This window comes from Pempheris klunzingeri, chromosome 19, assembly GCF_042242105.1.
Source record: "Pempheris klunzingeri isolate RE-2024b chromosome 19, fPemKlu1.hap1, whole genome shotgun sequence".
Classification (NCBI taxonomy): domain Eukaryota; kingdom Metazoa; phylum Chordata; class Actinopteri; order Acropomatiformes; family Pempheridae; genus Pempheris; species Pempheris klunzingeri.
Window position 1 is genome coordinate 7299652 of NC_092030.1, and position 108183 is coordinate 7407834.

A 108183-nucleotide genomic window follows, 5' to 3' on the forward strand; every position below is an offset into this window, starting at 1 on the left:
TCGACATGGGTGCAGTAGGGTGCCGCTTCCCATCAGTCCAAGCTCTCACCGGCAGCAGTGGTTCTGAGAAGTTGGGGGGGATGTTTCACCAAAAGGAAACTTCCCAGAAATTGATTTGATAATTGACACTCTGAGCTGAGGTGTCAGAACCGGTATGGCACAAAAGAGATGGTGCATCCCTGCAGTGGGAGCAGGTAGATGTGTCAGCTGATCGCTCAGTGGCATCAATGAGGCTGATGATGTCACAGGACTGAACTGTAAAACTGAACATCTGAACACAAACTAGCACCCACTGCTGTCAACACCATGTGAAAAACTTCAGTTCTCTGGAGGCTTTTAGACCCAAGGAGCAGGAAGTCGAGGAAAAATAAAGGATCAGAGTAAATATCATGTGTTCTACGTGCGCCAAAAACAAACTGAGAAGATGATGTTTTCCAGTTTTGAATGTCGCTGTTTGTGGTGCTGAACAGCATTCATGGTCCAATGACAGCACACAGAGATGTGGGTTTCCTTACTGATTTCCGAAGAGTGTGATAAAATAAATTGACCGGATTAGCAGACTAATTGTGATCCACCCATCAATTAATTAATCTTCATGGATGGGTCTCAATTTTCCAAGTGAAATATGTCACTTTTATATATTTCAGTGCTGTGGTGGAAATCGCTGTAATGGGTTTTCACAGGGTTACAGCTCATTTTGGAAGAAGCTAATTCATTCTGATGCTGTATTAAATCACAGCACAGCCTCTTTTCCCTTCTCTGCCGCCTTCTCTAAGAACCGAGTAGAGAAAATAAAGATCCTAAAGTGAGTGGACTAGCAGCTCTCCTTCACAGAGAGATAAAGAAGCCCCCCCTTTGGCTACAAACATCTTCAGAAACCTGGCCCAGATCTGGGTGTGATTAAATATCTACTTTCAGCCAGTGGTGAGAGTCCCTGTAGCTGCTTTTCTGGTGAGTTGAGGATAAGGCTGTTTGGTCTGAGGAAGTGTTGATATCTGTAGGCTGTATGCAGTTCTCTGCCTTATAAATGTCGCTTCCCAGCTGGATTTTAACATACGGTCATATTTTTCCATGATGAGATAAAGATGAAAAACTAAAACCCTACCGGGGGGCATCTGTGGCTGAGTTCCTTCAGCTTTGTTTTTCCCCCTTTTGCAGTAGATGAAACGTTCTTTTAGCCTGTTGTTTTGCTTCTTTAACCAACTGTAAAGCTGCCGTTTCATCGCACTGCTGGAAACAATTCTCTCTGCTGTCCTGCTGTGTGCCACTCTGCATGGAAAAATTAAATGTGTCAAAGTAAATACGTGTTAAACCTTAAACTTATTATATGTTGCACTGGCCCTTTGCATGAGGATACTGTACCTGTAACACAGTCACACTACTCAAACATTGTTATCGATTACATTTTTCAGCTGAGAATATTGCTGCTGTCGTTCTTTCTAATGGTTGCAGAACGTCTCCTCCTGCTCCCACGTGACACTGACATTGGAAAACTGCCACAACATTTACAGTTTAACATCCATGTGGGGGTAAAGTGGCTTAAATGGAGCCATCTGGTACTGTGAACGTTCACCTTGGGTTTTTTTGCTGGTTGACATCATGCAGTCACATCTATCTGCCATGTTTAATTAGAGGCACAAAATCATTAGCTTTTAAAAGGCAACCTGGCTGGTTGGTCACATAGTGACATCGAGGTGCACTGAGCTTTCTATTGGAAAGCATTGATAAAAAAGTAAGGATATATTACTCAAACAGGACTTCCTGGATTGGATTCCTTTGCCTCTCACACACACACCAATGCAGTCCTTTTTTTTTTTTGTCCCAAATAACGAATGCTGATTTCACTAAATTCTTATATTATGTTTTACTGTGAGGTGCTGGTTGGCATTGACCCTGCAAATATATTTTCTGTCATGGGGAGATAAAAAGTCTAACTGTTTCCACCAGTCATAGACCTGATTGTCGGATGAAATACAAACAGCTGATGGATTTTCATTTTTGAGGTCATCTTCATCACTCAGGTCCCTGCTGGTGAATAATACAGCAAATAATGATTTTCCACAGTTGTATTTCATAAAACAGTGGGTTTCCAACCTTTAAATCTACAGTTAGTGTGTGTGTTAGTGTGTGTTTAGTGTTGCCTGGATGTAAGAGATACTGGCAGCTAGAGAGAGAGAAATACACTTCTCGATACAAAATTGTACAGTGGTTGGTGTGTGTGTGTGTGTGTGTGTGTGTTTCTGTAAAAAATCTGGGACAGAATGAGCCTTGGGGTGTATCAGCAGCCATCAGGCATCACTGAGGATGAGGTTCAATCCTCTGATAAGAACTGTGAGAGCCTATGAAACCTGGCAGCATGAAGCCTCCTGGAAAACGCAAATGCCTGGTGATCAAAATAGGGAGAAATAGCATCAGGCGGACAGAGGGGAGAACATGTACGGGCTGAGTCTGGTTCCAGGATTGGATATTCACTCTTTGAAATGCGAGACATGTGTTCTTACAAAATGATTGGTCATAAATCCAAAACAAATGGTGCTTGTAAAGTGGGAGGCGTTTCGTTACACAGTCGATCTTCTATCATTTTGACATATTGAATGATGATACTTCAGGTGACTTTGCCTCAGATAAAATACTTAATACATCTTGATATAGATATTAGATAAAGAAAGGCATCCCATTTTCAAACAATCCAGTATGCAGGTCCTGTTTCAACAGGAAAGTCAGAGAATCTTAGGAAAAATGTGGAAATGTAAGTTGCCATTTGTCCCGTAGTTACCGCTTGTGGTCACAGTGGCCACTGTTAAGCAAGAACAGAGGCTCACTTTCAAGTGTTACAATATGTTCTATTTCAAAATTGTGGATATTTCAGTTTGGAATGAAGTTAAAGTCATTTACAAGAAATCTACCTCTGTCCTGGTGGAGCTTTACTGTACAGCGTGTTACTGGAATCTTGACAGACTAAGTGATTGCACTGATTAACTCCCATTGTGAGTCTTCTTAGTGAAACCAGATTGTTGTGATCTGCTACAAGGAAAACCTGGAACTGAAAAAATGACCCCCGGGGTTGATCCGGGTTAATAGTGCCCTGTTGCTCTATATATTTGGGGTGGAGGTTGGTCCTGGGTAGCCTAATTGATAAATTAACAGAAAGCTGATCAGTGACAGCTCTGATCATTTACATATTTTGCTGATAATCTATAATTGGAAATAGCCTGATTATAAATGAACAGTGTCACCACTGACCTATATAATCACAGCTATTTTCTGTATGAAAGTAAAAGCCACTTTATTATTTCATTCTTCCGTGCGGATCGTGAAGGGTTAACAATGTGCCAAAGACGTATTGAAGGAGGAAAAAAAAAAAAATCCTCCTCAGCTGTTAGGAGCTCCGTGTACCGCCGCTAACAATCAGGTCACCGGGGCCGCTCGTTACCGGCAATTTTACGGAAATGGATTACAGCTCGAGAGGAGGGAACGGGACACCGACCGACCCCCACGGCGCGCGGTTGTAGGCCGAGATCAAAAGGCGCGTGGTGTGCGCGGCGGCCGCCTCCGTTCTTCCTCTCGCGGCTCCTCCGTGGTCACAGTTCCGTGCGGCGCGTGCTGCTGAGCGGCCGTCCCGTTCTGCTCTGTGTGTCCTGCGCGCGCGCGCGTGTGTGTGTGTGTGTGAGTGTAAGTGTGTGAGCGCGCGCTTTAATCGTATGTATGCATGCATGCGTGCGTGCGTGCGTGTGTGTGTGGTTGACGCGTGCACCTGCTAAATCACAGACCGAGCGGGCCAGCGCGAGCCAGCAAGAGACGCAGGCAGGCAGCCCGCGAGCGCTCAGCTAGCTACTGGACTGTACACCGCGAGACATGGTCACGTCCACGCCGGGGATCCTCCTGCTGCTGCCGATGCTAATATGTCTCCAGCACTGCGTTAATGTCCACGGTAAGTCTTCAGCCCGCTGTGTGTGTGTGTTTCGTGGAGATGGGAAACACGCACAGTGCGCGCGGAGGTTAGCTAATATTACCGAGCCGTACACCTGTCTTGGCTGCTCCTTGAAGACATGACCGTGCTTGGCTACACCTTGGGCTTCCTCTTAGCCAAGAAACCCCCTAAAATGACTTCTATTAGGGGCTAAAACAGCTCGTTTTCTGCTTAGTGTGTGAGTTAAATTCATTGATATTTTTAAATGTGCCATTGGTTTAGCTTGGGTGTTTTAGCTCTGTGTAAATGAAAAGGGGGGAAGGGGTGGAGAGGCCCTTCTAGTTTGTGTTGCCTGCTACACAGCAAACTGCTTGTGCCGCTCATTCACGGCCAATTACCCCTGTGGTCAATTAATTTCACCCTGAAAACACGCAGCCCTCACGGAGAAACCCCTGCTTCGTGTACGGTGTTGGCGTCTATGCGTGTCCTGATTTCCCCATTCACTTCCACTGTGGGATCCTCCTCCTGCCATCACCACCCCCCAGCGAGGGTAATTTATTTATTTATTCCTGAAGTGGAAGGTGGCAGGGAGAAGACGGTTACAGTGGATTGATATAGAGCCATAGAACTGACAATAGGGGCAGTGAGGAGCACCGCAGTCCCAGAAGGGAAGCGGCAGCTGAGGGAGAGGAGTGACCGCGGCCAATTACTGACCGCAGGTGATCATCATGAGGGCCTAATTATGAGCGGTGGCCGGGGTTCAGCCATTACCAGCTGTACAGCACTTTCCACTGGTGCTGCAACTATGGATGGTATTCTTTCTTTCTTTTCAATTTTTAATTTCTCATCACTAGTGATCTGTAAAATGCTGGAAATCCGTGACAAATGTCACTTAGGCAACATGCTTATTTTGTTCAACCAACAGTCTAACACTCATACACTGAAGAAGGTTTCACTTTTTATCCCTGACATTCAATAGACTAAATACATGACTAATTGTAGCTGCAGCCCTACAGAGAATCTTCACATCTGAGAATCAGGAGTGGGCAAATTTTTATTTATTTCAAATTAAATATCAGACTGATCAGCCAGTCATGGTGGTGTTAGTTGACTAGACTGGTTTGTATTGGCTGTAAACTGAAGAGACCTTTCTTGGCCTGGTTAGGTCACGATTTTATTATTTGTTTTTATTCCCCACCTCTTTTATAAGTTGATAAAGATTTACAACAATTAACTAAACTGTTAGGTATTGCTTTAGTTGTTCAGTGGGGGAAATGTCTGGGCTCTTGGAAAGGACAGTGATCTATAATGTGACAGTCCTGGGTCAGGGCTAGTTGCTGACAATGTGGATGTTCCTTTCTGGCCCCAGGTACATTAAACATTTGCATAACATTGGCATCATTTTTTATTAATGCTAATACTAATTTCACAACTGGTATGCATGTAGGCTAAATTGCAAAATGGCTCAGAGAGGCAGAGTTAGCTCTATTTGGCTGCTTGTGTCTTGCACAGATTTCTGTCTCTAGAATTCCTACCTACCGTGAATAATGGGCCTTTGGGGGAAACAGTGAATCAAAACAAGTGCTTGCAATGTGCACACACTCCCCATACCATACACCCACCACTACCACAACCTCCTCCTCATTCGCAGCGCCAAACCAAACCCAAACACACTTGTACGCTCACACAGATTGCGATTGTCTGAGCCTATTTGAACAAGACGTCACGCAAATTAGATGGCGGCAAGAGGAGCAGCAGCAACGCTGGCCTGATTAAAATGGATGTATTTTCTCTCCACGGTTACTGTGATACCATGCGCCTAGACCCAGATCCTCAGCTATATGAGGGGGGGCTGTGTGGGGGTGCGCTTGATTCCTGAAGTGGGTGGGGTGGTGGACAGCAGCAGCAGCAGGAGGAGGAGGAGGAGGAGGAGGAGGAGACTGCAACCATTTCTGTTACTGGGGAAAATTGCATTACCATGACCTCCAGTGTGACAGCATTTATATAGCTGACAATGATCTATTTTAGGAAGTTGATGCTTCATTGCAGCTTCATGCCTGTTTTAGTCTACGGTTTTAAAACCATAGGGAGAACTAGCAGATGAAAGATTATTGTGTGATATAATCTGTAATTTCAAACTCATGCCTTGATTTAACTACTGTATCAAGATAATTGGCTCATTAGGTTAATGTTGACCCTTTGCATGCATAACAGTGACTTAAAATTAAGAGGCCACTGTAAGGGGAAGAAAACATCTGATTTTGAAAAAATTAAAATATTTTGAGCCATCATGAGATGTGGTAGTTTTCAAGGCATAACATTAAAAAAATATGTAGTAATTTGAGAATAAATTTGACCAGAATAAAATGAATTATTTGTCAACGTCATTAGTAATTATAACTTTTTATCAAAATGTTGTGCATGAAGTGTGCAAACCTGTTTTTAAATATCATGCTAGATTAACCAAATGTATTTCAATTCTCATTTTAGAGGTTTTAACCCTCTAAATGTTGCGCTGCAGTCATGTGAGGAATGTTGCTGCCACTACCTCTCCAAAATCCTTAGTTTTGTGTTCTTAGTTATTCGCTATGAACTAATCTTGGGATAATTCATGCAAAACAAAAACAAAAGGCACACAAATAAGGATTTTGAAGGAGTAGAGGCAGTGACACTTAAAAACTTTGACAAAGTGGTGGAAGCTTTCTTATGTGCAACAGGGAGAGAGTTCAGACTTCAAATGTCAGCTAAAAATCCTGACACTACAGGGAAAAGGCAAATATTCCTGTTTGTATATGTTGAGCTACCATTGAGGTTATTGTGCTGATTGGATCAATGTGCAGGGTATGCAGTTTTCCAGACAGCAAGTCAATGGGTGTCTGTAGAGACAGTGGAGTCGTAACCTCAGAATACACCATTTAAAGAAACAAAGCACTGAAGTATATCATTCCGTCCAACTTGGGTTCTTGGTTGCAACGGCTTTGTATGTTACACTCCATTTACTCTATCTCACATTTACTTTACAGTGCAGAAAACCATATTGCAAACTTTCTTTTTTTTAGTTTTCTAGATGTAGTTTTCCTATTTTGGCCATCTGTTGATTTGTATCCAAGTCACAGGGAAATTGGTTATCAGAGATGGTAAGTGCTGTCAAAGTGCCAAAGTTGCATCAACACCATTACCACAATTTTCAAATCAGTCTGCACTTAATCTGCATTACCACCCACTAGTTATGTAACTTTGGCAAACATTCATGCAGAATAGGCGTTAAATGTGGAGGATCATAAAACATAAACAACTTTCTTGAGCCTGCTCAATGATTTTTTTGGTGTTGTATAGAAACAAATGGGTGCTTGGGAATGCTGGAAAAATCCAAAATTCCACAGCATGTATTTTAAAATGCCCAGCATCCTGTTTATGATGTGTACTCACAAACACACTGGTCTAATAAGGGAGATGTCTGTAATTAAACGTACCTTTCCAGTTATTTTAAGGTTCCTGGTTGCATATTGGTGAACTTTTTTTTTTGTATATTCATTATTTCAGGGTCTCTGAATGTCTGTTCACTACAAAAAAAAAAATGTGATGGAATTTGAATCAGTTGTTTTGACCTCAAACAGCTGATCTATTACCATGTTTGTTTTGATAAATTGTTCTTGTTTAGTATTAGAGTATTATATTTTGGTGAAGTTCTTGTATGGTTGCTTGTGCTTGGGTAACATTTTACAACTAGCTTCTTTAGTTAAATCATGATTGGTACTAAAGCCGGCTGTTATTAGTTTAATCTGAAAACCGTGTTCTTTTTTTATGGTACTTTTCTGGTTCGCATGCAGATTTGGGTTTGATCAGACCAGAACACAGGACTAAGCAGTCACTCGATCAGCATTAAATGTACATTAGCAGAGAGCAATAGGTCAAGGCTGATGTGATAAGTCAGTAGACATACTGTCGCCATGAACCGTTTCCTTCCGTAACTCATGATGATGACAGATTCTGGCGCTTCTGGCCTTTCTAACGTATTTCAGAGTTTATGCTTCTGTATCACAACTGGTGTGAGTGTTTCCAGCAGTATTTCCCAGTCCTGGTCGTTGAGCCCACTGCCCTGCATGCTTCAGATGTTTCCCTGCTCTAACATGCCTGATCGCCTTGTCATTAAGCTCTGCACAAACCTGAGAACAACCCATTAATTTCAGTCAGGATTGGTAAGCACTAGTTCAAAGGTTCAGATTATTCGAAGTGGGGCACTATGGCGAACTCATTCATAGTTGGTGTAGTGCCTACAATAGATGAGGTCCGCATGCTGTGCTAGGACTCCCGCATGAGGCAGGAGTCCTAGCACAGACACTAAGAAATGCACTGCTGTGGGTGGGATCAGCAGAAAAATGCATTATAGTCCCCTTAAAGAATGATTTTAAGTGTAAGATGTATTTATAATATTTTCACCATTTTACATTGCCATCAGACAGCCCTTTTGATGGGGAACTCGAGCTGTCTTGATCAGTTAGTTTGCTTGGGTTATTGTGTGACTTTGGTGTTTTTAAATGGTTAGTTTGGATGCTATTATCTGCATAGACTGAGGCAGCAGTAGCACAGCAAACTCCCATGCTTTTAGCAGTTGAGTGAACTGCTTCACTTACCCATCAAAAGAGCTGTCTGACAGCTGACAAAAGGAAAATATTCTAAATATTGTTTACCATCTGTTGTGAGACTGGTCCTCAACTGTTCCGATCTATAGGTAATCTACAACTATGGGTAAGTAGTGCCTCATAAAACCCCATTTCAAATGGTCTGAACTAACCCTTAAAGTACTAAATACTGTAATGGGTCACAGCAATGTGAATGGGTAATTTTGTTGTGAAATTATGGAATTTGTAAAATACAGGCTTATTATGGAATTATGCTTTTATGCAGGTTGTTGAATCAGCATGGATGTCGTACTGTAGGAATTTAGCATGTAAAAAGTTAGAAATCGGATGTAAGGAGTTAGAAATCGGTTTCTCCCCTGGACGCAAGTAAGCCAAAAAGACAATTCTGGGTTACCTGCTTGCTTCCAATATGTTTGTGTTTCGGAACTTTTGTTATTGGTGTTTTTCAAGAAAAGTAGGTAGTTAGACCACAGGACAAAGTAATTGGACAGGACCTTTCTCTCATAGCATATGTAACGGTTTACACATACATTCAATGGCCACTTCCTCTAGTACCCTTATACAATGGAATGAAATCCAGTGTAAAAGGTCTGGCAGAAATAGTTTATTTACACACTCAGTTATTGTTGATCCTATCAAAGGACTTAATTCAGCTTCACTGAGGTTGGAGGTGGTGTTGCACTGGAGTCTGCTTTTATTGACGTGACTTATTAACCTGAGGATGTCAGGGGTCATGGGCCACACATTGAAGTGTTCCACCTGCATTAATAGGCGGATAATTTCATTGTCAGCATCTGTTGCTCACATCCCTGGTATTGTGGCTTTTGCGTTTTTGTTTTCTGTTGTTGTAGTGGTTGAGCTCTTAAGGCCGCTGTAATGAAGGGGTTTGTTTTATTTATCCTTCAGCTTCTTTAGAGTGAATTGTAAATAAATAGTGTAGATTGCTTCTGTGGATGAGGATCACTTGGTTGTTTTTGGCACTATGACAAACTTAAAAGTATCAAAATTACATACACACAGAACATGCAGAATTTTTGAATTATCCTGGTAGGTTTGGAAAGTCTAGATCACTGTTCATAAGGCGCTGGATGAATGATGATTCAAGGAATTCCCACAACGCTTCTGACCCAATGCATGCATGAGAGTAAGCATTAAGTTTTTCATTTAAAGCATTTTCTGGAATTTGCAGTCATTATTAAAAAGGGAAGTTTTATGCAATTCCTTGCTTCATTTGTTCAGATAAAAATGCAGGTAGGTAAGCTGTGATCTATAATGCTTTGATTGGGGCAATTTGAAATGGTAATGTGGATGAAAGTACAATGAGATTTTAAAGAAACATGACCTCACATGATAATGATGCTGACGATATGACATGTCATCATATGCTACACTTTTATTATTTTCAAGTAAAGCAGACTTTCCTGTTGTATGTTATTGTGGAGGTAGATGCATCTAGAAGTTTTTTCTCTAGACTGCCATCATATACTGCACTTTATCCACCATGTGAATCAATCTCTTCATAACAGGAACTACTGTCACGTAAACACTTAATTTCCAGATCCAATAGGAGTTCTCATTGGGCAAATTGGGTTGTTAATCAATGTTATGGGACTTCTAAATATGAAACATTTAGCCATATTTAAAATCATGTATCATGTTGATATGATCGGGGTTCCTAACTGACCACAGCTCTATAGAACCTGAGATTTTAGAACTTTGTTACAATTTCATTCATGTAGGTCTTCGGTTGTGTTTTGCTGCGTCAGTAAAGGCTTGAAGCTCTTTATGTTCAAATCACATCAGTAGGGGTGTGTTTGTCTCCCTTAAGGAGCTGCTGACCTACTTAAAGTTTCCTTCATAATAGTGCTTCAGTGACTAAAATCAGTTTTTAGAGGCTTTTTTTTTTTTTTTTCCTATACTGACACAAACAAAATTGTGGTGTAAACGCCTACAAATCCTTTTGGCCCAAAGCTGTTGTTTTATATGGAGGTCCCTTATTTTGGCAAACACCCGTACAGTTTTAACAGGGAAGCTTGTTTTTATGAAAAGTAGTTGAGCTCCCTGTGGCACAGCGCTTCAGCTGGATCCATGACCTCTCTAGGGCTTCTATCATTACTGTGTGCTCCATTTACCCACCTGGACAGACACTCAGTCCAGACTAGAGGGAGCCTCAGGGTCAGGAACTGTTATTTTAAGGCCTGGAGTCGCCACTACCTCCACTACGACACACTGCATTGCAAAATCTGCTTTCTTGTACAGAGTCTGCTAATCCTGTTTTTCTTGTGTTGAAGGGGAAATAAATCTTTGTTTGTTGTGTTTATCAAACTGAGAAGTGGATGCAGGTACACTTCCTGTGACACGCCTCGTGATTTTCTGACCAAATGACTGCTCATTGTCCCTGCTTGGTTATCTGTTTTTAATGTCTTCACTACTGTTGCACTCTCTGTTTGACGTCCATATCATATTAGATTTTTTTTTTTTATTCAATGTCAGCTTTAGATGGTAGCCTCTGTTGCTCTCCTGTAAGCAAAGTTCAGAGCCTAGAGAACCAGCTAGCTTTAGCGAGCAGCCTTGCTAACTATGCTTTGATGGTTTTTGTTTATTTTGTCATCCAGTAAACTCACTTAACCGCTGGCTGGCTTGTGACTGTAATGAGGAGGGATTTGGTCTGTTGATAACAGGCCTTCTCTCTGGGCCCACCCCGACCTGTTGAAATCAGATGGCCTTCACTCACTGGAACAGCCGTCACTATCTTATTCAGGAGTATAGACGGTTGTTTGCATCTAGTTTGACATCAAGGACGTAGTGCTTGGCAGGTTGCTGGCTAAACGACTGCTAGGTTTATAGTTACTGAGGAGTCCACTATCTTATCTGTTCAAGAGAAACCTTCACAGTGCAGACTGATAGCCCAGTCTACAGCACTGAGTCTCCCTCCTCTGCCATATTACTGAGGTAATTCTTTTCAATTTGAATTCAACTGATTTGAGGCTGTCTTATTAAAACCATCTACATCAGCTATGAATTGGTAACAGACATTGTGGTCCTCTATAGACCATGTGGCCCTTAAACACAGTTTTAAGAAGAATTTAAGAGAATTTATCTCACGCTTGTTATTGATTCTGTGGAGATTTGTATTATAGGTGGTTTCAATATTCACCTCCAACCATCAAAGCAAAGCCTCTCTGGCACTTTTTGATACTTTTGGTGTCAGTTTGTGTCATCATGGCCACTGCAGTGGTAACGGCCCTGATTTGATTCTGTCACACGGGATAATGGTCCTTCAGCTTCAACTGGACTTGGTGAGTGATCAGCAGTAGTCCTGGCTCCTTTCACTGCAGCGACATACCATGTTAAAGATTGTAACCGTTAAACACCCTTTCCAGTCTCCTGGATTCAGTTGCAGCCCTTTTCTATCAAAACAAGAAGGAAGGCCAGATGAGACTTTAAGGTTATACCTGGCTGATCTCAGAGTACAAGGTTCCTTTTTGTTCCCAGAGTTAAAAAGCAGTCTGCTAGCTGCATGGTATTTTCTTTGCCCTGGAATTACTTCTCTGCTGACATCAGACAGGCAGACATTGACAGACAAAAATAATGTAATAAAAATAATACACTGTCAGGTGCGAGGCCCGAAGTAGTCAGTGAATAAGCACTGTTACCATTAAACCTCTCGCAAATTTGTCTCCACCTCTCCATATACTCCGTCCATATTTTAGTCATCCTGATTGTCCATACTGTCATTTTACTATGTTGGTCTATTTCTGTATATGACAACCATTGTGTGTCTGTCTGTCCTAGGAGAGGGTTCCCTCCTCTTTTGCTCTGCCTGAGGTTTCTTCCATTTTTGGGGATTTTGGTTTTTTTTTTTCTTTTTGGGTGTCGTGTTGTACTGATGGCAAAGCCCTTTAGGCAAATGTGCGATACTGTTACAAAAGATTACTTGGCCCATCAATCAGTTAATTGTTGTATAAAATAGCAGAAAATGGTAAACTTCCTGCTGGAAGGTCTGAGTGCCCATCTTCAGACGCTCACAATAGTTAAAAAACCAAGACAGATATAGTTTAGTAATTGTAGCCAACTACAGAAAAGCAAGAAATCTTGACATTTAAGAGACCTGAGCAATTTGTTTTGGCAGTCTTGCTTTAAACACGACTTACAAGGAGTAAAATAGTTTCAGATTCTGTAAATAAGTGGTTTTCCTCGGTGAAACCACATTTTCTTCCCCTCATGACTGACATGGTTGATCTACAATGCTGAGTAAATATGGCAGTGTAATATGCTGTTTTAAAACAATTTGTTTTGAAATTACAGCACTGCAGGGAACCCTGCTTGGACGAAACAAAAAAAATTACATTTAATGAAACGGTACAAGATAATTATGAACGCATTTGGGACCATAATCACTTACATCTTCCTCATACCCCTTCTGTCTGCTTTCCTCCGTAGGCACTAAGACAGAATGTGAGGCGAGCCAGTTTCAGTGTGGAAACGGTCGATGCATCCCGTCCGTCTGGCAGTGTGATGGAGACGAGGACTGCACGGACGGCAGTGACGAGAACTCCTGTGGTGAGACGCTAAACAGACACTGCTGTCACACAGCACACATGTACTGTGAGCAGAACTACATCACTGACACTGCATACAACATGAAGGCCACTGGACACACGTATACACAAATAGGGAAAAAAAACCCACTAAGACGCAGCAACAGATGACTGCAAAGAGAGTCTATTTTGTGTTCAGTCAGACAACGTCAGTGAATGGGTAATCGGAAGAAGAATGTTTCCAAATGTAGCTCACTGTAATTACAGTCTGAACTTGAGATGGTCTCTTCTGTAAAACATTCAGGTCACCAGACCTTTCATATCCACTGAAATTGTGTTTCTCTTCTTCACCAGATAGTATAGTATTATTGTATTTATAGCCAGTGATAATTGATTTAAATGTTTCTTATTGTCAACAAATCCCTTGAAACTAACAATAAAGTGATCCTTCTGGTAAGTAGGCTATTGTCTGTCTATCCAAAGCCTAATTTATCTTCTTTCTCTGTGCCTTAGAGCTCCATTGTTGTTTAAAAACTATTCCAAACAGATCAGTGAACCACAGTGTTGCACTGGGCGATAAGTTCTTTTATTACCATGAACACACACGGTAGCTTATCTTGATTCAATCCCACACACACCAAATGGTAATGGTGCTCCGATTCGATTAGGCATGACTGTTATTGGATTATATTTATTGTAAGTAGTTTGAGTTGTAGTCTGTGTTGTATAAAGGCCGATCTGAAGAGCCAATGAGATGGCACAGTAATGTAAGTAAAGTAATGCTACTCTGTCAGTAAAAGGCTTCAAATATACCCCCTGACTGATGACTGTTATCAGCCCATACTGCTTCCACCAAATGATGATTTTTTTTTTTGGGGGGGGGGTGTCAAAGTAGAGAGAGACTGAGTGTTCGGCACGCCATACTAACGTAATGCCTACTACCTACTCAAACATTAGGGACTGCATACTAGTATTCCAATTCCAGCTGACTGTTCGCACTCAAGTATTCTCAAGCAATACATAGTCTCTGCAGGGACCTGAGTTGCTTCTGTGTCATGTTCACTCGCCAATCGTGATATCCGTGGTGGGTAGGGTCATATACATTAACATTCTGATTGCTGGCGGATGGGTTGTGGTGGTTGAAAAAACACATACCAGATAAATACAAGATAAATACAATACAAACAAAGTGTCTCTACGTTAAGAGAGCACATTTACGCATGCAGCACAGCAGCTCAACTTCGTGGATTACTTAAATCTCCAGGCACGCAGACAGGAAAGGTTGGGATCTAATATTGAATTACGTTCCGTGTTCTTCCGCACATCCAAACATTCACACACACCGCCCAGTTTCATACAGTGAGATTGTTTGGAGTAAAGCCTTGTCCTCTGGATAAATCCTGAGTTCCATCAGAGCTGTCTAAATAATTTATTTCAGCAGCTAAAAGTTAATTTATGCTTCCTTTGAGAGTTTCCTCTGTCCTGTCAAGTTTTTAACTACAGTTTATAGTTTCACTGCTTAAATGTCTTGCAATATTTGCTACAGTCACATTATGGCATGCATGGAAACGTATAGAATGAGTGAAAGCAGCCTCTTTGATCTCTGACGCTAAATCATTATAGAAAACACTCATACACATACAAGAAACAATGAAGAAATCCTCTAGAAAACTCAGGCTGCTCAGCGTAATTCTAAAAGGAAAAATAAGTCATCCTGGTGGGTGGCGATGGATGCTCTATGTGTATATAATCTGTATCACTCCTCGCATCATTCTTAATAATTTTATCCAGCCATGCCCTTCAGCAGCAACACAGTGGGGCTTTAACTGTCTCCCTCGCGGTCTGCCATTGGACAGTCTGAATAGGCGGAATGCATTTTGGCATACTAACAAAATGTTGGTTTTGGTCAGTTCATCTTAAATGTCTTTTCTCACTCGTTAACCTATACTATATATGGGTTGGAAATATATTTACACTGTTAATGTGGTCTGGGATGAAGTGAGGGTGAGTGGATGACGATGCATATTGGTGACAATGCAGAAGTGAACAATATGTAAATGAAGTTGGAAAAATGTCTGGGTTGTTACTTGAAAGGTCACCTCAGAGGATGCTGGATTTTATTTTTTGCTCTCCAGTTAGTAGTTCTGGTGGTACATTTGTTTGCGCCCAAACATTTAACAGATCACTGCAGATCAGGGCATTAAACTCTTGAAGGAGTCTTTCCTTCATTTTATGGTGATTTATATTTGGGCATTTGCACATGCAACTGGTAATATTGTAACTATGCTGCTTTGCCACATTGTAGAAACACAGAATATGATCAGAGTGCAGACTTAGTGTTATAATTTACAAATACATTCATAGAATCATACTGTACATTTGTGTGCTGTGCATGTACTGATGACTTATTACACACATACTGTACAGTTGTTACACAAACTAGGAAATTCAGTGAAACGCAACATATTACACGGTTTATTAAATTAAGTGTTGAATATTAAGTATAGAAAAACTGCATAGAATAGATGGAAGTGCATCTTCTCACTCACACTCAGATGTCACATGCTATTCATAACCCACCATGTTAACTTGGCTTCACTGGGAGCCTTCCCAACATCCCATGAGTGAGAATGACCCAGTGACGGGAGGGTAGCAGATAGAGCAGAGCTAAATATGGATACGAAAGAGGTGTAGGGTTGTGTGTGTGTGTGTGTGGCTCCAATACATTTCAAATCTCTATATTTTTCTTTTGTCCCTCATCTATCTGGGTCATCTTACACTGGGAGGAAGGGAGGGGGGGCGGGGGGTGGACGAAAAAACTAGGGAAGGAAGAAAGCAAGCGATGAAGGTGGAGGAAAAGAACACACGATCGTACTGCAGGGCGACATGGAGGGAAAAACTCCTCCCATCAGGTATCATACAGGTGAAAGTGGAAACCAATTTTTTACTTGTACTCTAATAGCTCACACATAATAAATTCAGTATAACGTACATTCACACAGCACCACTTCTCATAGGTTTTTCAAAATAAGGGCCTAAGGAATAGGAGGCATTATGCTCTTTGAGGTGCTGGAAAACTTTTAAAGTAAAATATCTGCCGGAAGTGTTGTTTCACTGCTGACCCATTGCTTAACACCAAAAATGGCAAAATGGAGGCAACTGAAAGTAATTGGCCCTCTCACACCGCTGCTGATATTTTGTTGCATTTAAGTCTCCATTTGTTATTCAGTCACTGGGAGATCAGAGCTGCTCTAACTTGCATAACATACATTTTGAAAGATGAGAATCGAAAATTAATTCATAAAAAAAGGTTGATAATGAGGCCCCCTGCGAGTTGCTGCTGTCTGGGCTCAAATTGGAGTTGGTAGTTTCTTGGTATTTGTATTCTGGTCAGAGACTGAGGAGAGGCCTCAAGGAGACACTCAAGTCCTGTGTGGGCATAGTTACTGAGAGTAGAGAGGTTTGTGTTGTGTTATTGGCTGTTTTTGAAATCCCTCAAACATCTTGAAACACTCCATCCTCTTTTCCTGTCAGACCATCAGGAATATTTTCTCATTGTTTCCATTAAACCATTTATATTAGCTGCTTCATCTCTCGCTGGTCTTGACAAGACCAACATAACCTGGGGATGGGGTTGAAAGATGAGTCTTCCATGGCAGCATATGTAATTTCATAATATAGTAACAGCATATATCACAAACAGTAATTGTTCAGTAAATTAGATTTTGAAAAAAACATACCATACTTCATGAAATCTGATTTTCTTCTTTCATTTTGAACAACACTTGAGTTAAAGACAAAAGGCTCAAAACAGTAAAACTAACATTCTTTCCAAGTGGAAAATGAGAACAATGATTTCAAGTGTTACACGTTTTAAGGTTAGGACACCACACAAACCATGTTTCTTGCCACGCAGAGCATTTGTGAAATTACGCAAGATCCCTCAAGAATGGCCCCCCTAGTGGAACCTGTCAACCTTTTTTCACTTCTTATTTCACTGTAGCTTTTGGATCCATTTTCCATCCTCATCCATTTCACAATTTTCATTTTCCATGCAAATGTAGAGTTTGGTCTTTGTTTAATCAGAGGGCAACAAATTGTAAACATGTGACCTTTTCACTGTATTGCAATTCAGGAGGTGTTTGAGTCTTTTTCTTCCTTCTCCCTTCCTATTATTCATGTGTTTCTGTGTCTTTAACGTGAGATGTTTAATTAAATAACATGCCTCCCCCTCCTCTCTGTATAATGAATCCATCTCTCTTTTCTCTCCTACTCCAGTTAGAAAGACTTGTGCGGACGTGGACTTTGTGTGTCGCAATGGCCAATGTGTCCCGAAGCGATGGCACTGTGACGGGGAGCCGGACTGCGAGGACGGGTCCGACGAGAGCGTAGAAATCTGCCGTGAGTAGATGGTGTCTTCTCTGAGGAATCTCACACAGGTTTCTATCAGATTTTGTTTGGAGATGAGTGATGGTGATGAGTGATTTTTAACTTATTAATGAAGCATACTATTATAGAGATGCTCACTTAGTTGTCAAAGAGGAACCTTTTTTCACGAGTGAAGCTATCAAATTCTTGTTACCCTTTTATAGTTTATATATTAAACTACAGTGTGTGTTCATGATTTTGAAGGAACATGTAACCCAGTGCAAACGTGGGGCTCATAGAGATGTTTTTTCTGAGCTCTGCGGCACAAAGATGAAGAGAAGAGAAAAAGAAATACATTTTTTCATTCTCAGGTGCCAATAATGGTCCAAGTAATGTAGCGTCTAAAATGTGCTTAAACGCTTTCTAACCGTTATGTAGACGTGACAGTTCTCAGGTGGCTGCGGCACCCAGAACTTAAGTCTTTTTAGTGTTCAGTAAATATGCTGCATGATTTATTGTTAGTCCTGCTGTATCTGCCACCTAAGAGAACACTGCTGTACACAGGTCAGCTACTCCTTCTGTTATTTATAAATTCCTTTGAACAAATTGGTTTTGTACAGAGGTCCGTTGTTGTTGCAGTAAAGCACATAAATGTGGATGAACAAGGCAGACCACAAGGAACGTTACAGTATGAAACCAGGGGTTGCATACATGTCTCCCAGGAGGTCAGACAGTGTGAGCAGCCTGAATCACTGGAGTGTCTGTGAATGTGGAGAAGACCACTGGGTCAGCAATAAACAGCAAGGACAAACTGCCCTAAAAACAGATTATCCAACCTGTTTAGGCTCCAGTTAGAAGGCGTTTGTCATCCCATAACAGCAGCAAGCAAATGCACATCACACGTACGCCATGCGACTGTGGCTCAGCGGTAGAGTGGGTCGTCCCTCAATTGGAAGGTCGGTGGTTCAATCCCCCTGTTATGAGTCTGCATGTCGAAGTGTCTTTAGGCAAGACACTGAACCCCAACTTGCTCCTGAAGCAGCTTCAGTGTGTGAATGTGTGTGAAAGAATAATCTCCTCCAAATTAGATTCCTCCTGAATGAATGATGCTGTTTATGATGATGTGATGTAAAAGCGCTTTGAGTAGTTGAAATGACTAGAAAGGAGTTATACAAATACAGACCCATTTACATAAGGAGCCTTTATACAGAAGTCACCCCACTTTTACTAGTCATAATGTCATATGCTTTTTAGAGGGAAATATATCTTATATAATCTGACAGGTGCAGTTACTATGTACTTTAATTTTCACATCCAGAAACATATGACCTTTAATAACAGTAAAATATGATGTATTCTTAATAGACTAAATAATTATCCGTATTGAAGTAGTTAAAATTAGCTCCTCGTTGTCCAGCTGGATGTCAGTAATGATGATATTCAACATGATGTAAAGGTTTGAAAGGTGTGATTCTGCCTAATGACTTTTACTTTTGTTAAGTATATTCATCTAATGATACTTGTTGGCTTAAGTACAGTGTTGATGACTGCAATTGTAGTGAAGTATTTTTGCATGTCTGTATACTGACAGCTTTCTGAATGCTTCTTCCACCACTAGGATAATATATTGTGAAAACCTTTTTCCTCGAGGCTGAAAATGGTGTAATGGCTTAGTAACTAGCTGCAGACTTGCAAACAACATTTTTGACCATCACAGTGCATAGAAGAGACGTCCTGCTGTGTCACAACAGTATCTCACTGTTGCAGAAATTCAGCAAGGCACTTAAAAGCGGTGAGGAGGAATCCCCTGTGAGCAGCCTGGTTAAATGAATAAGTTGTTTAAGCGGAAGTAAGGAGAACTGCTTAGCTTTAAATGGCATAAATGTGATGTAAATCTGCTGAGGTGCTCGCTGTAAATAACTGATAATGGAAAATATTTATACCAAAGCAACTTTTAATGTGAAATTCTGTGTTCACTGTCATTGTAAAGATAAATGGACTTTGGCATCACTGCGGGTACAGAGATAAACATAAGGAAAGATGAAGCCACTTCGTCAAACACTTGTTGGTTTGATATTCACTGTGCTTCCTGAGATTTTCCAGAAGCATTTTTTTTTTTTAATTGAAGTTGAGAAAGATAGAAAGTGTCTCTTTCATCCATGTTACTGTAAGTAAGTTCTGAACCTCAGGTCTATTCCCAAGTACCAGGATGAAACCTGCTGGAGGGTTAAGGAGACGTAAAAAGAGGCAGTAGAAAAGACTAAAAATTGTCAGCATTTAAAATGTTTTTTTCCCCTTAGGAGCTAATAATGCTTTTACAGTGTGCCAATGCAGCAAATAAGTCTTTACAGTCTCAATTGGTTCACAGCAGTTTGACACCAAACAAAACGACAAATGCTTACCGTTTGTTCAAAATGATCAAATAAGAAACTTTTCACACCCATAGAAAGGTGCATAGGGAGTAAAAGAGAAAAAATTCAGCATGTAGTCATTACTCATAGTAAAAAACGATTTAGTGCAACCAGTTTCAGCAGACATTTAATTTAACAAGTGACAGTGAGCTCATTCTGAAGGTACACATACTTCAAAAGGTGATTAGTTGTTCAACTATGGTTATCATACCCCAAAAAAAGCTAACCATACAATTACCATATAAACAGATATTTAGAAATACATGTTAATGCTGGTTTTGTGTCCAAATTGAGGGTCAAGGGTTGCTGTAGAAACAGTAAAGATAATGGTATGGAATATTGAGGGGATTGGCCTTATTGTTGGGAAGTTATATCATGTCAACAACACAACTTTTCAGTTATAAGGAAACAAAGAATATGAACAAAAATACAAAATGAATACAAAAATTCTTGATCCAGGCGCTAAATACAGTGTAGTATTTATCCGGGCTGCATCAGCAGAGGTTTTCAAATGTATGGGACAGGGTTATACTCTAGCTCAGCTTTCACAGAGCAGTCCACTGTGGTTTCTGCTGCAGTATGTCAACACAGCAGATAGAGAGCACAAACCTGAAAACAATTCAAAAATAAATTCCTTACCCCTGGCAGAAATGAAAACGGCACTATGTCTTAGTCGGGCCAAATCCCTCCTGCACACTTGTACGAGGATCTGTGGTGCGTTGCTGCCAAAACGAGAGCAGTGCAGTTTGGGGAGTCATTAAAGCACTGGAGTTATTCAAAGCCGTTGGCTGTGTGGCGCTGCCAAGACCTTCCCGCGTCCCTGCAGTGTTAGAAAGGCAAAATAAAGGGGGTATGGTGCAAAAAAGCAGGTGCTAGATAAGCCACGACAATGGAGTGAAAAATAACAGATGTAAAATAGTACTCCTATTCTTATGTTACATTAATATCTCAGACAATGGATGGAGCTTTGGTGCCTCCCAGTACATATTGCCTCAATACCTTGTGGAGGAATTGGTATTATCCTGAAAAACCTCTGTTCTGTGTCTGTTCCACCTTTTTCAGCCTGCATTTTTTGTTTTACTAGCTGAAATTCCACATTTCCAATTTCAACAGTTCCAAATTTTATTTTTTGCAAGAAATGGTTTGCTGAAGAATTTTTATTTTTTTTATTTATCATCCTAAATTGGTGCCAGTTTTAATTACTACATAGATTTTTTTTTTTTTTTTTTTTTTTTTTTATATACCCTGAGGGTACAAAAGTGCATTAGTCAATTAGGCTACCTCCATTTGGTTGTCAGTAGTTTGTCAAAGTCTATACCTAAAGTTGGATAATGGAAAGCAACACGTCATCTAGATTAAACAGATTATACAAAATTTAAAGAATCAGAGTATCATATTGTCACTTGTGTACAATGTCGTCCTCTAACAGTTGTAAATTTGATTTCTAATTAATCATTTGTCAAGTTCAAATAAGGATCAATTGATTAGTCATGTGTAAGATTTCAGTATGTTTGTAAAACTTTCTCTTATTTTAGTGTTTTTACACTTCTGGTTGTGGTTCTGGTTAAAAGAATCCTCCATACCTTTTTTAAACCCCATTTTAAAACTCATTTGAGAAATGGCCTGTTGAGAACTTGAATGATGGGAAGTCCTGCTGTGCCATTTGATCTCTCCCTCTCTAGACTTGCCAGCTTTGTGGTATCAGGCTGTTCTTATGTAGATTAAAACGGTACAACCTGTGTGCGCATGTTTCCACTTGCATTTGCAAAAATGTGGCGGTCAACTGAAGGTCCTGGCCGGCATTCCAGTATGGTGTGTGCTCGTATGTGTCTGTGTTTTAAAAGGCTGTGTTGAGTTCCAGTCATAGCTGCCGTGGTGTACGTGCAGGTCAACCCAGCTACTATAGCTGTTATATCAGTGCACTATTTGACCAGCTGTTACACATGACTTGGGAACAGGGAATGGAATCTTAAGTGTGTGTGTGTGTGTGTGTGTGTGTGCTTTCTGTGTGAAAGGGCTATGGTGTGGTTGTGTTTATGTCAGCTTTCTTGCATCAGGCATCAGCAAGTGAGCTGCAGTTGCTGTTTAGTCATTGATGAAAAGACAACCAGAATGTCAGTCCTCCATGAATACTCGTGTTACCCTCTGTGTTTTGTTTGCACAGTTTGTCAATTCAGTAATGAGCATGTAGAGAAATAAGTCTAGTTAGAGACAGTATAAGTCTTGAGCACAGAAGGCAGCGTGTGTTGGCATACACTGCATTGGCTGTAACACTGTTGAGACACTTAACACACCAAACTGGATTCAGAAATGTGGCAGCATGTTTCACCTGGTTTGTCAACAAGACGTCATCCTTGTCAATAATTCATGTATCTTAAGGGCAACTTTTCAATTCCCCTTCATCTACTGCTCAGCTGAGTAGCTCTTATCACAGTCCGCCTCTATGTGCAGCATTGCTCATTATCCCCCTGCACAATGGAAGGTCACTGGGGCAGACCAAGTTTTGAAGATGAAATTTTAATGGAATGCAGGAGGATCTTGAGGAGTTTACCCTCATGTGCCTGATGTTAAAACTGATTATTTAAAACTGTTATTACCTTATTTGGACCGGATATCAGTTTTGAACTTGTCAACTAAAACAGACAAAAAAGCAACAAAAAAAAACGCATCCATGGTATAATTTAGAACTAACCTATACAAAAATAACAAAAAATGGTGGTGATTCTTCAAGGACTTCTGCTGCTGCTACTACTACCATTACTATTAGTAGTATTATCAAACTCACAACATGAACAAGAAAACTTGTCAAATACTGATTTATTTTTGACATTATGACGAGTGAAAAAGTTAAACCAAATATTACTTTATAAATCCCTTTCTCCAGAGCTCAGTTGTTGATTTTACCCAACAAATTGTATTGTGTGACAGTTTCCGGTTTTCTAGACATCGGGACTAATACTCGATACTCAAGGACTTTGTGTTCACCATCACACCTCAGTACAACATCTGTCTTTGGACAGATAACTTGTAGCTCAACATCACCATTAATCTGCCAAAAGCTGTTCACGGTTTCAACACAAAAGTCAGTTATGCTCTACCCTTGTTGCTTTTTGAGTACATTTCACCCATGACAGCAAGGCCAAAAGTAACAAGGACAGAACAAGTACAGCCACGGCAGCTGTGTGATGACACCATGCCTGATAACACTTGTTACACATGGTTTTGTATCCTTTTGAGTGAGCCTCACACATTTAACCCCTTAGTTATGTGTCTTAAGCTCATGTGAATATGAAATCTCGAGCTTGATCTTGGCAGTAAATCAGAATTGCTAATGAGAACTAAAGGGTTGAATGTGGCCTTTAATACCCAACTATGCAAATGAACTGTCCTCTTTTTGAAAAAATAAATAAAAACAATCATAATCAGCTGTGGACATCTTCCAACTGACACATCCTGCAGAAAACGATGTCGAGGTTTGCAAGGCTTGAAAAGCTCCATGTATTTGAATGAAAAAATAGCTGGGTAGGATGCAGCTGAAGGTGTTTTATTTTGTCCATGCAGACATGAGGACGTGTCGTGTGAACGAGTTTAGCTGCGGAGCGGGCTCCACTCAGTGTATCCCCATCTTCTGGAAATGTGACGGAGAGAAGGACTGTGACAACGGAGAGGACGAGGTCAACTGTGGTAGGTGGACATGCACACATTAACATGGGAAGGATATTTGTCCACGTCTGCCTCAGCATTTACACATGGTATTTGGGATTTTAACAGATGTTGATTTTTGTAGTCATGTTTTAGGAGAAAAGGAAATATATTTTCGCTGAAAGGAGCTATTTGAACCACAGCCAGCATGTCATTCCTACTTTACTGTCCTGTTACATGTTGGATCCACAGCCCAAAACTGGCCTTTTTATTCTAAGTGGGTGTTAAGTTCTCATTAACTTGTAAAGTTAGACCATTTGAGGTTTGGTCACCATAAAGTAAAATTTCCTTGTTTATTACTGGTCAGTCACTGTCAAATGGCAGCTGCAGCAGGAAATGATTATCTGTTGTTATGTTTATGTCCATTGAACATTGATTCATCTGGAATGTTTTGGAACATGTTAACATGTCAAAGTGGCTGTCAAGAACAGCCGGTGGAGTTGATGCCTGGCTGCCATTATTCACATCCTGCAGTGGCTTTTTCATTTGTTAGGATCATGTCATGTGTTTGCCGGTGATTCATGAACACTTGAAGGCGCAGGTCTATGATGACCTATGATGTTGTCACAAGATACTTTCTGGTCTTGCACTGACAAGGATCACCTGAATGTACCCTAAACAATCGACCTGCCTGTCAGCACAATGGATTATGGGACACAGTGAGCTGCAAAAATTCTGTCCTGCAAATTTGAGCAAAATAATTTCTTTCAGTTTCTTTGTCATGTTTCTTGGCTGCGTTTGGAACGTGGGCTGAAATGGGGCTTTGCCAGTTAATGACATATTTGTTCCTAGACTTCATAGCATGTTGCCCCTGAATATGAATGCAGAAACCGAATCATTGGAGCAACGTAACTACCCTGTGACATCTGATCCACTTAATGAATTTCAGATAAAATCATTCTGGAATCTAATTATATCTTCCCTACAGCTGCAGCTGTGCTGTATACCGTTTAACCTGTTTCATATTGTGCAGAGGCCAACGGCTTTTTGCACACAAACACACTAGATTGTCACTTAAAGAAGTGAAATGATGCAATTCTTCTGAAGTGGTCCAAAGACTACTTATTAAGAACAAAGACTGATGTCTCTACTTATCCAACAAACTGTTACACTGCTTGAATGTGTGTATCAATTACTTTTCATCTCCCAGCTATTTATTCTAAACACTGTGCAGCATAATCACACTAGCAGCCTTTTGTCTGGATCTGACAGAAAATGCTCAAGCAGCCTGTAAAGTGCTGTTACATTTTACCCATCCATCCATTATCTGCCACTTATCTGGTTTTGGGTTTCGGTCGGGGCAGGCAAAGCAAGAAAGTCCAGACATCCCTCTCCCCAGCAATTATTTTTCAGCTCCTTCCGGGGATCCTAAGGCATTCCCAAGCCAGATTAGAGAGATGCATTTTAAATGAAGGACAGATGTGTGATTAAAGTAGAGGACAATTTTAACCAAAATAAATTGACAGAATAGCAGTCAGTGAGTATTGACTGGCCTGAATGATGCTTAGCGTTGGATTTCCACATTTGCCATTTGTGCTGACAGTGAAAAATATTTATCACTTCAATATATTTGACAGTTTTTAACTAACATGCCAATTTTAAAATATTTGCGGCTGTGTCAGCACTGATGCCAGTGCTGTAGATATTGTTCGTGCATCCTTATGTATATTTCAGCCAATACTAGAGCAGGAGATTAGTTTGTACCATCCTCTCCGGCTGAAGATGCTAATCAGAGAAATTAGCTGAGACATTTCTTAATATCTGTATTGTTCTGGACACAGCCCATCCAATGGTAAAATGCTCCGATTTACTGCAATGCACCACCAAAGAGACTTCTAGCAGAAAACCATCAAGACAAATTTGCTTCCCAGGCCGTTTGGAATTTTGCAGTCAGTGGTGCAACCCTAGAAGTGATTTTCAGCATACTTTTGGCCACACAGTGATACCAAACGTATGTCCCCTGACTGTTGCAGCAGTGAAAAGCTTGTGTTTATGGTGGTCTTCTCAGACGCACAGGGACGACATCCAAAAAATCTGATGAGCTGCAGCAGTTGAAGGCCTGTGCCTGTGCAAAATATCATAATCCTCATCATGAGTATGAAGAGTTCAGTTTCGAGGTGATGAGCTTTACCATTTAGAGAGTGGCATAGAGTCCTGGTAATTTTATTTATTCATTTGCTTCCAGGTAACATCACCTGTGCTCCCAATGAGTTCACATGCGCCAGTGGCCGCTGCATCTCCCGGAACTTTGTGTGCAACAGTGAGGATGACTGCGGCGACGGTTCTGATGAGGTGGAGTGTGCTCCATCCTCCTGTGGTCCCAGTGAGTTCCAGTGTGGGAACTCATCATGCATCCCAGCCAGCTGGGTGTGTGATGACGACGTCGACTGCCAGGTGAGTTAGAGGCAAAATTCACTCTTCAGTCTATATTAGATGTGAATTGCCGCAATTTAAAGTACTACAGGAAAAGCAGTTGACAGTGATCTCTGGTGATCTCTGGTCTATCAAGCAAACTAAATCCGGTGTGATGCATCATTCAGACTGCCATCTAGACTGGTTACCGTTCTCCACTTAAAAACTTTCTCTTAATTGTGAAGCCTTTCTTCTGTGCAGAAAAATGGTTTTGTTCGTTGAGTTTACAATAAACTCTGGTCATCAGAGTTGAAGCTAAATGTTTCTAATCTGTTTCCTCTTGAGCTTCACATCTTTACATTGTACTACACTTGTTAAACACCCATGAACCGCTTTGTCCCTCTTTCATGTAAGGATTTTAATATTTATTTGAAATCATTTCAAATCTAATTGTATGAAAAGCAATGTGCAGAGAATATGCCCAACAGAGCCTATACACGATATGTTCTCCGGAAAGAATACACTGATTTACAAATATATAGGCTATGCCATAAAATACAAAATGATAAAACTGGAGTTAAACTGTTTTTATCTTCTGCACCTCCTGAAGGAAGAAATGTTTCACAATCTCTTTCTGATCTTTTTTTTTTTTAATTACTAAGTACTTTACTGTCTTACTAATACTGTTTGAATACAGGCAGCACATACAGACACTTCCCCTCATTCTCCAAGTAGATTTGCTCAGTCATTAACTGCCCAGTGTGGTATTCCTGGGTGCACACATGCCGGTTCTACAAGTTACATTTTCTCAACGCCCTGCGGTTATTGCCCTGCCTCTTACACACACACACTGACTTTGACACTCCAAACACGTTTTTCACGCCCGGCAGTTCCACTGAGTCGGCGATTTGCTGCCTACCTGTTAATTGGCTGTGTGGTTATCACTGTGACGGCCTCACAGGAAAATGGAAAAAACTGATGCAAGTGTTCACACCCACAAAGATTTAAAATGCTGTGTTCAATGGGAAGGTCATTGTTATTCCCTCTCTCACACCCAGCCAGTCCTGTATCAGTGTTCACTGTTACAGAGCTTCACACACAGAAATGCACACATTCTCACACTCCATTAATCTGCTCCCACATGAGTCAGTGACTTTCTAAGATGATGAAAGTGTAAGAAACTCTTCCTGCTACTCATCTTGATCCCATTCTGTCTGAATGCCCAGTCTAACTTCTAATTAAAGTGGTCGTCATGATATTGGAGTCCTAAAAGCTGCCCTGCGTGCCCTTAGATCACCTGCCAGTCTAACATGGTTGAGCCACAGTATGTCTTTCTGTCACAGATGTTCTCTGACGCTCTTTCCCTCAGTACCTGAAAAACGCCTTGAATAGTCTCAAAGGGAATTTGGACATTTTTCAGCCTGGTTGATGTTACTTATTTACTTTTGTCCATTATGATTATTGGTTACAATAACATTTAACACATCACCTCCCTCTTACATATTGACTTTGAACAGGGCAAGGAGAACAAGCCTTGTATTTGTCCAAAAGTAAATGTGAAAGGTATTCCACATTATTTATTAAACTACATACTGTAGCACAGCAGATCCACTTCCAACCTCCTGGTCAACCTTTTGGCTGACTTACCTGTTGTATTGCATGCATGCTGTTTTCTTAGCTTGCGCGGATTCTAGATGAGTAGTAGTTAATTCTAGGAGGTAATTTGTGTCTTCAAATTTCCTCATTTAAAAAGAATAAGATGACAAGACGCGTATTACTATGTGATACTGTAAATGGATGGTTGCTGCTTACAGCTGCAATGTACAGCTACAGGCATTTCCCATGGACTAACACCACTGTTAAGTTTTGTTAAGCTGTAGGAGGTAGCAGTAGACAGCCAGATTATTTACCAGGTTGACAAATATCCCATAATTAATGTTTTGGGAAATATGCTTATTTGCTTTCTTGCCGAGAGTTAGATTAGAAGATTGACACCACAGTCATGTCCGTGTGGTGAATATGTTGCTGCTGTTTGCAGAGCTTAGTTTAGCAAAAAGACTGGAAGCAGAAGGAAACAGCTGGCCTGGCTAATAATTATCACTTAGATTTTTGCATAATTTAAGAGATTTGTTTTGATATAAAAACCAAAGCCAACAAGCCCTACTCATAATCTGTACTTGTTTTGTTAATGTGTCTGTATTCACAGTATATATTTATATGTTCTGTCCCTCAACTTTCTCCTCAGTCAGAGGACCATACCAGATCAAAACATCACACACTTTGAGTTCAAAATTGCTCTGCTCTCATTCTTCATTCTAACGGGTCTTAAAAAGGTTCCCTGCCAGGAAATGGCTTCAAGAAAGCGAGTGTTGATGGCAGCAAGTGAAAAGAAAATGGAAAAGCTCTCACAAACTGAATGTTGGCTAAAATACAGTGAGGCGAAACCAGCATTTTGATAAAATCATATCATCTTAGAAATTTCAGATGACATCAGTTTCCTCATCAAAAGCATTGAAGAAACCTTAGATTGAGGATTATTGTAGCTTTTCAGGGGAGACATGATCAAATCCCCCCTCTGAAACATCTCATATCTGTCTCCCCACAGGACCAGTCAGATGAGTCTCCGTCTCGTTGCGGCCGTCACCCAACGCCGCCAGCCAAGTGTTCATCCAGTGAGATGCAGTGCCGCTCAGGAGAATGTATTCACAAGAAGTGGAGGTGTGATGGAGACCCTGACTGCAAGGATGGCAGTGACGAAGCCAACTGTCGTATGTACAGACCAGCTGTCCTCAACACATTAAAAATCGAGCGTTTTAACATCATAACCACTTTCATTTTAATGCCACAGCAGACCCATTGGACACTGTTTCTGTTTAGAGATAATAAGGAAGGTTGCCAAGAGATATGAGTAAGCCAGTGATGAATATGTTTGTCTGAGATGAGTTTGGAATGTATGTGGGACTGAAATCAAAGATGCATTGAACTGACATACATAAATGCTTACTTGATTTCCAATATTGTGTATTATAAGTGTACAATATTCATTATAAAGCAGATGAAACATGTAAAAACCTCGATTTTGTCCTTAAGGAGAACATCAGCATTGGAGGTTGAGTTGAAAGGTTTTATTCAGAAACTATGTCAGAAATGTTTCTTCTGCGAAAATTATTCCACTTAATATATTAAAAAAATATATATTTGAGCAGTGATCAATTATGTGCTGCACTCTAATTCCATTCAGTGGACATTAATTACTTATCCACCTGTCCAGTTATGTCTAAATTAATGCATGCAATGATTAGGATACAGAGGAGAATACATAAGGGATGTCTTCAATTTAGGGCCAACCAACTGTCCAAAACCCAAAACATATTCAGCATACTGTAAAAAAGAGAAAAGTAGCAAAACCTCACAAGAAGAGCTGGAGCAAGAGAATATTTGGCTTTTTCAAGCAACAAATGAGTTCATTGATTAATAGTTGACAGAATAAAATATGTATTGTATTACTATCAACTAATTGATGTATTGTTTCAGCACTGTTTTCATGTGTAACTCTGGTGTGTGTGTGTGTTTACCTGTCCTTGGCAGCTGTGCGCACTTGTGGACCAGATCAGTTCAAATGTGATGATGGGAACTGTATCTTGGGCAGCAGACAGTGTAACGGCCTCAGAGACTGTGCCGATGGATCGGACGAAGTCAACTGCAAAAACGGTATAGGCTCTGTGTGTGCACAGTTCTACTGATGACTGTTTTGAATTGTCCTGGAGACATCGTCAGACAAAGAAGCATTTTTTTTGCGTGTGTGTTTGGATGTTCGTTCCACCCCAGGCTGTCCTGAGGTTCAGAAGCTGAGTGTCTTGTCAGTGTATCTACTGTGGGCATGTAAATGATCTTTTACGCATCTTGCAGATGTGTTTTTACAAAGAAAAAAACATCACATTCCACCTCAGGTCATGCTCAGGTACAAAAGCAGACTGATTTCTCATTGGACGTGATCAACAATCTAATCCACTTTAAAAAACACTTCAGGGTGTCCTAATGTTTTATTTTGTTCATGTGCTCACTGGGAAAAAAAATCTCAGTTATATTGTTTCTGTGTGTTTGTTTTTGCTCCGGTAGAATAAAACATGGCTTTGAAAAGAGACTTAAAAGAGTTACAAGTTTGAAGCAGCTGAAAGAGAGGTTGTTGTCATGATCTGGTTTGAAAATGCATCAACTTTTTCTTAGTAACTTGAAGCAAACTGAACTATGAGATGATCCTCAAAGTGCTGAGAAGAGCTATATATTTTGTCACATATTCAGGCCTGTTGATTGTCTGCTTTCTGACTTACTGACATTCACATAGACTTGTATTAGTGGATTTTCAAATGACAGTATTGTGTAAGCAGCCACTGCTGTTAACGTGTAAAATGTTGTACATTTCTCCACAGTGACTCAGTGTAATGGGCCAGAGAAGTTCAAGTGTCGCAGCGGGGAGTGTATCGAGATGAGCAAAGTGTGCAACAAGGCTCGAGACTGTCCCGACTGGAGCGACGAGCCCATCAAAGAATGCAGTGAGTAAAAGGATCTAACCTAGTTAATGCTTAACTAAAGCCAGAAGCACTCCACATTTGTCGTTGACTCCTTTTCAAGATTCTAGAGATTTCTGCCTTGTCCGTGAAACGGAGCAGGTCCCCAAATCTGAACTTGAGAAAATTCAGTTATTTCTAACCCATTTTATCAATGTTACAGATGTTAAAGAATATTCAATTGACACTTCATATGTGGAAACTGAGCCAATATTCATGCATCAAAACCTTTCACCAATGTCACAAGCTGCAATCTGCAGAAGTGGGATGCGGTATTGAATATAGTGCATACTGAGTTATTTTATATTTATATTTGCACTACAATCTGTCTAAATATGAATGTTCTTGTAGCTTAAGCTGTGATCAACCCACAGTGTGTTTGTCGGATGCATTCTTCAAATGTCACTCGTTAAAAGGTCTTGTAGCGCTTCCCCAGCTGGCAGCTCTAAATGTCAATGACATGGAACAGTTTGAAGTAGAAATAATTTAACGTGACTTTCCAGAATGCTGATTCTATATATTGATGATTTAAACCTCATCAAACAAGCACAAAGAAGAAAGTATCTCCAACGTTTAGATTCCTCTGGACAGGTCGCTGAGTCCTTTCAGTAAGTTTAGATGTCTTTTTCTGTGTGTAGGGGAAGTGTCCATGATATGGTATTCATCTCTGACATTGATTAAGGCTGATAATATGTGGATTTTCACACAAATCCAGCCTTTTTCAGCTTTAAGTGTCTGTAGTTCAGTATTTCTAAATAATTCTCTTTCATGGATCAAAGAACCCTAAATTAGAGAACAATTTATAAACAACTGATTTTTTCTGAAATAATGTCATCTTCACTGCTCAACAGTTGAAGGACTTTTTGTTGTGTCGATACCATGCTACTAGAACACTTTTTCACAAAATAACTAAGGCATTTCAACAAAAAACATTATTTTGCAGAAAACACACTGCTCAAAATGAGAGAACACTTTCAGATACCTCCCAGTTATTGGTGTTAATCTGACACCTGGTGCTAATTTCCTTGATTATCTGTCAACCCCTATTTAACTGGCAGCCTAACTTCCAGTCTCACTGACTCTGCAAGATGGTGGGCCGTTCTAAAGTGACTGAAAGCCTCCGGCCAAAGGGATGACCCTATCAGCCATAGCAAGACAAGTTGGTCGTTCCAAATCTGTGATTTCAAGAATATTGAATCTTTACAACATCACAAACTCATTCAAGTCCCCCAAGAAGGCTGGTCGTCCACGGAAGACAAAAACAAGAGATGACAGGATGCTGCGGAGGATCTCAATGGGCAATCGTTTCCACACTGCAGCTGGAATTGCTCGCCAGTTCAGCGCTGAACAGGGTAAGGATCTGTCTCGTCATACAGTGTCTCGACGTTTAAGAGCATTGGGACTGAAAGCCCACTCTGCAGTGACCAAACCTCTCATTAGCAGAAAGAATCAAAAGGCTAGACTAAGCTTTGCTGAGGAGCATGTTGTGTGGACAGAGGAGAACTGGTGCAAAGTTCACTTCAGTGATGAAAGCAAGTTTAATTTATTTGGGTCCGATGGGAAATATTATGTTTGGCGACAAACTGGAGAAAGACTGAACCCAAAGTGTGTAAAGAAGTCAGTGAAAGGTGGAGGAGGAAGTGTCATGGTTTGGGGCATGTTTTCTGCAGCAGGAGTTGGGCCTCTTATACAGCTACATGGCAGAGTGAATGCAAATGTTTATCAGAACCTTCTTCAACAACATATGGTTCCTTCCCAGCGTTCATCACCCAATCAGCCCGCAGTGTTCATGCAGGACAACGCTCCATGTCACACAGCAAAACGGGTAAAGCAGTTCCTTGAAACTGAAAACATTGAAATAATGACATGGCCTGCCCAGAGTCCTGATCTCAACCCTCTGGAAAATCCTTGGCGACAAAGTTATGGCCAAGAAACCCACTACAGTCACCGAACTGTGGAGGAGACTGGAAGAAGAGTGGACCAAAATCACACCAGAGCAGTGTGAGAGACTAGTGCTGTCCTGTGGCCGCAGATGTGCTGAAGTTATTCAGAGCAGAGGCCTGTACACTTCCTACTAATTGCTGACTGTTGTAACCTTCAGAAAATTTAGTTATCTTTTTCCATGCTTCAGTCATTGTTGTTCTCTCATTTTATATATATAGATATAGATATATATATATATATATATATATATATATATATATATATATATATATATATATATATATATATATATATATATATATATATATATATATATATATAGATGGATAGATATGATCCAGGGTTCAACCTTAAGGTCTTTTTTTTTTTTTCACTTGCCAAGTAAGGCAAGTCGGCCAGAATCTAGTGGAAGTCAACTATAACTTGCCCCTATATAAATAGTTTTATTTATTAGCAGTTATCAAATGACTAAAGTAAATTTTCATGTTTAATCTTTCTTTAAGTAAATAAAACAGTTTTTGGAGTGTGAATCAGTATCTACTCCCACAAAAAAACACAAGAAAATGAAAGAATACAGGGTTGTTGTTTTTTAATTTATGGTTTGAAAATCAATTTGCACTTTAACTTTGGTAATTACGATACAGAACCACCACCAGCGCTCCCGTAGTTCATACACGAAAGTTACTCCTGAGAGCTCTCTTTAGACACCAATAAAACATCAACAGGGCAGCATGTACCGATGAAAGTGAGAAGTCGGCTCCCAAGCACTTTCCCCTCAGTCACCTGAAAGGGGCTGACGTTTGCAGCGTGCAACCTTGAACAAACTGTCAGCGGTAAAGTCTGAATCTGTGACAACTAAAAGCGGCAGCAGGACTAATTTATTCCAGCATCTCAGACAGAGGCACACAGCTGAGTGTGGCACTGTGAGCTGCACAAGGAACATGGAACATTAGCAGAATCATTTCATCTACTATGATGGAAGAAAAAAGATCAGAATCATTAATAGTTATTAATCAGATGTGGTGTGAAAAAAATTGTAGGTTTTATTTTCAGTTGCTAGATTTACTTGCCCAATGTGGCATTTTACTCGCCCTGAGCAAGCAGAATTTGTTTTTTTCAGTTCCGATCAAAGAACGAACATGGTGACTAGATTGAGTGAAACAGTATCTTTGTATATTTTTCAATAAATTGAACTCTCTGCTACATTGTCATGGTCTCTACTTGTTCTTTGAGCATTGGAGGACTCCGACTTGAAAACTAAACTTTGTATTTATATCTATCTGTATTTTTTTTTTTTTTTTGTATTGGCATGCTCATGCTGCTTGAGATCCAGTATCTGCTGACCAAATGCAGATTCCAGCTCTTTGTTTTAGATTTAGTTAACAAAATATAGAGAAATGCAGTTTTCCAACTCTTCCCTACGGTTGTGTGCGTTTTGTAATAACTAAAAGATGAGGGAGCTGATTCAAGTGGCCAAAATGAGTTTCCTTTCACTGGCTGTCTGGACTCGTTCTCAGCGACAGGGTGAGGAGCTCAGACATCTGGAGGCTGTCAATAAGAGAGACCGTCAACATAAGACTCAACTAGCACGTCAGGCTCTGCACGCTTTTGGGAAATGCAAAATAATCAGGTTGCACTTGTCCTTGTTGCCAGTGCGGTCCTGACTCCACAGAGTAATATCTTCACAATTATGCCACTTTGTGGGTTGATGACATTTTCAGTGAATACTAACAAAGTGAAGTAAACATGCCAAATGCAACGGAAATGCTCTTCAATCTTTTCAGTCTTTGTATCTGAATAAAATCAGAATTGCAGAAAACACCTGCCAACCATCTTTAACTGTTTAACCTCAGATTCAATCAGGCACAACATCAGAACATGTAACCTTTTTTATATTATTCCAGCAAAAAAAAGTGTGCATAGTGGACCATAACCACAGAATCAGTTTGAACCAGACTGGGATCTTTGTTGCTTCCCGTCTAATCTGTCGATGCCCAGATGAAACTAAACATCTCAAATGTTACATTTCATAGCTTTTAATAACCATGAGTGTGACAGTATTAGAGTGTAAAATGGGATCTACAGTTGGTGTGTTTCACTTGCATAATAACTGACCTCTTCGATATTTCTACAAAGTCCTGTTTTCCTTCATGTGCTTCAGATCTAAACGAGTGTCTCCTAAACAACGGCGGCTGCTCTCACATCTGCAAAGACATGGTGATTGGCTTCGAGTGTGACTGCACGCCTGGACTTCAGCTCATAGATCACAAGACCTGTGGAGGTATGTGGCCTGTACATAAGAGCCACATTAGATGGCTGTCGACTGCTACAAATATTTGCACTGGCGAATCACTTCTTTAAATTGTGTTTTGTCAAAGCACTGGATAATTTTTCTATGTTGCATCATAACTTGACATCAACCCCACCAGTGGATGGAGACAGTTTTCAAGCTTCATTTTGGGACATCCTCCCCAAACCCAAGAAGAATAGTGATTTAGAAAAATAAAATTCCTTATATGAAAGGGATCTGAAGAACAGTCACTCATTGTCATTCTCTGACATTTTGTTTCTTGGCAGCAAAAAACCTCAATTTTAGAAAGAAAGATAAGACAGAACTGTCAGCGCCAAACAGCACTTTAAAATGAATCCAAAACCAGAAAGTCCTTGGCAGCTTATTTTCCTGCATGATCTGACACCAAAACATCAAGACTAGTGAGACGGTCAGGCTGAAGATGTCAGACATCATGGTGTTGTGACTAGGAGCCTTTTCATTTACGGCTTATACATGTTATGCTGCACTTCTGGCCTCTGAAGGGTTCAGTGTAAAATGTGTTTGGCTGTCTCGTAATGCTTTTTTCCACCTATGTTCAGGAGGCTCTGAGCCGTCACACTTTTGTTATTGAGCCGTTATTGGCCTCAAACGCTGCTATGGATATTGGGAAATGTGTATAATCCCATCTGGAATGAACCCCACAGGTTGCACAGAGGCGGTTAATCTACTCTGAAGTGTAAACTAACCTCTAAACTGAACTGAAAACATTTGTATATTTACATTTAATTCTGATCTGAGCAGTGTGTTGATATAGAGTATTCTGGCAAGACATCAACAGCAATTGTATTTGGATTTAATTTTCATTTTGTCTGTCCCAAGCTCACATCAGTTTACAATCTCATGCAATAGGAATGACGGGAATGTTTCAGAAGTAATTTTCTAGACAGGTTTTTAACTGTTTGTTTTTAGCAGAGCCGTGTGCACACGCCTGATTATCCAAATTGAAGCATTCAGCAGACTTGATTGATTAAACATGTCAGATACCAGCTGTATGCTCTCCCTCTTTTTTTTCTCTTCCTCATCCACCCTCTTTTCCTCATCTCGCTCTCTCTGTGCAGACATCAATGAGTGTCTGAACCCCGGCATCTGCAGTCAGATCTGCATCAATCTGAAGGGAGGGTACAAGTGTGAGTGCCACAATGGCTACCAGATGGATCCGACCACCGGCGTCTGCAAGGCTGTTGGTGAGTCAACATCTGGGAATACAGTCCAACTCCCTGACATAACAGTAGCTCTCAGCCTTAAAGATGCTCAGTGGTGAAGTATGACCCCAGTTTTTTAATCTTTTTTTTTTACCTCTGCTCAAGACAACTCAAAATAGAATTATATGATAAAGAAAACTGCAGTGAGCTCCATTTCCTAGGAAATGTTGGTTAATTTGGTCATCACAGAATATTTTGACTGTGCATTCACGGACTGTCTGGCAATGCAGTGTCAGAGATCACAAGCTCCCAAAGTTGAGTCACTGGAGATGTAGATGTCATCCTCCAGTCATGATCACATGCTGTTGCAGTGTCAACAAAGAACACAATGAAGTCGTTTTTACTGCACAAACAAAGCCTGTCACTGTGTCCTTTAGCCTTGTAGTGTGTTTTGCAAACTATTTGTCATCAGATCTTAACGTTCATTAGTAATATAATTCCTCTTCTTTCATGTGATACTAGTCTTCATAATCCTCCTCAAAAATGACAATAATTTGGACCTTAATAGAAAACAAAGAGCCCTCACACTTTGACAACATGTTTTCAACATTTACTATCAAGTCTGAATGTGAAAGTTCTCAGCAATCGGCAACTGAACAACCTGAGGTACATTTTGAAGAGATGAGATGTCAGATAGACCTTCTGTTTTCATCTCTTATTTAACCAAGCCTTTCCTGTCCTCAGGGAAGGAGCCCTGCCTGATTTTCACTAACCGCCGTGACATCCGGCGTCTGGGGCTGGAGAGGAAGGAGTACACTCAGATTGTAGAGCAGCAGAGGAACACAGTGGCTCTGGATGCAGACTTTGACCAGCAGATGATCTTCTGGGCTGACCTGGGGCAGAAGGCCATTTATAGGTAGGTTACACACACAGAACCATGTAAAGAAAAACAATAAAGCGCAAAAAAAAATCCCCAGATTTTCAAAGCTGCATCTTTTTTTCCCCCACTTGCAGCACTGTGCTGGATAAACGAGGGGAAGTTGGCTCCCACAAGACAGTGATAGAAAATGTCCAGACTCCTGTGGGAATCGCCGTGGACTGGATCTATAAGAACCTGTACTGGTCTGATCTTGGCACTAAAACCATTTCTGTTGCCAACTTCAACGGAACCAAGCAGAAAGTTCTCTTCAACAGAAGCCTCAAAGAACCGGCATCCATCGCTGTGGATCCGCTCTCTGGGTGAGTGGCAGATTTGATTTGTGAAGATAATCTTTTATTTCAAACTGGAAATGGAGATTTACAGATTTAGTGTGTGTGTGTCTGTTGTGTAGGTTTCTGTACTGGTCTGACTGGGGTGAGCCCGCCAAGATTGAGAAATCTGGCATGAACGGAGTGGACAGACAAGTTCTGGTAGCGTCAGATATCCAGTGGCCTAATGGAATCACCCTTGGTAGGTACACACACACCCACACACACTGCCTGAAAAAACAGTGATTCATCTACAGTATGTCTGTATCATCTCTGCATATTTTTCTTCACTGCCGATATATCAAATAAAAAGAGGGTTAAAGAGCTGCTGTTGAGGTTCTCTCCTTCTCTGTGTTCAAGTTATGTGGTGTAGTTTTTTTTCTTTCTCTCAAATGAGAATGAATTGAAGAAAATATTTTGCATCATCAATGCAAAATGTCAGGTTTTGGTTTCACTTCCCTCTAAAGGAGAAATTACCAGTAAATACAAAATTGTGTATAAATTCACCACAGCTTAGGAAAATTACCAGGATGTGATGAAGCCACAATGACTCATGGCCAGACTCACTCCTGTCTGTAAACATAGATTCTTGTAGAGGTGGTTAAAAAGCATTCTGGAAAATCGAGGTAATCACTGAAGCACAAACAGCAGGAGGCTTGAAAGAAGGTTTACAAAAAGGGGAATTTCATGTTGAGTTTGAGAAGTGGTTTTGCACTTGCAAGATTAAAAAACAAATATCAGAAAATAAAGTCCAAATCTGAATTTTATGTACCAGGTAAAAGGAAAATGTGTAATATTTTATTCATTTCCTCCCTTCAGTTGCAACTTCAGCTAATTGCTGTGTGTCCCTGCACTATTTACTATTTCAACTTGCATTTACAGTCCTTTTTATCTCAACTGACTTGAAGAGTTAAAAGATTTACATTTCATCTGCCCCTGCAACTTCTTTCAGTGCTTACTCACAGTGCTTAACCCTCAATCATTTTCACTTCAGGTGACAGTTCAACTCCTCTTTGGTTTTTTTTGGATTTCACCTGCCACCCATATGTTGTTCAGTTTTTAACTGCCATCTCAAGTCTTATCAGTACTTCCACTTAATTCATTATCTCGGTCCTGTACATTTCATAAGCTCCAAAGTAGGAAAGGTGACTCCTAATTTCAGACCCCCCTCACCTTACCTATTCCTTGGCATACATTGAACACTCTAAACACAGTTGATTTCTGTTTTTTAATCTGACACCTGCCCTGATCATATAATCAAATGTTCTCCTTTGTTCGTACTCTTTGTCTTCCTGCACTTGTGTTCCCCACTCAGTGGGAAAACACATCGATTTGTCCTTGTTAATGAAATGTTGTATTGATTTTTTTTTTTTTTGTGTGATTTCTTTTTTTTTTTCTTCCCCTCTTTGCTCCTTGTCTCTGCCCACCATGGCGCATCTTCTTTCTCTATTCGTCGTCTTTATTCTTTCATCCCTTTGTTCTGTCTTCTGTCAACACACTCTAAATCAATGTTTGTAACATATGTAATTATGTTCTTAACACATGTAATTATTCTTTCCCTCCCAACTCCTTCTGCCCTTTGTCTTTCCACTCTCCTTTTTTCCATTTCTGTTATTTCCCTCACTCTCCCTCTTCCATTTCTCACCTGTTTTTACCCCCTCCTGTTTCTTCATCTGTTTCTTCCCCCCAGATCTGATCAAAGGCAGGTTGTACTGGGTCGACTCCAAGCTGCATATGCTGTGTAGCGTCGACCTGAATGGAGACAACAGGAAAAAAGTACTCCAGTCCCCGGACTACCTGGCCCATCCCTTTGCTCTCACTGTTTTTGAGGTGCTGCTGTTATATTCTGTCTTTCACACATACTTTGCATTCTCTCTGACAGCAAAGGTGGCACAAATGTTATGAATGTTAAGCTGATTTTATATTACCAATTTGGTCTTGACAGCTTTGAAGAAGTTCTACAGAACCAGTTTGGCTCTGTGAGTGTTGACAGTATGGAGATTAAATCGGGCACATGTTGTTTAGGGATTGTGAGCAAACAGTGTAGTGTTTATGGTTGTATCCTAACATCACACCTCACCTTAAGTTCGCCTCACTCGCAAGTTAACAGTCCCTGTTGCCCACTGCTCTCCATCAAAATAAAGTCAAAATTTAGTGTTGGTCGTCTGTATCTTTGAAATGTCAAAGATGCAAAAGATGGCAGATATGTAATGGTGTTGGTCCATGAGTTATGAGTGAGAATTGGTTCTTTAGCAGGATTTTGGTGGTTGCTCCTCTACTCATAGACTATGCATCGAACTTTGTGGTGTTCTATGTATTTACCCAGTTATCCAATATTTTCTCTTGTGGGGTTTCTTTTGTCTTCATTATACAGTCAAACAGAATAGGTTTGAGAGCAAAGCTTTCTACATTGCAGTATAAAAATAGATTTGCGTGTGAAACTATTGACACAGCTATCAAAGAATATTCTATTGCATGTTATTGCTGGTGCTCACTTGGCTCAGAGGCTGCGCTTTGTGCTGTTAGCTCAACAAGCACTTCTAAAATAAGTTGCAGACTGCCTTTAACTCTCAGAAAGCCAGTGGATCACATCCTGTATCTAAAACCTATAGTGTGTGCAGTATTGCGTTCTAATTATATCTGCATTCCATACTCATCCAGTGTCTCATATAGGCTTTCTGAATATCCCATGGACATGTGGCTCTCTCGCCGTCTCTCCCATCCACACCCACTCACAAGTGCTAACTTGCTGTCACTCAGATAACACATTTATTGAAATGCAGGATCTATGTTTAAGGTACAGTTCATGTCTGAACACTGTACAGTGGTGCATTATATAATTAAGCATCATGCTGTAACACTGCTTATAGTTAAAGTAACAATTGGTTACAGTTTACGCTGTTCTTCTATATTCCAGCTGATTGAAGTGCGATCCAGCTAATGACCAGATCATGACGCACTTCCTGTTCAGTGCTTTCATCACTTGTGGCCTCCTATTTCTCTCAAGGGAAATATGTTGTGCTCCTCAGGAAGTTCAGTTTATTGGGGTTAAACATGTGAAGAACAGGGTGAACATGTTGTCATGAGCAGTGAAAAAACCACCAAAGCTGAACAGGTCAAAACAGAAGGCCTCCTAAATCACTAGAAAATCCAAGGAGAGATGTGAATTTGGTTGACAGGTGTTCCCTGCAAAGTGCACTTGATGAACACCACACAGATGGTCTTCGGACACAGATGGTGGAATTTGCAATGTAGAATCTGTCCAATCCTGTTTCCACCCAGTATTTATATTCTACAAGTCTCAACACCCATCCATAAGGGGAAAAAACATGTCTCAAGAAAATAGTGAAATATCTCATGTTTTTGAAAGGGTTTTGTTTTTTCTGTATTTAATTAAAAAAACAACACAATATTGCTGAATTTCTGCTCACTTTACAAGGGGTGTTTTAGTAATCTTTTTCTTTTGTTTTGGTAGGTGAGTTAGCCTTTTGGGGAAAAGGCTGAGTGAGTGAATCAGTACAAAGATCAATTTCTGCAGGAAGCATTTATTGCTCAAGAAACAATTGATTGTAGTGATGCAGGATAATTGTATTTACACCATATAAATGCTAATGATATGGCCTCTGAAATTCCTGTATCTGATTGCTATATTCTTTATCTTCTCTCCAGGATAGAGTCTTCTGGACAGATGGTGAAAATGAAGCTATATACGGCGCAAACAAGTTCACCGGCTCTGACGTGGTGACACTGGCCAGCAATCTGAATGACCCCCAGGACATCATAGTGTATCATGAGCTGATACAGCTGTCGGGTAAGAACCTGCTCGGAGGGGGTGGAGGGAGGGAAAACGGGAGTAGCAGTAGGAATGGACTGACACAGTGCAGAGTTGGAAAATCATCTCATCAGAGGTCCTGTAGGCTTAGTGACGTCACAACGACCTTAAGTTCAGAGCTGATGTTTAGACACTTTTACAGCATCTGTTAATGAAGAGTAAGTCAATCCGAAAAATGACTAATTCAAGTACAAGGAGTACTCATGATTATCGTTTTAGCTATAACCCTGAACCCTGCAACTCAGTTTAAATGAGCTGTCTATGTGAGATGTCAGCCCCTTTCAGCACTGACGTGATCATATGTGATGTAGTAGGTTAATCAGAACTGTTGACTCCTGTGTGCAGGTACTAACTGGTGCACAGAGAGAGGTGAAAACGGAGGCTGTAGCTACATGTGTCTGCCTGCACCGCAAATTAACAAACACTCGCCCAAATACACCTGTGTGTGTCCGGAGGGACAGGAGCTGGCTGCTGATGGCTTGCGTTGCAGACCAGGTGAGTCACAGTGATTAAACCAGTTTATAATTTTTGGCATTTTATTGATTCATTACGTACCAAGAGCAGAAATTTGCAACATAAAATCATTTCTTCTCTCATTCATTTTGACACATTGATATAATCATCAACCAAACTGCGACCTGTACATTTGCATGTAACTGAATGTAAGACTCAAATCACATTTACATCAAATTCAAACAATTTCTGAAACAGGCTTGGCTTAAAAATTGCTTTTGTGAAATAGGCTCCAGGGCTTGTAAAGATGTCGCACAGTTTTGAAATCCTTGGAAACATTGAAATTGTAGGGCTGCACAATTAATAATTTAGTATTAGTTCAGACTTGTGTACAGTCTCGTGATGATTCTGCCACATTGGTTTGATGCAATGGGTCTTCATACTAAAGTCTCCTAATTTATTCGAAAGTTGCATCACCAAATGATGAGACTGAATTGCAAGAGGGATTAAATGTGCAAAGACATCTTGTTAGAGAGAAAGAAACGAGTAAAAAGAAAAAAAGAAACAACTATTCAGAATCAAGGAAACACCTTCCAGTGGTGGTGACAAAGAAGAAATACTTAGACAGCTCTAGATTTCTCAAAAATTGCAAGTGCGGGGGAATTTTTATTGAAGAATCATCTGAAAACTGCTATCACATCTGAGTAATGATTGCAGTTCTCATTTGATCCAGAATTTGCACAAGCCAAGCAAAGTGGGTCTAGAACTTTGCTTCAATGATTTTCCCATAATTGCACCAAAAAGTATTGAAACCCATTAAAAAGTTATTCCATTCATTATACATATGACTCCATGTTCTCCTGTGGATTCTGCATTACATTGCTTCAAGCACAATATCGATCAATCAATAATTGATAGAGCACAAAGTGGGAAATACTTTGAGAGAAGACTGTGAAGCCACTCAATGGGTGGCAAACCTGCAGCTGCTTACTGTGCTAATGTGCATTTCAATTATTGTACAAATAAAGGCGATCCTGTGCGTTCCTCTTTACTTCATCCCTTAACTGTGCTGCTTGTCTCAAATGTGCCTCTCCTTAAACTTAACTGATGAAAAAGAAAAGGCTAAAGGCAGCTGGGCTGTCACTGTGGACCCTCCAAAACAGAGAAACAATTGTAAGAAACAGAATTAATTTGGTCTGGTTCTTGGGCTTAAACTTGCTTTGATGCAAAAAGAAGCATTTCATCACTCCCTCCCTTTTCCCTCTACTTCTCAGCTGCTCAAGCATGTTTCCTCAGTGCAAGTATGTTCCCTCTGAGAGTCTTGTCTTCTATCTGTATCCATGCCAGCCACAAACCCAGCTGTCTGTCTGTATTAGTAGTTTGACAGCTGAATAGTAACTGAGTCAGTTAGTGTTGTGATCCAGTTTTTCTGCGCCTCTTTGGCAAGTCTCCACACCGTCCTCCTTCACATCTCCGCTGAGGCCCTGTCCCCCGTCTCTGTATTTTTGAAAGTGTCTTTGTCGTCTCACACTGACAGCTGAAATCTTTTGAGGTTACCGTCCTCTGGTGGTTCTTGGGCTCTGTTCATTGCTGTCTTCTGGTTCATTTTTGCCTGTTTAGTTCAGCCCTGGTCTGAGCTGCCTTCAGTTCTCTGAACTCATGAGTGGGATGTGACTGTGGTGGTGCCAGGACAGCTGAACTTTTTTGTGGCAGAACACCCATAAGTGATTGCTGAACATATTCCAAAACCATAGGAAATAATCTGCTGCTATAACAGCCTTCTCTGTAAGGTGTTGGATGGGGTTGAGTTCAGGACTCTGTGCAGGCCAGTCAGGTTCTTCACCAAACTGGAAGGCCAATTCTTCACGGACTTGTTTGTCTAAAGTATGATCACATGCTGTAGAAGATTAGCTTTTGTTTGAACTAAGGTAGCGTTGCTATATTTGTTCAAGTTCTCCAGTTATAGTCCTGAAGTTTCTTTCATCTGTGTGTACATTCACAAAATTCTTCAGGACAAGTGCAAATTATTAAGTTTCAAACATTTTCAATTTGTGTGGACATGTCTTTGCCAGCTAGATCACCCTAGGTCTGTTTGCATCCATTCACGCCTATTTTTCTCACAGTCTGTAGTTTACCAAGAAAGAACTTGAGTATTCGGGTGAAAAGTGAGAAAAAAACTACTGGTTTAATCATATTAATTCCAATGTTAGATTTGGTATGATCAAATTGATGCTTTTTTTAAAAAGAAACTACATCCTTGCTCTCCATCGGTCTTTCTTTGCTGTGAAAACATTGCTGGGAAACACTGTCCACTCTGTCCAATCTAGTCTGGTGCAGTTGTTTTTGTCTTGGGCTGTTCAGCTCCTTTCTGCGCTCTCACAGATTAGCCTTTTTATAACCAGGCAGCACCAGATAGGAACCTGACAGCTGAATTCAGTGCACATACTCTCCTAATTGGACTCAAACTGTAGACCGAGACACTGGTGCACACAAAGTACTGGAGCATCTCCCTGACAACTCTCTGCACCTCCATCCTGCTGAATGAAAGTCTGCCTAGTTAGCCTGCTCAGAGTAAAGAAGAGAAGTCCTACAGAAAACTGTTTCCAAGTGAGAACTGTGAGTTTCTGAGGCCTGCCCTCCTTTTGTTAACTCTTTGTTTTGTTGGCTCTCTTTCTGCAGTACTCAGTTCATATCTCCTTCAAATGTGTTTTATGTTGTATATTGGTGAAATTAGTTAAGATTGTTGGTGTCTCTTTCAAATGATAAAATAATTGACTGATGACTAGCCTCGTATGCAGGACAAATTTAGTGCCATCATTACTTATTTAAAAGATAATTCCAGTTATCACTAACTCCACTGAAAAAAAAATAAATAAAAATAATTTATCTTTCAGCTCCTCTCAAATACTAAAAATGAAAATTGAATGAAATGCATTTTGTTGGCATGCTGAGGCTGTTGGCCTGAATTCCAAGCTGCAGAGTTAACTGAGGCTCTAGTCTGTTGTACTTCACACAGAGATGCTAGTTTGTCTTTTACATACTCGGTACAACGGAGTAAAAACACATCAGAGGAAAAAAATGTAATAACCATGTCTGTGGAGAAGTGGTAAGGTGTTTGCACCAATAAAAACAACTCTGCAGCTCTGTAGCAGCCTGCCTGGTCTACAGGACTGTAATGGCCTTTATGCAGCCTGCCTCACCTCCTCACAGGCTGTTTGGGAATCTGGAGCAGCCTCCTGGCGCTTTACAGCTGCTCTGATGAATGAATGTACCACCCACACCGCCAAGGTGTGTGTCTGGTTTCTATGCACAGTTTTATGCAGCTCTTGAGTGTCTTTATTCCTGTGTGTGTATGTGTGAGAAGGAGTGCATGCATGCAGTTCCAGGGTGTGACTCTGAAGCTTGTGGAGCTTTTTTTTGTGTGTGTGCGTCTGCGAGGCTCCGTGAATGGTGGGGTTGTCTTGTGAGTGTCTTTATGTGCGTGTGTGGTTCTACAACTGTGTTTACGCGCTTGTCTGTGTTTCTGGTGCCATTTGAAACTGAGAATGGTGTGGAGGGGTTAAAGAGGGTTGCCTGTCACTCGCTGAATGCTCCTCCCCCCACTCTAGTTGGGCTGTAGCCAAAGGCTCTTCACTAAACCTCCAGCTAACACATTTATCCCATTTTACAGCAGTTGCAGCTGAAATGAATAGGAACTGTAGAGCATTTTGTAGTTGCAGCTTGGAGCGGCTCTAATCTTGTTAGTGAAAGAAGGTAATAAGCAATGCTCTTCACTTCAGGGCTGAACCTGAAACTCCCACTGAGGGGTACATCTAACGTCCTTTAGACACAACTGGGGAGTGTTTTTCCTTCAGGCTGAACAATCTCAGGCTGAAATAAAGGATGCTGACTCTGTTGGGACTCCACTCTGCCCACCACTGTGTTCCCTATCCGTCATTACCCCAACCAGTCCATAAAACAGTCAGTTTTAGATTAAAGGTTTAACAGTCTGGATAAGATATTGACAGACCCAATCCTATCTCAGTTCTAATCAAATATGCTGATCAAATACAAATCCTGTCCAATCCCTTCATGGATTTATGTAGAATGACCTTTCAGCAGTCTTGAGGGTACTTTTGGTAAGTTTTTAGTGTAAATGGCTTTGTTTAGTGTTTCTCACCCAAAACCTTGGGCCACACTGGGCTGAAAGCTCGGCCATTATAACCTCTTCTTGGGCACATCTCGCCCTGATCTCTAACTCCAAGAATTCTGCACCCTTTGACTGTCTTTGTTGTCTCTTTGTTGGATTGTACAAAATGTGCTATAGCAGTGCATTGCTAAAAAAGTGGATTCCTTAATGTTGTTTTTGTTTGATAAACGACTTGAATGATGAGCGAAGTTGTTAATATAGATAAAGAGAAATAGATAAAGCCTTAGTCTGAGTTTGACTGTGCTTAATGCTGTTTTGTTTTGGCACTACGATATGCATCACTTTCAGACCTAGCAGCCCTGTTTTTACAGTAAACACACCACTGCCTCTGCTAATCAAGGCTGTATTGACGAGCCTGTAAGGATTTTATCGTAGCTGCAGAGGTCTGTTCTCCCGTTGTAGAGATGCTGAAAGGAATGTCCTGAATCGATGCGGTTTACTCTTATAGTGTAGCTTTAAACCTGTTTAATTGCTCCTGAATGTCGTCCCTCACTTTTCCTCTTTTGTGTGCATCTGGCTTGAATGTTAACTGTTGTATCAAAGTGGGAAAAGCATAAGAATTGTCTTTAAGATGTATCGCTGTTACTGTTTCTACATCGTAGAAGGTGTCTGAACTGTCTTGTGTCTTTCCCTCGTGATGGCTTGGCTTCTTTCTCGCTGAAGAAAAGTAGATCCCACTTTCATCTATCAAGTGTTTATTTACTAGTTTAGTCTCTTGAGATCCGGTCTATTTTCAAAGAAAGCCTATTTGCATGTGTGCGGTTAGAAAATAGGACATCTTCTGTAGCCTGATGTGGTGTTTTGGGTTTTTGTTGTCAAAAGCATGACTCTTGGCTCTCTCTGTGACAGACCCTTCTACCAAAGGTTCCTCAAAGGATGATGGGAAAGCTCTAATACAGCCACCACCAGGTAAAGCTATCAGCTGTTGCCTGCTCTGCTGCCTCTCTGGAGTCTCATAGCCTCATAGCTCGCATTAAAGCATGTTGGGCTTTATTCAAAAATTAAATAACAGTGATTGTTCTCCTCCCTTACCGTGGATTCAGGAGGTGTTTTTCCATTTTAATTGTTAAACAGGGGAACATCTGTCTCTTAATTGTTCTTGGCTGAAGCCACAGTTGCAGTTCATTTGACTGTTTCTTTTGAAACAGCATTTTTGTTAATCTACAACTAAAATTAAAAGGTAAGATCACTTCTTGTGTCCACGGTGCCATATAAACATTTTTGCCATCCTGGGTTCTCTTGTCTTTTCCTGTCTGCTGTATCTGTGTGGAGGCTTCTGTCTGTGCTTCGGGGTTTATTGTTGTTATGATGCACTAGTTTCCAGGCCTTGTTCATTTCAGATATCTGATTTACGTTAACCTTTTTAAACTTGATTTGGACCACATGGTCTGGGAGACATTTCAGGGGAAATTCCATCCTAGCTGCTAATTTTATGAACCCTTTGAACCTAGCATTTATAGTTTGTTTAAAAATGGCACTCCTACACATCAGGCACATACACACAATGTTTTTCTGTACACCCATGGATAGAGTGCACACAGGAAAAGATGGCAGCTAATGCAGCATGAGATTTTATGGTGCAGATTCATCAAAATGTGAAGAGATAAAAGCAAAAAAACCAGAGTCAAGTTGTAGTCCACATAACTCTGTTGCTATGCCAAAAAATCAATTCCTTGTTTGCTCATTCACTACTACCAGTATGATATACAATCAATAGTTTACTCTCTAGTGAGCAATACACTAATAAATCAGTGTCATTTAGCATAATAATCAACAGGTTTATTATAGCCGGGCTGTCTAATTAGAAGAGGACCTTAGCATCCACTTCACTCTGTTAATTAATACTTTTATAAGAGGGTGTGCTGCGATGATCAGAAAGTACTGCACACACCATACAGTCATTCGCCTTCATCTTGTCTTTCTACTCATGATTCAGTGTTTTCCTCTGCACCGCTTCTAACACTTTTTCAACCTGTGGCTGTTAAAAAGAATCTTGATTTACTGGAGACCTGTTTTGATTTTCAATAGCTGGTTATGTTGTTTAGACTTTAATGATGTTTGCTCAGGCTGAATTATTTTTTCTATATTTTTTTTGTTTGGCCTTTCTTGCTCCCTACATGTTTCTCATTGGATTTGATCAGAATTCATTGTAAGTCTATTAAAAATTCTCTGTCTATAGTTGTGAATCCATTTCAGGTCGCTGTTTTTCTTTTTCACATTTATTCCTCCACTGATGTTCGACCAGAATCTTTGGCACCAGTTTTGTCATGAGGATTGATTTTGTTCCTGGTATTTAAGTACTATATGTACTATTGTATGTGCTTTGTGTCTGTCTGGGGTCAAACGTCTGGCTTGACTTGGCTGGGTGCCTGGCTGTGGCCACGTTGTTCAGTCCTGTGATATTTCAGACTCACAAGGTTGCAAATGTGATTGATAAACTTGTGTTGGAAAGAAGTGTTTGCTCACTAACTTTGTCCTAATCCTGGTGAATGACTTTCACATTGAAACAGGGACTCTAATCAGCAGCACAAGGAGCACAAAGGTTGCTGATGAGTTCCTGCTTGTTTCTCATTACAGCATTTATTCTCATGACTTTTCAGTTAGTCTCACCCTTGATTTGTGTTTTATAGCAAGCTTTGGTATTTTTAGACCTGGGCCCTATTCTTACATATTTTGGGTTCAAAATGAGAGTAGCTACAAAAACCTTTGGAACTGGTCCAGTAGATTGCATCAGCTGGTAGTAGCAAAATGGACAGCAATGTCTGTAGACTTCTCTTTTGGGGGAACTGACCCCAAAGGAAGTACATCCACTGAAAGTGACCTGGAAGATCCTTTTGTTTAATGGGAAACAGTAGTTCTCTTCAAAGCCACCAGACTCCATTGACAAAAAAAAAAAATCAGGGATTGATCCACTGCTGATCCAATTGCTTAATTTGTTTGTGGTATTTTGTGGCTTTGTGTTTTTAAGGGTTAGTTTGGATCTAGCACAATATTTGTGTAACACCCAACAACCCAGACTAAACCATCACATTCTGCTGCTTTTGTTCCTGTAGAAATATCTGGTGGATATAACCACAGTTCAGAATTAAACTAACGCTGCATAAGCATGTTTGTCTGCATGCGCAGCCCAGGAGCAGCACCTAGTGGCAGAAATAAGGAAGTGTCCTAGAACAACTGCTCCGAATCAGTGCGATTGTTCTATTACTGCACACACTCAAACCCTTCAGACATCTTCAGGAAAACATTGTGACAAGGCACGTAGTTGTCAGCACTGGACTCATATTCTTTCGCGTTATTTTCAGACTCAAAATACAACCCTGATAAGTGTCTGTCACATTTTAGCATATCTTGATATAGTATGTTGCAAAGTATCCAGTGTACAGCTGTTTTTAGGAAATTACAGAGCGTTTTCAGAAAGGGAAACTTCTTTTCTTTTAAAAGAAACCAAGTTTTCCTTTTGTTAAAAGATTCATGTAGGTCAGTAGGTTGTCAAGTGGACTCGGCAGAGTGCCACACAGAGTAAAGAATTCACAAAGTGTTTAGAGACTGACCAACATATTTTGGTCTTTTCATGGAATTTGTCGATAGGGAAAATGTAGTGGAACTGTTTTTTTAAAAATCTGTTAAACCCAAATGATTAAGTATTCACAGTGTACTTGGCTTTTAACAACGTTTTATTGTTGACTTGTTCAGGTTTAGCTTGTGAGCTGCTCTGTGTGTTGTTCACAGAGCAGACGGACCAGCATGAAGAGCATGAGTTACCGAACCCTGTTTTTTGTCTCTTTGTCTGGAAGTCTCCGTCGCTGCTTTCAGCCGAGCTGTTTGCCAGTCATGTCACTCACTTGCCGCTGACACCAGAGCACTCAGGCCTGCTGCACCGACACCCTGAGACTGGATAGTGTTGACTGAGGGAACACAGTGAAATGATTCTTTACAAAGTGCTGTGATAATGAAATAAAAAACGATTCTGCACATTTCTCATCTATGAAGTTTCAACAACTATTCTTGGGGAATCCAAAAAGAGGACGTTTAAACTTCAGTGATCATTGCAGCACTGTTTCACTAGTACCCCTCAGCAGAGATGTCTCAATTTAGATCAGCACAATGGAAAAAGAATTACTTTCATTTATCCCCTTGAGGAAATTCAATAGTAGTAATGCTGAAGCGCTCATGCACACCCTCCCACTCCACTCCATTCCCAGGCCTCCATGTCACACAGTCACTTAAGAGGCCTGTATCAGTAGAACATGTCGGACTATCGTCTGACCAAACCAGGAGATGTCTTTTTAAGACACCAGTACTGTTTGCAGGGTGTGTTGGCTTTAAAGTGGTGACCTGTGGTTTGGTTTGTTTTTTCAGAAGCCAACGTGAGCACGTCGATCCAGGTGGACTCCACAGCCAGAGGGTCTGCTGCTGCCTGGGCCATACTGCCTGTCTGTGAGTGGAAATCTGTCACTTACAGTGTACACACAGATAGTCGAATGGATGTCTAATGGCTTGATTAAATCAGTTAATAAACTTACAGTAATAACTTAAAATCTAATTATGGTAATTGCTAAAAAATTGCACTCAATATACTTCACTTTAAACCAACGGCTGGATGGGAGCGCTCCCTCAAATCTTCCTTTTCACAGGAAAGGCAAAATACAACTACCACGTACATGTTGTAGTTAAATACTAGCATGCAAGCTTCAAGTACAGCCGTGGTAGATCCTCTTTTTAGCTGCACATATTTCTTTTTTGTGCTAAAATGGCAGCTCACAGTCCAGCTGTGTGAGCAAATGTGACAAAATAAGCATGAATGAAGCAGCAGAATCCAAAGTGAATAAACTGGTGGTTAAAGTTTACTAATTACTAAATTGAGGTTAAAAAAAGTGAAAAGTTTTTTTTTTTTTGTCATTTGAGAGCATGAATGATGAATTTTTGGCAACAATTTATCAAAGATTTAGCTCCCAGATATTTACTAGGATACAAACAAACACATACATGTGTCTTAATAGACGTGGGACCTACACTGACCCATCAGCCCTGGTGCTCAATCATTGATTATTGTCTGTGTCTGTGCTCAGTGCTGCTGGCAATGGCGGCAGCAGGCGGCTACCTGATGTGGAGAAACTGGCAGCTGAAGAATCAGAAGAGCATGAACTTTGACAACCCTGTCTACCTGAAGACCACAGAAGAAGACCTCAACATCGACATCACTCGGCACAGCGCCAACGTGGGACACACCTACCCTGCGGTGAGTACAAAACCAAATAACCTCAGAGCATCATGGGTAAGACTGGTAGCCAAACAACATCAGAGGCTGGATAAACTCCTCCTGAAACACACTCTCCCAACCAGTTACCAGCAGAGAATGCTAAGTGGAATCTGCCGCTGCAGAGTTTCTGAGCAGCTGTGCAGTTGGAATCATTTCATCCTGACACAGAGGATGGAGAGGCTGCCTGTCGGTGACCTCGGCTCTCTCTCTGACCTGGTGGCTCAGTGCATTATTGGCTGTCCACAGAGCAGATCTCTACACAGATTAAACAGATTAACCAAAACCCAGCCAGAGTCACGAGATGGACACCCTGACCGTAACAGCTACGGTAGACTTCTGTTAGTTCACACAGTAAGAAGAGCAAAATGGCTGGAAACTGAACTGTCTGAAATCAACAATTTATTTGCAGGTTAAAGAGACAAGATGCTTCTTGTTACACAGTGAATGGATGTATTGTTGGCTGTGTTTTCCCTGTGGCCAGAGCCACACCAGCTGTGTCTTCCTGCTTCCACCAAATAAAGAAACCATACCTTCAATTAAGCAGATTCTTTCTCTCTCCTCCCCCTCCCTCTCTCTGCCTCCAGATTTCGATAGTGAGCACAGATGACGATTTATCATGATCGTCCGGTTTTTACGGCAACCCATAGCGTTGCATGTCGCCTCTTCGTCCCCATGCCGACGGTTGTCCGTAGCAGCAGCAGCAGCAGCAGCAGCAGCCCTTACAGTACGACCACATGCCTTCTGAAGTGCATTATGTCATTACGTGTGGAGAGGATGACCGGAAGAATTATTTATGTGAATACTACAATGAATTATGTGTCAAAACCGTTTTCATCCGAGTGTTCAGGCTTTTGTTTTTTCCTTTTGGTACTTACTGTTTTTTATTGCCCCCCCACCACCATCCTACCATCTTAAAGGAGTCCGCCATCTTTTCACAACGAATGAGAGGAATGCGGTGAATGTCACACCTTCCAGGACTTTGTGTGTTCCAGCTAAACCTGAAAACTGACGAGTGCAGTTTTTCTCTCGCCAAACAGATCGACTCTGCTGGACAGGATTTTACAACTGGATCTGAGCTGTCAGTGCGACACATTACAGATGGTGAGAGGCTCCCCATCTGACCATATTCAGGGTGCAGAGGGGTCATGGGTCATTTAGGAGTGAGCCATTCTTGGGGGAACTTAGTCCAAACTTTATTTCTTACCTACTTTGATCCAACAGGCTCAGATGTGTGAATATTTATGAACCATCATGTTTTGGGCAGTAATATCTAAGATGTAAGTTATATTTGTTTTTGTGTCCTTTCCAACTGTATCTCCTGGAGCGCATTGTTTCAAGCTGTTTTCTCAGTCATTATTATTATTATTATTATTATTATTATGATTCTGATTATTATAGATGCTGTGTAAGGATCACCAAGGATACAGCATTTGTAAACACTGTAAATATTTACCCATTGTCCTTCAAAGACATGACGGTCAATCAGGACTCTCTTCAATGCACTTTGATCAAATGTTCCTTGTGTAAATAAGATTGTATACATTTGACATGAAATCAGTTTTTTGCTATGGTTGGGCATCATACCAGGGTTCAGATGTATTTAACAAGAAAGAAAACGCTGAAAAAATAGAAAAAATACAACTGAATTTGGTAAAAACTATTTTGTATGTTTCTGTGCTGTTGCTGTGAACTTTTTCTAGCCTTGTACAGGAGGGAGAACACTATTAAAACTTAAACTCTGTATCTGTGAGGAAACCGATTTGCAAATCACTTAAATTAAAACCTAATCCACAACGTTGTTCAAAATATGGCCTCCTGTGCTTCTTATCGTGTGGGTGTGTGTGGGTATGACTCACTTCAGACTTCAGACCAGGTGACTTGAGATTAAAGCCATGTCCCCAGTTAGGAAGATGCAGATTTTTACATCAGTTTCTAGGTCTAGGCAAGTAGTGGCAATGGTTAATGTTTAGGTTAATCTCCAGGAGTAAACATAATTCTATGTAAGTGTGTGTGGACCCGCTACAAGGTGAACATGAAGGGGTGTCTACATACTAGTGGAGGTTTAGTCTGGAGCTGGTTTGTTCCAATGAAGGGAAATGTTGATGCCACAGGATACAGTAACAGTTACATGATTGTGATTCTAACTGTGACCGCAGTACTCCGATGCTTTACTCAGTAGTACCAATGCAGCAATTTAAAGATACTATATAACAAGGAAAAGCCCTATACAAAAGTATCAGCAAAATGTATTTGAAATATTGAAAGTGAAAATGGTTTTTTTTGTTTTGTTTTTTTCCTGCAAGAAAGAGCCATTGACTGATTGATTGATCAGTGTGTAAGCAGTGTTTCATTGTTGTAGCTGATCGACATGTAGTTAGATTGATCTGCTTTAAATGTATAGTAAAGTAGTTCAGGGGTCGGGTGGCTTTGTAGAGTCACCGTATGAATCATGATCTAAATGTCATGGCTCGGTGTTTGTGTGAGATCCACAGTTCGGAACATCAGCGGTTCCATTCTCAGCTCTTCCAGTCTACATAGCAAAGTATCCCTGAGCAAGATACTTAGCCCAAGTACAGGTACAGCCCAGTGTGAGTCCCGACTTCATTACGCAAGTCTCTTAAGTGAAAAATGTGTTGTATAAAACCACCATTTATTTTGTGTTTAAAGTTAAACTTATTCTGAAAAGTAACTATAGCTGTCGGGTAAATATCACAGAGTGAAAGAAAGTCCAGAGGAATCACTGCTCCTGACCCGTCATGTGAAGGAAGGGGGTTGAGGTGGTGGGAGAGCCGCCAAGTCGGCCTCCATCCGTTCATTATCCCTGTTTAACTGCAGCGAGGATTAATCTCCACCTATCTGACTGCTGGGCATCAAACACGTGGGTGAAGGCTGAGATGTCGGATGTGAAGGTCTAAATGACAGAGAGGAAGGACTCAGGCAGTCTACCTGCATATTCAAACATTAAATACTTTATGGGTCATACAACAGCAATAACAAAAGCTTCAACATCTTTTTGACGTGGACAACTAGAAAACTGACTTAAATGAACCCTCTTCCCAAACCCCAACAGTCTTTTAATGATAATTATTCTATATGTTATATACACTCCCATTACAGCAGGTGCCTCACTGGCTTCCCAGTAGTGTTTTACAGAAACGGTAAGCTTAAGAGCCTAATAACACTTATTCCCGTCAACCTTACATGGAGTCATTTATCCGAACCTTAAAGTTTTGAATATGTACACTGTGTAACCTTTGTAGCCGTGCTTGTGAGCGGTCTCTACTGATGTTTGTGTTACTGACTTTTATTTTTTTAATGACATTCCCATCAGCATTCAGCTCACAGCACCGCCTCACACAGGCGCCAACATGGCGTATTGTTCCTTTATTTGGTCACCTGCATGCAATGTCACGTATGTAAAATATTAGTAGACATAATTATGATAGGTTCATCTGACACTGACTTCCTCTTTCCCATCCAGCCCCTGATAACCAGATTTGTGAAGTTATGAGATGCTGAGTGTGTCAGAGAGAGAGAGAGAGAGAGAGTGAGAGAGAGATAAAAGAGGATAATGGTATTTAAACTTAAAGCACCCAGATCATCTCAGTCAGCCGCATTACACTACGAGGGTCACTTCCTACCTCACTACTCTGTGTGTGTGTGTGTGTGTGTCCTACCTCCTGACTGTGTGTGGTTGTTGGCTATGTGTGTGTTGACATGATTTCTTTCTGAACATGTGTGAAGCCTTTCCTACCCTTGCTGTATGTTTGTTCATTTGTACTGCTGTCTTGTGTGAGTGATGAGCGAAGATGCCACCTCTATGTGTGTGTGTGTGTGTGTGTGTGTTTGAGAGGCTGATGGGGTTGCCAGGATGTTTCTCCATGCGGGTTAATTGGTTTTAGGTCCAAACACACACGTTCAGCAGCGAGCGGCCATGCTGTCCCACCTCAGAGCCCGTAGCAGGAGCTTGTTCTCCAGCTACAGGCCCAGCAGCCAGACTCAAGCCATCAAAGAACCGACTGACTGTGTGGACTTCAGCAGCACCACTCTTAAGCCATGGAGCTCCATGCAGGTCAGACACTTATTCATTTAATCATTTCATTCATTACACGTACCCATGCTCTGTGTTTTTCCATTTGTTCTAGTTCATCTACTCTTCAGTTTTACAAGATTGTGTTTTCAAACCACATGTTCCCTCAGTAGACTTCGATGTAGGTTACTTGAAAAAATCTTAGGTCCTCAGATAAAAAAAAACAAAGATTCAAAGCATAAGACGATGTTATCTCTAATGTGGCAATGTTTGTTTGGTTTTTCTCACAGGGCTGCTACTTTACAATTATTTTCATTATTCATTAATGTCCCAGAACCCAAGTTAACATCCTTAAATGGCTGGTTTTTGCAGAAATATATTCACTTATAGAAAAGAGAGAAATCAGCTGCTTCAGAAATTATTTACAGCAGTAATAAAACAATTACCAAAAATTCATTCTCTGTTAAAAGAATGAATCAGTTAACTGACTAATTGATTTCACACTGTGACAAAGTGTTCTCTCTAATGCTTTAATCATTCTATTTCTCATAATTCTTGCATTTGATACCTCGTATGTGCTGATATGTTCAAAACTTTTTTTCTAGTTTTCCTCGGTTGTATTCTGCTCAGTTTGATTCTGTATGTTGTCTCATTTGTGTTGTATACAAGCATAAAATGCTGCATTCGTCAGCACAGTTTTTGTGTTATTTATGAAGGATCTGGGCAGAGACATCTATGATATTTATGCTGAGTATGAAGATGAAAATGAAGAGGAGGAGGAGGATAGTTTGCTGGTGTCTCCCTCCCGTCTGCTGCTCTCTCCAACCAAACACTTTGCTCTCAACATCAACGTTGGAGGAACGGTATGTTTTGTAGCAGATTTGTGGTTTTTCTCTGTTTCATATCATCGTGAATTGAACATTTCTTGTGGATTGGACAGACATTACTTGACTAGTAGGCTTGAAATTATCTGTTAGTTGCAGTCTTAGTCACAAGGATGTCAAACAGCTTCAACAAGTTTGAAAGGAATTTGACATGGACATCTGTAATCTGCACACTGTTTCAGTTATTAAATGTGTTTTTTTCACCCTCGATTAGCTTTCGAAATGCTTCCTAATGTCTTCTCCAGGTGTACTACTTGCCCTACAGGCTAGCTGTCAGGTATCCAAAGACGAGGATCGGCAGGTTGGCCACATACACAGACCACAACAGGAAGTTGGACCTGTGCGACGATTACATCGTCCAGAGCAACGAGTTCTTCTTCGACCGGGACCCTAAAATCTTCCATAACATCTTCAATTTCTACAGGTGAAATAAGAGGCAACACACTGGTACTTTCACACACACACACACACACACACAGTGAGATTCCCTCTTCATATTATGGGCCCCAGTCTCCTGTCTCTGTCCTCCCCATCAGAACTGGAGTGCTGTGCATTAAAGATGAGCTGTGTCCCCGCAACTTTCTGGAGGAGATAAACTACTGGGGCGTCAGAATCAAAAACAGTCAACGCTGCTGCCGCATTTCCTTCGAGGAGAGGCAGGACGAGCTGAACGAGGAGCTGAAAATACAGAGACAGCTGATAGCAGAGGTAGGGGGGGGTGTTTTATATTTTTGTATGGGATGTAGAGAAGCTCGTACTTGTAGCTGTGGAGTCTTGCAGAAGAAAGCCTGGTTCCAAAAGGTGTTCTGGTGAATGTTTCAATCAGAATGAGACAATCAGAGCCGAACTATTACATACACGACATTATTCATTAAGCTGTGTCAGAGACTGGCAGATAGTGACATCTTAAACATGGTTACATTCAACTGTTCGACTGTTTTCCCTGCTCTATAATCACATGATCATAATACGCCAGCAAAGCCATAGAATGGGGGGGGGGCCACAGTCTGCAGGTTTTCATCACCTCGGCAGATAAGCCACGCTCCTGTCCCAATGTATTTATCATTGGTCATTTTATCTTAACAAAAACTGTAATTCAAAAGTGAATTGCTGAACCATGGGGGACTAACAGTAGCTGCTAAGTTAGTTAACTGACACTAGCTAGTCTAACAATGAGGGGGGGGCTGCTGTTTATGGTCTTTGGTCCTCCTGCATTAGAGCATATTTAAAAGATGAATAATGAACAGTACTGGATTATAGTATTACTTTCCCACTTCAGACTCCATGTGTTTAAAAGTTGTGGTGATAAAGTCATGACCTACCAGCTTCATTGGTAGAACACTTGATGTTTGTTTTTTTTTATTTCTACCTGTGAGGCTTCACCAGTAATCTTCTAGCTGACTCTGGGTCTGTCTGACCTACATTATAAATCACTGTCGCTGTCTTGACAGATGGAGAGTGGAGAATAAGCTTTTTCTTGGCACAGATTTAGACACATGTTTCCATCCTGCCATACAGTTTGTTTGAGACGTTTTTATCACCTATATACATGCATAGCCTCTGTTTCTGTCTGTGTTTTAGAAACACAGTTTCCACAGTTGGTCTCGCTTATTTATTTATTTATTTATTTATTCATCTAAAAATGTTTCTCCTGTTTCCGCTCTGTGACTGGGATATATTTCTGCCCCCTGTCCTCCAGGTGGAGATGGAGGAGAACGAGGGGCTGTTTGAAGGCATGGCCTTCGGGCCGACCCGAAGGAAAATCTGGAACCTGATGGAGAAGCCCTTCTCCTCGATCACCGCCAAACTGATCGGCATCACCTCCTCCATGTTCGTACTGGTCTCGCTGGTCGCCATGACGCTCAACACCGTGGAGGAGATGCAGTACAAGGTGTGTGTGTTTTACTTTGTTAGTGAAAACATAAAGACCACTAAAATATTACATCTCAGTCCCCAGCACCCAGAAACTGTTTGTGGTTGAAACATTGTCATGCTTGCATGTGTATGAACATGTATATGCTTAAGTTTTTAATGTGAACACATGCACTTGAACACACCAGTACGGAAATTTCTCTGCAACAATATCTTCATACATACAGACGCTCGACACCTTTTGCTTTAAGCGTGTCAAGCGTCTGTATGTATGAAGCCTGTTTTCTTCACAAAAACACTGAATGGTCCTTTAATGTTGGTCATTTTTATTGCAAGCATATTGAGTTGGTGTGTTTGAACACAAATCTCTCCAAACAGTCCCTCTTACCATCTGAGCAGATCATCAAAAACAGGATATTTTCCATCTATTGTTTCACCTCCAGACGGCGTCGGGCCAGCTCAGCGGCAGATTTTATGGCGAGTATGCGGAGACGTTCTGCATCACCTTCTTCACCCTGGAGTACCTGCTGCGCCTGGCGTCCACCCCCGACCTCAAGTGTTTTGGACGCAGCATGCTGAACACCGTCGACCTGATTGCCATACTGCCGCACTACCTGCAGATGGTCCTGGAGTGCTTCGAGGACGAGGACATGCACCTGCACTCCGGAGACATTGAGGCCGTGGCACGTGTCGGAAAGGTGAAAGGGGGCTGATGGGAGCGAATACGATCAGATGAATAGGTTGGTCTGACCCTTATTTATTGGTTCTTCTGTGCTTTTTCTCTTCTGTAGGTGGGTCAGGTTCTGAGGATCATGCGCCTGATGCGGATCTTCAGGATTTTGAAGCTGGCCCGTCACTCCACAGGCCTCAGAGCCTTCGGCTTCACACTGAGACAGTGCTACCAGCAGGTCTGACTCATGTTAAATAACCCAATTATAAGTATCAGAGGAATGACTTTGACTTGTGTCCTCATACTTGGGTTCATCCAGTAGGAGCGATAAATGAAGTGTTTTGACGTGGCCCACGTGGACAGAGACATGCTGGACTGATGAATCTAAGACGTCTACATTTCTCAGCACAGACAAAGAAAACGAAGGAGGTGATCTAAAATAAGATGTGTCTGTGTGTGCAGGTGGGGTGTTTACTGCTCTTCTTCGGCATGGGCATCTTCATGTTTTCGGCCATGGTGTACACTGTGGAGCACGACGTTTACAACACCAACTTCACCTCCATGCCGCACGCATGGTGGTGGGCCGCTGTGAGTCAACAAACACCAACACTCAATAACCAAACTGTCAATCAGCCTGCGTTCTGCCTGTTGTTCACCTGTGCTCTGTTTCCTACATACTAAAGTCCCTCTAATGTCACTGCACATCACCCTTGTGACAAAGTGCACTACTGGGCACAAGTCTGTCATACAGCTACTAGACTGGACCGATTAGGCTCAATGAGATGCATGTTGGTGGATCAATATCTGGCCTTTATGAAACCTGTTTGTTTCCGGTAGATTAGATGAGATACGACTGATTCTAATCTGTCTACGTGAGGGCTGGGCTCTTGCAGAGTTTGAGCGACCCCAAATGAGAGTGGCATTCTGGTTTGAGTTTAAAGGAAGGTCCAACCAGCACAATGTGATTTACAGTTATAATCCTTAAGATTTCAGTTTCGGTTGGATTTGGTTCGTAGGTTACTAACAGTTACTAGTTGGGGCTCAGCTTACACTTATGGCGTTATTAGATGTTTCCTTGCTCCAACACACCAGATTCACATGAATGGGTCCTTATCAGGCTTCTGCAGAGTTCGAATCTCATCGTCAAAGATTGCAACAAATGCAGTAAGTTGAACTTGTCAAATTTCTACAGTATCAGAAACTGACTAAATACAAAGGCAGCAACACTATTTTTCAGTGATCATGCCACATTTGTCACACTGGCTGACTAGCTGGGCACAGGCCTCCTGTCCAACACTTAAAGCTGTACGGTCAGTATACCATCAGGCCTTCAAGGTGCTTGACAGGAAGACAAGCTCCCATCACCACTGTCACTGTGTGAGAGATGGAAAACTTGCCGAGCTGAGTGAATATTATTGAATTTACAGATACTCGTCTGTAAGATTCTGCTTGGCTTGGCTCCTCCCCCCACTTAGTGCTTTTATAAAGCAGAAAACAACTGATAAGAGCAATTCACATATGGACAGCCTGCAGACACTATCAGACACTGATCAGACACTGTGACACACATCGTTCATTTGAAGTGGATTAAAATCATGGTTAAAAGACAATCAAATCTGTTTTATCTTTTCTGTATCATATATTGTTGCCCCTGTAATTAGTATTTGATGTGTTCATATGAAGTGTGCTCTGCTATATGTACAGTATTGTTGTTCCTGTTCCTCCACCCATGGAGTTGAAAATCAGCCAACATGGCTAAACTGGCACATTTACAGAAATGTCTAGTAATGTGCAAATAAATAAATAGTAGTATTTTTCATTGTTGGCATGAAGCCTTAACTTTTAGTTTAATCAGATTTTCTCCTTCTTCCTGTGTCTCTTACATCCTTCAGGTGAGTATTTCCACTGTGGGCTACGGCGACATGTTCCCTGAGACCAACTTGGGACGCATCTTCACCTTCGCCTGCATCTCCTTCGGCGTCATCCTCAACGGCATGCCCATCTCCGTCCTCTACAACAAGTTTTCCGACTATTACACAAAGCTCAAGTCCCAGGAGTACGCGGCCGTCACCAAGGCCCGCGGGAAGGTGCAGTTTGCTAAAAGGGCGGCAAAGAAGCTGGCTGAGTGCTGCGAGGACGTGGTGCAGGCAAGGACGCCCCGCCTGCTGTGAGCCAGGTTGTAGAAGTCTACAGGAAGATTTGTCTGGAGTGACGGTCAGGGGTGTGATCAGGACAGCAGAGGCTGCCACTTCATGGAGTAATGGGACTGGAAATGATAGTGAGACATTCTGTACAGGCCATTCTACTTTAAGACCCTGGGACAGGACTAGACTGCAGGAGTCATGGTGGTTTGAACAAATAACCTCTTTGGACCTCAGTATAAACAGTTCAATTCACTCCAAAACCTGTTTATTCACCCTCTGAATTGGTGTTACATGTTTGGAGTAGAAAACATCAATGTATGGGCAGTTTTATCCATTTTATTTTATTGATTTGCCAAAATGCGGTATACCCATATATCCTTATACTCTTTTTAATCTACATCCATCTATGGTAAGACTGTCCGTACCAGCATCATCACTGACCTCTACTCTTCCTCCATACACACTCTGTCCAATAGCCTCTAAAGCTCACAAGTAATCCAGGATTCAGGAGCTAACAACAATGGGGCCGAAAAAAATAATAAGTTGAAGACCTGACATCTGGACGATGGATATTAGAGCTGTTTATCTGCCCCATGCATCTCTCTCTCTCTCTAATAATAAACCTATGTCTCTTTATCTTGTCATCATAAGGCTGTACAGATCTGTGGGTTTTGTGTGCACACACGTGCATAAAGTGTGTCAGAGTCATCACAGCTGAACTGATTACAGTGAATCCTCAGTGTCACTGACTGAACTGGTGGGTTTTAATGGAGCTCCCCTTACTGCCACAAGGTGATCAATGTTTTTTGGACAGGTGGCTACTTATTTAAGAATGGAATTGTTTGACACTTTGGGAAAAGTCACTTCCCTGCAGAGCGTTAGCATCATGTCTGTGAGCTAAATGTGAAGAGACAGCCAGTAGGTGCTTCACATTAAGACTGCAAACATGGCTCTGTCCAAAGATTAAGAAGATCTGTGGGCACTGTGAGGCTGCCTCTGGCCAAGACATAATCTGGCACCAAAGATCCCACATAAAACCACAAACTGTCATTTTTACCAATAGCTTTTTGCACAATTTAGAGAGCTTTAGAGGTTCCTCAAGAAGTAGAGGTAGATGGAACCTGTTATGTTTGGACAGAGCTAGGCTAGCTATTTCCCCCTCCTTTCAGTCTTTATGCTAAGCTAAGCTAACCAGCTGCTGCTGAGGCTTCATATTTAGCGCACAGACAGTGGCATCCATCTCCTTAGGTCAAGGCAGTCAGTTTAGCTCAGCAGAAAAACCGGAGGCAGCCGTGAAGCCTCAGGAAGTCAGTGGTTGGTCTAAGAAGTACTTCCCACATGTAACCCCCTCATAAAACTACCAACTACCACTGTTGCATTGGAGTCTTTTATGGATTAAACAAGGTAAAGTGTGTTAAGTAGTAAGATTTAGAGCTGTTGATATTTTGTTCCCTCTGGACAGAGCTGCACTTGCTGTTTCCTGTGATCTCATTTAACTCCCTAATAAGCGTATTTTCTATTTCTTTAACAACATTCACATAATCCTAGTTTTGTTCTAAAATGAACAGGCAACAGAACGAACCTACTACTGACTGAAGACGATATAAAAAGTCTCTACTTGTTCAGATTCTCCAGCAGGATTTCAGCTCCTTTGTTGTTGTTGCTGATGCTGCTGAGCTCTGATTGGATGGACTCCAGCACCGCCTCATCACAGCTGTTCAGGAGGCTGCACACAAAAACACAGGCAAAGATTAGCTCATGACCACACATCTGCAAGTCTACTTCTCACATCCCTTAACTGTGTGAAATGCAGTTCATATGACACGAGAAGCTTATTTTTGATATCCTAATGTATTTGTGGAAGTTTATGTTGCAGTATGAAGAGTAAACAGGCAACTACATCTGTGTCAGCTTGTCGGCAATAATTTATGCATGTTAAACATTGAGATTGAACTGAATAAAGCTTTAAAATAATTTCAGAAATAAATACAACATGAAAAAATAGCCGCACTTTTAATAATACTTTCATAGTATTCACAGTAGTACGGTGAAACTGTGCATAAACTCTACAGTTTTCCACTCCACTGCAGTGGACTTTACAAAAGAAGTTACAAAACCTCCACAAATAAAAACGCTATTAGAGGGAAAATGCTTTGTCTCATAGTGTCGTCTTATATTTATATAGTGACATGAAATTATCTTGCGGCCATATATAATTGTATCGCGGGCCGGATGTGGCCCGCGGGCCTTGAGTTTGACATGTCTGGTTTAAAGGGATAGACGTCGCTACGGTGTTTTATTTATTTATTTATTTATTTTAACCTACAGAAGGATTATAAAATTACAATTACAATCGTTTGATAATCTAAAATGTACTTTGATTTTCCGTCTTTTGGTCCCAAGATGACCTAAGTCAAAATCAAAATGATTCTCCATCGATCATGTCAAAAAAAAGGTTGAGGACTTCATTAACCAGCAGGCTTTGCAGCGATGTGACATCCCCCGTTACCTGTGGCAACGCGTCCAAACTGAAACGGACTGGGGACTGTGCAGTGCACTAACGTTTTTTTACAGGTTTAAACCGGAGCAACAGATCTAACTGCTGACATGTCGCTGGAAGACACTGAAGGTAGAGAGTATATCCATGTAAAAATACTTCTCTTGAACTTAACTCCAAGTTAACTACATTTTAAGATGAAGAAATGAAAGCAGTCAAACTGTCGATGTTGACGTCGACGTTGCTAACGTTACCAGTGAAATGTAACGGGTAAAAATGGCTAAATCCCTCCGCTCTGCTCTAAATAGTCCGTCCCAGACTGTTTTTGACTGAAGCCGCTGACATGCAGCAGGAAAGGAAGTAAGAGCAAAGACACCGTCTCTGGTAGGACCACAGACTGTCTAGTAGAGGTGGACGTAGCCAGTAGGCTCCTAGACTTACGTTTTGAAGCCTCGAGTTGAGCCTTTTCTACATCGCCCTTGGTTTAATGGCCGTCTCCATCTTGATTTTGGAGCCAGAAGAGACGCATGACGGTATTTCCCCCCTCGTCTGATTGGTTAGGCTAAGGCATGGCCCGCCTCTGATTGGTTAATCACAAGATAGTCCCACCCAAAAGCTTGGTGTGCTTTAAGGTCTATTTTAATATTTAAATATGACATATAAACCAAAATAAAATAAACATGCTGTTTTGGATAATACTTATGAGACAAATGTTTTCTAAGGTAATAAATCAAGTGAGAAGTAGGGTAATTTTCTCCTAGACTGCTACATAATCTGGCTTCTTCTTGGATCCAGTGGCGTCGCCCTTCGCTGGCCATTAGAAAGCTTCATTTTTCACACTAGAAAGCCATGGTTAAGTTTCCAAATAAGCTAAATAAAATAAAATCAGCTGCTTTTCTTTCTAACAGGATGTGACAGTGAGGAGTCAAACAAGCATCCCTCTGCAGACATGGACTACAAATATGAGGATCTTCACTCCAGACCATCCATCACACCGGACTCTGAAATCCCAGAGGACCTCCTGAGTCTCTTGTATCCTCCTTTGAAAACTAGTTGCATGAAAAATCACACCGCATTTCTTCCAACTTTGAGTCATCACACCAAGCAAATAGAGACAAATAATCTAATAAAAATCATAAAGACAATCCATACAGGTCATCATCAGTTGTTTGGCAACTTATTATTTAAGGACCTTTGGTGACATAATAAAATAATTTAAAGTAAATTACACCTTCAGTGAATCTGATCTTGATCCTTAATTTGTCCTGCATTCAGTCACTCCTTTGGCTATGACTGTGGGCGCAAAGGGAACCTGCAGCTGCTGGATGACAGAACTCTGATCTTTATAGCAGGTAACCTGCTCGTCCTGCTGGACGTTTCCACCAAGGAGCAGAGATACATCCGGTCCTGCAGTGGAGGAGGAATCGGCGCCATCATGGTAAGATGGCTGACAAACATGTCATGTAGGTAAAGACACACTCTGAGGCTCCAGTCTGTCTGTGACAGAGTGCAGGAAACACTGATGACATGGACACACACTCACAAGTTTATTGATGTGCAGCTTTGATGTTTGATGATATGTACTTATCTTTTTATATTTTAGAGTGTAATACCACCGTATCAACGTGCATGTTTTACAGGCAGAATTCCAATACGATTATGCATTATGATGAGTATGAACAAGGTTTAATCATGTTAAAGTTCTACTTACCTTCAATTGAAAGCATCAGTCAATGAACACTTTATTAACACACATTATCACTGAATACAAGTCTTAAGTTAACATAGGACACTGATAGAGTTGATACTAAATTAAAAAAGTATGTTGAAATAACGTTTTCTCCTTCATTTTATAAGCATTTAAGGGACTACTGGTATTACTTAAAATTTTGTGTGTTTGTGTTAAGGCACACCCTAGCAAGGAGTACTTTGCTGTAGCAGAAAAGGGCAACCAGCCCAACATCATAGTGTATGAATATCCCTCCTTACAACCGTGTCGCATCCTCAGAGGTAAATAGGTCCCATCGAGTTATTCATTTTTTTTCAAAATTTTATGTCTGTGTTTTATTGATGATCATGTTTTAACTGTCATGACTGTAGGCGGTACAGAGCGGGCGTATACCTGTGTGGATTTCAGCCGTGACGGGAGCCTGCTGGCCAGCGTGGGTAGCGCACCCGACTACATGCTGACAGTGTGGGATTGGATGCAGGAGAAGATCACGCTGAACTGCAAGGCCACTTCTCAGGAGGTCTACCGAGTCAGCTTCTCGCCATACAACCCGGAACTTCTCACAACGTCAGGATATGAACACATCAAGTAAAGGACACACTGAATCCTTCTAAAACCCAGTAACCCTGTTAAAGCATTGCTCTGATTGGAATTGTCAGGCCCACGTAGTTACTCCATTTTCCAGTGGATAACTAAGAAAATGCAGATGATGTTTAGTGTGGTAGCAGAAAATGTTCAACAGTCCTCAGCAAATCTATCAGAGCAGATACCACTTTCTTGAAATTTTGTGAAACCGGTGAACACATACTGACATACTTAGGCATAGAGCTTGTTAATATAAGGGCAGAGACATTTCAAACCTATAAAAGCATTCCTCTAGAAGATGTGTATTTGGACTAGTTTGGACTGGGGGAGCTTTTAAAGAAATGTGGCTCAGTCTTCTGAAAAATTTGCTGGGAGTTATATGAGAACATTTATTTTACTCTCGTATTTGTCCATTCAATATTAAGCTGGTCTCAGCAGCCAGTTAGTTAAACTTACTTGCTGGATACAGGGGGAAACAGCTCCGCTGGCCCTGTTCAAAGGTATTACGATCCACCTACCTGTCCCTGTTAAGTTCACTAATTAACACGCTTTATCTCATTTTCACCTGTACAAAAATGAAACAGGAAAAACCTGCCTATTAAAAAGTAAAGATTTTACTGGGGCTTATGTGTCAGTGATTTCCAGGAAATCAGAGAATTATTCCCTTGCACTGATACTGAATGCATTCATGCTGCCAAATATTTAAAACACTTTCTCTGCTTCTCTTTCTCAGGTTCTGGAGAATGGTCAACACATTCACAGGTCTTAAATTGCAAGGGCTTATGGGACATTTTGGGAAAACTCAAGCGACTGACATTGAGGGCTTCGTGGAACTTCCGGATGGAAAGGTCTGTGGCCTGCTGTTCTGTCAGGTTTGGCTTGTACACAAGTCAAGAAGGCCTGGAGATATTTTGAACAAGACTTCAAGTTTACAGCCATGCTGGTGGTTCCTCCAGGTTGTAGTTAGACACAGTTAGACACCTCTGCAGATGACACAGTTGTTACTTCTGCCCCTTGATGCCTCTCGTCTCCTCCTGTCAGATGGTGTCCGGCTCAGACTGGGGGAACTTGCTGCTGTGGGATGGGAATGCCATTGAGGTGGAGATTTGCTGTAAGGGGGGGCAAAACTGCCACGCCGGGATGGTCCAGCCATTTTCCCTAGAGAATGGGGAGCTGATGACGTTTGGCTCTGATGGAGCAGTCCGGGTAAGATACTTGCAATAACGCAACCTCAAAATGCTTTGCTTTTACAAGTAGTATTTTTCTACATGGTTTTTTACCATAATGAACAATGACCTGCCTGTAACTATTTGGTTATCATTTACATTTCACTGATTTTCAACTATGTCTTGTGTCTAAAATATCTTCTGAAGACAGCCGTATTCATCCCTAAAACACTGTCACATTATAGTGATATGTATTGATACAGAGCTCTGGGGCCAAAAACACATATTTATTTGTAACATTTGCTCTACTTTATAGCAGGCTGTCACTAAAGGATAAGTCTGGCATCAGTATTGAAAATGTAAATGTTTTGTAAGTTTATAGTTTCATTTCTAAAATTAATTTCCTAAAAGGGCACTTTAGTTTTTAGCTGATGTTACTCAAACTGGAGGAAATAGTGCATTTGTTGGGGACTGTTTTCATTGGTGGATTAATGCACATTTGGTGCAGCAGTACACCAGATAAAGTCCAAACACAACTCAGAGATTGATTGAGAGCACAGGTGCCAAGATTGTTGTTAAATGTTGATTAGGATTGCATTTATTTCTGCCAGTGCAGGTGCTTGTCTTTCTGGGGTCCAATACTACACAAATGATTTGACAAATTTCCAAATGTGAACATTAACATTGACAAATGAACTAACTAGAAGAATGTAAAATGCAGCCGAAGTAAAAGACAAAAAAAAAAGATGTTTCAAGTTTTACAAGGTTAGAAAAATATTATTCATAAGAATATTTTCTCAAAATAGTTGACATTTGGAGCTCTTTGTATCAGTAATGTTTTTGATGTGAGTTGGCATCAGGTTCAGGTTTCTCTGTACAGAAATTGGATAATTTTCTTTAGGTTTTCAGTCAGTTTTAAGGGAGTCAGTAAAACCTTCTGACCCCCCCTCGACCCCCTGCAGGTCTGGAACGTAGAGAGCATTGACACTGCTGACAATGACCACAACAGCAACAGACTTGAGATTGAGCCCATAAATGAGACTTTGCTCGGACACAACGTGTGCCTCTCCTCTGTGGTGAAGAGCTCCCTGCCTTACTCCTGCCTCTGGTTTGCTCAGGTCAGTGGGTAAAAGGTCAAAGGTCACCGATTAAAACCATCTCTAATACGTGATTGAGCCTCACCTCAATGAAATATCCAAACCTGATATCTCCACTATGTGGTCTTTTAGGATTCCAGTGGAGCCATCTGGAAACTGGATCTTTCATTCAGCAACACGGTGAGTTTCCCACACTAACACTTGTACATTTTACTTTATTGATATAAACTTTACTCTATTCTTGGCTGCCTATGGTGTTGCTATCAACGCTTCTACCAGTCTGTGGTTGATGTACAGAAAACTGTGCCTACCCTCACATCAGGGTAGAATCAATGCAATTAGACTGTACCGATTCTTTTACACAGGCAGGTTGAGACACTCCAACGAAAGGTTCTGTACACAATCATGTATTTTACCTTCAAACATTCACGTAAAATCAATTATTATTATTCAAAAAATATATGAATGCAAATAAAATATGCTGACAAAAATTTGAAATATGTCCTCATACTACAATCAGCACTTCATTTGGATTTCCTCTGCATTTGTTCTCTTCATTTTGTTTAATTGGAAGATTTTGTGTGCTGTGATTCTTGTAAGAATGTTGTTTACTGTAAACTACAGTGTTTTCTGCAGCAGGAACACAATAACTTTTGGGTATGTGACAAACACAAGCGATGAAAACTTCTCATTATTTCTTTTCATTGAGGCGAATATAGTGTTAATGGTGATGCGTAGATAATATTGCCTAGTCCTAGTGGAAAGCTATATTCCATGAATCTTACTCTATGATGACATGTTGTAATGAATGAATGGAAAAACATGGTGTATGGTCTGTGTCTGCAGGCTCCTGATCCAGAGTGCCTGTTTTCCTTCCACGCCGGATCAATCCAGGGCCTGGACGTGTCATGTAAATCCCACCTGATGGCCACAACCACTCTAGACTGTGAGTCACACACATTTCCACACCTGCACATGTTTGCAAAGACACTGACAAACACACACAAACACACACTATAACAGATACTCCGTGTGCGTCTGTTCCTGCTCTCCAGGCTCAGTCAAAGTTTTTGACTTCTTGGCAAGAAGAGAACTGAGCAGCATTCGCTTCAGTCAGGGTGGAACTGCTGTCATCTGGGCTCCACTTTCGGTGAGCGTCCCTGTGAAAGTATATCATTCCACAACACATCATGTGACAAAAATCTGACTTCTGGTGTTTGTCTGGTGTTGTCTCTTTAGGTGAACCAGAGTGGAGGTCTACTGGTGACAGGCTATGAGGACGGGCTAGTCCGTTTGCTGGAGTTGTACGACCCTCAGAGGCTGCACGTGGACACTGGACCCAGCCCCGAAGGAGAGGCCAAGCTGCGCCTCAAACAGGCTTTCAAACCCCATAATGCCCCCGTAACTGCAGTCGCGTATGATCGAAACGGAGAGATCCTCGCCACGGGGGTAAGAGGAAGCAGAAAACAGCAGTTTGTCAAAATGCTTGTTTACTTTAACGAAACATAATATTGCGAATCAATCATCACACACACAAGTCAGCCATCACACATCACAACAAGCAAAGTTTTAAAGTCCTGCAGAAGTTCAGAGTGAGTAAGAGCTTTCTGACCCCTCTCCACTACCTTCCTGCTCAGAGCTCAGACAGCACTGTGTTCTTCTTCACTGTCGGGGAAAAATACAACCCCATCGGCTTCATCTACGTTCCCGGGCCGGTGCAGGCACTGGAGTGGTCTCCTCACTCACATGTAAGTCTTGTCTCTGACCTGCGGGCTCTTTGTGTATCTTTGTGATGGAACGATATTGATTCATCTGCTTTCTTTCATGGATTTACCCAGCATGAAAGCAGGCTGCTCATCCTGTGTCAGAGTGGTCATGTGGTTGAGGTGGGGAGTCCTGATTCAGAGGCCTCGAGGCCCACCAAAACCTTCCTGATGCCTGACCTGCCCAGCAGATCTTTCAGGTTCAGAAGCATCAAATCTCGAATTAAGGTCAGGGCTTGGTCTCTCTTATCTTTTAATTGTATGTGTCCCGATTTATGGCTGTATTACATTATATTGTTGGTAATCTAAGTCATAATTACTCCTGATGGCCACTCCTTTCCTTCATTCCCTGTTGTCTTAAAGTTTATTTAAAGGGATTGCTGCATGACTAATGAAATAACTGTAAGCTGTATTTGAGTTTCAGACCAATTGCGTTTAAATGTGTGTATTTGTGTATTTCAGAGGGAGGAAGAAATTGCAAGACGTCAAGCTATGAAGGAGAAGAAGAGAGAGAGAGAAGAGAGGCCGAAAGAATCAAAGCAGCTGGATGCAGAGCAAGAGAAGGAGGATGAGTTGCCTGCTAACTACATCCCCGATACTCCAAGTCCTATCTATTGTGGCTTCTACTCACAGCCTGGCCAGTTCTGGCTGTCTATGGTACACAGACACACACACTCTTACACACACACAAACACAAAGGCCTGACATTAGCATGCGTCTTGGGTGGTCAGCTCTATGTGTGTGTGTTTCCACCTGGCATTAAAATGCGTCTGCACTTGTGTCTCCAGTGACCACTTGTGATCAGATCTCACTTCCATGCTCTGTAAATAAATCCAAAATGCATCCTGTGATCCTGTGATGTTAATGGCACGTCTGAGCAGGGCCAAAGAAACACGTACACACACTCACACAGGAACAGGTCACTTTTGGGGACATTACATAGACTTATCCTAACCATAACCATTACTTGCCTAACCCTAACCCTATCCTTAACCACTGACCCAAAAATGAGCTCTGTCTCAACTGGGGACACGACTTTTGTCCCCCTGATGCACAAGCTGTCCCCATTTAACTGGTATTCAGTCTGAAATGTGTCCCTAAAGGGGGACACGTATGCTATACTGTGTTTCTTGTCATTTCACAATAATATCTCAACAGGAGACAATCATAACTAGAATGTTCAAGACATTACAAAAGGATCATCCATCTAGAATCAACTGACGTAGTCAACTTACCAATCAAAATCACAGAAGAAGAAAATAAAGCATTCAGTAACTTTGTGGTCTCCCTGTTCAGGGTGTCAAAAGGCATTCTTGGAGATGTAGAACATGAGAAGGTGGAGCTATCACTACTTAACATGATAATGTTAATACTTAATGAAAGAAATAATCTAAGAAGACTATGGGTTTTCCCTTAAAGGCTGAATCCATTTCTCTTTTCGCCCCTCTGCAGGGAGGCTTTGACTCAGGTTTCCTGTATCACTGTAAGTTCTCTGAAAACCAGGACCAGGATCCAGAGCAGAGGCAGGATGAGCCATTTGACTTCCGGCCAGTCCACAACACAGAAGATGACCCTATTCGCTCTGTCAGCTTCAGGTAGCCTGAGGAAAACTAACAAATCAGTATTTTTTATATCAACAACCTCATCAAATGCCTGAATGTAACGTGAAAATGATGTTGGTAGTGCTAAACACAGTTGAGGTTTTACAGCACATTTATTGCATAGTGCAGTCCTTTATCTACCCTGTTTTAAGCTATAGCAGGCAGGTGTTTACAGGAGGAGAGGGAATATTGGACTTACATTGATCAGGTGGACACAAGCACAAGTCCAATGGGATGATAATGAAGTAATGTTGCTCTGTGTTTTCCACATGTATAAAAAGTCAACTGTGTGTTTAAATGTCAGCCATCCTAGTTTTATAAGTCCTGTTGTCTGTCAGCCTGTTTTCCTGCCTCCTAGTGGCCAAAAATCCAATGCAGCTTTAAGTCTATCAAAAGTCAACACAGAAAGACTGTTTAATGAAATTGGGTCAGAAGTCAAGGAACATTTTTTGGGAGGTAAACTGATGAGCCTCCCTCACATGGAACAAAAATACTATTACCTGTTTAACGTTTCCTTCCGGGTGTTTTGTAGCTCCAACAGGCAGCTGATGTTCTGCGGCATGCAGTCAGGCTCCATCAGGGTTTACCCTCTGCAGCCCGGTGACCAGCACCTCACCTCCATGCAGGCCTTCTGGGCTCTCAGCGTTCACGACAACCAATATGGACACGTACGGCACATCCGCTGTGGCTACGATGATCACTTTGTGCTGACGGCAGGAGAGGACGGGAACATCTTCTCCTTCAGCCTGCTTAAACCAGAGGAGTTACAGAAAAGCCCACAGAGAAGGGCCAAGGTTCCTTTACCCAGGGTCAGTCCATATTTTATTAACATTTTATTTCTTTTCTTTCCTGTAGACTTCGTCTTTGATGGGCCACTTTGGTCCAGACTGATGGAGCTTAACAACTATTGGATGGATTGTCATGAAATTTGGTACAAATATTCACGGTTCATCCAATACTTTGTCTTAGCTTTCCACACCACGAAAGATAACACAAACCACAACGATAACGATATGAGCATCCACACTGATGAACGATAATGTTCTGTAAACAATGGCACCAAGTACTCCAGGGGCCAAATGCATAAAGCTCTGTGTAGATTCATTACTAAAACTGTGTGTAAGCCTATGCACAAAGACAGAAATGTGCCTATTAGTTTCATCAGATTTACAAAGCTGCACATTTGCATGGTTCAGGATTTCGGGGTATGGTAAAGTGCAGTTTGGCCAAATAGATGGTAGTAGATGAGCATGAATGAAAAAATAATATCATCTTGTTCATATATTATTCTGACAGGTGGGTCTTGAGAATGAGGAATCAGCCCAGGACATTGAAAACCCAGCAGCCTGCAGGTGAGTGTGAATATATTTAGAGATAAGTTGGTCCACTTGCTCTCTGTCTCTATTTTTGTCTTCTGTGTATCTTTAATGTTTCTTTCTTTCTGCATTTCCAATTATGGAAGTTATTTGCAGTAGAGAACTGTCTGTATTTTATTCTTTAGCATTCATTGGAATTTCTTATATTTAACTTAATCTATATTTTGGCATCACTGTAACTCATCAAAAATCATTCAAGTTTTGTCTAATGTTCTAATCCTCGGCCCCACCCCGGCTCCCTTCAGCCTAGAGACGAATAAGCAAAACCGTCTGCGTCAGGAGGCTGAGCAGAGGAAGGCAGCAAAAAGGAAGAAGCTGGCTGAGCTCAGGAAGAAGTATGAAGAAGTGTTGAGAGTCAACCAGGGCCTGCCTGAGCAATTTCGCCTGAAACCACAGGTACACACAACCACACACACACACACACACACACACACACACACACGTACACATACATACCTGGGTTATCCATTTCCGTCTTATTTGACAGTTTATGTCACTCTCACTAAAATGGCCTCACTTTTGTCTGGTGTGTGTGTCTGTATGTGTAGGAGCTGGAGCTGACCCCGTTTTTTAGAGAGCAGGCAGAGAGGATGAGGGCCCAGCAAGAGAGACAGATCAGAAAGCAGCTGGCCTGGGAAGAGGAGCGCAGCAAGATAGCACTCAGCAAAATGCAGGACCTGTACTGACTAAACACACACACACACACACACACACACACAAACATAATTCATAGTAAATGAACATTAGAAAAAACCCACTTGCAGTGTAAGTGGCCTAAATGTTGTCTATGGTAAGGTAAATACATTTTCTAGTTCATCACACGTTTCAGCTAAGTTAAGAGTAGAACACAAAGGTTTTTGATGTTGCAAGATAAAGGAACAGACGAGCGTACAGGTTTAACATTTCCAGATGTTCTGGAAGTTATTATTGATAACAAAAGACTTGATTTGCTTTCAGGGTCAGGGTAACTAGGGGGACCATAGTGGTTACTGTGGTTGCCATCCGCACTGACCACAGAGTGTCCACCTACCCTGTGCCGGCGCTCACTGAGCCTTCAGCCCGGCTCGGACATCAGAGCAGATCCAGCTCGCCCAACAGAGACGGAGCTGCAGCACCAAAAGTCAGTAATGAGCCAAGCAGAGGTGAACCTACAAAAGACAGCAGCAAATCAAAAGGTAGGAAAATATTTGTGTATTTGATTTTAACCACACATCACAGACATGCTTGATCCATCACTTGTGCGTGTTTTCCAGAGGAGCAGGTCCCTCTGGCCCCTCTGGTGACTTGTCCAGCAGGGACACAGCAGACAGGCTCTTCTCTGAGTTTTGCACCAGAAGTCAGAGAAGAGCCTGTCTGCAGAGCCAAGCCTGCAAAAGACAGCAGCAGATTAGAAGGTAGGAAAATATTTGTGTATTTCTTTCACCTGCCAGAGACATGCTTGACCCATCACCTGTGCGTGTTTTGCAGAGAAGCACGTGCCGCGCCCTCCGGTGGCCATGAGGATAGGTCAGCAGGTCAAGAGGCTCAGCAGGGCTGCAGAAAAAGCTGAAAAAGCCCGAGCTGAGATGGAGAAGAGGCAGCAGGAATGGGACCAACTGTGAGTGTAATGTCCAACAACATCACCTCAGGCCTCTGGGCTCATATTAGATTTATGTGGCATTGTCAGTTTTCTTTCATGGTCATGATATTTTCTGTATTAATCTATTAAAAATGCAGGTCAAGGCCAGGGTCAGGGTTAGGGTTAGGGTGCCAAGTTAACCAGCTAGGGATCTCAGGGGCCAAAGTAAGTCATGGGCCTCTACTGAAGCTATTGTGATGCTGGTGAAAAACTGAAGTGGATTGTTGGTGTCTCAGTTATGCAGAGTTGTCAAACATGAACCACGAGGATCCACAGGATGTGCAGGCCATTCTTGAAGTCAAAGAGAACCTTGGAGACTTAAAGCTGAAGTCAGAGTTTGCGGTGCCAAAACACCTGAGGATGAACGCTGAGAGGAAGGAAGCAGAGCTGATAGACCTGGAGCAAAATGTACACACAAACACAGACACACATTTGCTAATACTAATACTATACATATTTGAACTTATGTTTCAGACTCACAGGTGTCATCTCATGAATGGTGCACATATGTATTGTTCCCTTTCGCATAAAACGTCTCCTCAACAACATACAGTATGCTTCTGAAGCACAGCTGCAAACTGTGAATGTGAACAGTCTCCTCAAGAAATTCAGTTTTCCCTGTGGATGTAGTGTTAAAACACTTTGAGTGGTTGAATAGAGTAGAAAGGTGGTGTACATGTACATTTACCGTCTAGATACCGTCTGTGCTCATTTGATATTTGGTAAATGTGGAGCTGTAAGTCGATGTCAAAGTAAAAATGCCAGTAATTGCCCAGTTAAAAGTCCTCAGTTGTGCACAATTGATATTTTTCTTTGTCTTATGTGATAAATAATTGAATATTTTGTTTTAGATAGGTGGTGAGACAAAACAGAACATAGATGAAGTCACTTTGGGCTTTAAGAAACTATAATCCATATTTTCCCCTATTTTCTGACATTTTATAAACCAAACAAGTACTTCATTGATTAATCAACCAATTCATCCACAATGACATGTTTCAGCCCCTAGCTGTGTGCAAAACATAGTATACGTATTAAGCTAAGCCTTTAGATCACTACAAAGCTAATATCTATGGACATGTATGGGTTTTGGACTGTTGGTCAGACAACCAAGAACACTGGGTTCTAGAGACTGATGATATGCATTTCCCACACGTTTCAAACTTTATAGAACAAATCATTAACAGAATAATTAAAAAATAATCCATGATTGAAAGAACAAATTCATTTATTGACTCAGTCCATCCCACCAGATCCATAGGAAGAAGACTGAGATGAATGGATGGATCGTGGCGTTGCGGGACTCCAAGGTTCGCCTGGTGTCTCAGTTACGAGCTCAGGCTCAGGAGGTCCAGAAGGTGCAGCAGCATTTGGCGGCCCATCTCCACCGCCCTCTGCCCGCTCTGCCCACTATACTGCCTGAAGAAACCCCAGAGAAGAAGCTGCAGTACAACAAGGTCATCCTGGAGCGATACAGGATTCTTAAGGAACAGAGGTACATGAGCCAGATTTTAGTTTGAACCAAGACCGAGAAGGCCAGACTTAGATGAAAGTAGAGGAAAAACACTAGCAGATCTTTATCACTTTGGACTACTACACTTCTGTAGTCTTTAAAAAGCTCTAATTGTGTCAGCTTTAGGCTTCACAAAAGCAGTTACAACAGTGACTTCAACTCATGTCTCATTGCCACCAAACTGCAGTTTAACCAGGAGTCTGAGCCCCTCAGTGCAGGTGTGTCAGAGAAGCTCAACATCATGCAGCACACTGGAAGTAGGCATGGCAAAATATGGAACATTTCAAGACATAATTAAAGCTGCAAGCAGCGTTGGAGGGCCCTCGCACCTCCGTGCACGTCGTGGCGTGCGGCGGCTCCATCCTGTTGCTGGACTCCGACCCTTCCACGCAATAAAACAGGGATTTTACCGAACAGAACATCAGTGCTTCTCTTCTACAGCTGACTCAATCAGTGAGTTTGTTTATGTCATTGCGTTACTTCGATGCTTTTAATGGTTAGTTTGGATCCAAAGAAATATTTATATAGCACACAACAACACAAACATACTAACCGAATGAGGCAGAGCAGCAGCTTCCTGTGTTCTGTGTGGTAAAATCCCTGTTTTTGTGAATGTAGTCTGGTGTGTGTGCAGAGAGCGATATAACGGCTGTTTGTGGTTAAACCAAAAGGATCTTCCAGGTCTCTCTCTGTAGGGATCCTTTCCATGATGATGTCAGTGGATCAAACAAGCACTTTTAATGGACCTACTGTGATCAGGCATACTAAGAGCAGAAGATGGGCCGCATGTGTCGTACATCCTGATCACATACCTGAACACAACACAAGCTGATTTGTAACGCTGCAGTAGGAAATATTACATTCTAATTCTGGTTGAAATAACCCATTTTGTCACTACAATATTTATTTGAAGGTTTCCTTTAAAAACAAATGTGTCTGAGTGCTGTTCCCTTTGTGTTTAGATTTTTTTTGCCTGTAAATGCACCAGTGATAATATCTAATTATATGAAAACACACTTTGTCCGTGACTACTCAATTTAAAAGAAGAGCTGGAGCTGGAGGCAGGACGTGGTTAGCCTAGCTTAGCATAAAGAGTGGAAGCAGGGGGAAATAGCCAGCCTGGATCTGTCCAGAGTTCAAAAACACACCTGTGAACACCTCTAAAACGTTGTGTCTGGGTTGAGTGTGAACACAAACAGAAATGTAAAAATAACACAGTGGTTTCAGGGTGAGTTACGTGCTGGAGTGACCTCATCTCACTCTTGGAGAGAAAGCGAAATAGCACATTTCTGAAAATGTTGAACTGTTTCTTCATGCTACAATTAGACAATTAAATTAAAATGACATGTCATTTTATTATATGATACATATTATAATATTATAATATTATTTTTATGTGCAACATTAAATCAAATCAGATCAGCTGATACTCAGTAAACAGTCCTTGATTGTATCCCAGTATGATATGAACAGTAAGACACCAGTCTGAAGAGTTCTGAACGATGCTCTACAGAGGAACAACTACACAGGAAATCAATATTTAATTTCTAATTTAAGTTTTTATTTCAAATTATTTCAGATTTTTTGTTTGTTTGTTTTTTGTATGTTGGATAAACCGGAGCACCCGGAGAAAACCAGTTTAAACACAGAGGAACAGATCAGATCCTGACATGAAACTGAACCTCCGTGTCTTGTTTCACGCCTCCTTATTTTTCTGTTTCTTGTTCTTGTACTGGCGGCGGTGTTTCGGTGTTAGAGCTTTCTTGAAGCGCCTCCACAAAGATGGCTGGCCGGTGACTTGGGCCTCCCCCAGTGGGGCGACCTCATCAGTGACTTGGCCCTCTCCCAGTGGGGCGACCTCATCAGGGACCTGGGCCTCTTCAAGTGGGAAAACCTCCTTGTTGACTTGGGCCTCCTCCTTTGGGGCGACCTCCTTGTTGACTTGGGTCACCTCCAGTGGGGCGACCTCTTTGGTGACTTGGGCCTCCTCCTTTGGGGCGACCTCTTCGGTGACTTGGGCCTCCTCCTTTGGGGCAACCTCTTCAGTGACTTGGGTCTCCTCCAGTGGGGCGACCACAAGGAAAATGTATTATCGAAATTGCCTGTTCGTCACGGCAACAGCTTTTGACGGAGACTCACGGTGTTTGCTCCAGACCAACATCAACATCTTGAGGCTTCCCTGACCAAATTTGAAGTGGATCTGATCAACTGGCTGGTTTTGAGCCATCATAATGTAAAACATAGCATTTCCTGTCACCACCAGGTGGCGCTGTGACTGTGAATGAATATTGACATGTAGACGTCTTCAAGGCGGGACTCTCATCAGACATGTCAAGTTTGGTGCTGATTGGATCATGTACAATCAAGTTATTAACAACTTCCTGTTTCATGGCGAGTCATGGTGAGAAACTGAACTTTGACAGCTCGCCACGCCCAAACCGTTAAAGTTTTGTAGAGACATTTAATAAGTTTTCATCATTGATGCCTTCTCTACCAGCTGACCAAGTTTGAAGCTGATCGCTAGAACCCCCTCGGACTAGTTAGTTCATTTACGTCCCCTGTAAATCGCCAAAAATGCGTGAAAAATCCAATATGGCCGACTTCCTGTTGGGTTTAGGTCATCACTCCAAGAGACTTTTTTGTCTGTCTTGAAGAGATACATGAACCCTCCCAATTTCGTACATGTACATAAAACGCAGTTCCAGGGCTGAGTTTAGGTGGCGCTACAGAGCCATTTTGTCACACCCATTTGCAAAACCTATGAAATACGTAATTTTTCACTACGACTGAATTTTCTGCAAACTTTCATGACTTTTCGTGCATGTTCAGGCCCCCAAAAATGCAATTCATTTGCCTAAAAAAGAAGAAGAAGAAGAATTCCTTGCATTTCAACTATGTTTTCGGCCCCCTGGTCTCCTGGTTTTTTTCATTTCACGTATTTTTTCGAGGCCTACCTGCTCGAGGCCTGTGAGGTCCGTACACCTCTTGGTTCTTGGGTACTGGCCTGTTTCCTCCCTTGCACGTTTTTGCCCCACGCAGTTTCAATAGGGTCCTCGCACCGCTTGGTGCTCGGGCCCTAATAAAGTGTGATCTGAGATAGAAATCTGTCCTCGTACTAAACTTAAAGCTCAGTTAAACCAGGTCTGCCGTAGGTTTAATTTAAACCTCAGATCCGGTGACCTTGACCTCTGAGGCCACAGCAGGGGGGCTTACGTAGTCATGCAACTTTGACCCAGACAACAAAGGTTTAAGCCCGTCGTAAACCTTAAACCACACCTAAGATCACAGATTATTAGCTGCTGATTCCATATTTATATCTATCTTTATTCTCAAACAGGTCCCGGACCTTGGGGCAGGAGGAGCGAGATGGAGCCACAAGTGTATTGGAGCAGCTAGAGAAAGAGATGGAAGGAGAGGGGGAGAGAGGAGAAGAAGTGGCTCCCAGTCTGTCAGCTTCATCCACCACCATAGAAGAAGACACGGCAGTGGAGGAAGAAGCAGAGCTGACTGAGCTGGAAGAGCAGCTCCGGAAGGAGGATGAGATCAGACTGCTGTACAAGCAGGACTCTCTACTGGAGCAGGTCTGTTGAAGACCATTACATTAGATTAGATCTTCAGCAAACTCCTGAACAGCTGAGGCTGACTATTATCTAAGTATAATACTATACTGTGGTCCAATCTGTGAATGTATGCTTTAATGATCAGATGGACGACTGGGTGCTTCAGTTTGATGCGGAGCTCATGCTGCTGCGTCACAACAAGGTGCGTCTGGACTGTGAGCTGGCGCAGGCTGAACTCCACCAGCTGACGCTCTGGCAGGAGCTACAGATCCACAAGGAGTTCCAGACGAGGGAGGACAGCCTGCAGGAGGAGCTCAACAGATGCATGGAGGGGGAGAACAGCATCACGGTGGGAGAGTGTTTACGTTCGTGTGGATGATCTTTTCCTTTCTTTCTTTTAGTAATCTGCTTAAAGGGCCATATAATAATGACCTTTTAGAAATCTAAGGAGAATTTCAATGGTGGAAAATGCACTTTTACTTTATTTGAGTATGTCAGTTTTCTGCTGTACTACATTTATCTGACAGCTATAGTTACAAATTGCAGATTAGCATTTTACATAAAAGCTGACAGTAAGCTTTTTGTATACACTGTATTGTTTCAGATCAAATCAGTAGTGTATCAGTATCAGTAGTGTAGACACAGACGGAGCACTGAAAGCACTGAAGCTGCTGCTGTGTAGACACAGTAACATGGTTTGTGTGTAGATGCAGGGAATTCTCTTCCTCAATATTTATAGATCCTCATGTACTTACAACCTCACCTATCTTTCCTGACAGTCTAAGCTGGGGGAGTGTAATGAACAGCTGGAACTGAAGCAGAGGGACATAGCCCAGTTGCAGGAGAGAAAAACGACTCTGATTGCTGCCTTCCAGGCCTCACTCGGCAAGACGAACAAGTTTAAAGAGTTCCTGACCCAAGTCTTCAAGAAGAAGATCAAACGTATTAATAAGGAGGAGACAGAAAATGAAGGTGAGAGGTTGACACAAAGTCTACAAATAGAGATGCACCAACACTCCTTTTTTCTTTTTCAGTCCGACTCTGATACCTTAAATTGCATATCTGCTGATCCCAATACCACCGATACCAGAGCTCTTTTTCCTTGAATATCATTACAATTATTATTATTAACATTATTATTTCTGTTATTGGTGGTGGTATGGACTCTAGTAAACCATGTGGCACCTCTTCTTGAAAAAGCATATATACAAAATATACAAAAGATAGCATTACATTGAAATGGATTACAAAGCAATCTATTTGAACTGTAGGTTAATGAGGCGTCACATACAGCTTACATACATACACACCTATCATGATTATTGCACACTTGTGCAATAATCATGCTGTCTAATCAGCACCTTGATATGCCACACCTGTGAGGTGGGATGGATTATCTCGGCAAAGGAGAAGTGCTCACTAACACAGATTTAGACAGATTTGTGAACAATATTTGAGAGAAATGGTGTTTTTTTTGTATATAGAAAATGTTTTAGATCTTCTTCAGCTCATGAAAAATGGGAGCAAAAACAAAAGTGTTGCGTTTATATTTTTGTTCAGTGTATATAATTCATGAAAACATCACTCTATGGAATCTGGATCTGTACATGGATTGGTGACAGCAGTTCGATATCCACTGAGTGAATTATGTTAATATCAGCACACAATACTGATGTTGGATCAGCCCCCACTTTAACTACCATGTAACGAGTGTGATTGAGTGATGCCAATGTGTCCATGTGTCCTTTATTGTCCAAATATGTGTTTGCAGAAGAAGAGGAGGACTGTGATGAATACAGCAATGAGTATATTGATGAGGATGATGAGGATGAAGATGCTCTGGACAGTGTTTGCCCTGAAGGTCAGTATTGTGGTTTTTGAAAATATTTTCATCTATTTGTTTCTCACAGTAAAAGTGTAAACTTTTCATTTTTCATGTCATGTTGTCTGGTTTATGGACCACAGGAAACAGGTGAACTGTGCCAGTTCCTTTAGTCAATATGATTAACCATCCTCACATCGATAGTGCTTTTAGTTGCTCAGTCATGGTGAGAACACATCACAGATGATGGCAAAATGAGATATTTTACAGCGCTTCATTGTGCTTCAAGTTCAACAGGCTTTACCTGTGTGTGTGTGTGTGTGTGTGTGTGTGTGTGTGTGTGTGTGTGTGTGTGTGTGTTCGGTCTCAGGCTGTCAGCAGGAGTTGTTTGAACACACACTGCAGCTGCGTGAGCATAGGCTGGATCTGGAGGAACTATTGGCAAAGGAGAAGAAGAGTGCTAAAGCTCTGAAGTTTCAGTGTGACAGCCTTACCCAGAAGGTCATACTCTGTCTCTGTGTGTCATCTGACATGTTGCTGCTCTTTTGGTTTTTTATTTACTTCTTTTTTTCTTGCTGGGCTCTGCAGCAGGGATCAGTGAAGAGCAAACGGAAGGCAGCAGAGGACAACGTGGAGTTAGTCTACAGAGAGAAACAGCAGAAAATCAATGACCTGGATGTGGTGGTTACTCTCAGACTGAGCCAGGTAAACAGCCAAAAACTGTGGAGGTTCACAGATGACAAAACAAATCCAAGCTCTAGTCTACACATTTGTAAGCATATTTTTGGTAACCTTTGAAGACGGTTAGCAGTGTAGTACGAACAGTTGAAACCTTAACATAAGATAAAGCAATATTGGTTAGCAATAATGGTATTATTCTCCATGTAAGCAGTGCGTTTTACTGTACTAACTGCCTTTGAACCATTATGTGTCAATGGAGGTGTTCATGTGCATTGGCTTCGAACACAAACAAGCCTAAAGAAGACAGGTAAAAAAGAAGTGACCGTTTATTTTTGAGTGTCACCATCAAAACAAGCCCGCATTTGCTTATATTAGACAATCCTGACCAGAAACCAGAGCAGTGGGATGGTGTCTTCTGATTGGTGCCCAATCCCCAAGATTTCAATGAAGAGGTGAAAATCCTGCCAGTATGAAAATGACCATAAGAAAGGACAATTTATGTTCATTAGAAATGTAGATAGAAAATCAGGACATAATTAAAATTTCAAATAAAAGTCCACTTCACAATTCAGGGGATCATTTTCATTATTGACTTATCTGTTGATTATTTTCTTGATTTAGAGATTCATTGTTTGGTCCAAAATGTCCGAAAATGATAACTGGAACCACTTAAACGATGAATTGATTTTTTTCTACTGACCATTGGTAGCTATATTGCAATTTCGTATTTAATTTCATGATCACTATGGCAGTAGTAATACATGTTCAAATATTCCAATAAAATTTAAAATTAGATGTTTGAAATGGATTATTTTCAAATATGAAATGACTTTATTGTAATATTGGCATCCCTGGACGTCAGTACTATACTCTGCCTTTGTTTCTTTCAAAACCCTTTTGGTAAACAAGGGCTTAAGTGTAGTAGGTGCTGATTTTGATTTCACATGCTATATTTCCACATTTTATCATCACCTTAAATGACTCTATGTCCTTTTCTCTCCCTTCCACATTCTTCATTCATCTACCAGATTGAATATGTGACTAACGGCTCGCTGCCGTCTGACCTGAGCTCAGCGTTGCTGGTGGACAGGGCGGAGCTGAAAAGACTGCAGGAGCGCGTCAAGCAGCTGCAGGTGGAGGTTTGCAAAGAGAAAGATCTGTACTATGAGGCCCACCGGGAGTACAACAAACTCGTCAAAGAACACAAGGACTTGGACGCCAAGCATCAGGGTAAAACCCAGCAGCACCAGGGCCTACACAGACTTCTGTGGCCTTGCCACCAAAAAGTGGCAGATCGAAATGCATTTAATGGTTGTTGTGATTATGTCAGTGCCAGAAAGTGACATTCTTAGAAATGGACGTGTGTTTTAGCGTGCATCTGTTTGTGTGTTGGTGTAGAGCTGGAGCATGGCAAGCAGGTGATGAGGAAGTCTGGGATGCAGATGGAGCTGGAGGCTCTGCAACAGACAGAGAGGAGGGTGGAGGAGCTCAAGCAGAAAAGACGCCGACAAGAAATTGCACACGCCAAGGACACCAAACAGTGGAAGGTATGCTGACCTTCCTGCTGACACGTTTACTTGCTGTAATTTCCTAAAAAATGCTCTCTTCAGTCTTTTTCTGAAAGCTCTGTTTTAGCTCTTGGCTCTTCAAGGCTCCTGTCTTAAGGCAGCCAGTCTGCTCCGATTGGTCAGCTACCACTAGCCTGAGCAGGCACTGGCCACCAACTTCAACATCAGCTCTGCTGTCTCCTAAACACACTCTGCTTTCCAAATCATATACTTTTTCCTTTTACTGTAGGTTATTACTAGTTTACGTACTGCAGCTGCCCTCACAAAGTGCATACTTCTCATGCAGCATGAGACAAATGAGACATACTTCATCGTAACATTGCACCTTTAAGTTTAACCCTCTTGCTCATACATCCATGGCAGTCAAATGGATAAGTCCAATATTCCAACTTTGAGCTGTGAACGGCAGCATAAGCTTTCCAGGTGAATTCATTATTGTGTGTTGTAATCATAGCCTGTATGAAAGAAGTGGGCGTGGCTTCTGGGTCTGAAAAGTGAAGCCAAAGTATCAGTAAATAAGTCCTAATGAGTTTATGGTCTCAGTTGCTAGTTTCAAGTGTTCTTTGACACAGCATGATGTTCATCTAGTATATTTTGGTCATATTTAGAGTTGAATATACAATAAAGAATGGCATGCTGTACGGCAGGACCACTTTGTGACTAACCAATCAGAGGCGGTCTTTGTGGAACAAATGTCACTTCTGGCTCCAAAAACCTAAGATGCTGACAGCCATGACACAGAGATGGCTTCACTCCAAACAATTTCACTTTATCAACCTGAACTCTGTGTGTGTGTGTGTGTGTGTGTGTGTGTGTGTGTGACCCATTGGAAAGAAAAACACCAAACATTGATATTTGATCTTATTGGTGTATCCTGGTATTTGTGGCATACTGCACATGCCATACATGTATTGGGACATACTAAATCTTTGTCTGGCATACTGAATAGTTTGGTAGTGTGGGTAATGAAATGAACCGACAGTCTCTGCTCCAAAAGGGAAGCCACATTAGCAAAGCAACATGCTAACGCCTAGTTCAACAGACTAATCTTCCAAATAATAAGAAAAACAACATAAACGCACACCCAACAGGCGTGCTTTGCAGTCCGTGTGAGGACATTTCAGTCATAAGTTTGTCAAAAATAAGGGAAATCTGCTGGGTCTTCACTTCTGCAGATGACAGACAATTGTAAGCAGAGTGCTTTACACACTACACTTTATTACAAGACAGATCAAGAGGAAAAGAAAGTGGTCTTTTCTCATAGTTTGAGGTTTGACAAGGCAGGGACACATATTTCTGTTGAAAACACATTTAAAAGTGGATTTTGTCCCCTTGAAGTAATTTACAGGAAGACACACCAAACGTAGACCAGGTGACTGGGGGCAGCTTGTCCAACTGACATTTTTGGGTTAGTGGTCATGGTTAGAATTAAGTTAAGGTTAAGGTAAAACTAACATTTAGGCAAGTGGTGGTTAGGGTAAGTCTCCAGGAAATGAATGTAAGTCTATGTAAATGTGTGTGTGTGTGTGTGTGTGTGTGTGTGTGTGTGTGTGTGTGTGTGTGTGTGTGTGATATGAAGGCGAAGGAAGAAGAGGCACGTGATGCTCTGATGTTGAAGATCAGGCGTAACACAGAGCTGCTCCGCATGCAGAAGAGTCTCCTGGAAGAGAAGCAAAAACTGGACCATGAAATCGATGCTAAGCTGAAGAAAACGGTATTATCTGTTCATTTTTTTCAAATTCATCTTATATGTAATATTAATCAAAGCTGGGATCCACAATATATGCAAGTATAGAATTATGTTTGTTGAAAAAACGTTCATCACTGTTTGACAGTAGGTAGTATTACACTTCCCTGAGCTTGAGAATCTTTCAGACTGATTCAGATAATCAGCAGGCAAAGACTGTTTATAAGAAGTATGTGGTCCCACTGTGACATCACCATGGACTCCTGCTTTAATTATTATCCTCATTGTAAGATCCATTGTTTGCCCACTTTGACGTTGCAATGTTTTGAATTTTGCTAATAGATTTTCTGTCACCATCTTGGTTAGTGCACAGTGGGTTTATCAGAGCTTGTTTTCTGTAAACAGCTTCCTGCTGATGAGAGTGAGCCATTCAAAAATGTGCTGTACATCCCAAACTATGAGCTACAGAAGGGTTTAAAGGTCTGCAGAGCTGCACTGTTGGTGACAATTCTCTGTAGGTTCAGCACTGCAAGTGACACCTGCACCTGTTTGAGTGTGTTGGCATCTGGCTATCCTTCTGTGTACTGTATGACTTTACAGAAGTCTGCCAGGACCCGGGATTGTCGCAGGCAGGAGAACCAGAAGCAGATTAGAAGGCTCCAGGAGCTGGTTAAAAAACAGGCACAGCAGGCTGAGGACCTCAGGAGACAAATTTACCTCCTGACGCGTAAAGGAGCCCACGTCCCGATTCCCTCTGGCGAAGGCTGGATTCCCATTGCCCTGGACCAAATGCTGCCTGGTTTCGTCCCCCCGTCTCCTGCACATGTCCAACTGCCCCTCCTCCAGGAACGGAGGCCTCCTGCTAAGGTCCAACTTCCTCCTGTCCGGGGTCGGATGCCGCCTCACCAGGTCCGACTGCCGCCTGCTCAGGTGCGACTGCCCTCCATTCAGGACCAGATTCCACCTGGCCAGGTCCAAATGCTGTCTGTCCAAGACCAGATGGTTCCTGGCCAAAGCCAAACGCTGTCTGTCCAGGGCACAGCTGTAGTTGTTTTAGATCAAAGTTCAAAGGAACAAGTTAAAACGGGTTCCTAAAATGGCTAAGTTTTCCTTTTCTAACTTAAGATTTATCAGACTTTACCCGAGTTTTTCAGTTCATACTTGAATAAAGGTTTGTAAATTGGCTCTGTGGGTCCTTTGCTTGGCTCAAAGTCGATAAGTGATATTCTAAAGTGTAGATTATCAAGGAATCAGACATGAACAAGCTTTCTTCTCCAATTGATAGTAAACCTGGAAAGCTGCCCAAAGGTGTTCATCAGATCAGAAGATCAGAAAGCCTTTATTGTCATTGAATAAAAATACAATGAATTTGGTAGCGACACTCAAATGATGCATGAAACACATGAAAAACAAAAGATATGGGACATTCTATAAAACAATACATAATAAATATAAAGGTATATAATAAGAAAAGTGCTTCAGAACATTATTTGATTTTTTGTTTATTCATCTTGTTGATGGCTGTGGGAAAGAAAGCACACAGAGATGCAGTAAGTGAGGTCACTCTTGATGGTTGCCCGGCAGAACGCCACCACCAGCTTCCCCTGCGTGTCATTCCTCAGGAATCAGGAAATAAACCTTTTTCTTTGAGCCAGAGAGCTCCATTGTTGTCCAGAAACTATTAAAAACACATCAATGACCATGAACACGCACACTGTAGTTTATTTTTACTCAGTCCCAACCTCAGAAGGCCAAGACTGAGCAAAGCTGCCATCAAAGCAAAAGGTGGATGTTGTAAAGAACCTAAAACCGATTTGTTTAACACTTTTTTGTTTATTCCATAGTTTTTATGTCTCTTACAATGAAGAAAATATTTATTTTTAAAAGAAGAAGAACCATTGAATGAGAAGGTGTGTCTGGTGCTTTATATATATTTAACCCTGTAACGCCAAGTGTGTCATATTTGATACATGAGGTTTTGAGACCTCTACATCATTAGTGTGATATTTTTTGTATTTTATCTTTGTTTTATATGGTTTTGTTTGTTTAAGATAAACATACTGAGCAATAAATTGCACAAAAATGCCGGATGTAACAAAAATGATGCAAATCACATTTTTAAAAACTTTTTTCAATAAACACTCCAGTTTTAAAAAAAATTGACCGGCAATTATTTCATGGTTCAGGCATTAAAGGGTTAACCAGGCCAAAATGATTGCGGTTATTGCTGTAACCATGGTAACGACGTTTGCCCCTTTGCATCATGGATGTTCTGGTTGTAAACAAACATGGCCGCTTCGCCATCTTTCATAGCTAAACACGTAGACACCACAGTGGCCGCTGCTTGCCAATTTCCTGGAGGTTGCCAGAGCGACTACGTTGTTGTGGACAAACTGCACAACTGCGGAGCCCAACAAACATTCAAAATAAACTGATATCCACGTTTACTAGCTGTCGCAACAACGTACGCTTTACGGCAGCGAAGGTTCCGTATGATTGGACGCGTTGTGCCGTAAACCGTGTTGGTTACAGAACGCATGGGCTCGAGTAGAGACAGCGTGAGTGTGTGTGTGTGTCTCTAATGTAAGTAACAGCAGGATAAATGTTGTATTTGTTGTTATTGCTCGCTGGAACTGTACATATAGGACACAGAGGCTTTGTCGGTAGTAAGAGACCTTGAGTTGACATTCGTTCTGTATTTTAAGTGGGTTCGGAAAAAGTTCCTTAAACCTTTAACGTTATCTAAGCGACAGTAGCGACAACATGGTCTCATAAAATGTGGATATGTGGATGAGCAGGAGGGAGAAATACCTTAATTTAGTGCACGTACGTGTTTACGTTTACTTAAAGCACTCGCAGCTGTTGTGGGTCTGTACATTTATGGGTCTCACAGTGGGTTTGCAGGCCTTAATGCCTCAGATGTCTCTAACAGTTGTCTTACAGTTGTGCTGTAATAATAATCATCAATTTCACAATACATATATTATCTGATTTCTGAAGTCCAACCTAATGTTGTGTCTCCAAGCTGAAGCTAAAATGCTTATTATTTATCTTCTGCATTCACCTGTTGGGTATAAATCTTCCTCCCCTCACACACACACAACTAGATAAAAATCAGATGACAGTTAAAGATTATGCTAGTCAATCTTGAAATGTGTTAGATTTGTATTTTCTTTTCCTTTCTGCAAACACTTCTCTCTGTAGTCACAGTCATTACCCAGGAATAATCTGGGACTTTGGCATGTAATTGTTTCTTGAGTCATAGATTTCTGATCACTTGTTTGTCCGTTCTTTCTGCTGTTGTCTTCATCTTGATTGTTCTCTGGGATCCATGTTAGGATGGAGGCTAAATCCAAAAAACCCTTTTCTCCTAAAGGCGGAAAGAAGTTTACACAGAAAGGAAAAGGTAAGCAGTGGTTAACATTAACCAGCTATATACACACCATTACTTTCATCCAGGTTTGTCACTGGCTCTCTCACTTTGTCCAGATTCTATAGGGACCAAACTTGGTGGAAAACCAGGCGGTAAAAAGCCCTTCAAACCGTACAACACAGAGAAGAAGGGCAGACTGGGTAAAGGTGGAGATGGCGGCAACAAACAAAACAAGTTTGCTTTCTCCAAAGGCGGGAACGGGCCGCAGAAGAGGAAACTGCCACCATTTAAAGGGAAAAATAAAGGAGGAGAGGGTGAAGGTGAGAAAACATCTTGTCTCTTCTTGCCCTCACACAAAAGAACGTGTCAGTTCACAGTCTGGTTCTGAATCAGAGTAAGTGAGCGAACAGAGGAAAAATCTAAATCAAATCAATATTTAGTGTGACCACCCTTTTTCTGCACCCCAGTTCCATGTTTTTGTGCATAGTTGAGTTACTTGGCCATGATTCCACGTTGGAGGTTTGGCTTTTTGGCCGCAATTCTTCCATGAAGACCACCTCTGGCCAGACTTCTGTGGAAAGTTGATGGTGTATCTATTGATGAGGCTGGCAGCAGAGGGGGAGAAATTGTTCCTGTGGTAGGACATTTTGGTCCTGATGGACCACAGCTTCTTGCAGGAGGTAGTTCTCACTGCACCAGGTCACCAGATGGTCTCAGCTGTTAGCGTGCAGGGAGAAGAGAGGAGAGGAAAGATGATGCATATATCAGTGTTTTACTTCTCAGTGTTCCTTAACATTTGACCAATTAATGTTTTCACTTGTAGTTCCTTCTTGTGTTCTTCCTGGATTCACAGTTAGCCCTCACCAAGTGGATTCACAATCTGAATCTTTCTCTTTTCTTGATCACTGATGTGTCAAAACATTGTTATTGATATGTATGTGTGTGTGTGTGTGTGTGTGTGTGTGAGATCAGGTCCGGTGGCTAAGAAGATGAAGAAAGGTGAGTTTAAGCCAAAGACGAAGGAGTTGACGACAGAGGAGCTGAATAAGAACAGACAGCAGAGGAAGAAGGACCTAAAGAACAGCAGGCAGCAGGCGGAGAGGAAGGATATGTTCCAGATCATCTGTCAAGCCAAACGAGTGTGGGGAGACCTCAGGAGGTACACACACACACACACACACACACACAGTCAGTCAGTCAGTCAGTCAGTCAGTCAGTCAGTCAGTCAGTCAGTCAGTCAGTCAGTCAGTCAGTCAGTCAGTCAGTCAGTCAGTCAGTCAGTCAGTGGGAGTTGAACCCCTCACCTTGGTATTCTTTATCCCTTTTCTACATTTTGAAGTAAAAAGAAAGCGAAAGCTGGACTGAAACATTCCTCTAGAGGTCTTGTATGTGCAGTAAGACCTTTCCCGTGGTGTGAACGCTGCGCTGCTGCCTGCTTATTGACAGATGATGGTGGTGTATCTGTTTCACAGGAAGAACTGCGACAACGACTTGAAGAAGAAACTGATGAAGGAGCTTCACGAGCTGATCCGCGGAAAGATCAAACAGGTGAGTATCGCTCTGCATTTTCATCTGTTTGCTGCAGATTTGTTGTTTTGTCTGTTTTTAAAATAGCAGATCAGCTGAAAAAGTGGAAAGACACACTTTCCCTCCCTCAGGAATTAGTACTCAAAAAGTGTCTGGCCAAATGCATACAGATTCATTGATTAATTAAAGTGTTATTCTTCATTTATCTGACCTTTTGCACCATATTTATTGACCCATCAGATTCTGTGACCTGCAGTGTAGGTTAGGTTAGTCGGCACGAGGAGTGAGAGAGTGATGTTGGGGTAAGAATATCAGGGCAAGTCACAGGATCTGAAGAGACACCAAATATGGTGCAACACCGCAAAGTGTCTTACATCTGTCAAAGGCTGGGTATCGGAATGAATGGAGCAGTGTATCAGTGGAGGTAAAAAGTTCAAATGGAGCGGTGGCTGATCGCTGGCACAAGAAAGATTTTTAATGGAGAATCAGTCCGGCGTTGACACTATGCAAGCTGCACCGCCACCTACAAACTAAATATGGACAATATTCATCCAAGCCTCAAGAATGTTGTTTTTCAGCAACATCACCCTTCTCATTAGGGGAAGCCGGTAACGCAGCGTAAGGTTATCTAACATGTGCTTCATGTTCAGTGTATCAACATAAACTGGTGCTGTCATAGACACTGGAGTGAATCTCAGCTTATGGGCTTGTGAGAGGTGGTGCTTTGTTTTTTTTGCGGCGTTTTTAATATTTCAAAAGTTGCACGGCCGTGAGCTGTGATGGGTTGTAATAACTGCATCAGGATGCATGTGTAGAAACAAAAAGATTCAGTGTTCAGATAACATTACTGTCCGGTTTCTCTTCACGTTGATGTTGTGTTGGATATTGGACAAGTTTATGTAGAAGCGTTTTATTACAGCCAGGTGTCTTCCATTTGTTGCTGTAAAGGTTGTTACGTGTATGTGGATGGATTATTGATTTGCACTGCAGTGCCCCAGGCCCACGTTAACATGAATTATGTCTATAAAATAAAAACTATATCTCGTGTGTTAATGAAGAGGGGTGATTAAAGGTTTGGGTGGAGCGCAGGAGAGTTTTAGATTTCAAATCAGGCCCCAGGATTCATAAGTTTGGGAATGACTGCTTTGAAGGATAATTATGATTTATTACAACTTGTGTAATATTTTCATAGGCTTGTCTGTCAGTTTTATCAGTAGTCATAACAGTTGACTTACCAAGTTAATAGGTGAGCTTTGGGAATACAGAGAAGACAGACAAGTATGCCCGGGTAGCCAGCTGTCGTGTGAACTATGGTTAATGCTTGTGCTAACTTTGTTCAACTGCAACCAATAGCAGGAATCAATGAACAGACACACGTATCAGGTAGTTGAGCTTCCTCGCTGCTTTTTCTCCAAGGCTTCTTTATCTGCTCTCTCTCTGCTTGAGTGGTAACACAGAGCTTCAGGTGTCCACTGATGCCGATTACAATAAGTGTGTCCTCCATTAATTACATCAGAACGTCTCTGACGTCAGAAAGTGGTGGAGCCATCTGACTGTATGCCAGGTGGATTTATTAATGTAATATTTTAACTTGTGGGATGCATGAATTTGGTGTCATTTCTCTCACGTCTCTCACGTCTTTATTGGCTTTTTTATATAAAAAATGCACTTCCCTTCTGGTGTTAACACTCAGTACACAGTCGTGCAGTTGTACCTTGGGGTAAAATGGAGCTCCATCTTGGACTGTAGTTTCTGACGGTCGCTCTCCTTCCTCCAGATGGCGTTTGCTCACGACTCAGTGCGAGTGCTGCAGTGTTTCCTCCAGTTTGGCAGCCACGAGCAGAGATTGGAAGTGTTCAAGGAGCTCAAAGGTAAGCAGACGCTATTAACTGTCTGTTACCTTGTCTGCCTGTCTGCCTGTCTGTCTGTGTGTCTGAGATCCCCATGTTATATGACAATTACAATAACAGGACACATGTCAATGAGGGGAATCATTTTCCCTGTTGACACTGAGGTGTTATCTAACACAGCTGACCTGCAGTCCGGCCCCTGGTTTTATATTAGTGACATACGAGGCCGGAAGCTAACTAGCAAGAACTGACATAAACAAAAATGAAATGTCTGTGCTTTGTTGGACCCCACAGATGACATCATTGGATTGTGTAAGTCGCAGTATGGCAAACACGTGGTGAAAAAACTGCTGATGTACGGGTGAGTCAGCTTCCGTTGCTTTCTCTTTGTTATAATGTCGTAATAATATGCACACATACTGCTATAACACGTCAGTATGTTACAATGTGGGCCCTAAACAAAACCATGTGTATGTATGTCCTCCACAGGAACAAGGAGCTGTTGGCGGCTGTGATGCAAATGTTTAAAGGTCACGTGCGGCCGATGCTTCGCCACGCCGCCGCCTCATCCATCATCGAGTACGCCTACAATGACAAAGCCGTGCTGGCACAGAGACTCATGCTCACTGAGGAGCTGTACGGGAACACCTTCACTCTCTGCAAGGTACACACACCTGCACGCGGTAGCATTCGGCCCCTCCCAGGTGTTATTATGCACCATGTTATTAGTTATTTGGTGCCGTGGTGCCTCTGCATCACTTTATGTGTGTGAGATATCTGCTGCGGGCTGAACAGTTGGCTGCCTCTCTGCCTGTGTGTCCAGTCGTCAGTGTGTAACACCATCGAGAAAGTGGCAGAGGGGAACCCGGACAAGCTGAACAATATCGTCGACGAGATGAAGCAGATTCTCACGCCCATGGCCCAGAAGTAAGTCGAGAAAACAAAACTTCACACACAAATGAGAGCTGAAATAAAATGAAGCATGCGCAGCTGAAGACAAACAGAAAAACACTGTGCAGGGCAATAGTTTCACTGTGTCTGTGAACAGTAGTGGTTTGCTCAGGGTAACCTGAGGCAGAGGGCTTGTTCTGAGTAGTCGATTGACTAAAATTTTTGGTAGCTGATGGATCATTGAATCCATTTCTGAAGCTAAATCCTAAACATTCGGGATACTCTGTCGTATCGTTGTAAACTATCTTTGGCCAGGCACAACAAGCCCTTTATACACTTGTCACTTTAGGTTCTGGGCACTGCTGACACGGGCCCTTTTCTCTCTTTTTGCACTACTTATTAAATATTTGATAAGAAAAATGATGGTTAGTTGCAGCTGTGTGTCAAGGTAAAGAAACAAGAATAGAAACAAAGCAATATCATGTTAACAGGAGTTACATGAATTTCCCCTCCTCAGTTTGCACGTTTATTTCTCTGGTCAGTTAAAGGTAATAAGCTTCACCCTTTCCTGATTTAATCCAGTGTACTTTCCATCACTATAATATCATTCCTTTTTTCACTTGTTTTTATTGCATTTCATTCATTTGTTGCATCCAACCCCCAACTTCTGTTGTTGTTGTTGTGTCTCAGAGAACAAGTGATCAAACACTCTCTGGTCCACAAAGTCTTCCTGGACTTCTTCCTGTTTGCACCTGACAAACCAAGATCGGTAAGCAGCTCTTCTCTCTTAATGCTGTTTAATTACTAACTATTTGTACAGAAGTTGGTTTCTCAGATAATGCTCTGAAGAAAGGTTCTGTATTCACCACTAACACGGCTCTCTTCTTTGATTTGTATTTGGTTGATGTGAACAGGAGATGATTGAGTCAATCAGAGAGTCAGTTGTCTACATGGCGCACACACACGATGGAGCACGAGTGGCAATGCACTGTCTGTGGCACGGGACAGCTAAGGTGTGTATAAACACACACACACACACACACACACACACACACACACCTGTTTTATTGTGTTTGCACAGATTACAGGAGTACAAGCCATGTTAAATATACTACATAGCAGATCCTTGGCTAGGATCTACTGAAGGAGACTGGTGTAATATTTATTTGCTAACGGCTGATTCAGTGAATAACCCTTGTGTGGGGGGCTGTTCACCAATATTAAACAACACAATGTAGGCCAGTATTCATGAGTGCATGTGTGACACCACTCGAGGCAACTGATCAGGCAACTGATCGCGCTGCTTTCTCTTGAGCCACAGAAGTCTGCAAAGACGTCTGCAGTTGTATGCCTGTGCCCGTTCACACTGTATGGCAGTGATGGGACATCAGGATCCTCCTCACCCTGCTCTGTATTACATGAAGAGAGTTCCACTTCCAATGGCAGGAAATAAAAGGATTCAAGTAAAATAAATGTGTCTGCTTTTGTTTTGTTTTTTCAGGACAGAAAAGTCATAATCAAAACTATGAAGACATACATGGTGAAGTTTGCCACGGTGAGTTCTCAGTATTTCTCCATTCGTTCATTAGATGATTATTTACCAGAGGGAAGGTTGTTGGGGCAATGTTTAACCAGGGATTTACCAGGGGTTTATCCAGCCACACGAGGCCAGCTCAAAAAGATGGACTTGCTGCTGAGGACGTGTAGAAATATCTGATCACCAGACCAGACATCAGGAGTTAACCTGAAACCTCCTCACGCTGACTGTTTGTCTGCAGGGGGAGTTTGGCCATCTGGTTCTTCTGGCCATGTTTGACTGTGTGGACGACACCAAGCTGCTCAAACAGGCCGTGCTCTCAGTAAGACTGATGCTGTGTTTTAATGATAATCCTGATTCTTTAAAAGTGACTGCAGTTTTCCTAAAAAAATGCACATCAGTATGACAACTGACAAACTGCCTGGTCATGATTTTTGATTTGAAGATGTGTGAAAAGTTGTAGTCATTGTCTAAAAATCTTGTTTCCCACGTGTTCAGGAGATCTTGGCGTCTTTGGATGAGGTCATCAGTAATAAATATGGTAAAAAGGTTTTGCTGTACCTGCTGAGCCCCAGAGACCCAGCTCACCTGCTGCCAGAGATCATCAAGGTGCTGGAGCAAGGAGATGGAAACACACACAGGTAACATTCGTGGAAACGGTTTCAAGTCTTTCGAATGTGGTTTTGTTAGAAGAGCAGATTGAAGGAGGGAAATGGCAGCGTGTGAACCTTTTGAAGCCCAGAATGAACAACCGTCACATTGCTTCTGTCTTCATCTCGTCAGTAAAAAGGAAATGGGGATTCGGAGGAAGGAGCTGCTGGAAGTTGTATCCCCCCTGCTGCTTCAATATCTCTGTGACAACACTGCTGCCATGGTGATGGACAAGGCGGCCAGCGTCACCGTTAGTGACATCCTAGCGTCGGCTTGTGGGGACCTGCGGCCCGCCATGACGGCCGTGGCTCAAATGGCCAATCAAGAGTTAGTGCCAGGAGGGATCAGTGGACAGGTGTGTGTGTGTGTGTGTGTGTGTGTGTGTGTGTGTGTGTGTGTGTGACTGATTTCATTATACTGATCAGTGTAAAAATAGAAACACATCAGAAGTAAATGTCTCAACAGTTTCATAATAGTTCTCCAAGCAAAGTTTAAAATGATCTTTTTGTGTAGCATTAGTTATCATGAGGTGAACCAGGGCTTTGAGTGCAGGATTCACACGTTGTTACAATGATAACTTAATAGGGATTCAACTTCAACTTAATGTTTCATTTAGCACCATCTGAGCAATCAGGAGCAGTTAAATTACATAAATCAAATAGTTTACTCCTTTATTATTGGTTAGACAAATGATGACAAGCTAACAGAAAATGTCTAAAGTGAAGTTTCTCCTGTGATGTTTGAGTGTTGGTCGTCTTCTTTGCTGTTCTTCACTCTGAACTTTGTATTTCTGCTGCAGCTTCACATGGCAGAGCATCCAGCAGGACACCTGGTGCTGAAATGGCTCATAGAACAGGACATGACACTGGCAGAGGCTGGCAAAGAGGGTAAACACACACACACACACCCACACACACACACCCACACAGGACCTCTGGTAATCAGGCTCTACACTGCTGGCCGATGAAGTGGTCAGTATATAAGCAGAGATAATCTGCTTGTTAAAGGACCACACTGGGGTTTTACATCTTTGAGCTCATTCATTTCAGATTGCCTCTCTGACCTCCGACCAGTTCCTAAAATCATCCCATCATCACGTTATCGTGGTGTGGGGGTTCATGCGCCCCTGTGAACCTGGGAGCTGTGTTGTTGGGGGGGCTATAGCCCCTGGTAGGGTCCCCCAAGGCAAAGTTGTTCCCGGGGAGGGGCCAGACTAAGGAAGGTGTCCGCATCTTCGGCACAAGCTGGAGCACATTCTCAGTGGGCGTTGGAGGCTGCCCCTTGTCACCGATCCTGTTTGTCATATTCATGCATAGAGTCACAAGGCACAGTGGTTCTGTTGGCTTCCTCGGACTGTCACCTTCAGCATGGGAGCTGGGAGTGAGTTGCTGTCCCAAGTGAGGGAGTTTAAGTATCTCGGGGTCTTGTTCATGAGTGAGGGTAAAATGGAGCACGAGATGGACAGACAGATTGGTGCGGCGTTAGCAGTGATGCGTGCGCTGTGGGCGGTCTGTTGTGGTGAAGAGGGAGCTGAGCCAAAAGGCTTTGGCCTTTGATCAGCATTCCCACCCTCACCTATGGTCATGAGCTCTGGGTGATGACCGAAAGAACGAGACCTCGGATACAAGCAGCCGAAATGAGTTTCCCCTGGAGGTTGTCTGGGCTCAGTTTAAAATGATTTAATTTCCACAAGATGGCACCGATTGCACTGTTGACTCAGGGCTCAACCTGTCTGCAATTTAGTGGATTAAGATAAAGACAGCAAAAATAATAACTACCTTGGGCTAAATATAGGTTAAAATCTTAATAACTTGAGTTGTGTCCTTGGTTCCTCCCCTCTCTCTCCCTCTCTCCGTGGTGTCCACCTCTGTCGTTCTCTCAGAACGGTTCAGCAGGATACTGGTGGACACAGTGGGAGCTGACAAACTGAAGAGCTGGGTGAAAGTCAACAGAGGAGCCATGGTCCTCTGCAGGTCAGTGTCTACACACACACACACACACACACACACACACACACACCGAGGGACACAGTACAGTGCTGTACTGTGTTCCAGAAAGGATTGATTCAGTTCGTCCTGTTTAACACTGACAATCTGAAAGAGAAATGGTTGCCTGCTTAATCTTCATACTGTGACATAAATATAATTGTGGTAATGATCCGCGCATAAATTTGCATTAAAAAATGATGTCATGTCTGAATATGAACTGCGCTCTTTACATGTTTCTAAGTGACTTTTTTTCTTTTGGTTGTACAATTAATATTTGCAGATGTGTGGTCATGAGCTAATCTTTGCCTGTGTTTTTGTGTGCAGCCTCCTGAACAGCTGTGATAAGTCTGTGGTTGCGGAGGTGAAGGCGTTGCTGGAGTCCATCCAATCAGAGCTCAGCAGCATCAGCAACAACAAAGGAGCTGAAATCCTGCTGGAGAATCTGAACAAGTAGAGACTTTTTATTTCAAACAAACTGGTGATGTTAAACTCGTCACTTCCTGTGCAGCAGTGGGTCTTTTTTTTTTTTTTTTTTTTTTCAGACCGAGTGTAGCTGCAAATGGGAACGTTTTCAGGAAGATGATACAAACTAGAACACAGTTGTGCCATTTCATGGAAAAAACATGGACATGAGTTTGTGAGAAAATGTTGAAGAATCTATCAGTGAGTAATGAAATAAAAGGGTTTATAGGACGAGGTGATGGTGTGAGAGAACGGGTCAAAATACACAGATGTCACATGTGCAGGAATTCATTTGCCAATTTGAAAATCACAAACAGTGCACATTACATAAATAAATAGATTTCTCCGTTGTACTGACTGCATCAGAACAACAACAGTGTCATGTCATACTCTGCTGTGGATTTTTTACACAAACACTGTTTGCTTTCCCGTCACCAAGCAATCAAAAGCTTTCCTGTTAAAGTGAAACATCTGCAGCAAGTGTTGAGTTTTAAAAGCAAATGGGAAAAGCTGCAAAATAGAGATGCAGTTAATTAGTAAGTGAATAACCGTATTTCTGAGGAGAGGAACTCTCTGTGACATGACTACGCTCATAATCAGATAGCAGATTGTAACTAATGACTGAAACACAGTAAGACGAGAACATTCGAGAAAAAAAGACCTGTTTCTCTTTGCAGTTGATGTAATGAAAACACAGACAGGAGCTTTAAAGGATCAATTATTCGAAATCACAGTAAACTTCACCGTCCTCTTGTGGTTTCCACCCATGCAGAATGTTGTGGTTTTATTTGTCCAGGTTTTGATCATCTGTTGCTGAGATTTGTGCCTGAGATGAATGAAGTTTCATTTTGGTGCTCACAGCACTGAAATATATGTTAAAATTATACATTTTATGGAAAAGTTGCTTTGTTTTTTTTTGGTAATTTTAACAAGGACTGCTGTCCAAAGGACTGTACAGTCAGTGGAGACAAACAGCAGCACAGAGTCTTTTTTGTAAGAGTTTGTATCTTGCGAGTGATAATTGTATCAACTAGAAATAAAAATAGTTTGAGTACATAATTAACACTCAGACACACGTGAGTTCATTCATCACTGTTAGTTCACTGTGACATTCTGTCTTTGGTCAGTAGTAGGTTAGAATATATTCGAATATAGAAATGTTGTTAAAGGAATAGTTTGACATTTTAGGAAACACGCTTATTGGTGAGTTAAATGAGAAGATCAGTGCCACTTTCAGCTGTCCTTTTAATATCCAGCTATAGGTAGGAGACAGTTAGCGTACAGACTGGAAAGTGGGGCAGCAAGTGTGGTTCTGTCCAAAGGAAAAATGAATTTCATGAGGGGGTTATATATCGGAACCACTTCATATTGCAGCCACTGATTTCCTGACTATTTTTGGCTCTAGTGTCATATTTAACATCTGGCAGTGGTAACGCACTACTGCACATTTGACATTTTGCATAATACGCTTATTCGCCGCCTTGCCAAAAGTTAGACCCATACCACTCTGTGTGTTAAACATGAAGCCTCAGCAGCAGGTGGTTAGCTTAGCTTAGCATAAAGGGGGCAGGGGGAAACAGTAGCCTGGCTCTGTCCAAAGTAAAAATGCCGATATGTGGTTTTATGTGGGATCTTATGTGCCAGATTATTTCTTGGCCAGAGGCAACCTCACAGTGACCATAAATCTTCAGACAGAGCCATGTTTCCTGTCTTTATGCCAAGCTAAGCACCTACTAGCTAACTAGTACCCATCTTCTAATTCTCTGCAACATACGCACCAATCACGTGGGAGCTCCGGTGCTTGAGCACCCACTGAAAAGGTTGAGCACCCACAGAGAAGGCTGACCCAGAAATGAACATATCATTCCTTGTTCGTTCATTCCAGCAGTGTGTTCTCATATAAATCTGTGGCCATACAGATATTTCTATAATTGTTTCTATGAAAAAATGAAGTCAGCAGCAGCCATGTGAGAGATGGAACAAGCAGGTTAGTTTACATTTACAATATTATCTAAATCTGCTTCGGTGGTTCCTATATTACAATCAGGTGAGCTAACTGTGTTTGCCACTTATAGGCCCATAAGAATGCTTATGGACCAGCTCACTGACCATCTGAATCAGATTAAGATCTTCCATCCATTACAGTCTGATCATTCTACAAACTGACATCATGATAGCTTGGGAAAGTGTGAGTCACACTGAATTAAAAATCTGTATCTTGTCTGCGTGTTCATATTTGAGTAAACGGTACTCTGCTGGACTAACATCAGCGTTGTGTTCCTGTAGGTGCTGTTTAACACATGGTCCATTTGTCAACTTACCAGGGACCAACCTGGAGAACCAAACTGCTTATAAAGTGTGACCAGCAGCTGGAAATGACAAATTAGAACCCTAAATTCACAAAAGCCTGATATTTAAACCAAATCAGTTGGAAGGCATGAATATGAATAACTGGATTATTATTGGATAATTATCCAAATATCAGAAATGTCTTACAGGAAGCATCGTCATCTCATTGTTCCTTACAGAACTAAAGAGAAGCTGCAGAAGGTCAGTGTATCCTTGGGTCCTTTAATATTAACAAAAGCTGTTTTATTTTACAGTTTGTGGATGCTAACATATCATACAGAAGCACCACGATAGTCACTCTTGGCAATAGAAAAAAAAAAAAAAAAGAGGCTTTCCAAATCTGGGATAAGAGGCAGAGGAAAAAGCACAATCAGTAAACAGGGTCAATGTCTTTAGATGCTGAACAGCATCCAATAACAAATAATCATTTACAGTGTACAGAATCTACAGTAACACTTCCAGCAGTCCAAAGGCACATTGTCTTTCCTCAGTGGGCTCTGAATCAGAGTGATTAGAACAAGGGAGGGAGGCCCAAATGTAGTTTTGCTTGTTTTTACCCACTGACAATAAATTACTAAACATCTGACATCATTAGCTTCCCATCTGGTTAACCATTAGTTTCCACTGTTCTAGAGATAGAAAAGCAAATCAACCGCTGTTGTACAGTTAATGCCAAAACAATTAATCGATTCATTTTGATAACAGATTAATTATTGAAGTCATTTGAAGCAAAAACTCAAATATTGTTGCTTCCTCTTAATAAAGGCAAATTGCGCCACATGAAACTGTGACGGACATCACAGTTCAGTAATGAAAAGAATCAGTTGCTGCCATATTTATCATACCGACACTACAACAAAGGTTTTTCATTCTTATTTAATTGGACAGTCGTTTTCTCAGTTAACTGTTTGTTTTTGTGCCCAAATAAGAGTAACTGGTGCAGACAACTGACCGTAACGGATTAAGTTCTTTCTCAGTAAAAACATTACATAGTTCCGGCTTCCCTTTATGCTGATTTGCTGTTTTTCTTTGTTGCACGTGACAGTAAACTGAATATCTGAATATCTTGAATATTCTTGGATTGTAGACAGCTGGCCAGACAGAAGCATTTTTCTTATTTTCTTACATTTTATAAACCAAACCAGCAAAACTAATGCAGACATCAAAATGATACCTTTGAATAGAAACATTTTCTTCTGACAAAATGAAGTCAAAGTTTAAATTTGTCTCCTTGTAAAAGAGCTGTACAAGGAACTCATGAGCTCAAATACAATACAAATAAAATTGGCTGTGTTATTATCTCATTTATTATTATGTGATCACAGAATAAGTGGGAAAAACTACAAATCTGACCAGGTGCCAGTTCCAGGGACTCATGCTTGAGAGATTTTTTAATTAATCAACTGGAATAATTTGGAATAGTTCCCCAAAGTGCCAAAAATGTTTCGCTTCCAGCTTCTCTGATGATTTAAAACTTTTCATACTCCACACTAAGGGCGCTTTTCATCAGCTCAAAGAAAGTGTTTGAAGCCTGGAAGGATAGAAAGTAGGAAGGAAGGTAAAACAAGCGAAACAGAGGGTGCTTTGGTAATTTGGTGCTCTCCAAAGTGTCCTCCACCCTCACAGAGCAGCCAGCTCCTGCAGCAGCCTCTCCTTCTCCCGCTGCAGCTCCACCACGCTCTGCTTGTTCTGCTCCAGCCGGTCCTCCAGCCACTGCAGCAGCGGCCCGCTCACCGCCGACATCTGGCTGCACAGGTTCTTGGTGAACACCGAGCCGTTGTGGATCTTGGTGACGGGGTCCAGGTGCGCCAGGCTGTGGATCTTGCGGTAGGTGTCCTGCTCCTCCTGGCACAGGATCCGCGGCAGCTCCACGGCCGACTCCAGGCACACCTTTCCGATGGCCTCCCGGGGCACGACGTGGATGGGGATCTCCACCCGCTCGTACTCGGAGCCCTTCTGCGCCTGCACGGACTGGAAGCAGGTGTACAGCACCCGGCCCGTCTTGGTATTCTTGTCCTCGATGAAGCAGGAGAAGATGAGGCCCACGAAGCACTGGTCCAGCATCTGGTACATGGCCTGGGTCCTGACGTCGACGTGGGAGGGCCACACGGTGATGTGCGGGTGGGAGTGGTACCAGCCGACCACCCGCATCGGCCTGCCGGTGATGTCGGCCAGCCTCTCCGCCTCCGTGGAGGCCGCCGACAGCTGCTCCGGGGAGATCTCCACCCGGTCCTTCCTCTTGTCAGAGCGGCGGAGTATGATGACGGAGTGGATGTGGACGATCCGGGTGGTCTCCACCTCTCCGATGCACAAACCCATCACCTCCTCCTTCTCCGTGCTCAGTGCGTGATTCATACACACCAGAAAGGCGTCAGACTCCAGGTGAACGGCGCTCACTGCCATTATTTTTCACAAATTAGTTTTTTTTAACCCGAGACGAACACGAAAACATAAACACAACATGACACAGGAACTGTAGCGGCGCCTCACTTCCGTGTTCTGAGGTGCGACACCAAAACATTCCGTGCAGGTACAACCGACAACGACTAAGGTTCCGCCTTTTTTTTTTCTCCCTCGTCTTATAAAAAAGCTGCTGCATACCTTGAGACCGGTCAGACCGGTTGCTTTCCAAGTCAAACTGACAACATTATTATTGATTAATAATAAGTTTATTTGCATAATGATTTTTGTGATAATTGTTCATAATGATCATAAACCAGCATTATATAAAAACCAAATCACAAAAATGTTCAATCAAAAAATAAAGTGCATTTTTTTTTTTACATAAACACAGGAACACCATAAGTAAGGCTAAACATGTTAAATCATTCACAGATCAAAAGCAATTATCATCACTGTGCAACTGTAAAAAGCTGCACAGTGCACCAAGTGCCATGTGCACAGAACTGCACTTTGGGTACAAATTTTGTACCGTTTGTAACAAAAAAGATTTTATTAGTTAAGACAGTGGATGGAGTGTAGTGAGTTTCTGGAGTAAATCACATTTGTCCTCTTATTGCTTTCGTCGTAATCAAAATATACTGGAACTAAACACAACTCACACCACATTTCATAAGCAAACGTGGCAGAGAAAGGTTGTTTTTAACAGTCAAAAGATAAACCAATACCTGCTCTTAAATCAAATGGTCTATCATGAAGCAAGTTGAATCTCTGTGAAGCTACTGAGTCACACTGCTGCCTCTCAACTTTTGGCTACTCAAGCTTACAGAACTCAGCAGCAGATCCACTACCGTACGAAGCAAAAACACCAAGTCCTTGATAGAGCGGCTGAGTGAATGTGGTGTGGACTCTGTGGAGGAGACTCATGGTTTCAGAGATGCTGTAGAAGGACAGAATCCCTGCCCTGTGGTCCAGGTACACTCCTACTCTGGAGGACTGAGGGCCTGAGATGGATGTGCTGGTGTTATTATGTCTGAATTCATAACTGTTGTTGAAACACTCAAAGGCCCAGGACTTGTCATCATTTCCAAATCCACTTTCATATCCTGTTTTGCTGATATCCTTGTATGTGACTGCTACTGAAACTTCGAATCTGCTCCTCTCCACCTCCCAGTAGTGACGTCTGCTCAGATTCTCTCTGCCCAGGACCTGAAACATGTCAGTAAATCTGTCTTGATGACTAGAATATAACTGTTTTTCACCCATCACTGTTGCTTTTCTGTTCCCTTCAGTTAATAACAGCCGTCTGTGTGCTGTGTTTGGATCCAGTGTGATTTGACACGAGTACTGTAAGAACTCAGCTCTGGTCTTGAGCTCTGCTTGTGGCTTTAAAACATTCCCTTCACTCCCTGTCAGTAAGATCTTGGTCCATACATCACTAAGAACGTCCTGCAGTTTATCTCTGACCTCTGACACAGCTGCTGTCACATCCTCAAAGTACTGAGGAGGGCGGATGTTGATGCTGGGTGAGTCTGTAGCTTCACTAAGACATGACAGTGAGGGGTAGTTGTGTAGAAACTGTGTGTGGTCCTCTGTATGTGAGAGCTGCTTCAGCTCAGTGTCCTTCTGCCTCAGTTTGGCGATCTCCCGCTGCAGCTTCTCCTCGACCTCTTTGACTCGGCTGACTTCAGTTTTCTGCCGGGATCTGATCTGCTGCTTCACGTCCGAGCTCCTGTTCTTGATAAGACGGATCAGCTGAGTGAAGATCTTCTCGCTGTGCGTCACTGCTTTGTCAGCAGAGCGATTGATGGACTCCACCTCCTGCTGAAGCACCTTCACGTCTTTCTCTATGTCCTGGATCCTCTGCTGGATGTTTTGCCGACTCACCCCGAGGTCTCTCTGCCTCTCGGTCCGTTCAGCGGAGGCTAAGACTGTGCTGTGGTCTTTATGTTCATCCATGGAGCAGAGATAGCAGATACACCGCTGATCAGTGCGGCAGAAGATCTTCATCACTTTACCGTGATGAGAGCAGATGTTCTCCTGAAGCTTCTTGGAGGGGTCGACCAGCTTGTGTTTTTCAAAAGCAGGGGATTCATAGTGAGGCTGGAGGTGTTGCTCACAGTAAGAGACCAGACACTGCAGACAGGACTTGAGGGCTTTCAGCTTTCTCCCAGTGCAGAAATCACAGGCCGCATCTCCAGGTTCAGCATAGCAGTGATCAGCTGGAGCAGCTTGCAGTCCCGTCTTCTTCAGCTCCTCCACTAAATCTGCTAACATGGTGTTTTTCACCAGGGTGGGCCTCGGTGTGAAGGTCTGTCTGCACTGGGGACAGCTGTGGGTTTCCCTCTGATCCTCCTCATCCCAGTGGCTTTTAATACAGCTCATACAGTAGCTGTGTCCACAGGGAATAGTTACAGGATCCTTCAGCAGATCCAGACAGATTGAACAGCAAAGTTTTTTCTGATCCATCAGGTTTTGTTGCTGCGCCATTTCACCCCAAAGCGGCCGTCAGTATGAAATGGTTTCACTTTCTGACTCCAGATAAAAACTGAGAACTGATCCATACCAAAGCTTTAGTTCCCTTTCTTCATGTTTGCTTGCCGATCTGCAGTAAATGGGGCCTCACTACAACATTGTTAGTTTCACCCATCGGTACACTTTCAGATCTGTGAAAGAGGCAGGAAGTAGGAAACTTCTGGACTGAATGGGACCGGCTGTCTTGGAAAGCAGGAAGAGGAGGGAGGGGTTATTGTGCTCCGATTCATTCCAGGAAGAGGAGCAGAGTCTCGTATGTTATGCTCATGTAAATATATAGACATGTGAAATGCTCTGTGATAGATAGAAGTTAGTAAAACAGATATTGTGCTTTATTTAGCTCCATAGCAGAGTGCAATATAAATAACCCACTGGGTTCTGACTCATTGTCCATTTAAAGGCTTGTGTGTTGGTTTTGCTTTGGTAAAATACTGTTACCACCACAGTCCACTTTCTTTCTATTTCATGAAAGGCATCTTCCTCGCAGCCTGTAAACCAAAGAGAAAACTTAAGGACTATTTTCAACTATTTGTCCGCTTATTCTGTTGGGCTTGTTTGTCATGTCTGTGTTTCACCACCAGGTGTCCCCCATGGCTTATATTTGGTCCAGTGCCTCTTCCTCTCTGTTGCATTTCCCCAGTTTGTGTAGTTGCAGCTCAGCGTCTGCTTGGTGTCTTGTTGTTGACCTGTTTTGTTAAAGTATCATCATCATTCAGTTGCTGTAACAGACAATTTTATTCCCATGTCGACAAAGATAACATCACATTAGAGCTACGCAAAACTGGCGATCCATAATCAGCATCAAGGTTTATTGTCACTTACATGTACATTCAAATGGAATGGATATGCCCTAGCTCTCTCACCCCTTAAACCTATACATAGATAAAGAAATAGAAATACTAAATGAATGGATGAGTATGTTTGTAATCCCATTTTTCTGTGCTCTTGTACAGTCCTCCTGATAGCCTGTTGTGCTTTTTTAATGACACAAATGACCTTTAGAGTCTGAATGCCTGCGAAGTTTTCAGCAGGAACTCCGTTGATGTAAACTGGTGTCTGAATGATCTCCTTTGCTTTCTCATCTTATAGGGCGAGCTAGTTGTCTCAACACCATATGGACAGGTCCCTCTCCTCCTTCCTGTTGGCGTCCTCATTGTTGTGCTTTATCAGTACAGTCACTGTGACATTAGCATGTCTGCATGCTGACTTGACTCTACCATCAGTTACGGAGGATGATCCTTTCAGCAGTAGCCTGATAATCCATCAGCCTTCCACTGGCTCCTCCCTTGAGCCTTACACTTTTTCAAAGTGTATGGAAGTTCAACCAAATCCAAAGGATATGTAGGATATAATACAAAATGGCAGTTTCTGCAGGATATGTGAGACGTGAAGGCAGCAGCCGTGAGAATATGTTGTGAGGGAAAGCTTGATGTTACATTCAGGGTTCGTTAGGAAAAGCTTGAATTAGAAGTTGAGATGTTTCTCTACTTTTCTGAGGCCCTGCTACAAAAGCCTCAATGCTGAATCTGAATAATTAGACGGGAGAAACACGACCTACTGAATCCGCTCTCATGTCTCCATGGCAACAGGTTGTGGTGGTACAACTTTGGTCCTGAGTGCGGCTTCACACGCATGATCAAATGTAAATTCACTCGCACATGCCGACATCACACACACACAGGAATTCACACACAAACAGCAAAGACCTGCATTTATACACTTAGTATCAACTGTATTCGCTAAAAGCATCCTAGAAAGATGTGTGCACATGAGTTCAGGAGTTGACAGAGCTTTTGCTTTGGAACCGCACATGTTTGCAGAGGTGCGTGGTATCCATGACGACTGAAATGCAGCCAGTAAGATTTGATTGAAAGATTAACTGGAGCCCAGTAAATACGTATGGTTTGAAATCAAAAGTATTAGACATGTGTGAAAGGAAACAGCCTATTAGACAGTCTCTTAGACTCTACATTAAACAGCTCTAGATGTACACAACATTAGCAGCATTATCACAACAACAGCAGTAACACATCCAATACTCAAAAGATAACTAAATACTAAATACTAATTTGCTGGCGTTTTCTATTCTTTTCTAATTGTCAACAAATCCACTGAGAAGACAAAAATCAACGGTGTGTCCATCTCTCAATTCTTTCTTCCCCACTGAAGACAAAAATCTTTAAAAATGTGTCATAAATAATTTAAATTTGAATTTATCAAACAGGACTAAATAGTGCATTTGTTGGGGACTATTTTCAGCCGCGTATTGATACATATTTGGTGCACTCGTGAGTATTTCCAGCAGCAGGACAGTGTATTTGGGGTTGAGTTCAAGTAAGCTACCGTGTGTGCTCAGGGTAATGAAGGAACATGTCACCCAGTGCAACGCTGTGGCTCATTCGTGTGTTTTGTACAACAATGGAGCTTAATGGCGCAGAGGAAGAAGATAAAGATAAAACAGGCTTCGGCTGCACACACAATACTTGTTAGTGGCATCGAGTTATTGTTGGTTTTGGTCTTATCATGGGATTTATTGACAATGAGAAAAACAGGATATCACCAGTCTGATCCTTAGATGCACATGGAGCTACTTAAGCAAACTGTATAAATACTACATTTAGGTTATACTAACGTTATAGAGGTTATACTGCTATTCTTTATCTCTGTTATTTAGAGGTTGTGTGCTGTAGCTCTGTTATTCGCTATGCTGTGATTCTGTTTCTCTACATTTTATTTCTATTTACTGTATATTACTTACTGTATGTCTGTGTATCCTGGAGGGGAAATCCCTACTCTATTGCTTTTTGTGAGGTTTCTAAGGTTTTTCCAGTTATTTAAAAAAATATATTTTTATTAAAGTTTTTGTTGAATTTTCTCATCCAAATTAAGGGTAGAGGGGGTCTTATACTGTGCAGATGGTAAAGTCCTCTGAGGCAAACGTGTAATTTTATAATATGAAAATAAACTTTTCTTTGTTTCACGCTGACATGGCTTGCAGACGGCCGGCAAGTTTGCAGTTTGAACCTTGAGCCTTTCTCTGAGGAGTTTGCATGTTCTCCCCGTGCTTGCGTTGGTTTTCTCTGGCTTCCTCCCACAGTCCACAGACACGCAGGTTAGGTTAGTGACTCTAAATTAGGTGTGAGTGTCTCTGTGAATGGTTGTCTGTCTCTATGTGTCAGCCCTGTGTGTGACTGGTGACCAGTCCAGGGTGTACTCCGCCTCTCACAGCGCTGCACTTACACCTCACCTACTGAACAATCATAACAGACTTCACACATAAGCAAACCCAACCATCTAATTCACAGTACTGATTAAGAAGGTAAGATTTGCTTTAATAAAAATTGCAAAAAGCGCATCTTCACTGTGCAGTTTTAAGAAGAGCATCATTTCATCTGCTGCACTATGTTTTCTTTTCTTTTCATTTCATTTCTCTTCTCTTCTTTTTTATTAAGTCATGTAAAATATATATAACTGTTAATATATATAAATATATATAAAATATAACTGTTTTTTTTCACCTGTTGAGCATTTTGGCCGAAGTGAGTGAGGAAGTAATCTGTAGGTGCTAGGACCCTGCAGGCACACATTTTCCAGGTTAGATAGATGTGTAACAGCCATGCACACTCGATGCTGCCTTCAGGTGCTGCAAGAATTATCAGCTTTACACTTCGTACGTGTGGTTGCTTCTGATTTTGGTGAATCAATCAATAGTTTGGTTTCTGTTATTTCTGCGTACTTATTTAAAATGTACCATTACCAATATTCAAATGTTAATCCAAATTTGAAAAATTAAAAAGGCAATATATACAGTGTAACATTTTCCATTTATGCAAGCAATATTTAAAGGCAGAGTCTGCAACGG

The 108183-nt window shown here is 41.7% G+C and overlaps 6 protein-coding genes across 8 annotated transcripts; 4 read left to right on the top strand and 2 right to left on the bottom strand.

The window, feature by feature from the left end:
- The first annotated feature begins 3727 nt into the window (after positions 1-3727).
- On the top strand, positions 3728-100913 carry vldlr (very low density lipoprotein receptor). Of its 3 annotated transcripts, XR_011585673.1 has the most exons (21): positions 3728-3931; positions 12997-13116; positions 17373-17495; positions 23435-23557; positions 25761-25969; positions 28533-28695; positions 29516-29638; positions 30358-30480; positions 34601-34720; positions 35830-35955; positions 36658-36829; positions 36928-37152; positions 37245-37363; positions 38852-38991; positions 40831-40972; positions 41339-41488; positions 46485-46544; positions 49995-50072; positions 50705-50874; positions 51480-51736; positions 100904-100913. XR_011585673.1 is itself a non-coding variant. In XM_070850016.1 (20 exons), exons 1-20 carry the CDS (start codon positions 3856-3858, stop codon positions 51513-51515), a joined length of 2598 nt encoding a protein of 865 aa, XP_070706117.1. In that variant the 5' UTR covers positions 3728-3855; the 3' UTR covers positions 51516-52684. The 3 variants fall into 3 exon arrangements, 2 of the variants coding, with proteins under 2 accessions (XP_070706117.1, XP_070706118.1); XM_070850016.1 differs by lacking the exon at positions 100904-100913 and having other exon boundaries at positions 51480-52684; XM_070850017.1 differs by lacking the exons at positions 46485-46544; positions 100904-100913 and having other exon boundaries at positions 51480-52684.
- kcnv2a (potassium channel, subfamily V, member 2a) lies at positions 54830-60522 on the top strand. Its single transcript, XM_070851019.1, has 9 exons — positions 54830-54967; positions 55642-55788; positions 56055-56233; positions 56346-56517; positions 57509-57700; positions 58125-58379; positions 58473-58589; positions 58814-58939; positions 60244-60522. Exons 1-9 carry the CDS (start codon positions 54830-54832, stop codon positions 60520-60522), a joined length of 1605 nt encoding a protein of 534 aa, XP_070707120.1.
- Positions 63091-85896, top strand: LOC139219215 (cilia- and flagella-associated protein 44). Its single transcript, XM_070851020.1, has 33 exons — positions 63091-63124; positions 63901-64024; positions 64268-64430; positions 64900-65002; positions 65093-65309; positions 66040-66154; positions 66348-66512; positions 67435-67590; positions 67702-67749; positions 68416-68515; positions 68625-68719; positions 68809-69018; positions 69207-69317; positions 69408-69560; positions 69795-69989; positions 70785-70927; positions 71466-71742; positions 72230-72285; positions 72555-72705; positions 72858-72988; positions 73811-73906; positions 74164-74335; positions 75181-75422; positions 78778-79021; positions 79146-79349; positions 79780-79972; positions 80772-80861; positions 81193-81323; positions 81411-81527; positions 82532-82733; positions 82902-83050; positions 84651-84785; positions 85362-85896. Exons 1-33 carry the CDS (start codon positions 63103-63105, stop codon positions 85851-85853), a joined length of 5202 nt encoding a protein of 1733 aa, XP_070707121.1. The 5' UTR covers positions 63091-63102; the 3' UTR covers positions 85854-85896.
- On the top strand, positions 88098-98096 carry pum3 (pumilio RNA-binding family member 3). The gene is made up of 17 exons (XM_070850317.1): positions 88098-88164; positions 88248-88451; positions 89104-89290; positions 89604-89679; positions 91436-91529; positions 91803-91869; positions 91998-92172; positions 92332-92435; positions 93090-93168; positions 93314-93412; positions 93901-93954; positions 94178-94258; positions 94435-94577; positions 94720-94942; positions 95387-95474; positions 96470-96560; positions 96900-98096. Exons 1-17 carry the CDS (start codon positions 88098-88100, stop codon positions 97027-97029), a joined length of 1962 nt encoding a protein of 653 aa, XP_070706418.1. The 3' UTR covers positions 97030-98096.
- On the bottom strand, positions 99613-101790 carry brcc3 (BRCA1/BRCA2-containing complex, subunit 3). Its single transcript, XM_070850018.1, has one exon. It carries the CDS (start codon positions 101787-101789, stop codon positions 101007-101009), a length of 783 nt encoding a protein of 260 aa, XP_070706119.1. The 5' UTR covers position 101790; the 3' UTR covers positions 99613-101006.
- A 686-nt stretch (positions 101791-102476) lies between these two features.
- On the bottom strand, positions 102477-104426 carry LOC139218917 (E3 ubiquitin/ISG15 ligase TRIM25-like). Its single transcript, XM_070850664.1, has one exon. It carries the CDS (start codon positions 104274-104276, stop codon positions 102600-102602), a length of 1677 nt encoding a protein of 558 aa, XP_070706765.1. The 5' UTR covers positions 104277-104426; the 3' UTR covers positions 102477-102599.
- Between the last annotated feature and the right edge of the window lie 3757 nt (positions 104427-108183).

Excerpts from the sequence above, each read along its gene's own strand:
- kcnv2a (XM_070851019.1), top strand. The coding sequence starts at position 54,830 with ATGCTGTCCCACCTCAGAGCCCGTAGCAGGAGCTTGTTCTCCAGCTAC. Across the intron at positions 54,968-55,641 it reads AGCCATGGAGCTCCATGCAG|GATCTGGGCAGAGACATCTA; the intron begins GTCAGACACTTA and ends TTATTTATGAAG. Across the intron at positions 56,518-57,508 it reads AGAGACAGCTGATAGCAGAG|GTGGAGATGGAGGAGAACGA; the intron begins GTAGGGGGGGGT and ends CCTGTCCTCCAG.
- vldlr (XM_070850016.1), top strand. The coding sequence starts at position 3,856 with ATGGTCACGTCCACGCCGGGGATCCTCCTGCTGCTGCCGATGCTAATA. Across the intron at positions 29,639-30,357 it reads CGAAGTCAACTGCAAAAACG|TGACTCAGTGTAATGGGCCA; the intron begins GTATAGGCTCTG and ends ATTTCTCCACAG. Across the intron at positions 36,830-36,927 it reads GGGCAGAAGGCCATTTATAG|CACTGTGCTGGATAAACGAG; the intron begins GTAGGTTACACA and ends CCCCACTTGCAG.
- LOC139219215 (XM_070851020.1), top strand. The coding sequence starts at position 63,103 with ATGTCGCTGGAAGACACTGAAG. Across the intron at positions 79,973-80,771 it reads GGAGGAGACAGAAAATGAAG|AAGAAGAGGAGGACTGTGAT; the intron begins GTGAGAGGTTGA and ends ATGTGTTTGCAG. Across the intron at positions 80,862-81,192 it reads GGACAGTGTTTGCCCTGAAG|GCTGTCAGCAGGAGTTGTTT; the intron begins GTCAGTATTGTG and ends GTTCGGTCTCAG.
- LOC139218917 (XM_070850664.1), bottom strand. The coding sequence starts at position 104,276 with ATGGCGCAGCAACAAAACCTGATGGATCAGAAAAAACTTTGCTGTTCA.
- brcc3 (XM_070850018.1), bottom strand. The coding sequence starts at position 101,789 with ATGGCAGTGAGCGCCGTTCACCTGGAGTCTGACGCCTTTCTGGTGTGT.
- pum3 (XM_070850317.1), top strand. The coding sequence starts at position 88,098 with ATGGAGGCTAAATCCAAAAAACCCTTTTCTCCTAAAGGCGGAAAGAAG. Across the intron at positions 94,259-94,434 it reads TCAAACAGGCCGTGCTCTCA|GAGATCTTGGCGTCTTTGGA; the intron begins GTAAGACTGATG and ends CCACGTGTTCAG. Across the intron at positions 94,578-94,719 it reads GGAGATGGAAACACACACAG|TAAAAAGGAAATGGGGATTC; the intron begins GTAACATTCGTG and ends TCATCTCGTCAG.